The sequence below is a fragment of the Schistocerca piceifrons genome, chromosome 6, assembly GCF_021461385.2.
Source record: "Schistocerca piceifrons isolate TAMUIC-IGC-003096 chromosome 6, iqSchPice1.1, whole genome shotgun sequence".
NCBI lineage: Eukaryota > Metazoa > Arthropoda > Insecta > Orthoptera > Acrididae > Schistocerca > Schistocerca piceifrons.
Window position 1 is genome coordinate 111,758,634 of NC_060143.1, and position 144,179 is coordinate 111,902,812.

The window sequence follows — 144,179 nt, forward strand, 5'->3', positions numbered from 1 at the left end:
ATGTAAAAAAAACATATTAACAATAACACTAAAATAATTTGTCAAGTGTTTAATAACCTGTCATTAGGCTACGCGTCTCTGAAACCATTTCGAACATGATAGGGCTTTATTGTGACATATTTACAAATGTGGGTGTTTTTCCCCGGCAACTGCTAACCTGGAAGATGCCTACATACAAATAGAAATGCCAAGAATGTTGATGTTTCATAGCATCGCCGAACACTAATCGCAGATGCTGTTATTTATCCGAAGATCACAGATATTATGCCTTTCAAGTGACAATAATGACGGAAATGCCAATGTTTATGTTTACAAAGTTGGCCATGCGATGGATTGTTATGTGTTGTGTTTGAGTGTACAAGCTGTTTCACAGTCATAGTTAATAATGGATGATAAAATAAACTCAGCATTTATTTGTGCTAAATCATTGTCAGAATGTATATAGCAGTAACTGGACATTTGTATGTATGTCCCGATGAAGGATGTTAACGTTGTTAAGTCAAGCTCGATTCTGGACACTGAAAGATGAAATAGTTATTAAAGACACAGACTTCGGTGCTTTCAGGTAGTTATTGATTTGACGTTATTTCATCTTCGTCGCTAACCATATACATACAATAAATATATAGCTCGAAATTTGTTTCAGGTATTTAGAAAAAAAGGACGTGTCTGATTCGCCCTACAATGAAGGGAAGCGTTCATTTGCGGAACAAAGAGGAATCACATGCGTGGTCCGAAATAAAAGACCAAACAAGTTAAGAGAGTCAATTAAAGATTTAGAGGTAACTATGGAAAAATACTAAGTTGTATATCCATTTTAAACATTTTGTAAAATACATAGGTTACTTTGTTACAGGAACATTTGATTCAGCATAAAGTGATCTATTGTCACTGGAGGGACAACAGCCTCTTGCAACTGATTTTCAGTTCTGGGCTTATTGCTAGAATATGTATAAACATTTTTACTGGTGACATACTAAAAATTTCATTTGACAAGTATCTTGTTGGAAAACTTCTTTCTGAGTATATTGCTGATGGTAAGTTTTGCATATTGTTTATGTTGTGTTGTTTAAGTTATGCAAACTATTGCAGTGTGGTGAGTAACTGTGACATTAGTAGTAGTAATTTTAAAAAATGAAATAGGATTGTAGACCTAATGCTTACTTGCAGTAAATGTTGTGTGGGGGTGGCAATCAAATTGTATAACCGTTGCTATTACATTGCAGTCATAGTCTTCCACTATTATCTGTCCATGATCTGATTTTATGTTTTACTCTCTCTCTAATTCCAAGCATGCATCTCCTCATTGTTTGCTGAACAACATCAAGTTTTTGAAGACATTTCTGTATCAAAGTCCATGTCTCACTGCCATAAGCCAAAATTGGTAATACATATTGCTTGTACACTTTCCATATCAGTCATGGTGAGGGGGGAGAGGGAGTACATGGTTCATGGGGAGATGGTAAATCATAATTTTTAATTATTAACACTGATAGTTAATTGTATATTCGGCAACTTGTATGAGGAAACTGATTGAAATGTACCCCCACCATGAGACATTTTTCAAAGGGGGAGAAGAGGGGGGGGTGCTGTATCTTTTGGTATCTAAGCAACAGCTGTTGTTATTTTTAAATCGAGCAGGAAGAGGGTTGGGGGTGGGTAATTGCCACTTGGAGGGCAGCAGCAGGTTGCAAGGCCACCTGTGGAAGCAGCCACATCGTGTATCAACTGTTCTGCAGTCACTGCTCAATTTTTTTATATTGGTATGACAACCACTCAGCTCTCCACCTGAATGGATGACCACTGCTGAACTGTGGCCAAAAACAAAGGTGACCACCCAGTGACACAATTGCACTACCAGGATCTACATCTAGATCTGCAAACAACCATGAAGTGCATGGGAGAGGGTATGTCCCATTGTACCTTTAGTAGGTTCTGTTCACATATGGAGCATGGGAAGAATGATTGTTTCAATGCTTCTGTGCATGCAGTAATTATTCTAACTTTATCCTCATTATCTGTATGTAAGTGACATTTAGGTGATTGTAGTATATTCCTAGAGTCATCACTTAAAGCCGGTTCTTGAAACTCTCTTGGGATAGTTTACGTGTGTCTTCAAGAGTCTTCCAGTTCATTTCCTTCAGTATCTCTGTGACACTCTCCAATGGACCAAACAAACCTGTGACCATTTGTGCTGCCCATCTCTGTATACATTCAGTATCCCCTGTAAGTCCTATGTGGTACAGCCCCCACACATTTGAGCAACATTCTAGAACCACTCACGAGTGGTTTGTAAGCAATCTCCTTTGTAGACTGATTTAACTTCCCCAGTATTCTACCAATAAACCAGAGTCCACCACCAGCTTTATGCAGGACTGAACTGAGTCTATGTGATCATTGCATCTCACATTCCTCCAAAGTGTTATTTCCAGGTATATGTATGAGTTGATCGTTCCCAATAGTGACTCATTGATTTTGTAGTCACAGGATACTAAGTTTTTTTTTTGTTTTGTGAACTGCACAGTTTTACATCTCTGAACAAGTAGCCAATCTTTGCATCACTTTGAAGACTTATCAAGACCTGACTGAATATTGTGCAGCTTCTTTCAGATAGTACTTCATTATAGATAACTGCACAATCTGCAAAAAGTCTGACGTTACTATTGTCTCCAAGGTCATTCATGTATACTATAAATGGCAGGGGTCCCAACAAACTTCCCTAGTGCACATGTGAAGTTACTTCTACATCTGATGATGGCTCTCCATGCAAGAAAATGTGCTGCGTGCTCCTTAGCAAGAGGACCTCAATCCAGTCTCAAATTTCACTTGATAGTGACAGTAAGTATGGATGTGGTACTGAGTCAAATGCTTTTTGGAAATCAAGAAATACTGCATCTACTTGATTGCCCTGATCCAAAGCTTTTGATATGATATGTGAGAAAAGTGCAAGTTGGGTTTTACATGATCAGTGTTTTTTGAATCTGTGCTGGTTGTCACTGGAAGGTCATGAAGTTCAAGATATCTCAGGTTTGATCTCAGAAAATCTTCTGAGATTCTATGGCATATTGGTGTCAAGGATATAGTACGGTATTTTTTGTGTCAACTGACCTACTTGTAGACAGGTGGGACCTGTACTTTTTTTCAAGAACTGGACATGGTTTTTTGTTTGAGTGATCTACTATACATTATAGATAGAAGGGTGGCTAACTCAGTCGCAAATTCAGTATAGAGTCTGACAGGGATTTCATCGGGGCATGGAGCTTCGTTCAGTTTTAATGATTTCAATTTTTTTCTGAACACCACTGACAGTGATAATTATTTCATTCATCTTTTCAACGGTATGAGGATTAAATTGGGGCAAATTTTTTGCTTTTTCCTTTGTAAAGGAACATTTGAAAATTGTTTAAACATTTCAGCTTTTGCTTTACTAATCTCTATCATTTGCTAGCGATTGGACAATAACTTTGGTGCCACTAACAGCCTTTACATATGACCAGAATTTCTTTGGGTTCTGTGAAAGATCATTTGACAACATTCTGCTCCAGTAGTCATTGGAGGCGTCACCCATTGCTCTCTTGACAGCCAAAGGTATTTCATTCAGCATCTCTCTGTCTACAGTCCTACGCTTTGTTTTGCACCTGTTACGCAGTAATCTCTGTTCCCTCAGAAGTTTCTTTACAGTGATTGAGTACCATGGAGATTTCCTCCTGTTATGGAATGTTTTACCAGGTTCATATCTATACTGTGCGTGGTCTACTATTCTTTTAAACTTCAGCCATAGTTTGTCTAGATACTTGTGCGCTGTGCTGAAAGTTTCAGTTCCTCATTTAGATGTGGCACTACTGATTTTTTATCTAGTTTCCTGAACATATATATCTTTCTGCTTGGTTTAGTTGTCCTTTGTACTTTAGTAATCGTTGTTGCCTCAACCGCATCGTGGTCACTGATATCGCTTTCCATGTTGGCGTTCTCAGAGAGGTCAGGTCTATTTCTTGCCATTACATCCAATATATTTCTGTCATGAGTAGGATTCCTAACTATCTGTTCTAGGGAGTTTTCAGAGGAGGCATTAGTAATGTTTTTCAGGATGTGTTATCACTCCCACCACTAACAAAACTGTAATTTTCCCAATTAATTGATGACTGAAAGTCTCCACCAATGAATACAGTATGTTTGGGTAGCTTACATACAAGTGAACTGAGGTTTTCTCTAAAATTTTTGGTTACATTAGGAGATGCGTGTGGTGGCTGACAAAATGATCCATTTATTATTTTATGCCCTCATCTGATACTTCCCTTTAGCACCAGGTTTTCTGAACTATGTAATTAGGAGTTATCCTTTCAACTCATCCTTCACTGCTGTAATCCTTCTGACATCAACCTCTGATAAACACTGTCCCCACACCCTCTATCGAACAGTTTCCCTTCCTTTTGTCCTGTCACCTCCTCCCAAACCAAGCTTCCATATCATCATCATCATCATCATCATCATCATGCATTACACTTCATCAGCACCCATCCGTCACATGCCTAGCTCGTGCAACTACCATCCTTCCCTTCCACATGCTTATCCTGCAAACCTGGTGCTTTCCTCTGAGCTGGTGGACCTATCCCTAACCCCTCCCCTCCCCTGAAGAATAGATAGTTCTGTTGATTTTAGTATCATTATTAGGCTTTTTGCAAAATTTACCTGTCAAAGTTCTTACATTTTCCTTGATAATGTAATTTCTGAGATTATCTGGAAATAATTGATGGAAGACGTGCTTCCTATGTGAATGCAATTAGACACCTATAAATTTATCATTAAGGACTCAGAAATATACAGTATATTCTTCAAATTGCCCTGTTATTTGCCACCTTTAATGATTTTGTTTTATTTTGGAACCATGCATTATACTAATTTATGTAATATATCTGACTGTAGATCATGAGCTATCAGGTTTTCACGGGAAAGACATAGCTACATTTAATTTCAGATGGTTGTATGAATTTGTTGCCTAGTCACAATACTACTATCACTAGCCAGTTGAGTAGGGAATGTGTGACTGAGACAAAAAGTTAATTCTGAAATACTCCTTTAAGAATTTCAGATTAAAACAATAACATTTATGTCATTATATCTTTCTGTCTGATCAACAGCATAAAAATGTATCAACTTTTTTCATGAAAGCTCCCACTTCCTAATTGAAGATCTGTATATTACAACATTACTAACATTTAAATTTCCGGTATTAATATAAGTTTTGTGTAGGCCAAAGTATACAGAATCTTCCAAGTAGTGTAGGCTACTTTTTGAATTTATGCTTGTGTTTCATGAATGTAACAACTCCCACTTTATCAACATTGCATATGTGTATAATAAAAGCCAATTGCAGTTACTTTTCCACAGAAGAGAATTAACTGTTATATGTTTTATTTTTCAGCTATTTTCACAAAAACGCACTTAATTTTTTCATACAATGATAACCAGGTAACACTTGTTTACTTTGTGAAACCACTAACAAACTGCAATGTATCAGAAAAAATTAGTCGTTTGGAACCAAAAGTACAAAATCTGGAGTTGGCTGGACCATCTGGCCGGCGCTTGGAGAGAAAATTGTCATCAAATGTCAATGGAGACATGGTAAGTTTGCGTTATTCTTCAAGAAGGGATTATGATTATCTTGGTTGCTCATCACTTCTTACTGTTATTAAATGCACTAAAACTCATTAAAAAAAAAAAAAAACTGGGTGTTAGTTGGTTGCATGCACCCTTTGTTTGTAGTAGTGACATTATGTGATTTAGTAACCAGCACGAAAGAAACCTGTTGAACTTTGCATCAAAATAAGCAACTCACCTTACTTCTTAACATAGTCTGCTTTGAGTTGTATACACTTGGTCCAGTGATCCTCCAGCTGCCTCATCCCATCGGAAAAATAGGTTCTGTCAGGCTATGCAAATTTCTTGTTGACTGCAACTAGAGCTTCTTCTGTTTGATGAAAATTTCTTTGCTATTGCCCAGCACCACGTGTTCTTTGAATTCCCATGACTGGAAAGTTGAAACCATGCTTTATCACTCAAGATGTAGTTGAAAGAATCTAACAAACCATGATTGAAGTTATTCAAAAGCCATGCGCATTAATCTCCACATTCCTGACTGTTCATCCTTCCATAATTACTGCACAACTGTCACACAATATGACCTCAAATCAAGACTTTTAAATACTCACTGGCAACTCCTCCTATTTACATGGACCTGTTGGGCCAATTTACGTGTCTCAGAGTTCTTTGGGCTCTGAAAATTCTTTGGTGAATGTCTGCAATAATTTCTGGTGTGTGAACTGAATGAAATCTTTGTCATTCTATATTTTGTATTGACTGCAGGTGCGCCAGTTTTTATACAGACACTGTATTGCTCTCTTTGCAGATACTTGACCCTGAAAATTTTGTGAGTTTCCTTAATCTGTTCCCACATATGCTTGCACAATTTCAATTATTTCTTCTATTGAGAAAGCCATTTTGCAGACCGCTAAGAGAAACCTCTAACTTCACTGATGAAATAAACTGAAATTCTGACAGAAGAATGTTAACAATTGATTATTGCATAAAACTGTCCATTGTTGTAGCTGTTTCCTCCATTTCAGAAGTTGAAAACTGCATTCACATTCAGAGGGGAGGGATGCTAATTTTAACTGTGTCTCCTGTATTACATTGTATATTTCACATGTATATGACAGTGTAGTAGTGCAGATATTTTCTTATCCCAATGACATCGATCAGTGAAACCCAACTGACATGACATACTTGAAAGCTTCAGATCAATTCAGTCAGATAGACGCAGTATTTCTTGATATCTGAAAAGCATTTGACTCAGTACCATGCCTACACTTGTTGTCAAAAGTACAGTTATATGGGGTATCAAATGAAATTTGTGACTGGATTGAGGACCTCTTGGTAGGGAGGATGCAGCATGTTATCTTGGATAGAGAGCCGTTGTCAGATATACAAGTAATTGTAGTTGTGTCTCAGGGAATTGTGTTGGAATTTTGCTGTTCATGTTGTATATTAATGACCTTGCAGGCAATATTAATATAACCTCAGACTTTTTGCAGATAATGCAGTTATCTATAACGAAGTACTATCTGAAAGAGGCTGCATAAATATTCAGTCAGATCTTGATAAGATTTCAATGTGATGCAAAGATTGGCTAAATGTTCAGAAATTTCTTGCTTGTTCATAAACATTTTATTTTTATCTGTTATTACTTTTATGTTGTAATTTCATGTACTGGCATGTTTCATGACCTTGCATATTTGCTCCTCAATTTGGTCGGATGGAACTTGATGTGTAAATAAAAAATAAATAAAGGACTCAAGGACCTGGATTTATTAAAAATTCCAATAAATCGGAATCTTCTGATACGGACAGCTCTTCCCTTACTTGTGTCATAAATGATGTAAAAACCAGTAAATGTATTTGTAATAGCACCCAAAATTAATAATAAATGTTAATTTCAGACATATTACAATAAACAGAAACACACCACTAGATATTAAAATAATTTCCACTGGATTTCACAGCCCTGTGTAAGAGTTGTAGTAGTGTTCTGTTTCAGTGCAAGTGTTTTTAAGAAGTTGGATGTGTATATGACCTTGATATCATAATGTTATATATATATATATATGTTTGAAGTAACCTTTCGCAGGGTGGTGTGTTTATTATTGGGCCAGCACCACTTCAAATCTTATATCCTACTATTTGGTTCCCCCCCACTCACCCACCCAACCAAACCATCAACTGCAAAAAAAAAAAAAAAAAAAAAAAACCATGCACACATTAACATGCTTTAAGGTGTAACTGCAGAAACTACAAACTGCTTTTTAGATACAAATGCTACCAGTATGAAGTCAATCTATTTAATTAGCAAACAATGGAAAATCCAGGATGGAATGTAACAATATTATGAGAAGGGAAGTTCCTGCTCACCGTATAGTGGAGATGCTGAGTCACAGATAGGTACAACAAAAAGATTTTTACACTTAAAGCTTTTGACCAATGGCCTTTGTCAACAATAGACACACACATGTGCATGCACACACTCTCTCACACAATGACCCAATAATAAACACACCACCCCGAGAAACAGAACACTACTCCGACTCTTACACAGGGCTGTGAAATCCGGTGGAAATTATTTTAATATCTAGTGGTGTGTTTCTGTTTATTGCAATATGTCTGAAATTAACATTTGTTATTAATTTTGGGTGCTATTACAAATAAATTTACTGGTTTTCACATCATTTATGACACAACTGAGGGAAGAGCCGTCCATATCAGAAGATTCAGATTTATTGAAATTTGTAATAAAGCCACATCTTTGAGTCCTCTATTTATTTTTTATTTACACGTCAATTGAGGAGCAAATATCCAAGGTCATGAAACGTGCCAGTACATGAAATTACAACATAAAAGTAATAACAGATAAAAATATAATGTTTATGAACCCGAAAAAAGTCAATGCATAAGTTTAAGTAAACGCAATCAACAATACAACATAAATCAGCTTAATTTTTCAAAAAAACTCCTTGACAGAATAGGAGTGAACCATGAGGAAACTCTTCAGTTTCAATTTGAAAGCACGTGGATTACTGCTAAGATTTTTGAATTCGATTGGTAGCTTATTGAAAATGGATGCAGCAGTATACTGCCCACCTCTCTGCCCAAGTGTTAAGGAAGTCTGATCCAAATGCAGGTTTGATTTCTGCCGAGTATTAACTGAGTGGAAGCTGCTAATTCTTCGGAATAAGCTAATATTGTTAACGAGAAATGACAGTAAGGAATATATATATACTGAGAGGCCAATGTCAAAATACCCGGACTCATGAACAGGGGTCGACAAGAGGTTCGTGAACTTACGCCAATTATTGCCCGAACCACCCACTTGTGTGCCAAAAATATCCTTTTAGAATGGGAAGAGTTACCCCAAAATGTAATACCATACGACATGAAAATAAGCAAAGTAGACTAATTTTCATGTTGAACGATCACTCACTTCACATACCATTCACAAATAGCAAAAATGACAGCATTAGGTCTTTGAGCAAGATCCTGAATGTGGGCTTTCCATGACAGTTTACTATCTATCTAAACACCAAGAAATTTGAACTGTTCAGTTTCACTAATCATATGCCCATTCTGTGAAATTAAAACATCAGGTTTTATTGAATTGTGTGTTAGAAATTGTAAAAACTGAGTGTTACTGTGATTTAGTGTTTGTTTATTTACTACAAGCCATGAACTTAGGTCATGAACTGCACTATTTGAAACTGAACCAATGTTGTACACAGCATCTCTTACTACCAAGCTAGTGTCATCAGCAAACAGAAATATTTTAGTTACCCGTAATATTAGTGGTCATACCATTTATATAAATAAGGAACAGGAGTGGTCCCAACACTGATCCCTAAGGAACCCCCCACTGGACTGTACTCACCCAGACCCCACATCACAGTCATTCTCAACATCGTGGATAATGACCTTTTGCTGTCTGTTGCTAAAGTAAGAGGTGAACCAATTGCGCTGGAGCAATATCTTGTGATCAATCAAAAAATATGGGTAGCATTCGAAACCTTTTGTTTAACCCATCCAGTACCTCACAGAGAAAAGAGAATATAGCATTTTCAGTTGTTAAACGATTTCTAAATCCGACCTGTACATTTGATAGCAAATCGTGATATAAAATGCTCAGTTATCCTTACATGCACAGCCTTTTCAATAACTTTAGGAAACACTGATGGCATAGAAATAGGCCTAAAATTTTCTAAATTACCCCTTTTTCCCTTTTTATAAAGTGGCTTTACTACTGAGTACTTTAATTGTTCAGGAAACTGACCATTCCTAAAGGAAAAATTACAAATATGGCTAAATACAGGGCTAACATGGGCAGCACAGTACTTTTATATTCAGCTAGGCACTCCATTATATCCATGAGAGTCCTTAGTCTTCAGTGATTTAATTAATGACTCAATCTCCACCTTGTATGTGTCACAGAGGGGTATTTCAGACATCAATGTCGGAAAGACATTTGCCAAGAAAGTTATGTGATTCCCCGTAGAAACTAAATTTTTGTTTAATTCATCAGCAATGCTCAGAAAATGATTGTTAGATAATGCACATATATCTGATTTATCGGTAACAGGAATATTTTTAATACGAACTGACTTTAAATCGTCAACCTTGTACTGCTGTCCAGACACTTCCTTTGCAGCTGACCATATGGTTCTAATTTTATCCTGTGAATTAGCTATTCTATTTGCATACAACATCCTTTTTGCTCTCCTAATAATATTTTAAGCACCTTAGAATACTGTTTGTATTGGGGCTTCTGTAACTTGATTGTGACTACTCCAAACATTTTGGTATAATTCCCACTTTGTTCTACATGATATCCTTATCCCACTAGTCAGCCACCTGGGCTGCCTATTACTCTAGTACCCCCGTTTAGAACGTTTGAATGGAAAGCAGCTCTCAAAGAGCATGAGAAATGTTTTAAGGAAAGCATTATATTTATCATTTGTGGTATCAGCATTGTAAACATCCTACCACTCTTGTTCCTTGACAAGATTTAAAAAAGTCTACTGTTATTGGATTAACTTCCCTACATAATTTGTAATTATATGTGACATTTGTTAGAGTACAAAAGCCTTTTAGTGGTAACATTTGTGCATCATGGTCTGAAAGGTCATTCACTCTTTTACTAACAGAAGGCCCATTTAGTAGTGAAGAATGAATAAAAATATTACGGTATGTTGATGATTTTCACTTATGGACCGTCTGACAGCAACTGAATAAAACACAATTTTAGTGCCATACGCGTTTCGCCTTTATTTTCTGCAAGGCATCATCAGTGGCAGGTTGCGTAGACAGTTTCTTACATATTACGCTCCTGTTGCATTTTTGGTCTTGTTCTTCTTCCTATGAGCGCCAATTTGCTGTTTTTTCTGCATTCCACAGCACTATGCACTGAACGCTTTTTTTAATGCAATGTTTTTTTTTTTTTTTTTTTTTTTTTTTTTTTTTTTTTTTTTTTTTTTTTTTTTTGACAGTCGGCAACAGAAACCAAAACATTGCATTAAAAAAAGCGTTCAGTGCATAGTGCTGTGGAATGCAGAAAAAACAGCAAATTGGCGCTCATAGGAAGAAGAACAAGACCAAAAATGCAACAGGAGCGTAATATGTAAGAAACTGTCTACGCAACCTGCCACTGATGATGCCTTGCAGAAAATAAAGGCGAAACGCGTATGTCACTAAAATTGTGTTTTATTCAGTTGCTGTCAGACGGTCCATAAGTGAAAATCATCAACATACCGTAGTATTACGCGCAACTGAGGAGGACAGGACCAAAAAATTGAAGATGTCAATAAAAATATTGTCTATGGCTGTGCTACTATTCCCTTGCACCCTAGATGGAAAAAACACAGTCTGCATCAGATCACATGAATTTAGGAGATCTACCAACATCCTTTTCCTTGCACCATCATATACAAAATTTGTATTGAAGTCACTACGTATGACTAACTTCAGATACTTTCTACAAAGTGAATCAAGAACCCTCTGTAGCTTGAGCAGAAATGCCCGGAAGTCAGAGTTAGGGGACCTATAAACAACAATGATTAGAAGTTTAGTTTCACTAAATTCATCTGCCCCTGCACAAAATTCAAATATCTGTTCAGTGCAGTGTCGTGATATGTCTATGGACTCAAATAGAATACTGTTTTTAACGTACACAGCCACTCCCCCACCCCGCAAGGAACTCCTTGAAAAACAGCCAGCTAATCTGTATCTTGGTAAAGGAAACCTCTAAATTGTCAAATTATTTAAGTGGTGCTCCGATATACCAATAATTTCAGAGTCACCATCTATAAGCGGTTCACTAACTTTTTCTGTAATACCTCTTGCATTTTGATGAAATTCACTAATTCCTTCTCTACTTGGAAACATGATATTCATTTATAGACTATATAGAACTTTATTGGCACTCCTTATTACAGAGTGCGTGCTTAATTGTTTTTGGCTGTTTTGTCTCACAAAAATGGTTTGTAACACATCAAATAATGAAAAAATACAATATTATACAGTAACATTCATTAAAGCATAACTGTGAAATACAGAAAGAAAAGGTGAGTAGAGTATGTAGCCATAGCTGCACTGCACTGAAAGTCCTCACACTTGAAGTAGTCACTGTTAAACAGGGTCAGGTTTGTAGAGACAGATGATTCTGCTGCATTCATCAATACTAGCTCTCCTGACTAAACAGTACCACAAGGCGGCTGAGTCTTGCTGTTTCTTAAAGCATTCCTATAGGGAGAATTTTGATTACCATGACTTCTCATAGAATAAATATTGTAGAGAGATACTTACTTTGATTGGAGATATCAGTTGTGTGAAGAGAGGAGTTCTATGTTTACTCTACATCTATACTCTGTGAAGTGCATGGCAGAGGGTATGTCCCACTTACCAGTTATTATGGCTTTTTCGCAAATCATTCATGTATGACGTGTGGGAAGAATGATTATATGCTATTATTAAGCTAATCTGATCGTCACGATCCCTATGGGAGTGATATGTAGGTGGTTCTAGTATATTCCTAGAGTCATCTTTTAAAGCCGGTGTGTGAAAGTTTGTCAGTAGATTTTCTTGGGATAGTTTCCATCTATTTTCAAGAGTCTGCCAGTTCAGTTGTCTCATCATCTCTGTGACACTTCCTGTAGGTCAAAGAAACTTGTGACTGTTCATGCCACCTTTCTCTCTGTATGTTGAGTAGCCTCTGCTAGTCCTGTTTGGTACTGATTGCATTTCCCCCTTATTCTACCTATAAATGATGACTGACCCTATGTGGTCATTAAAGACATTATTATGAAGATGATAGGTTGCTACACACCTTATAGAGGACATTTGAGTCGCAGACAGACACAACATAAAGACTGCTATGCATTTGAGCTTTCGACCAAAAGGCCTTCTTCTAAAGTAAAATACTCACAGTATTCACACAAGTGCAACTCACACACACGACCAGTTGTCTTTGGCCAATGGGACCAGACTGCGAGCATCTTCGAATGATAGTAGAAGAACTCTGTGGTTGTTGGGGTATGGAGGAGACTAGGGTGGGGAGGGGGAGAAATAGAAGGGTAGGGTTGGGGAAGGGTGTAACACTGCTTGTGGGAGTGTGCAGGGATGTGGTGGGGGCAGTGTAGGGCAGCTGGATGCAGTCAGGAGGGATGAGGAGGGTTGTTGGTTAGGGGGATCAGTAAACACCCTTAGTCCTCTCTGTGTCTTATCTACCCTGTAAAGTACGCATGAATCTACAACTGACATGTCACTTACGATCAAGTGGATGAGTAATGAAAGATCCTGTACTTCATATAGAGGAGACGGTGTCCATAGGAGAGGATAGTACTTGAAGTACATTAGATACTAGTACCACAGATACCGGGGAGGTGATTTGCAGCAGGTGCCATTCATTTGACAGTAGACACGGTGATTTCCAGATGCTTTTGAACATCAACCAAATCAACCTGTGTTTGAGAACAGTATTCACAGTACGGCTGCATTATGGCTCATGCAGTGTATTACAGGTCACGACAGTGAACAAATAACATTGAAATAAGCCTACTGACTATATTTTAATCCTTTGAGCTAAAAATTACTAATTCCCTATAAAAATTGAAGCAAACACAGAAGTTGAGATTTCTTTTAAGGCAACAGCTAAACCTGTGATAAAAATTACTAGTTTCCTAAAACTATTTGAGGTTAGTTATAGTCATTAACAAACTCAAAAAGAGTTAATTTACAATTAATGTTAATAATAAACACTCTTCTTGCAGGGAAAACCAGATGTAACTTAATGTATAAGTTACAATGTCTGTTACAGTAATTAATCACAAACATGATCACATTCCATTAAACATATGAAATCACATTAAGACAGTGGTTGTTGTTTAATAAGTATATACGAAGATTACTTGCAAAAAAGACCATATATAATATGTACTTGATGTTCTGCTCTAGTTTCTTCAGGTCAAAATAGAATCCATCCCAACAGCCATGTACTACAGTACTTATGCTGAGTCATTGAATGACTTGTTTTTCTGCAAGTAAATCTGATATTTGTCTCTCAAACAAATATGTGAAATAACTTAACAACTGGAATTAGTATATTATCAATATATGTCCACTTAGGCTCTTTCTGTCTATTATGGCTGTGATTCAAACCATTGTAGGAGTCTGATCAACACACAAATTGTCATAAAATCAATAAAGTTTGCATTGAAAAAATTAATTTATATAATGAGCCGTCATTTGAGTTAGATAAATCATCATAAAGAATTAATAATTATTGTTCGACCCAAGTCTTCTCATTGTTTATCTGAACATAAGTAAGAGTCACTGGGATTTTCATTTCCACTCTATAATTACATGAGATAATATCATAACATAATTATAAGATTATGGATATGCTCACAGTGCCCAGAGACAGTGATCATATGTGTGTCAGTTGTGCTTGTGTGGGTGTGTGAGGGTTTTCTATTTCATAAGAAGGCCTTTTGGCCAAAATTAAAATGTTTAGCAGTAATCTGTCATTTCCATAATATTGTTTTTATTTCATCCCAGACTTTCCATTCTTTGATTATAATATATGTATCACATGACATAAATAAGTACATTTGATTAACAGAATTGGAACACAAAATTCATACAGTTCTGCTGTTAGCGAACACACATACTTTCTTACATGTACATACTCTTATACCCAGCACTGATTGTTCTTGTTGCTGATCTACCAATCTGGAGTACAATTCTGTCTGAATGATTATTGTTAAGGGATAATGGGTAAGGGAGATTTGAATCATCTATTGATGTGTAATGTGAATATGTCCTTTCCATTATGTTGTCTGATACCAGCATATTTGAGTCAGAAACAGGAAATAAGAAAATTGTGTTCAGTAAATTGTATAGAGAAAATTTCCAAACATCAGGATATACAGTGTGTCAGACAGGTGAATGAAGAGAATGTGTTCATTTCACCCTTCTGGCCTCAAAAATAAGTATGTGATCTGCTATGTTATTTGAGAATAGCCTGATGATGCTTCTGGATCAAAACTATAATTGCTTCTTATTTGGGTTTCCTAAGTAAAGCTTTCTAGCAGCATTAATTCAAATGGCTGTCGGTGGAAGAAACATATTGGCAACAAAAATATTGGCTCAAGATTTTTGTACAGGATCTTTCAAATTATCTATTGATTATTGGATTAGTTTACTGAATTCTGCCATTTAGTGTAATTTCTTGAAATTTGCGTGCCACCACAAAAATTGCTGTGTGTTTTTAATCTACTCTCAGAACTTTGATTTTAAGATAATAAAAGCCATACAATTAATGGAATTATTTAGCTTATATCTGTTCTGAATTGCAGATACTTATTTGGTGGCGGTGCACTCGTGATGAAGTTTATCCGTGGAGTCCAGTCGTTAAAGATCAGGACAGAGCAAATGTCCATGTGTATATGGTCACTGGGTAAGTCATTATGTGTCTATGCTCCTTTCACAGTCTTGCTTCATTCACTGTACTCTGCATTGTTTTTCTTTTATTGTTGTTACATTTTCCCCCTTTTTTTGTTTTGAGAAGGAAGAAACTTCCAATAAAGTTTGACAGTCATGCTTTTTAATAAAAATTAAGGAGTGGGTACGAAGGAGGGGAAAATATGCGGAGTACTATCAGTGTCGTATCAGTAATGGCCCTCCTTAGATCTAAATGTTGGCAGAATGTTGAGGCGGTAAAGCTCTTTGTTACTACTTTAAATATCATCTAAGCTTCACCATTCACTGAAAGACACCCTGCTGCCTTGAGGTACCAGGCTCAGTATTTTTTGGATATTTTTTACTAGCAGATCAATCTTCTGTGCTCCTAAAACATGTTATTTTTTTGCGAATCATCCTGGCGTGTTGACAGACTGCTGATTTAGACAACTGACTATCAGGAGTTCTACAATAAGAAGAAGATGGAGTGTGATTTTAATTCCATTGTTATTTATTAAGTAACCATTTTGCGCAGGATATACTGCATAAAGCCAATTTTGGCTGGCTCCTTTTGTGACCATCTTACTTTAACTTTTTGCCCTTTTCCTTTTGAATATATTACAGGGTATTCTTAACAGTAAGTTTGGTCATGGTTTTCATGACATAGGTCAGTTCAGTACCGACTGTGCAAAACCCCATACTTGTCTCTCATTATGATGGATAAGTTTGAATTTTGACATAGAGTGTCTACAACCTTCCTTTGTGATGGTACAAAAATGTGACAGCCTGCAGTGTCACCCTCAGGCTCAGTGACACTTCAGACAGCGGGGTGATGACACATGTGGAAAAGGTACAGTGTGCACATGCACCTTCTCCCCCCCCCCCCCCCCCCCCCACCCACGCACCCACCCACACACACACACTTAGCAAGGAAATAAGGGGTTTTCCAACATGTTAGTCTTCAAAAAGTAAATGTGAGAGACAAGGCTGAATTGTTTAGTCAAATTTCATTTGCAGTTACCTGATGAAAGCTCAAACTTTTCGTGGTGTTCGTGAAGTTTTCATTATGTTGTCTTTTATAGTTTGTCTCACAGAAAAGTCAGAACAATTTCACTTAACGTTATGCTTATGTAACCAATGTTTTTTTATTTTATTCTGTGCGTGTTGTGTTTAATTTTATAAAAACATTTTTTATTTTTTTATTTATTTTTTAGGACAAAATTCGAGCTGCTGTGCTACTATAGAACAGAATTTGATCCAGTCAGTGTATCTTTCAGCTGTATACAGCCAAATGTCATTCATTCAGTAGAGCAGAAGGTGTCAAGAAAAGTGAGTCTTACTGTTGTCTTATCTTTATGTTCTATTTCCTGCAGTCATATTAACAAGCCTTCAACAATAATAAATGTCCACTCATTCTTAGGGCGAAGTGACAGTGGAGAGCTGCACGTACGAGATAAGTAAATCACGTTTACAGCGAACAGCAGTTACTTCTGTCCCTCTACAGACTCAAGTTTGCTGCCACAGTTTCAGTCCGGATGAAGAGAAGCTTTTGCTTGGCTGTATTGATGGTTCCCTGGTGCTGTTTGATGAGGGAAGAGGAGTTACACATACAGTAAAGGCAGCATTTGTGAGTGTTATATCCATTGTGGGAAATTATCAACTCTAATGGTGGTGATTATTGTAAATTAAGTATCGTGTATACTGCCATATATTGCTCGACTAGTGTCTCCCATTTTAACAATGAAGGGTCTGCTCTCTCTTAGGCACCTATGTACAGACTAAAAAGTCGTATGCCATGGCTCCTGTCACTTTGGTACCAGCTGAGTGTAATGTCATAGTGCCACTCTTTCAATGAATTCAGTGAACTAACAATGCACGTGTGACATTTCAAGCAATTCTTTATCATTAAACCTATCCAAAATGCTGGGTATCACTGTTAACAATTTTGCTGCTTTGGGCATGTATACACATCCTGTTCCCCCCATGAACCATGGACCTTGCCGTTGGTGGGGAGGCTTGTGTGCCTCAACGATACAGATAGCCGTACCATAGGTGCAACCACAATGGAGGGGTATCTGTTGAGAGGCCAGACAAATGTGTGGTTCCTGAAGAGAGGCAGCAGCCTTTTCAGTGGTTAAAGGGGCAACAGTCTGGATGATTGATTGATTTGGCCTTGTAACACTTACCAAACCGGCCTTGCTGTGCTGGTACTGCGAACGGCTGAAAGCAAGGGGAAACTACAGCTGTAATTTTTCCCGAAGGCATGCAGCTTTACTGTATAGTTAAATGATGATGGCGTCATCTTGGGTAAAATATTCCGGACGTAAAATAGTCCCCCATTTGGATCTTTGGGTGGGGACTACTCAGGAGGACGTTGTTATCAGGAGAAAGAAAATTGACATTCTACAGGTCGGAGCATGGAATGTCAGATCCCGTAATCGGGCTGGTAGGTTAGAAAATTTAAAAAGGGAAATGGATAGGTTAAAGTTAGATATAGTGGGAATTGGTGAAGTTCAGTGGCAGGAGGATCTAGACTTCTGGTCAGGTGAATACAGGGTTATAAATACAAATCAAATAGGGGTAATTCAGGAGTAAGTTTAATAATGAATAAAAAAAAGGAATGCAGGTAAACTACTACAAACAGAGTAGTGAACACTTTATTGTGGCCAATATAGATACGAGGCCCCCGCCTACCACAGTAGTACAAGTTTATATGCCAACTAGCTCTGCAGATGATGAAGAGATGATGATGAAATGTATGATGAGATAAAATAAATTATTCAGATCGTGAAGGGAGATGAAAATTTAATAGTCATGGGTGACTGGAATTCGATAGTAGGAAAAGGAAGAGAAGGAAACATAGTAGGTGAATATGGAATGGGGGTAAGGAATGAAAGAGGAAGCCGCCTGGTAGAATTTTGCACAGAGCATAACTTAATAATAGCTAACACTTGGTTCAAGAATCATGAAAGAAGGTTGCATACATACAAGAAGCCTGGAGATACTGGAAGGTTTCAGATAGATTATATAATGGTAAGACAGAGATTTAGGGAACAGACTTTAACATGTAAGACTTTTCCAGGGGCAGATGTGGACTCTGACTACAATCTATTGGCTATAAACTGTAGATTAAAATTGAAGAAACTGCAAAAAGGTAGGAATTTAAGGAGATGGGACCTGGATAAACTGACAGAACTAGAGGTTTTAAAGAGTTTCAGGGAGAGCATTTGGGAATGATTGACAAGAACGGGGGAAAGAAATAAAGTAGAAGAAGGATGGATAGCTTTGAGAGATGAAATACGAAGGCAGCAGAGGATCAGGTAGGTAAAACGACAAGGGCTAATAGAAATCCTTGGGCAAAGGAAGAGATATTGAATTTAATTGATGAAAGGAGAATATACAAAAATGCAGTAAATATTGTTGTTGTTGTGGTCTTCAGTTCTGAGACTGGTTTGATGCAGCTCTCCATGCTACTCTATCCTGTGCAAGCTTCTTCATCTCCCAGTACTTACTGCAACCTACATCCTTCTGAATCTGCTTAGTGTATTCATCTCTTGGTCTCCCTCTACGATTTTTACTCTCCACACTGCCCTCCAATGCTAAATTTGTGATCCCTTGATGCCTCAGAACATGTCCTACCAACCGGTCCCTTCTTCTTGTCAAGTTGTGCCTCAACTCTTCCCCCCAATTCTATTCAATACCTCCTCATTAGTTATGTGATCTACCCATCTAATCTTCAGCAGCACCACATTTCGAAAGCTTCTATTCTCTTCTTGTCCAAACTATTTATCGTCCATGTTCCACTTCCATACGTGGCCACACTCCATACAAATACTTTCAGAAACGACTTCCTGACACTTAAATCTATACTCGATGTTAAATTTCTCTTCTTCAGAAATGCTTCCTTGCCATTGCCAGTCTACATTTTATATCCTCTCTGCTTCGACCATCATTTATTTTGTTCCCCAAATAGCAAAACTCCTTTACTACTTTAAGTGTCTCATTTCCTAATCTAATTCCCTCAGCATCACCCGACTTAATTTGACTACATTCCATTATCCTCGTTTTGCTTTTGTCGATGTTCATCTTATATCCTCCTTTCAAAACACTGTCCATTCCATTCAACTGCTCTTCCAAGTCCTTTGCTGTCTCTGACAGAATTACAATGTCATCGGCGAACCTCGAAAGTTTTTATTTCTTCTCCATGGATTTTAATACCTACTCTGAACTTTTCTTTTGTTTCCTTTACTGCTTGCTCAATATACAGATTGAATAACATTGGGGAGAGGCTACAACCCTGTCTCACTCCCTTCCCAACCACTGCTTCCTTTTCATGTCCCTCGACTCTTATAACTGCCACCTGGTTTCTGTACAAATTTTAAATAGCCTTTCGCTCCCTGTATTTTACCCCTGCCACCTTTAGAATTTGAAAGAGAGTATTCCAGTCAACATTGTCAAAAGCTTTCTCTGAGTCTACAGATGCTAGAAACATAGGTTTGCCTTTCCTTAATCTATTTTCTAAGATAAGTCGTAGAGTCAGTATTGCCTCACGTGTTCCAATATTTCTATGGAATCCAAACTGAACTTCCCCAAGGTCGGCTTCTACCAGTTTTTCCATTCGTCTGTAAGGAATTCGTGTTAGAATTTTGCAGCTGTGACTTATTAAACTGATAGTTCGGTAATTTTGACATGTGGCAACACCTGTTTTCTTTGGTATTGGAATTATTATATTCTTCTTGAAGTCTGAGGGTATTTTGCCTGTCTCATACATCTTGCTCACCAGATGGTAGAGTTTTGTCTTGACTGGCTCTCCCAAGGCTGTCAGTAGTTCTAATGGATTGTTGTCTACTCCCGGTACCTTGTTTCGACTCAGGTCTTTCAGTGCTCTGTCAAACTCTTCACGCAGTATTGTATCGCACATTTCATCTTCATCTACATCCTCTTCCATTTCCATAATATTGTCCTCAAGTACATCGCCCTTGTATAGGCCCTCTATATACTCCTTCCACCGTTCTGCTTTCCCTTCTTTGCTTAGAACTGGGTTTCCATCTGAGCCCTTGCTATTCATACAAGTGGTTCTCTTTTCTCCAAAGGTCTCTCTAATTTTCCTGTACGCAGTATCTATCTTACCCCTAGTGAGGTAAGCCTCTACATCCTTACATTTGTCCTCTAGCCATCCCTGCTTAGCATTTTGCACTTCCTGTCGATCTCATTTTTGAGACGTTTGTATTCCTTTTTTCCTGCTTGATTTACTTCATTTTTATATTTTCTCCTTTCATCACTTAAATTCAATATTTCTTCTGTTACCCAAGGATTTCTACTAGACCTCGTCTTTTTACCTACTTGATCGTCTGCTGCCTTCACTACTTCATCCCTCAGAGCTACCCATCCTTCTTCTACTGTTTTTCTTTCCCCCATTCCTGTCAATTGTTCCCTTATGCTCTCCCTGAAACTCCCTACAACCTCTGGTCCTTTCAGTTTATCTAGGTCCCATCTCCTTAAATTCCCACCTTTTCCCAGTTTCTTCAGTTTTAATCTACAGTTCATAACAAATAGATTGTGGTCAGAGTCCACATCTGCCCCTGGAAATGTCTTACAATTAAAAACCTGGTACCTAAATCTCTGTCTTACCATTATACAGTATAATCTATCTGAAACCTTCTAGTATCTGCAGGATTCTTCCCTGTATACAACCTTCTTTTATGATTCCTGAACGAAGTGTTAGCTATGATTAAGTTGTGCCCTGTGCAACATTCTACCAGACGGCTTCCTCTTTCATTTCTTACCCCCAGTCCATGTTCACCTACTATGTATCCTTCTCTCCCTTTTCCTACTCTCGGATTCCAGACACCGATGACTATTAAATTCTCGTCTCCCTTCACTACCTGAATAATTTCTTTTATGTCATCATACATTTCATCAATTTCTTCATCATCTGCAGAGATAGTTGGCATAGAAACTTGTACTACTGTAGTAGGCGTGGGCTTAGTGTCTATCTTGGCCACAATAATACGTTCACTATGCTGTTTGTAGTAGCTTACTCGCACTCCTATTTTTTATTCATTATTAAACCTACTCCTGCATTACCCCTATTTGATTTTGTACTTATAACCCTGTATTCACCTGACCAAAAGACTTGTTCCTCCTGCGTCACTAATTCCCACTATATCTAACTTTAACCTATCCATTCCCCTTTCTAAATTTTCTTACCTGCAGTAAATGAAGCAGGAAAAAAGGAATACAAACATCTCAAAAATGAGATTGACAGGAAGTGCAAAATGCCTAAGTAGGGATGGCTAGAGGGCAAATGTAAGGATGTAAAGGCTTATCTCACAAGGGGTAAGATAGATACTCCCTTCAGGAAAATTAGAGAGACCTTTGGAGAAAAGAGAAGCACTTGTATGAATATCAAGAGCTCAGATGGAAATCCAGTTCTAAGCAAAGAAGGGAAAGCAGAAAGGTGGAAGGAGTATATAGAGGGTCATACCAGGGTGATGCTCTTGAGGACAATATTATGGAAATGGAAGAGGATGTAGATGATGATGAAATGGGAGATATGATACTGTGTGAAGAGTTTGACAGAGCACTGAAAGACATAAGTCGAAACAAGGCCCTGGGAGTAGACAACATTCTACATTCTATAATGTAATCTTCAGCATTCTTCTGTAGCACCACATTTTGAAAGCTTCTATTCCCTTCTCGTCTAAACTATTTATCGCCCACGTTTCACTTCCATACATGGCTACATTCCTTACAAATACTTTCAGAAATGACTGCCTGACACTTAAATCTATACTTGATGTTAACAAATTTCTCTTCTTCAGAAACGCTTTCCTTGCCATTGTCAGTCTACATTTTGTATCCTCTCTACTCAGATCATTATCAGTTATTTTGCTCCCCAAATAGCAATACTCATTTGCTACTTTAAGCATCTCATTTCCTAATCTAATTCCCTCAGCATCACTCGATTTAATTCAACTACATTCCATTATCCTCGTTTTGCTTTTGTTGATGTTCATCTTATATCCCCCTTTCAAGACGCTGTTCATCCCGTTCAACTGCTATTCCAGGTCCCTTGCTGCCTCTGACAGAATTACAATTTCATCGGCAAACCTCAAGGTTTTTATTTCTTCTCCTTGGATTTTAATTCCTATACCGAATTTTTCTTTTGTTTCCTTTACTGCTTGCTCAAGATAGGCACAATAAAAAGACTGACAAATAAAGTTTCCAGAAAGTAAGGCTTTTGTCACCAATAGATGACACACACACACACACACACACACACACACACACACACACACACATACACATACACACAAACAAACAAATGCAAGTTGCACCTATGACTGCAGTCTTAACACCACTGCATGATGGGAGTGGCGATTGGGTGGAGGTAAGAAGGAGTCTGGGGCATGGAGGGGGAGGGATAGTAGGGTAGGGGTGGTGGACAGTGAAGTACTGCAGGTTAGACTGAGGGTAGGGGAGAGGTGGGGAAGGGGGGGGGGCATGTAGCGGAAAAAAGGGAGAAGTAAAAAGACTGCATGTGATGGTGGAAAGACGGGTGTCTAGTGCTGGAATGGGAACAGGGAAGGGGCCTTTATTGTATTTCAAGTGAATTTTATGTATTTTCCTACATGTATTACGTATTGGACTTACAGTAGTTCTAGCAAGAGAAAGGATATATTTAATGCATGTGCAAATGTTTCTAATTGTTAAAAGTGTTTACTAATAAGTTATATCTCATTATTAATGTGACCAGTGTTGGCATTTCACTGTAAGGAAGGTTGGATTCCTCCTACATGTTGGTCACTGGGCCTAAAGATGGCATAGTGAAGTGCTGAAACTGGTTCCATAAATAAATTACATTCAAAATATAGACAGCTGAAGGTGTTTTTAATTTTACCTTTTTTTAAAAAAAATTATAACACTGTCAAACACTACAGTTTATTATTTACCTACCGTCATCTGTAATTGGTAAATGATTTGAAGTCTGTTGATACTACACAATAAAAATCATGGCGGAAGAAAGCATGTTGCCAGTGTAGGGTGTTACAGTGCACATTTATTCCTGTATCAAACGTCAGTGCTCTTCTTTATTTATGTAATTTTAAAAATAAAAAATATGTGGTAGACACTGCAGACCTATCTTAAAAAGGGCTGTTTGAGTGTGGTTTTCATCTTTCAGTTTTTTTATATTATGCACCATATTTGCTGGGCCCCCTTTCATTTAATTGATTATGTAAATACTATATTGTTCTAGATATCCACAACAGTATCTTGGCACCCTGATGGTATGTTAGTTGTAGTTGCCAATGAAAGGTGCCAGCTACAGTGTTTCGACACAGCACTGGGCTGTATCAGGAATCAATTGGTGAGTGAAGATATTACACCATCGAGTTTGTTGGACCTCGGATCCTACTTTAGGACTCAGCCGACCCTTCTGCACATGGAATGGAATAAGAAGACAGATGTCAGCCAATATGCAGAAAACTTTTGCCAGACAGATGGGTTCCTTTTACTTCAGTTCGAAAGGTAAGGCTGTGTAGGACGATTTTATTATTGAGAGTAGATCATAAAAACAGATTAGTATTTAAAGAATAATTAGGTTAAGTGCCCAACACGGTAGTTGCCTGTTGTGTATTTCATATCATCAAAAAATTATGTTTCATGTTTGATAATGTTTGAGCAGTTTCATGTCTAAAAGTGTTGAAAGAAATATCCACTTGCATCAACAGGTCAGACCAGTAACTTACAAGAGAAGTACTTGTTTGTAAATGCTGGAAATTAACTGTTGGAAAGTATTGTGAGTAAGTGAATTGTAGAATGGGAATTGTATACATGCAGTGCTGAGTCATCCAAAGGTGCAGTGTTTCTTTCACCTACCAAAGACCTGCGTTTTTACCATTCCACATTTAAAATGAGGTTTGGCTTTTCCCTTTGCTTTTGTGGCAGCCTTCAGAGCAGACTTACTAAATATTTTACTTACTGCTAGCACTGGTTATACAAACTTTCTTATTTGCAATAACAGCATAACTTGTAATAAGCGATATCACTGAATACAATGTTTGTTCTTCCACTGGTCCTTTAACATAACATCTCTGTTTCTAACTAAATTGTCTTTTAACAGTAAATATTTGAAAGGAGGGTTAGTAAAGATGTGTGCATAAAAATGTCAGCCTTTGTAGTATAATGGCTACTGTAACTAACTACCAAATCAAAGTTGCACATTTAGTTAATGGTACATCCATAAAATTTCAGTTCAGATAGTGTTGTACTCATGTTTATGAGATCAAATGGAGAATTGTTTGAACCAAGCATTCATTTTATAAGTATATGTTACTGGTAAATAAAAGCCTTTGAGTTTGACAGTGAAATGCGAAATGTTGTTGTTGTTGTTGTTGTTGTTGTTGTGGGCTTCAGTCCTGAGACTGGTTTGATGTAGCTCTCCATGCTACTCTATCCTGTGCAAGCTTCTTCATCTCCCAGTGCTTACTGCAACCTACATCCTTCTGAATCTGCTTAGTGTATTCATCTCTAGGTCTCCCTCTACGATTTTTACCCTCCACGCTGCCCTCCAATGCTAAATTTGTGATCCCTTGATGCCTCAGAACATGTCCTACCAACTGGTCCCTTCTTCTTGTCAAGTTGTGCCACAAACTCCTCTTCTCCTCAATTCTATTCAATACCTCCTCATTAGTTATGTGATCTACCCATCTAATCTTCAGCATTCTTCTGTAGCACCACATTTCGAAAGCTTCTATTCTCTTCTTGTCCAAACTATTTATCGTCCATGTTCCACTTCCATACATGGCTACACTCCATACAAATATTTTCAGAAACGACTTCCTGACACTTAAATCAATACTCAATGTTAACAAATGTCTCTTCTTCAGAAACAATTTCCTTGCCATTGCCAGTCTACAATTTATATCCTCTCTACTTCGACCATCATCAGTTATGTTGCTCCCCAAATAGCAAAACTCCTGTACTACTTTAAGTGTCTCATTTCCTAATCTAATTCCCTCAGCATCACCCGACTTAATTCGACTACATTCCATTATCCTCGTTTCGCTTTTGTTGATTTTCATCTTATATCCTCCTTCCAAGACACTGTCCATTCCGTTCAACTACTCTTCCAAGTCCTTTGCTGTCTCTGACAGAATTACTATGTCATTGGTGGACCTCAAAGTTTTTATTTCTTCTCCATGTTATTTTAATACCTACTTTGAACTTTTCTTTTGTTTCCTTTACTGCTTGCTCAATATACAGATTGAATAACATTGGGGAGAGGCTACAATCCTGTCTCACTCCCTTCCCAACCACTGCTTCCTTTTCATGTCCCTCGACTCTTATAACTGCCATCTGGTTTCTGTACAAATTTTAAATAGCCTTTCGCTCCCTGTATTTTACCCCTGCCACCTTTAGAATTTGAAAGAGAGTAGTCCAGTCAACATTGTCAAAAGCTTTCTCTGAGTCTACAAATGCTAGAAACGTAGGTTTGCCTTTCGTTAATCTATTTTCTAAGATAAGTCGTAGAGTCAGTATTGCCTCACGTGTTCCCATATTTCTATGGAATCCAAACTGAACTTCCCCGAGGTCGGCTTCTACCAGATTTTCCATTCATCTATAAAGACTAAACCAGAAGTTGTACAGTTTCAGGGAGAGCATAAGGTAACAATTGACAGGAATGGGGGAAAGAAATACAGTAGAAGAAGAATGGGTAGCTCTGAGGGATGAAGTAGTGAAGGCAGCAGAGGATCAAGTAGGTAAAAAGACGAGGTCTAGTAGAAATCCTTGGGTAATAGAAGAAATATTGAATATAATTGATGAAAGGAGAAAATACTAAAATGCAGTAAATGAAGTACACAAAAAGGAATACAAACGTCTCAAAAACGAGATCGACAGGAAGTGCAAAATGGCTAAGCAGGGATGGCTAGAGGACAAATGTAAGGATGTAGAGGCTTATCTCACTAGGGGTAAGATAGATACTGCGTACAGGAAAATTAGAGAGACCTTTGGAGAAAAGAGAACCACTTGTAAGAATATCAAGGGCTCAGATGGAAACACAGTTCTAAGCAAAGAAGGGAAAGTAGAAAGGTGGAAGGAGTATATAGAGGGTCTATACAAGTGCGATGTACTTTAGAACAATATTATGGAAATGGAACAGGATGTAGATGAAGATGAAATGGGAGATAGGATACTGCGTGAAGAGTTTGACAGAGCACTGAAAGACCTGAGTCGAAACAAAGCCCCGGGGGTAGACAACATTCCATTAGAACTACTGACGGCCTTGGGAGAGCCAGTCATGACAAAACTCTACCATCTGGTGAGCAAGATGTAAGAGACAGGTGAAATACCCTCAGACTTCAAGAAGAATATAATAATGACTAAAAGTCTTGTTCCTGCTGCCACCGAACTTCACTAATTCCCACTATATCTAACTTTAACCTATCCATTACCCTTTTTAAATTTTCTAACCTACCTGCCCGATTAAGGGATTTTACATTCCACGCTCCGATCCGTAGAACACCAGTTTTCTTTCTCCTGATAATGTGAAATACTATGTTCAGATTCTATCCTAATTTTGTTTTCTTCTCTGTCTTCGTGTGTGTGGAGATATATTTAGAAACTTGTTATCAACAAGTTTTTGAAACTTACAGAACTTTGAAACATAATCAGTTTGATGAAATAAATTAATAATATGATGTATATTTGAAATAGAGGTACACCTTGGTACTATAGTTTATCTTAGGAAAATTAAACTGTGTGTTAACAACTGTGAACATCTCAATCCCTAACTCATCTATCTGTTGTTATGGGGGGTTATGTTGATTATACCATTGTGTGTAATACCTCCTAACAGTCAATCCTGTATCAGCTACTTCACTTGCGTCCACATGTTGGGCATGACGATGAGTGATTATGAAGTCTTGCAATTTAACTAAGCACTTATTAATAATATTAAGAAAAGGATGGATTGCTATTTGCTGTAATGATGACACATTGAGTCGCAGACAGGCACAATGAAAAGACTGTTAAAGGTTCACCAATGTCACTAAAAACTCGGTGAGTCAGGAAAATAAATTCAGTGATAGTCTTGCTATATCTACTGGAGATTCTCTCGGTTCAGTTGTTGGATGAATGTGCACTAAAAAAATTTTGTGACTTGCTGTTTATCTTTCAGAAACAGAGCAGGGAGGGACGTAAACTAAGAACAACAAAAATAATCCCTTAATCAAAATATACTGTTTTATTTTGAAGGGTCTGACTTGCTCCATTTTGCTAATGTATTAAAGTGCATATGACTTTCACCACACATATCTAATATATTTCCACTATGGAAAACTCATTTGGACTGTTACAGTGATTTGCCCCCAGTCTGATACTAATAACATCTATAATTTGTCGGAAAATAGATAAAATTAAGGAAAAGCAGCCATTCGCCTGTAGCTGATTGATGTGTGGTGCATAGAAACATGCAGCAGGGAGGATTATTTGCACTAGCTTTTTAGTGCGTGTTCTTTCTCTAGCGAAAGCACACAACATACCCATCTGCGGCCATGGCAAACGTGTGTACTTTTGCTCGAGGAAGAACAAGAGCTCAAAAGCTGGCGCAAATAATCCTGTTCTTTTGCATGTTTCTATGCACCTCGTATGTCAGCCATAGGCCAGAGATTGTGCTTCCTTAATTTTACGTATGATTCTTTTGTGGCGGCGTTCGTAGCGACAAACAATTCGCTGTAGAAACGGCTTATGAAGTCACCGCCACACTTTTAATAGCGGGCCGACCGGTCCACTGGAACAGTGAACAGAAAGATGAAAACCCAAACACTCTGGTTAAATAAAAGTCGGTACTTATCTTTATTACGAAGATACAGAAACACAGTAGTGAACTCCGTGTCTACAGAAATCTGTCTAGTTCGAGTCGGAGCGGCTAGGTCAGCGTCGGCTGACGACAAACAACAACTCTGCTGCGATGAACACACAACTGACTAGCAAGTACACAATTCGGTGGCGAGTATACAACTGAGCGGCGAATACAGAACTGTCCTAGTGCTCGCGACTCCAGCGCTTAAGAAGCCAGAAGCCACCGGTGGCGCGCGCAGACTTGCGGCGATTTCCTGTCTCGCTGGCGCTGCTTATGCGGACGGCGTCCGGACTTTGATGCTGCCAACCTTTTGGCAGCGGGCTCGGGTGGCATTACTGGCTAGGACATAACAGATTCCATCCAGCAAATTCTATTACTGTTATACATTGCTGTTCCAGATCTCTTCCATCCCATTCCCTTTTATATTTGTTGCTGTCATTCTTTACATATCTACAACTCATTGGTCCATTATTTATTCCTTAAAATGTCTAAACTTTCTCCTCCTCTATAGTACCTGCCTTAGTCTTGCTGTAGCTGTGGGTGTATACATTTGTGTGTCTGTGTGGTTGTGTGTGTGGATGCATGTAATTTTCACTAGAGAAAGGGCAAGAGCACAAAAGCTAATGCAAATAATCTTTTTTGTTGCGTGTTCCTGTGCATCACACACCAGTCAGCTGTAGGTAAGTGGTTGTCTTTTGCTGACAGATTTCAAGCATGCCAGCTGATATTCATGTTGAATGACAAGCGCTTTGATCAGTCTCAACCCTCCAAACAGCATAACACTTTTAGGACTGAGAGCAGCAACTCCACCTAACCTGTCAGTTCTCTGTTTATGTGCAGTCTCTCGAGATTTTTGTATAGCAATTTCTTGCAGATGGCATACCTTAATCATCTGTTATATGTTGTTGTTGTTATTATTGTGGTCATCAGTCCGGTGACTGGTTTGATGCAGCTCTTCACAATACTGTATCCTGTGCAAATCTCATCATCTCTGAATAACTCGTGCAATCTACGTTCATTTGTAACTGCTTACTGTATTTGCTTTTTGGTCTTCCTCTACAATTTTACTCCCTGCACATACCTCGAATACTAATTTGATGATTCCTTGATGTCGCAAATTTGTCCTGTCAGCTGATCCCTTCTTTTAGTCAAGTTATGTCATAAATTTCTATTCTCTCCATTTCTATTCAGTGCTTCTTGATTAGTTACATGATGTACCCACCTAAGCTTCAGCATTCTTCTGTAAAAGCTTCTATGATCTTGTCTGAACTATTATTGGCCATATTTCACTTCAGTACAAGTGTACACTGCAGGCAGATAACTTGAGGAAACCTACCCATCACTTAAATCCCCCCCCCTCCCCCCGCCCCAAATCTCCCCAGTACAACCTCCCGATGTTGCTGCTAGCAGCACTATCCATCCCACCATGCCCCTGCACGCTCTCTCAGCCAGCACTAGCTTCTCCTTCCCCCCTCCCCACACCTATCCTTCTGTCCCTCCTACCCTCAACCCCTCCCCTTTCCACGTGCTTCTTTCTTACCCCCACTATCCATCTCAGCTTAATTACTGATCTCAACAGACGCCGCTGCAGTAGGACCTTAATGCTCGGAGACAGGAGTCATGTATGTGAGTTTTTGCTGTGTGAATATGTGTGTGTTTTCTAAGAAGGACTTCATCCAAAACCTGAAATACTTCTACCATTTCATTGTGCCTGTCTGTGACTCATAGCCTCCTCTGTGTGGTAAGTAACAATCTATCCTTTCCATATTGTTGTTATTCCCTCCTGGGCTTTCAGTTGATGAATTTGTATTCTATGTTATCAAATTTTTCTTTGTCAGAAACACTTTTCTTGCCAATGCCAGTGTACATTTGATATCCTCTCTACTGTGGTCATCATCAGTTGTTTAGTGCTTAAATAGCAAAACTCACATACTACTTTCAGTGTCTCATTTCCTGATTGAACTTCCTCAGCATTGCTGGATTTAATTTGACTGTGTTCTATTACCGTTGTGTGATTTTTCTTGTTCACCTCATACCTTCCTTTCAAGACACTTTCAGTTCCATTCTGTCTCTGACAGAAGTACAGTATCATTGGCAAACCTCAAAGTTTTTGTTTCTTCTCCCTGAACTTACATTCCTTTTTGATTTTTTTCTCTTTGTTCACTGTTTGCTCAAGGTACAGATTAAATAACGTCAGGGATAGGCTACAATGCTGTTACCACTCCCTTCTTAACCACTGCTTTCCTTTTATATCCATAGACTCTTATAACTGCTGTCTGCTTCCTGTAAAATTTACATGTGACCTTTCAACCTCTGTAATTTACCTCTGCTACCTCCAGAATTTCAGATGTATTTGTCTTCATTCTCAGAAGCTTTCTCTAAGTTTACAAATGGTAGGATTGTCTTTCTCTGTCTTCTGAGATAAGTCTTTGGGTCAGTATGCTTTGCATGTTCCCACATTTGTCTGGAACCCAAACTAATCTTCCCCGAGGTTGACTTCTACCAGTTTTTCCATTCTTTTGTAAATAATTAGGGTAAGTTTTTTGAAATCATGACTAATTAAACTGATAGTTCAGTAGTATTCATACCTGTCAGTACTTGTCTCCTTTGGAATTGGAATTCTTAAATTCTTCTTGAAGTCTGAGGGTATTTTGCTTGTCTCATACATGTTGTGCACAAGTTGGAATAGGTTTGTCATGGCTGGCTCTCCCAAGGATGTCTACTCCAAGGGATTTATTTTGACTTACCGTATTTACTCGAATCTAAGCCGCACCCGCGAAATGAGACTCGAAATCAAGGAAAAAAAATTTTCCCGAATCTAAGCCGCACCTGAAATTCGAGACTCGAAATTCCAAGGGAGAGAAGAGTTTTAGGCCACACATCCAAATCGAAACAAAGTTGGTCCATTGTAATACAATTTAGGTCGAATGAATGACGATACAGCTACAGTAGTTTGGTTCGAGTTTTAAGCTTAGCAGTTAAGCTTTACCATGTAGCCATTGCTATGCGTCAGGTGCTCCGTCCGTATTTATACGGGTACCATTCCTTTATCACGTGCTTCGTCTGGTTTGAATTGATTGCTTATTTTTCTTTGATCTGGCAAGTGCCGTTCTCTTTGTTATAGGTGTTCACGTCATTCTAAGCTGAAAATGCATTACTGTACTGTGTCATGCCTTGTTTGTCGCATTCTGAAAAAAAAAAAAAAAGAGGAATCGTCTCATTAGCGAAACAATGCGGAACAATGGCAAGAGACTGCTTGCTATTTGCTGTTACTTACACTGGTGCTTTCTTTGATAATGATCAACAAGAACCAAATAATAGACTGCGTATGATAGAAGATGTTCTGAACGAGAGTTTAGCGAAAATTTTTCTCCGGTTGAAAATCTTTGCAGACGCCTCTGTAGTACATTACATTTTGTACAGAAATTAGTCATCTTAGATTTAAAAATCTTGTCAATTGCCGTGCTTCATTTCTGACTGTATCACTATTAGGCATAAGAACAATACGAATATAAACATGACATGATATGTATATTATTCCGCATTTGCTGTTGTCTCACTCTAGTTTCGTAGTTTATTAGGCAGACAGGATTTAAATGAGATAGCAGCAAACACGAAAGAATACATGGCAAAATGTTTATATTCGTATTATTCTTATGGTGAAGAGAATACTGCATATGATTCACAATTCATAAAAGTTCTTATTAGCAATGATCTCTTGTCCCAGGTAGGAAAAAATTCAGACAAACAATCTTGCCAGTCTGTTTTTCGTAGTACGCTGAAATGCTGCTACATTCGAAGATGAACAATACGGAATTTGTATTTACTTCGTTGGATAATGTATGAAAGGGCAGTGGTCGAAACTCGGGGCGGTAAAAAAAGCTCGTCTTCCACTTTTTTTTTTTTTTTTTTACTGACGCAGGGGTTTTGTCGCCAGTATTTATCTTTGTGCCTGCAAAGCATACCTGTGTAGCGCTACATAATTCGACGGAAAAAGTTAGTTGTGGTGGCACCTACCAACATTTTTCAGAACTGCCGCTTACTTTGCACTCGATTCTAAGCCGCAGGCGGGTTTCTGGATTACAAAAACTGGAAAAAAAGTGCGGCTTAGATTCGAGTAAATACGGTAAGTCTTTTAGTGCTCTATCAAATTCTTCTTGCTGTGTCATATCTCCCATCTCATCCTCGTCTACTTCCTCTTCCATTTCTATAATACTGCCTTCAAGTTAATTTCCTTTGTATAGTCCCTCTATATGATTATTCCACATTTCAGCTTTCCTTTCTTTGTTTAGTAGTAGCTTTTCATCTCAGCTCCTGATACTCATACAACTGTTTCTCTTTTCTCCAAAGGTCTGTTTAATTTTCTATTAGGCAGTATCTACCTTTCTCCTAGTTATACATGCTCCTAATAAACTTATGTTTGTTGTCTAGCTACTCCTGTTTAGCCATTTTAGTCTTTCCATCAGTCTCATTTTTTAAACATTTGTATTCCCTTTTACCTGCTTCATTTGTTTGCATTTTTATATTTTCTCCTTTCATCAATTAAATTCAATATCTCCTGTGATATCCAATGATTTCTACTATGCCTTGTCTTTCTATCTATTTGATCCCGTTGCTCACTGTTTCATCACTCAAAGCTACCCATTTGTCTTATACTGTATTCCTTTCCCCTGTTTCAGTCAGTTGTTGCCTAATGCTCCCTTTGAAACTCTCAACAACCTCTGGTTCTTTCATCTTACCCAGATTCCACCACCTTAATTTTCCACCTTTTTGCAGTTTCTTGTATCAAATGTTAGTGATGATTAGACATGGTGTGTGCCATATTCTGCCTATTGGCTTCTTCTTTCATTCCAATCCATATTCTCCCAACTTTTTTCCCTTCTCTTCCTTTTTCTACTATTGAATTCCAGTCCTCCATCACAGTTAAATTTTCCTCTCCATTGCATATCCCCTATATTTATCAGTGTGAATGCTTTTACTAAGTCAAAGACAAGCCTTCTGATCTCAGCAATGTAAAAAGCCAGCTGGTGGCATTGCAATTTCATCATCATCACCATCACCATCACATTTTTCTTCTTCATCATCATCATCATCATCAACATTATCATCAGCCATTTGACATCTGTACTGGATAAAGATGTCTTTCAAATCTCTTCCTGCATTATCATCTGCATGTTCTTTTAATGTCTTGTACCCACATTCCATTTTATCATTGCCTCAATGTTTTCAACTATCTCAGAATCTAGCAAAGAACTTTTTTGGTGCATTTACTCTCTCTTGTCTCATCTACCATCCAATTGCCTAACATGTCCCACTTTCATCCAATCTGTTTTCATACAATCAAAGGCATACCCAGTAAGGCACAGGGAAAAAAACCCTCAATAGTAAGTTACCTAGAGCTACTTGCTATGAAATTTAAAACTATTTTTTTATTTACCTCAATAACTAAACATGAGTCTCCCCCCCCCCCCCCCCCCTCTGTCTCCCTCTCCATTCCCTACTACCTCAGGTACTGGATATGCTCTTGATTACAACCCCCAATTTTTGAAAGCTTTTGTATTAAAAGTCTATTTCTCTCTGACCTAATTCAAGACTGATAATGCTAAATTTTGTTTTTTTAAACAAATCACAGCAGGCTCAGACATGGTAATTGGATGTCTCTATAGGCCCCCTGGCTCAGCAGCTGTTGTGGCTGAGCACCTGAAGGATAATTTGGATAATATTTCGAGTAGATTTCCCCACCATGTTATAGTTCTGGGTGGAGATTTTAATTTGCCGGATATAGACTGGGAGATTCAAACGTTCATAATGGGTGGCAGGGACAAAGAATCCAGTGAAATTTTTTTAAGTGCTTCATCTGTAAACTACCTTGAGCAGTTAAACAGAGAACCGACTCGTGGCGATAACATATTAGACCTTCTGGTGACAAACAGACCCGAACTATTTGCAACGGTTAACGCAGAACAGGGAATCAGCGATCATAAAGCGGTTACTGCATCGATGATTTCAGCTGTAAATAGAAATATTTAAAAAGGTAGGAAGATTTTTCTGTTTAGCAAAAGTGACAAAAAGCAGATTACAGAGTACCTGACGGCTCAAGGAAAAAGTTTTGTCTCAAGTACAGATAGTGTTGAGGATCAGTGGACAAAGTTCAAAACCATCGTACAATATGCGTTAGATGAGTATGTGCCAGGCAAGATCGTAAGAGATGGAAAAGAGCCACTGTGGTACAACAACCGAGTTAGGAAACTGCTGCGGAACCAAAGGGAACTTCACAGCAAACATAAACATAGCCAAAGCCTTGGAGACAAACAAAAATTACGTGAAGCGAAATGTAGTGTGAGGAGGGCTATGCGAGAGGCGTTCAATGAATTCGAAAGTAAAGTTCTATGTACTGACTTGGCAGAAAATCCTAAGAAATTTTGGTCGTATGTCAAAGCGGTAGGTGGATCAAAACAAAATGTCCAGACACTCTGTGATGGCACTGAAACAGAGGATGACAGACTAAAGGCCGAAATACTAAATGTCTTTTTCCAAAGCTGTTTCACAGAGGAAGACCGCACTGTAGTTCCTTCTCTAGATTGTCGCACAGATGGCAAAATGGTAGATATCAAAATAGACAACAGAGGGATAGAGAAACAATTAAAATCGCTCAAAAGAGGAAAGGCCGCTGTACCTGATGGGATACCAGTTCGATTTTACACAGAGTACGCGAAGGAACTTGCCCCCTTCTTGCAGCAGTGTACCGTAGGTCTCTAGAAGAGCGTAGCGTTCCAAGGGATTGGAGAAGGGCACAGGTCATCCCCGTTTTCAAGAAGGGACGTCGAACAAATGTGCAGAACTATAGACCTATATCTCTAACGTCGATCAGTTGTAGAATTTTGGAACACGTATTATGTTCGAGTATAATGACTTTTCTGGAGACTAGAAATCTACTCTGTAGGAATCAGCATGGGTTTCCAAAAAGACGGTCGTGTGAAACCCAGCTCGCGCTATTCGTCCACGAGACTCAGAGAGCCATAGACACGGGTTCCCAGGTAGATGCTGTGTTTCTTGACTTCCGCAAGGCATTCGATACAGTTCCCCACAGTCGTTTAATGAAGAAAGTAAGAGCATATGGACTATCAGACCAATTGTGTGATTGGATTGAAGAGTTCCTAGATAACAGAACGCAGCATGTCATTCTCAATGGAGAGAAGTCTTCCGAAGTAAGAGTGATTTCAGGTGTGCCTCAGGGGAGTGTCGTAGGACCGTTGCTATTCACAATATATATAAATGACCTTGTGGATAACATTGGAAGTTCACTGAGGCTTTTTGCGGATAATATCGAGAGGTTGTAACAATGGAAAACTGTACTGAAATGCTGGAGTTTCTGCAATGAATTGACGCATGGTGCAGGCAACGGCAATTGAATCTCAATGTAGACAAGTGTAATATGCTGCGAATACATAGAAAGAAAGATCCCTTATCATTTAGCTACAAAATAGCAGGTCAGCAACTGGAAGCAGTTAATTCCATAAATTATCTGGGAGTACGCATTAGGAGTGATTTAAAATGGAATGATCGCATAAAGTTGATCGTCGGTAAAGCAGATGCCAGACTGAGATTCATTGGAAGAATTCTGAGGAAATGCAATCCGAAAACAAAGGAAGTAGGTTACAGTACGCTTGTTCGCCCACTGCTTGAATACTGCTCAACAGTGTGGGATCCGTATCAGATAGGGTTGAGAGAAGAGGTAGAGAAGATCCAACAGAGAGCAGCGCGCTTTGTTACAGGATCATTTAGTAATCGTGAAAGCGTTACAGAGATGATAGATAAACTCCAGTGGAAGACTCTGCAGGAGAGACGCTCAGTAGCTCGGTACGGGCTTTTGTTAAAGTTTCGAGAACATACCTTCACCGAAGAGTCAAGCAGTATATTGCTCCCTCCTACGTATATCTCGCGAAGAGACCATGAGGATAAAATCAGAGAGATTAGAGCCCACACAGAAGCATACCAACAATCCTTCTTTCTACGAACAATACGAGACTGGAATAGAAGGGAGAACTGATAGAGGTACTCTGGGTACCCTCCGCCACACACCGTCAGGTGTCTTGCGGAATATGGATGTAGATGTAGATGTAGACTTAGTTTTGAAAACTGTGTTTGGCCTACCAGAAGCATTTCACGGTGTTTTTATTACTCCGTTCATTTCTCTTGCCGACCATACAGATGTTCTCTTTAACTAATCAGAATACAAATATTCATTGATTGTTTCTGTTACTTAATTGTCAATTTGTGCTATTTTCTTTTCATTTTGTTGTGTATACATTGTGTTAATCATAACATAATTGATTATCAAGCCTACTTCCAAGTTTTTTCTATGATGTTATTCCATTTGTTGTTTTCTCAAGATAATTATCAAATGGTCTGTATGGATCAGTGGAACTGAATAAAGGAACTGTAACAGGAGAAAGGACAAACTGATAAAATTGAATGCACTGACTAGAAACTGGTACAAATGCAATATTTACCTGTAACCATTTCAAGAACAGCTCAACAATCTTCAGCCCAACAAGCAGCTGACATGCCAACAATATATTCCATCTAAAAATAAATATTGTCAACATCATGGAAAAGAAAAAAAAATTATGGACTGATCACTAAAATTGTACAATGAGCTTTTTTGTCTTGAAAGAAATTAAGTTATCCAAAAAGACAATGTCTTGCCATATTTATCACACCATTTTTCAGAGACATGAAGACAATTATTCCAGGGTGTATATGCTCCGGGACAACCGGGAAATGCGGGAAAAACCCGGGAATTTTTGCATCCGGGATAAAACGCGGAAAAACACAGGAATTTTTAAGAATTCTGGGAATTTTTTGTTGTTTTAGTTTTCAGTTAAATTTTTGTAGTTTTAATTGGTAAGAACTGATACTCTAACAAAGAATTTTACTTTAGCCCGTTACTGCAATATAATACTGCACCAGTAAAACATAAATGAGGAAAAAATAATAATAAAACTTAAATTGCGAAGGAAATGCGCCATTTGCAGCAAAAAAGCACAGTGCACACACAAGTGCCTGCCAATAGCAAAATGTGTTGAAGCCTTTTGGACAAAGACTATGTAATAATTCATAACAATGAACTGATTCTGATGGGCGTGATGTCACAACAGTTAACATTAGGTTTGTTTGAGAAGTTGCCAGCGGGCTTATGCGCATGCACAGTTGAGTCGCATGTGAGCAGTACCTTCTCACGCTTCTGGCTACTTGAAGAAGTGTGGCTGTTAGCTGTATTAACAGTAGCAACAAGCAGCCAGATGCTACTCGGAAGTATTTTTGTGACGCACCCAAGCTACCAGATTCGCGCATGCGCAGTCTGAGTTGTAACGGGATGAGCGGGAGTCTCCACATGAACCATGTTTATGTTTAGTGATTTTGCTGTTTCCTCTTGGTTTACAGCTCTCAAAAACAAAACGGATTTCTGTGACCGGGAGCTATAAAGTGAATTAAAATATTAACATAATTATGGAAGGCTAAAATACAGATTTCTGATTTTATTTTATTTCCAGGTTTTTGGCGGCCGGGTATTAATTGCCTTCCAGAACAGTGTAGTTATTTTTGTTGATTTGCTAAAAAAATAGTGCTTAATTAATCTTTTCTGCAGAGGTTGTCAATTTATTTGAAACACTATTGGCTACTGTCAAGTGCACATATGGCATTATGCCATAGAACTAAACATGAGATAATACAGTACTGATACTTCAAGAAAATTAGCATTCCGAAAATCGGATTTCCAGAATCGATTTTGAAGTGTTTATGTGACCACCCAGGAGCGGAATTGGGAGATTGATTTACAAAATCAGGTTTTGGGAGCCCCATGTAAACGCTATCTGGTATCATCGGCTGGCGAGATCATGTGACATGAGCTATGATTGGCTTACAAAAGCGCATGGCGATCTCGATTTCAATGCTTCGGAAACTAATGTTCTGCATTTGGTGGAAATCGACTATATACCTTCGTAATATGAAAATATGCAGCATACATGTTGCTGCAAATCAAAGATCTTTCCAAAACACATTTTTTTTCTGGGGTTCGTTTCCTAAGGTGGTGGGAGGTTCTACACTGGTCTATGAAACCTTAACCATTCAAAGGACTGATAAGTTTTATGATCCCGAGGGAAAGTATACTGTCACTCAACATGGAAAAAGTGTATTTTCACCCGGGAGAAAGTGTATTTTTTAACCGGAAAATCCGGGAATTTTTTTTCCTTGTCCACGTATACACCCTGTAATCGATACCAAAGAGATCTTGTAGTAAGAGAATTTCTAAGCAAAGTATGGGCCATCACAATTGATAGAAGTGTTCCTGAACCTCCTCATAAAAGAAAACAGGGCAGTTTATAATATTTTTGGTGAATGGATGAATGAGGCACTACGTTATAATAATCCTGATGAATTGGATATTTACAACAGGATTTAGTACAACAATTCTAACATTTTGGCTATTCAGAAAAGACCAGGTAGTTTGTGAAGAACTTTTAATGTTGATTACTGAGATTCATAATGCACATTTCTAATACTTTTGTTTGGGCTTATGTTCTGAGAGTGAGTGACAGAATATCATCTTGATATTCTAGAAGAAATTCTAAAAGCTTTTAGTCATGGTGTAGATCGGATTCTTGTGCAATAAAATACAGGTGGCAGTAAATAAAACAACTTATGTACTCCTGGAAGATAGACTGTTTATGATAGGTAATCCCATTATCAGGATAAATAACATTACAATCAAAAGATAAGGGCTCTGTCAGTATCTTGGTTTCTCATCTGGCTTTAAAGTCCAGAAAAAATCAGTTCGAATGAAAGGTGCATTCGGTGCCAATAGATACGTATTCATGATCTTGGGAATATATTCCACAGACTGCAGGTACAAAAGAGAGGAACCGTGTACAGGTTCCCCACAGAAAATATACAGATAGAAGATAAGACATTCTTCGTGATCTGTTTGGGAGAGTGAGTGCATTAAATCATTCTCATTAAAGTGGATAAGCAGTGACGTAAGTGCATTTCAAGCATGACCTACTGTCAAAGCCTTGTAATCAATTTCCACGTAATATTCACCTTTATGCCAAAGGACAATTGAGAGGCTTTGTGTGAGATATAATGATCTTCTGAAATCCTGGAGAACATTTTCTATTTGCATCCTCATTCATGATAAAATGAAGCTGTTTTAATAAATTATATACAATACAGACCCAAAGACTTAAGTCCATTTAGGTGAGCACTTGCCAATCCACATATGCACAAAATCTACTCAGTGCTCATGCAGATACTGTTGACAGATGTGTAGTGGGCTGCCTGTGATGTAGTAGTTAAGGAACATACATTATGAAAAATGCAGGGCAAATTCCATACTTAGGTAATAACCATATCAGCATTATGCAAGGCACTGATATACAGCTCAGCTCTGCGATGTACTGAAACAATACTAGAAGCTGATAGTTACTTTGAATTGTAATGCATTCTCAGACAAGGTTATGACCTCTTTTGGGTAAATTTAACGTACGACTTCTGAAAAATAAAGAAAATGAAAAATAAGTTCCTTCTCTTTCTGACTTATTCTAGTAGTATGAGTCCCTATAACCTCTTCCAACTCTTCTATATATTGAGTAACCTGAAATAAGGTTTTTTTTTTCTTATTTTTGCCATTTCTGAATTATTCTGATGAATTATGTGTCCAGTTTGTTTTGAGATAGTTAATTTTTTTTTCAGGGGACCACTAGCTGTTGTTCAGTTGGTTGGGGGTGGTGGCCTTATTGGAGATCTTCATGGAAGTGGTCTCACTGCAGACACTATGGTTGCAAAGTACCTGATGTTCAATCAGGTTGACCGGGCAATCAATTTGTTGCTAAGTCTCAACTGGGATTCGTATGGTCAGCAGTGTATTTCTTGTCTCAACCGTATCATTAATTACCTCTTCCGGCAACCGCTCACACCAGAAAAAGAAGGTGAATGAACTTTTCTTTACTGTATTTTTAGTGTACAAAACTGTTAGTTCAGTATGGAATTGGTACCAACATGTTTGCCATGTCAATATGCAATAGTTTGAGGCATCACTTACCTCATAACATTTGCCTCTCATTTGTAGAATTTGCGAATATTTTTCTATAAAATACTTACCTTTCTCTTGTGCATTTCCATTAAATAAGCTGTAGATATAAGAAACATAACTGTAAGAAAATTTCAAAACACTCTCCTACAGTATTAATGTCTGTATGTGAATGTATAATATAGAGTATGTGGGGAACAGCCATTTGTCGTCTTATCTATGAAACAAACAAGAAAAGACAGTAGTAATCTGCATATAAGGTTCTGTCATCTATACAGTAATTAGCGTTCGATTCTTGTTGTTTTCATTCAGCACGCAGAATACATGCTGAATGAAACTAGGTACTGGTTAGCACACTGTATTCGTTTTGATGAGGTATGGAATTCAAATCTTCACCTGTCCATCCCCATTCAGATTCCCTAAGTTTCCTGAATCACTACAGATGTACACTTAGTTAATTCCTTAAACCTCTTTATTTACAAACAACTGGTTTCGACAGACTTTGTTGTCACTTTCATGTCTTCAGAAATTTTATATTTCAAAATGTTTTCATTTTGAGTTGGATCTTGTGCCATATTGTCATGTAGATAAAATGCAGCACATAATATAAAGGTTTGTCATAAACAAAACATTTAAGAACAAGTGCCTTGTGCACATGGCTATATCCATATACATAGTGTTCACGGATGATTGTTACGTCATAAAAAACACAGTACACAATAAAATGCAGAGTAGCACATTTGTTAACATTAGCTGGATATGTTCTAATCATTGAAGATCCACCTTAGATGGTATATAAGGTGTAGCTATATGCCACCTAAGGTGGATCTTCAATGCTTAGAACATGTCCAGCTAACATTAGCAGATGTGCTACTGTGCATTTTATTGTGTATCGTGTTTTTTGTGACTTAGCAATCATCCGTGAATGCTACTTATATGCACATGACCATGTGCACAAGGTGCTTTTTGATTTTATATGTTTTATTTATGATGGATCTTGATATTATGTGCTACTTTTTATCTGAATGACAATTTGGCATGAGGTCCAACTCAAAAACAACACATTTTATGACATAACATTTTTGAAGACCTGAAGATGGCAGCAAAGTTGAAATGTTCAAATGGCTCTGAGCACTATGGGACTTAACATTTGAGGTCATCAGTCCCCTAGAACTTAGAACTACTTAAACCTACTGTATTTACTCGAATCTAAGCCGCACTCGAATCTAAGCCGCACCTGAAAAATGAGACTCGAAATAAAGGAAAAAAAAATTTCCCGAATCTAAGCCGCACCTGAAATTTGAGACTCGAAATTCAAGGGGAGAGAAAAGTTTTAGGCCGCACCTCCAAATCGAAACAAAGTTGGTCCATTGTAATATGAGACACAATTTAGGTCGAATGAAAGACGATACAGCTACAGTAGTTTGGTTCGAGTCGTAAGCTTAGCAGTTAAGCTTTACCAGGTAGCCATTGCTATGCGTCAGGCACTCCGTCCGTATTTATACGGGTACCCTTCCTTTTTCACATGCTTCGTCTGGTTTGAATCGATTGCTTATTTTGCTTTGATCTGATAAGTGCCGTTTTCTTTGTTATAGGTGTTTACGTCACTCTAAGCTGAAAATGCGTTACTGTACTGTGTCATGCATTGTTTGTCGCATTTTGATAGTGCGTGTTTATGGCGTGTCGCCGCTCGCGGCATGACTTGCTTTTGTGCCCGCTATCGCCACTTAAAAAAAAAGAGGAATCGCCTCATTAGTGAAACATTGGCAAGAGACTGCTATTTGTTGTTACTTACACTGCTGCTTTCTTTGATAATGATCAACAAGAACCAAATAATAGACTGCGTATGATAGAACATGTACTGAACCAGTGTTTAGCGAAAATTTTTCTCCGTTTGAAAATCTTTGCGGCCGCTTCTTTAGTACATCAAATTCTGCACAGAAATTAGTCATCTTACATTTAAAATCTAGTCAGTTTCCGTGCTTCATTTCTGACTGTATCACTATTAGGCATAAGAATAATACGAATATAAACATGACACGATACGTATATTCTTCCGCGTTTGCTGTTGTCTCACTCTAGTTTCGTAGTTTATTATGCAGACAGGATTTAAATGAGATAGCAGCAAACATGAAAGAATACATGGCAAAATGTTTATATTCGTATTATTCTTATGGTGAAGAGAATACTGCATGTGATTCACATTTCATCAGGTTCCTATTAGCAACCATCTAACCATCTCTTCTCACAGGTAGGAATAAAACTCGGAACGTAGAGTTGGCCACAGTGACAAACATCCCTAACAGTCTTGCCAGCCGGATTTTCGTAGTACATTGAAATTCTGCTACATTCGAAGATGAACAATACGGAATTTGTATTTACTTCGTTGGATAATGTATGAAAATGCAGTGGCCGAAACTCGGGCGGAGAAAAAAAAAAGCTCGTCTTCTAACTTTTTTTTAAATTTATTTACTGATGCAGAGGTTTTGGCGCCAGTATTTATCTTTGTGCCCACAAAGCATACTTGTGTAGCGCTACATATATTCGATGGCAGAAGTTAGTTGTGGCGGCACCTATCAACATTTTTCAGAACTTTCGCTTGCTTTGCACTCGATTCTAAGCCGCAGGCGGTTTTTTGGATTACAAAAACCGGGAAAAAAGTGCGGCTTAGATTCGAGTAAATACGGTAACTAACCTAAGGACATGACAAACATCCATGCCCGAGGCAGGATTCGAACCTGCGACCGAAGCAGTCACACAGTTCCAGACTGAAGTGTCTAGAACCGCTCAGCCACACCGGCCGGCGGCATCAAAGTCTGTTGAAATTGGTTGTTTGTAAATAGAGAATTGTTTATGCAGTATGGCTGTAGAAAGCTTTTACCAAGTAAAACAGATTGCCCCTTCTAATTTCTCAGCATGAGAAAATTGAACTAAAACAAAATGGTGCAGCCAAATGATAAAGCGGAGTATTGTATGGTAATTTATTTTCAGCAACAGCAAGCATGTTGCAGTTGTGTCAGGCCAATGCAGATGACATCTTTTCCTCTCTGCTAAAGCTGTGTGCTTCATATTTGCAGCTGCCAGAACTGTAGTACTGTTAATTCTAAATAAACTTACATAACTTCTCAAATGGGTCTTGCTGTACTCATCAGTCTTAAGTGTGCTATGTATTCTTTCCAACAGAACATATTCCTGTGTCTTTATAACTCCTGCCCAGTTTACTTGCAGTGGAACTGTGTGATTTAGCTTCAGGACTGTTCATTAACAGCTTGTACAAGTAGTGGAAGTGTAACAACAACTAGGCATATTATTCTGGAACGTTTACAGTATTGAGAAAATAGTGTACTTGTCTGCATGCTATTTTGAATGGCCTCAAAATTTTATTTCCATTACAGACCAAGATTAATTTTGAAATAAATAGTAACTGATGATTGTTCTTGTTTATTGTTAGTGAGTTGTTCTCCCTTCATACCCCTGATTAGGTTGCAACATTCATAATTTGTTACAGTCACTACAGAACACTTTCTTTATAACTTTATTTATTTTTACCTGCTATCATTTAATATTATGACTGGTCTCTCTACAGTGCAGCTTCAGACAGCTTTAGGCAGCTTTCTTTTGCCTCCACGGCCCCTTTGCCACGCTACTGAGGAGGAGTTTGGAAGCACTGTGCGTGATTTGGCAAGACGTTTCTTTCACCACCTGCTGCGCCATCGGCTACTTGATAAGGCTTTCAGACTGGCCATTGACTTGGATGATGGTGATCTGTTTTCTGATATATGGCACTGTGCCAAAGGAATGGGTGAGACTGTTATAGCTGATGCTTCCCGCGAACGTGCACGTCTGATATTTAGCCGCTGTAGCAGCCGGTCGAGCTCACACTCAGGTCTGTTCCTGTAAATTTTTGTTTCTTTATCTTTCTTTTCTTGTGTAAGCCCCACCTTACCCCAGTAAATACCACTTTAAAATTATTTGGTTCACTTAATACTCTAAAACAGAGGGGAATTCATGGTTCAGCTCTGATTTGTTTATTCCTTAATAAGTAAGCAACAGGATGCAAAATGTTACATTGAGGCTCTCCTCGAAATTCACATCAGTGAGAAATTACAGTGGGCATTTACAGGGTTTGATCATAGATCCATTACTGTTCTTGCTCAATACTGATGATTCCCCATTTGATTTGGAAAAAAACAGAAAAAAAATCATTTTACAAATGGTACAGGTATTGTTAATATTTTCAAATGCAGATTAAAATTGTTACTTCCTGTAACTCTTTCACCATAGAGAATTTCTAGATTTAATATACGTATTTACAGATATGAATAGGCTAGTGCACAGCCATTTACAAAGCAAATACAAGCAGTTTTTGTTCAACGTACACTTTCCACATCATGTTTTTCTTGAATCTGTCTGTATAACATAAACTAACTTAAAGTAAAATTTAAAGTTGTCAGTAAATAAGCCACAATTTCAAATGAATTTGATATAATTTATGTGTCAATAGGTTTAACCATTGTAGGAAAAAATGCTTTTGTAATAACACAAAACTTAGGTTATCTACCTTCCTAATCTACTATTCTGCCTTCATTGGCCTGGGGCTTAGGCTACTTTATCCTTAAATAGTCGTGCGTCCTCCAACTATTTTCTCAATCTTTTTGGGAGGAGGTATTTCAGATGTTTCCATGTTTGTAGTCACCTGTACCTAAAAATTTATTTTCCTTTCTGTATTCGACTACACTTACGAGCAGTTAAGTTGCGACAGCTGCCTAGTGGTGTGTAGCATAACCTTTTATCCAGAAGTGATGTGTTATGTATATTCTTATTTAAAATAGATGCAAAAATAAATGTACTGTTATTTCAAATAAGAGTAAATATACCACATCACTATCAGGTTGGAAAGTTACGCTGCACACTACTATAGTCCATGCTTAGAGAACCGGAGTGATAGGGAAGCATGGAGGTTTGTGAAAGTGCGGCAGAAGAGACCAGGCAAACAAAGCCCACGTTGTCAAACTGTGTTGCCATGGACAATACTCAGGTTCATTTGCCTATGGTACATTATACACATTCAAATCTAAGAGGAGAATAATAATTTTTAAAACTGATGTCAGTCAATCAACTAGCCTTCTTACAGACTTTGATGTTTTATGAATTCTTTTAATATGTAACAATGGTATAACTAAATGTACTGGAAATTGTTGTGACATTTTCCATTACTGTAGTTATCATATGGACTGTACTAGGAGTAATGCTCATTCCTGTGCCCCATGATCTTGTGAAAGGGCACTGATATCCACACTGTTTAGCGTCTGAGAATTGTAATAAGTATAAAATAAATTTATAAGTATAAATCACTGTGTGCAAAAGAAGAATTACTGATAGCAAAGACATTTGCATAAGATTATTGTATAAATGATCAGTACGTTGTCATATTTTTTGCTGTAAAAGAACTAACTTGTTCGACATTACCGTGAGAGACCACTTTTTGATACACTGACGAAGCAAACAACTAACCATCTTTGATTATCTCAAAGGAATGCTGCTGGATGATGTCGAAAACCACCAATATCTCGGCAGGGATAACGCTCCCGGTTACTTTAAGGTCATTTTTTCCAATTTATGTTTTGATGAATTTATCCAGCCACATTCTGGTGAGTTATTAGAGTATAGAACACATTTGGAAAAGCTCAAATTTCACAACTAACTTGTTAGCTGGTTCTCCGTGGACAATATGTTGAAAATTGTAACAAGTGATTGTCTGCATACTTCTTAGGATACAAATTACCAGTCAGTAAAGGCTAGGAAGTTCTCACAAGTATTTATGCAGTTGATCTGTTGACAAACAAAATCATTTTTTAAAACCACGGATCGGATACGCTCGACATTTTCTTCAGATGTGCGTGACCGATCAGTGCTCTTCCTTTCCTATATGTAACCAACTCCCAAGAATTTTGTATGCCAGTCATGAATCTGCTTGTGCAAAGTTGCCTTCTTGCTGAATCGACAGTGGAATGTATGTTGCACGTGAATAATTGATTGACTTTGCACAAATGCCAAAACAGAAAATTATCTCTGTTGTGGTGTAGTCGCCATGTTACTACAAACAAACAACTGCGCGGCTATGTCAAAACTTTGAACCTTCCTCTGTCCAGTGACATGTGCAATGTGTTTCCGTCTTTTATAGTTAGCCATAAACAACTGAAATCTGTTCTTTCTTTTTGAATCACCTGTTATTATTACATTAGTTTGTTCCAAAGTCTACAGCGTAATACCATCGTCACTGCAACCAACTCTGTCCACATCATATGATCGTAAATTTATGGTGATAGGTTCAAGGCTTACATCCATCTTCACCTCCCTATCAAAGTCTTCTTTCTGAAGTTTTTCAGTGTGGCACTCTCTTATTTCATTCATCTTTCGCAGGAATGTGGCTTGTGCTGCAGCTATGTCACTTCTTTCCATTAAAAACTTTCTTCCATCATTAATTTTAACATATTTGAAACCATTGTCTTTTAAAAATCTTTGTACTGATGATGTGCACTGTTGAATTCAATTGTGAAATTGTCACAAGTTTTTGTGGTGTTGGATGGTCACCATCTCTATACATTTCATACACAGAGTGCCTTAAAACATCCTTGCCAAACTATCCATTCGTGTTATAGGTTTCTTGTGATTTCAGTCCTTTTCAGGTGACGCAAAACCTATTTTTCCTGAGATTTCTACAACTCTGACACTTTTGTCTACAATTTGTTGTATAGTTCTCTTGCTCAAACCACATGCTTCTGCAGTCCATTCTTGTGTCTTCAGAATATCAGCACAGGAGTCCCACTTTTAGATACACATTTGAAAAATTTATAAATGGGGTAAATAATCCTCCTCACCTGCTTGTGGAGCACTTCACATTAGTTCCATCGGCTGACATATTTATTATGAAATCCCACTAACACATTTGTAGATACATCTTCAGATACATCTTCACAGCTACACTGTTACAAGAAAATAAGTGGCAGATGAATGAATGATTCAGCCAAATGAATGAAACTACATCATTGCAAAGAGTGGGAACAGAGTGTGATTCATGCGTTCTCTTGTAAAGGTGAACCACTCTTTCCTAAAATTCTCCCAATAAACCGAAGTCGGCCATTTGACTTTCCTAACACAGTTCTCACATGCTTGTTCCATCTCATATGAGTTTGCAATGTTACGCCCAGATATTTAAATGACTTGACTGTCTCAAGCAGGACACTAGTAACATTACAGGTTTGATCTTCCTACTAATCTGCATTAACTTACATTTTTCCACATTTAGGACTAGCTGCCATTTGTCACACCAACTGGAAATTTTGTCTAAGTCGTCTTGCATCTTCCTACTGTCACTCAACTTCGACACCTTACTGTACATCATGGCATCATCAGCAAACAACCGCAGATTGCACCACACTCTCTGCCAGCGCTACACTCTGAGGTAGCAGCCTGAAGGTGACTGACCATAGCCAAAAGTTCATTCAGCTGTTCTCGAACTGCGGCCAGCTCCTCCTTTGTCCGCACAAAAAAAGCACACATCCTAGCAAGACTAACTAAAGAAGTAATGAATACTCACCGTCAATGACCAAGTACTGGGTTCTATTATTTAAGAAGTCTTCGAGCCACTCATATATCTGTGAAATGATTCCATATGCTTGTACCTTCCTTAACAGCCTGCAGGGGGTGCCATGGCAAATGCTTTCTGGAAATCTAGAAATATGGAATCTGCCTGTTGCCCTTCGTCCATGGTTCACAGTACTTCTAAAACCATGCTTATTCGTGGACGTAAGCTTCTCAGTATCGAGCAAATTTATTATATTTGAACTGAGAATAGGTTCAAGGATTCTGTAGCAAATAGAGGTTAGTGATATTGGTCTGTCATTTTGCAGGTCCATTCTTTTACCCTTCTTACATACTGTAGTCACCTATGCTTTTTTCGAGTTGCTTGTACTTTGTGCTGGGTGATAGATTCTTTGTAAAATCTAACTGGGATTCCATCTGGAACTGGTGATTTATTTACTTACAAATCTTTCAGTTTGCGTACAGCAAGGATGGTTATTACTATGTTGTCCATATAGGAGTCTGTCCAATTCTCAAATGATGGTAAGCGATTTTCCTGTGTGAATGATTTCTTGAACATGAAATTTAAACTTCGGCTTTTGTTTTGCTATCTTTGACTGCCACACCAGACTGGTCAACAAGGGATTGAATGGAAGCCACAAACTTAGTGATTTTACTTAAGATCAGAATTTCCTCAGGTTCTCTGACAGATCTCTTGCTAAGGTGTGATGGTAGTAGTTGTATGCTTCATGCACAGATCTTTTCACAGACACCTAATGCATTCCCTTTTGAACTGTGAGTGCAACAGCCTCTGCTACCTCAGCATCCTCCAATTTTAGTTATTAAGCTGTAGTGGGTCTTCTCCATCCTTTATCCGCTTATTTGGCTCTAACTCACCAGATCACGACTTATAATGTGCTTAAACTTTGCCAATAATACCTCTACAGCCATCTAACTGTAACTAAGACAAATGCCAATTCACTGTCTAAGTGAGATACTAATAACTGCTTATCGCTCTATCCAGCAGAAACACCCTCCTAGCCTTCTCAACTGATAAACTTCCATAATGATAGTTGCTATAATGACATCATATTTGCTAATCCCCATCTCTATACTGACTTTGTCGATAAGGTCCAGCCTGTTTGTAGCTACAAGATCTAAGATATTTCCATTGCATGTGAGCTGCCGAGCTAGCTGTTCAAGACAGTTCTCAGAAAACGCGTTCAAAAGTATTTTGAAAGACTGTCTGCCTGTATCCCCCGCAATGAATCCATAGACATCCCAGTTTCTACTTATTAGGTTAAAGTCGCCTCCAACTAATATTGCATGTACTGGGTATTTACACACTATTGACCCTAGACTTTCTTTGAATGACTCTAGAACTGTCACAGCATAATCGCGTGGGCAGTAAATATGTCCAACAATTAACTTGGTTTCGCCTACATCTGTTATACGTGCCCAGATAACTTCACTGTCATACTCAACTTCCACCTCAGTAGAGACAATGTTTTTGTCAATTTGAATGAGCACCCCCCTCTCCTATGGTTTCTAATCGGTCTTTCCAATGTACATTCCATGGCTTGCTAAATACCTCAGGGCTTTCCACTTTGGTCTTCAGCTGGCTCTCGGTCCCAAGAATAATTTGAGCATGAGAACCCTAATCACAAATACTTTGACAGTTTACTGATAAAATTATGATAGTCGAAGCGTGTTTATTCTGAACGCTGTTTAACTTCCCTTGCTGCAAATTGACTGTCGATTTTCATCAGAGCAGCTCAGATTACTGCCTAGCCTAAAAAGCTCTCATGTGCACTCCACAAGTAGTCTGGTTTACCAGAGTAGCTGCTCCCTTTGTGTAGTGCACCCTTGACCTATCAAGGGGTGTGCTACAAATTCCCAGATAGATCTAGCAATCTGCAGCCAAGAGAGTCATAGAGTTGATGAACTCTTTGGTTGAGACTCTCCATTCAGCTCCAAACCAAAGGACCCCGATCAACACTGAACAATGTTGCAAATTGCAAGCTCTGCTTGCACCCCACATGCAAGGCCAGCAGTCTTCACCACTTCTGCCAGCCACCCGTACGAACTGAGGATGGCCTCAGAATGCATACAACAGGTGTCGTTGGTGCCGATGTGAGTAACAACTTGCAGACTACTGCACACAGCATGCTTGGTAGCTGCAGGCAAGGCCGCCTCCACATTTTGGATGAGGCCCCCCAGCAGACATACCAAGTGCACATTGGCTTTCTTTCCAGCCCTGAACACTATATGCCTAAGGGGCTCCAAACGTGCCCAACAGAGGAGCTCCCAATAACTAGTAAATGCTTCCCCCCAGGTGCCTGCTTAGACCCTGCTGGAGGAGTGGCCATCTGTCCACTCACAGGGTGAATGGGTGAGGCCAGGTGGCCTGTCTCCACATTGGCCCTCTGCCTCGAGCGACGTGAATGCATTACCGCTCGCCACTCACCCTACTGTGAGGGCAGATCCACAGCGTCGGGAGCACTAGGAGGTGTCTCGGAAGCATAGCCAGTGGACAAAACAAGCAACACCTGAGATGTCCCACATGACACCTTCTGTGCCAGCGCTGCACCCTGAGGTAGCAGCCTGAAGGCGACTGACCATAGCCAAAAGTGCATTCAGCTGTTCGCGAACTGCGGCCAGCTCCTCCTTTGTCCGCACACAGCAAGCACACACCCTACAAGACTAACTAAAGAAGTAAACTATAAAATTAGCAGACTCCTTCTGCAAAATCCTGAAGAAAGTTTCAGTAGAAGGGAAAATTCTAGAAATGGCTAAACAAATACAGCATCCAAAGTTAAATTTCTTTGAATAACTTCTAGGCTCTTTCAAATTGTACCAGGAGTCACACAAATAGACTGTTTGACACCATTGTTATTCAACTGAGTGTTGGAAAAAGTTATAAGAGAATGAAAAATATAAGAAGGAAAATAAAAAGTTAACTACATTAAGTTGAATAGATTGAAAGAAGCAATAAAGTTTTTGGCCTCCACAGATTATCTTGTAATACTAGATTGGAATCTCAGAGGATGCAATGAAAAGACTAGAAATTCTGAAAGAACCGGCTGAGAAGGCAGGTTTACAAATATTGTTTGCAAAGACAGAGTATATGACCAAGAAATTAGAGAACCAAGTATGGCAACATCAAGAAAACAAGCAACTTAAAATATCTGGATGAAAATATAAACACAAAAAGTGAAAAAGAAACAATTAAAATCAGAACTGAAAAAATGAAAATACATGAAACTGAGAAACCAGTACAATAAGAAATGTATTTCTAAAGGTGTTAAATTAAGGCATTATAATACAGTTGTAAAACCAGAAGCCCCGTATGAATTAGAAACACCACATTTATCTAGAAGCAAAATGACAAAAGAAGATTCAGAAAAGATAGAAAGAAGTGTCCAAAAGATATTAGGTCCAATCAAGAACAAAGATGACAATTCGGTTTTGAGGCCAAATGTGGAAGTCATTACATGCCAAAATAACATAATCTCAGGGAAAGACATGTTACACTCTGTGAACATCTAGAGAGAAGGGAAAGACGTGTTACACTCTGTGAACATCTAGAGAGAATGGAAGATGAAAAATTAACAATAAAGATCCATACAATCTTGCAAACCAGGAAAACGTATGAAGAAAATGGGTGGGGAGGCAAGAGAAAAACAAACTTGGAAGAACTGCATATTGAACAGGAGAAATTACTCAACGGAGACAAAGAAAACAAATGAGAAGCAAGTGGTGTCAAATGGTTGATGATTAGAGCTCATCTGAGAAAATGAAAGTGTCCTGAAGGAGGATGAAAAAAGAAAGGAGAAGTAAATAACTGTCTTGACATGGTCATTAGTTGGCCTTTAGCACAATGAAAAACAAAATTAACTGTACGTTGATCAGAAATAGGATGCTTCCTTTTCAGATGCCAATATACGGGCAACTGATACATGATAAATACATAAATTAAAAATATGATCAAATCTACAGTTTTCAGAACTTTTAACTAATTTCTTGAGAGGAGAATGAGGAAGCCAGGAAATGAGGAAAGAATGCATAAGAAATATGTGCTCTTTAGAGAAGAAAATGTTTTTTCAAATCTCGGATTACTAGAGTCACAAAATAAAGGCAATACTGAGATTCCAGAGTATCACTGATAGTGACCTGCCGGTAATCAATGCACCAAAGATGAGAAACAAATAGAAATTGCTGACTGAAAATGAAAGTTAAGTAGGCAGAAGTAAGATGAGAAGAAAATTTAGTGAATGCAGCGAGCAGGCTCCATATGAACAAAAGTGGGGAGGGGAGGGAGGCTAAAATGAAATACAGAATTTTCTTGTAATCTTCTTGGAAACAAATCAGATTTGTATATTTCAAGGAAATCTCACCTGATGTGTGTTGTGAATTCAAGTTTGATTTCGCTGTAGTCAAAATTGGGTTACTGTTGCTATTGTTCATGTCAGTAAGGCCAGAGTCACTACAGATGATCTTTTTTGTGTAACTTGGATGGACTGCACAAATAAGGGTGTTCATCATCTTTGTGTCCACTGCAGAATGTGCTTGAGTTGTAAAGTATCATTTGTCAGTGATTATAATGTTTACAACTGCCTTAAGACAATTACATTCTTATTAATAAATGTGTAACCTATTTTTGTTTGTGTCAAGCAACACCACAGCCAGGTTTAATATTTTTCAGATTCATCTCAGTGTTCTCGTTCCTGTTGTTCTGGATGCTCTGGTTGTGATAGCCGTGATACAACGAGTGACGACTCACCAGAACCACCACCTCAGCCGCCACCTCCTCTTCCAGTACCAAGACAGCAAGGGAGTTCAGTGAGAACACCTGGAGAGAAACCAAAAGTGAAGTTCTCTGACACTGTCACTCACATTCTTGTGCCTGTGAGTATTAAAAACGAGATGCAATATATTGTTGCTGCCTATACCTCCCACACATGTTTTGGTTTCTAATGCTCTCTTATTTCTGTTTTGACCTCACATGTGTAACTATGGTAACATCTTGATGGCCATTTCATTTACGTTGAGCTGTGAACGTATTCAGTATTGTTATATTCATTAACTTTATTTGCGTGTAATGTTCCTGCTATCTTCCTATACCTTTGAGGTATGGGGAGATAAGCAAAGGTGAAGGAAAAGGTGTTAAAATGATTGAGAGGTCAAAAATAGAATCACATGATGCCTCAGTTCCTCAAGCACCCTTTTCTCTATCTTGGCCTCCTTCTCTCCTGAAGTTTCATAAGTCTCTTTCAGTCTGTGAATGGAGTGAACTGTCTCCCTCACCCCTTTCCACAGCTCTCTGTCCTCACTTTAGAGGAGAAATCTGTGGTTCACATCAACTGCAATATTTTACATCCTCAACTTTACAGTAATTGCACTGCCAAGATTGTACCACCCACAAGAGCCAAAGTGGTTTTTACCTTGTAAGCTTCAGCAAAACTAGAGATAGTTGAAAGTTGTATGGTTCATTTAATGAGGTAGATATTTTTGTTATAATAAAGTGTGAGAATGGTCATGTGAGGAAATACAGGGTGTCCATACTTAAAGTTCCAGTTTAAAAATGCTGTAGAAAGAGAACCATTGCTCAGAATGACAAAATTTGAGCAGCATATTGACACAGGGGGAAATATCAAGCAGAATAATAATAAACAAAAATTTGACCAATAGATAGTACTGTAAGTGTCAGAATATGCACACCAACAGACACAAGCCATGCAGCTGTTCCTCAGTTTGTGTCCGAGACGCTCAACATGACTGTGTCCATGAATTATCACACACTGCTGGTTAGCTCTTTAACAAGAATGGTGACTGTGCACCAGTAGCTGTGCAGTAGTTTCGTACACTTAAGGGTATGAAAAAAGGCATTAGCGGGAGGACTGCTAAGGGTTTGGAGAAAGGATTACAAAATTCGAAGACGTGGATCCTTTCGAGGTGCAGTATGGCAGAAGGAGGAAATTAGTTGACCTGATCTCTGTCAAAAGATGTGGTACAGCATCACAAGAGTGGTTGACTGATGGTGTGTGAACATTCAGTGCACAGAGAATTGCTGGAACACTGGATGTGGCTGCAAGCACGTTGTAAAAGGGACATTCAAATGAAACCTGGTCAGTGGAGTAAAGTAACGCTAATGATTTTATTAACTCAAAAATGTAGTTATACACAGTACACATACTCAAAAATGGTCACATTTATCCCATTGCAACACTAGCCAGTTGAATCCATCCTTGAAGAAGCTAGTAGGCTGCTGTCAGATCCAAGCCTGGACCCAGTCACACACTTTGTCGTCCGTTGCAAATCGATGTTTGCGAATAGCTTCTTGTATTAGAGGTCCAGACACATGAAAGTCACATGGTGAAAGGTTGGCGCTGTACAGTGGATGTTCCAGTGTTTCCCACGGAAACTGCTGCAATGTCGTCTTCATTGCATTGGTCGTGTGTGGGTAGGCATTATCATGCAGGAGGATAACACCATTGAACATGCCTTGGTGTTTTGACTTGATGGCTCGTCTAAGGTTCTGTGAAGTGGCTTGATAACTGTGGGCAATGATGGTGGTTCCCCGTTCCAGGAACTCGACAAGCAGTGGGTCCTTGTGGTCAAAAAAGGAGGACATCATGACCTTACCATAATTGATGTGCACAGCCTTTGGTTTCTTTGGAGGTGGTGAAGTCGCATGTTTCCACTGCTTGCTCTGACGCTTGCTTTCTCGTTCAAAATGGTGACACCATGTTTCGTCACCTGTGACAATACACGACAGAAATCCGTATTCCTCCTCATGATAGCATTGCAGATGACTCAAAGAAAGCGCCATTCGAGTATTGCTCTGTTCGGCAGTCAGTTGGTGGGGAACCCAGTGCACACAGATTGTTCGAAAGTTCCATTGTTGGTGCAGTATGGTGTGGGCGGTGCCCACGCTAATATCCAATAACCAATGGATCTCATCCACGGTGATTCTGCAGCTGTCCAAGACAAAAGCATTCACTTTCGCAGCCATTTCCGTGTGTTGACACGATGAGCTTGTCCAGGATGAGCATCGTCTTCCAGTGACTCGCACCCCTCAAGGAATCGTTTGAGCTATTCCACAGCACTTGAATGACTCAGACCATACACAGCCTTCATCAGTCGATACATTTCATGGCTTCCAACTCCCTCTGCCGCCAAAAATTGAATCAATCCTCATTGTTCCTATGTACTTGCCTGCAGGTTCAGTAGTGGACGATAACTTGTGAGACAACCTTCTCTTTGGCTTGAAACCACACTGGTGCTATGCAACATCAAATGGTGTGCATGCATCAGTCTCTCTACCAATAGATGGCGCCACCATACCCACAGTTATGTGGAGTCACCTTATGTGTAAGCCAAAGGTAGACACACTGACCAGGTTTCATTTGAATGAACCTCTTTAAGTCATAAGGAACGTCCTGCATCGATATCCATACAGAATCACCCATATACAGGAGCTGCTTCCTGATGATCTGAAAGCAAGACAAGCATTTGCTCTGGAATTTCTTGCTGTCATGGAAGTGGACAATAAATGGCCATGGAACATTGTGTGGATAGACAAAGCCCATTTCCACGTCCGAGGACATGTCAGTATGCAGAATTGCAGAATAAGGGCAACAGAAAATATGCACACACATCATCAACTGGTACCACTCATTGTGGAACGGTGACTTCGTGGGGCATGTTGATGGCATCATTTATCTTAGGATCATATTTTTTCGAGGAGAGGAGTACTGTGGATTTTGATACTACTAGCATCACTCATAAATGCTATGCATATCTTTTGCACACCGACGTCATTACAACCCTTCAGCAGTGTGGATGTGTGGGTAAGATCATTTTTATGCATCTTCATCAGATGGGGTTATCTGAAAGATGTGTTCAGTGCTCCAGTTGTGGACATGGCTGAATGTGACCCCTGAGACACTCCAATCGGTTGTGGAATATGCCTGATTTCAGCTTGTGGTAGAAAATGGTGGACAGCATACTGAATGTCTTGTGCTAGTCTCATGACAGTTAGAAACTGATATTGTTTTGCTTTTTATGTGATTTTTGGTTCCAGGAAATTAAAAACCAGTGTCATTTTGCTTTTTATACAGTTTTTGGCCCCAGGACAATTAAAAACCAATTTTTCCCATCCGATGTATTACAACCTTGCTGTGGTGGGTTGGCTTACCTAACCAACAGTGCCACAGCTGTTTACTCCCAAACTTGTGCAGTCTTGCACATTGAGCAGAATGGATAGTGTAATGTGCAGCTCAAACCATGTCAATAATATGCAGTTCAAACTTGACATCATCTTTCTACAGCATTTTGAAACTGGAACCTTCATTATCGGCACTCTAGATGCAGAAATGACTGTATATGCTGATGGGACATATGAAATCTCTTACGTCCCTTTGTAACAGGACACACTTTATGTAAACAGTCTCATAGTGCCAAGCTCATGAACTATGTGCCTGATGGCAACTGTAATTGTTTTTGACTGGGTTGGTTGAATTGATCTGGATATATGAAGGGAGGCAGTGGGAGATGCACATTAACTGCAGTCAGATTAAAATTACCTGATAGTTGATGCCTGTCACTTGCTCCTACAGTGTTGCCACATCGGCTGCTGGTTATCTCTCATCGATTACTGGTTACCTCTCAGTTACAGGTGACACAAACATGGAAGACCACTTTACGAATGCTTTTAAGGAGTTATGTGGAGTAATGTTGGAAGTGGCTGATGCGAGGGATGTTGTAAATGCGAGATGCTCTGCTGACAGCTGGTTTTAAGTGACAAGTGGCTAAACTGCGACAGATGATGCATTTTTATAGCCCTGAATTTAAACTCGTCTTCTAAACTAACCACAACCTTGTTATATGCAATGTGTCCCAGAGAACGGCGATCAACAATCTGTGGCTGAACTAAAATTGTGATCGCTTTGTTCATGGTGATTAAAGCTAACCTCTTGTATTAGAAATTAAAAAATTCATTTACTCAATTAACTGAATAACAGTTGTAATCAAACCCTTTTAATTAGATTTATAAATAAAAAAAATTTCATTGCTTTTGATGAGATCCAAACCTGTGACCTTCAATACGTCAGGTTTACACGCTAACCGTTGCACTGTGCCACAATGCTATGTTAAATAGCTATATTTGTAACTGTGGTGACGCAATCACAACAATGAATTGCAGCTTACAAAAATATGGCTTCACACAATGTTTTGCAAAGCTTATCTAATGTAAGCCGATCTCTGTGATTATGATAACTGTATGTGTGACACTGAATCACATCTTGTGCGGAAGTATCCAGTAGTGTTTGCTTAGTGCTGTGTTTTGAAACACATGTATTTCATTAACATTGTTGTGTGTGTTTGTTGTTTTTGGCGTGGTTATCATGTGCGATGAACTACAAAATAAAAATGGCATACCCATGATTCGGGATCCAAACTCATCAGGAAAGAAAGATGGAGAAGGAAAAGGAAATGGAAATTAAGTGGCCCATCATTGTGGCAGCTTTGCAACAGCGAATGATTCAGGCGTGACATTGAGCACTGAGAGTGGACAAAACCAGCTCCAGCACATGAAGTGTCAATTATCACATAATTTTATTGGGCTACAGTGAAAGTGTATTAGAGACTATATGCAGAAACTGAGTACTCACATGTAGGCATGTGCCAGTTGAAGTCACTGTAAGATATTGTGGGGTACTCAGATAGAAAACTGCCAATGTTGCAGTGTATACCGTGTTTACTCGAATCTAAGCCGCACCTGGGAAATGAGACTCGAAATCAAGGAAAAAAAAAATTTCCCGAATCTTAAGCCGCACCTGAAATTTGAGACTCGAAATTCAAGGGGAGAGAAAAGTTTTAGGCCCCACCTCCATATTGAAACAAAGTTGGTCCATTGTAATATGAGACACAATTTAGGTCAAATGAATGACGATACAGCTACAGTAGTTTGGTTCGAGTCGTAAGCTTAGCAGTTAAGCTTTACCAGGTAGCCATTGCTATGCGTCAGGCGCTCCGTCCGTATTTATACGGGTGCTCTTCCTTTTTCACGTGCTTCGTCTAGTTTGAATTGATTGTTTATTTTTCTTTGATCTGATAAGTGCCGTTCTCTTTGTTATAGGTGTTTACGTCACTCTAAGCTGAAAATGCATTACTGTACTGTATCATGCATTGTGATAATGAGTGTTAACGACATGTCGCCGCTCGCGGCAGGCTTGCTTTTGTGCATGCTAACTCCGCCCACAATTTAAAAAAAAAAAAAAAAAAAAAAAAAAAAAAAAAAAAAAAAAAAAAAAAAAAAAAAAAAAAAAAATATATATATATATATATATATATATAATGGAAGGAAACATTCCACGTGGGAAAAATTATATATAAAAACAAAGGACAGGTATACACTAGCACACACGCACATATCCATCCACACATACAGACACAAGCAGACAGTCTTTCCGCTCCCGGGATTGGAATGACTCCTTACCCTCTCCCTTAAAACCCACTTCCTTTCGTCTTCCCCTCTCCTTCCCTCTTTCCTGATGAGGCAACAGTTTGTTGCGAAAGCTTGAATTTTGTGTGTATGTTTGTGTTTGTTTGTGTATCTATCGACCTGCCAGCGCTTTTGTTCGGTAAGTCACCTCATCTTTGTTTTTTTTATATATATATATATATATATATATATATATATATATATATATATATATATATATATATATATAAAGATGAGGTGACTTACCGAACAAAAACGCTGGCAGGTCGATAGACACACAAACAAACACAAACATACACACAAAATTCAAGCTTTCGCAACAAATTGTTGCCTCATCAGGAAAGAGGGAAGGAGAGGGGAAGACGAAAGGAAGTGGGTTTTAAAGGAGAGGGTAAGGAGTCATCCCAATCCCGGGAGCGGAAAGACTTACCTTAGGGGGAAAAAAGGACAGGTATACACTCGCACACACGCACATATCCATCCACACATACAGACACAAGCAGGAAATATGTCTGCTTGTGTCTGTATGTGTGGATGGATATGTGCGTGTGTGCGAGTGTATACCTGTCCTTTTTTCCCCCTAAGGTAAGTCTTTCCGCTCCCGGGATTGGGATGACTCCTTACCCTCTCCTTTAAAACCCACTTCCTTTCGTCTTCCCCTCTCCTTCCCTCTTTCCTGATGAGGCAACAATTTGTTGCGAAAGCTTGAATTTTGTGTGTATGTTTGTGTTTGTTTGTGTGTCTATCGACCTGCCAGCGTTTTTGTTCGGTAAGTCACCTCATCTTTGTATTTATATATAATTTTTCCCATGTGGAATGTTTCCTTCCATTATATATATATATATATATATATATATATATATATATATATATATATATATATATAAAAACAAAGATGAGGTGACTTACCGAACAAAAGCGCTGGCAGGTCGATAGACACACAAACAAACACAAACACACACACAAAATTCAAGCTTTCGCAACAAACTGTTGCCTCATCAGGAAAGAGGGAAGGAGAGGGGAAGACGAAAGGAAGTGGGTTTTAAGGGAGAGGGTAAGGAGTCATTCCAATCCCGGGAGCGGAAAGACTTACCTTAGGGGGAAAAAAGGACAGGTATACACTCGCACACACGCACATATCCATCCACACATACAGACACAAGCAGGCTGCTTGTGGGGAGGGTGCTTTATTATTTAAAACATTATTGAATAGTAGTTTTGTTTTCACTACTTCAATAATATTTATTTATAATTGGTTTGCATTACATTCCAGTAGGATTACATTACGAGAATATCATTGCACTGTGTTACATTTCAAGAGTCTTTTGTGTGTGGTAAATCATGAAGCAGGGAAAGGCGCAAAGTGTCGTATTGCATTCCTTACAACACATTTCAGTCTGCTTCCGCTTCTTGTGCGCTCTGCAGACAATGCAAGTTCTGTAGCTGCTCCACTCGTCAGGTAGGTGAGGCCCTGCAGCCAGTCTCAAGGGACATGCTGATATTTTTCCTCTGCTGGATCTTCTTTTTTCTACTTTAAATTTTTCCAGGATTCCTTGTATGACTACCATTTGAAAGTTGGCATAGCTAATGCTCGTTACAAGTTTCTTCTATAAGCAGTAAGCGTTGAAAAGGGACATGTGCGTGATGTGAATAAACAGTTTGTGATACCATTTAGTGGATTTTCTGATGCTTTCCAAGGTCTTTATTTCCGCTCCCGGGATTGGAATGACTCCTTACCCTCTCCCTTAAAACCCACATCCTTTCATCTTTCCCTCTCCTTCCCTCTTTCCTGATGAGGCAACCGTTGGTTGCGAAAGCTAGAATTTTGTGTGTCTATCGACCTGCCAGCGCTTTCGTTCGGTAAGTCACCTCATCTTTGTTTTTTTTTTTTTTTTTTTTTTTTTTAATATATAATTTTTCCCACGTGGAATGTTTCCCTCTATTATATATATATATATATATATATATATATATATATATATATATATATATATATATATATATATAAAAACAAAGATGAGGTGACTTACCGAACAAAAACGCTGGCAGGTCGATAGACACACAAACAAACACAAACATACACACAAAATTCAAGCTTTCGCAACAAATTGTTGCCTCATCAGGAAAGAGGGAAGGAGAGGGGAAGACGAAAGGAAGTGGGTTTTAAAGGAGAGGGTAAGGAGTCATTCCAATCCCGGGAGCGGAAAGACTTACCTTAGGGGGAAAAAAGGACAGGTATACACTCGCACACACGCACATATCCATCCACACATACAGACACAAGCAGACATATTTATTTATATATATATAATGGAGAGAGAGGGGGGGAGAGAGAGAGAGAGAGAGAGAGAGAGAGAGAGAGAGAGAGAGAGAGAGAGAGAGAGGGGGGGGGGGGGGAATCGTCTGATTAGCGAAACAATGGCAAGAGACTGCTATTTGTTGTTACTTACACTGCTGCTTTCTTTGATAATGATCAACAAGAACCAAATAATTGGATAATATATGAAAATGCAGTGGTCGAAACACGGGGCGGAGAAAAGAGCTCGCCTTCCACCTTTTTTTTTTTTTATTTTATTTACTGACGCAGAGGTTTTTGTGCCAGTATTTATTCTTTGTGCCTGCAAAGCATGCCTGTGTAGCGCTACATATATTCGACGGCAGAAGTTAGCTGTGGCGGCAACTACCAACATTTTTCAGAACTTCCACTTACTTTGCACTTGATTCTAAGCCGCAGGTGGTTTTTTGGATTACAAAAATCAGAAAAAAAGTGCGGCTTAGAGTCGAGTAAATACGGTAATATACTGCTCATCCAGCTTCATTTCAGCAAATTACTGTATGAAATGGTCAGCTCTGTTCTTTTGTTGATTGCTACAATGTCAGACTTTAGTGTGTAAGCCAAGAATTGAGATTCAACAGGAAAGGGAGGGGAATTTTCTTGAATGTGGAAGGGAAAATTGGGAGATGTGTTTTTGACGTTTAATATATCTTGTGATATTTAAAACATTCCTTGCCTATGGTGTGATCTATGACATTTTTAGAGAACTGCTGGATGTCAATAACTTTCTGCCACCAGGTCATGGTCTTCTGGTTAGGGTTCCTGTTTCTTGACCACATGGCACTGGGTTCAGTTCCTGGCGAGGTTGAGGATTTTCTCCACACATGACTAAGGTGTGTGCATTGTCCTGATCTACATCGGTGCACAAGTTGCCGAATTGACATCAAATAAAATACTTGTACTAGGTGTCCCACATCCCAGAGGAGATCTTGTTGTGAATAATGCCGTATGCACATTTCATTTTCTTTTCTGTCACGAGGTATTTACTGGCGTCTTGCAGTTCTCCCAAAATTAACAATTTTATTTGTCTCTGAAGGGTCTTCCAGTATAGTATCTAAGGTGTTGCATGCAAGTCTGCTGAGACCTACTGTTCTACCTGTATATGCTGTTACACATAGCACAGATATATTCTAAAAATGTGTTCAATCTATTTTCCATTAAAAGTGAATTTTACAGTAAGTTCATTTAATAGGTGAATCATATTCATGTGTTCTAAAAATAAAAAATTAGTTGTAGACAGTCACAGTGTCAACAGAAAAGTCTTTTCTTGGAAACACACACATGGCTACTGTCCCCAGCCAATGTGGCCCAAGTTGAGCCACATTGGCTGCAGGCAGTGGCCATGTGTGCGTGTGTTTTTCTATTTCTGGAGGATGACATTTTTGTCCAAAAGTTTAAATTTTTAGCAGTCCTGTCATTGCGCTTGTTTGTGGTGGGTAGCAACCTATCTTTTTCATAATATTGTTGTTATTCCACCTTGGACTTTCCATTGTTTGATTAAAAATGAAATATTTAGGATTCAAGACCATCATTGACAGAAGAGGAGGATTTTTGCCTGAATGTGAAACCATCTGGCAGTGCTTTACAGTTGCAGAAAGACCACTCCAAGAGACAGCATGTTTACATTCCAGACACGCAGCAGGAACTTGCTGACAGTCTGCCACTGTGCCTTGGCAACAAAGACTACTTGAAAGATTTTTCAACCAGTGCAGGTAGCAGGTTTCTGATTACAAACAGATTAACACTATATTTTATGTGGTTTAAAATTTTATACACATTTTAAATTGTTTTACAGATATATCTGAGGAAGAGGACAATGGAAATGGCACCATAAAAGTTGTCCATTTTGGTGTTGTCTAAAAAAAAAACAACCCTCTCGTTTGGATTTACAGGCCAACAGTTCAAGTGCCTTACCAGTGTGCAGTTGTAGCCAAGTAGCTTTATGATGTGCCTTACTCATCTGTGTGCCAAAGTAAATGTTTGATTTATTCAGTATTTTGCACAATATATTTATAGAAATGATTTTTATTTATCCCTTCTCACTGCATTTTCCAAATAATGTGAATATGCTGTTCTTGGTGATATTATCAATGCTCTAGGTACTGTGGACAACCACTCACTTCTCTTGTTGTGGTATTAATTCACTAAATGCACATCTGGTATATACCTGTCAAGTACTGTGTTTATTCTTTGCGGAGTATACCTTTTCAAACGGACTGATAGGTCTAATGTAGGAGCCTTATAGCCCAGGGATGAACAAGTTATTTGTTTTTGCATATTACTGCTGTATATCTGCTGTGAGATGTTATAACTCCGGTACTCACCAATGCTGACATTTCTTGATGTGAATCCCAAAGGTCCAATTTTAACCTCCACATATCTACTGAAAATAAATCGTGTCAACTGTGTATGATTTCTGTCTGAACTGCACAGTTTGGAGTACTTTAAAGAAAATATGACTTAAATATGTATCTAGTGCATTTTGATAAATTGTTATACGTGTTGAAAATACTTCCCTCATTTTATCCCTACAGTATGGAGCAAATATTCCTTCTTGTTCCTACTGTTTTTAACTGAAAGCATTATAAAATACTGTCTAAATTTAATATTTGTACTTGGACAGAAGCTATTAACCCTTTCGTGTTGGTGCCGATTTTTGCGACATGCACTGTGGACGAGCACCAGTCCCGCCCGGCCCTGCCCACTGCACAGCGCATTTTTCGCGCTCCCCGCGGCTCTACTCTGCCCTGCTTTCATACTAGTAGTATTATTGCAGTTATTGGACTGTATACTAGATATTTGTTCGGGAAAATATTTATCCAAATCACACGTTTTTGATATTCATTTTGAATAAAAACAGTTTTCTTGGAGTTTTCAGATAAATCGCGTAATTTTCTCTTACATTCTATAAGATACGTGTTTTGATTCAGCTCTGGTGAGGAGGGTGCTTTATTATTTAAAACATTATTGAATAGTAGTTTTGTTTTCACTACTTCAATAATATTTATTTATAATTGGTTTGCATTACATTCCAGTAGGATTACATTACGAGAATATCATTGCACTGTGTTACATTTCAAGAGTCTTTTGTGTGTGGTAAATCATGAAGCAGGGAAAGGCGCAAAGTGTCGTGTTGCATTCCTTACAACACATTTCAGTCTGCTTCCGCTTCTTGTGCGCTCTGCAGACAACGCAAGTTCTGTAGCTGCTCCACTCGTCAGGTAGGTGAGGCCCTGCAGCCAGTCTCAAGGGACATGCTGATATTTTTCCTCTGCTGGATCTTCTTTTTTGTACTTTATATTTTTCCAGGATTCCCTGTATGACTACCATTTCAAAGTTGGCATAGCTAATGTTCGTTACAAGTTTCTTATATAAGCAGTAAGCGTTGAAAAGGGACATGTGCATGATGTGAATAAACAGTTTGTGATACCATTTAGTGGATTTTCTGATGCTTTCCAAGGTCTTTATTACTGTGCCACTTTTATCCTCAGGTCCCATTGATTTATTGTAGTCTAATACTACTGAATGTTTCAATTGCTTCTAGCGTGTTGGACGATCCATCTTCGATGTTTCGACCATTTCTGCAGAGTGGACTGTCGAAAGCATGCATACATTTTTTTCGTCACACCATTTTAGTGCTAACAGAAATTCCGATGCAGAATGGAAAGTAAGCTCTCCTTTCTTTAGTTTCTCAGGAATATTAGACATACCTTTTCTTGTGTGCCTGACTGTACCACAAGCATTAGTTGCCCAGTCAGACAACCACCAGAACAGGGCAGGACTCGTATACCAATTGTCACAGTACAGGGTGTGTCCCTTCTGTAAATATGGCTCTACCAATATAGCTACAACATTTCCTGAGATACCAAGGTCATAGTTTTCAATACCTGTATGTGAGCCACAGTAGACAATAAAATCTAAAATATAATTTTTGTGGACATCGCAGATAACAAATATCTTAATCCCAAAACAGCTATGTTTAGCAGGTATTACTGCTTGATTTTTAGCCTACCTTTGAATAATAGGAGACTTTCATGTATGCATAACTTTTCATAAGGATAGAAATTTTCGTTATATTGTTTTATAAAGTGGTAAGTTACTGGCCATAGCTTGTTCAAATAGTTATTGTCATGAGGCTTTTCTTTATTGGCGAAATGTAAAAACTGCAAGATATATTGAAATCGGTTTCTAGGTAGCAGTTAAGAAAATAACTGGATTCATAGATCAATATTCAGACAGGCTCAATTTCTTTACTCTTGTCATGATAAACATAGTGGCAATAAAGAATTTACGTCACTCCATACTCCTTGGATCCTTTCTGGAACACGACCAGCAGCCACCATTTGAGAAAAGTTTCTGTTAGTTTCCTCACACAAAATGTTTTGTGATATCCATGTTAAAGAACAACTGAAAGAAACTGAGCGTGCTGTCATTGTTTATGATACCTCTCAGTCCAGAAGTAGCTGCGTCGAACGCATGTTTCTTCAGATTCAAGTTGTCATTTTTGTTTTGTTCGGCAATTCTGATGCCTCTTCATCACTGTCTGTAGATTCATCTTCCATGCACAAATCCAAGTCTGGTGATATCAATGGAACAGCTGGGGTTGCACGTGTACCGGATGTAGAAGATCTGTAATAGGTGTTTCATGTTCATCGTCAGATTTGGATGATGATTCGCTTTCATCTTCAAAGTCACTACCCAGTATGAGAGAAAGTGCTTCCTCAACAGTATATTGCTTATCTGCCATATTACTTCTAGTAGAAACTAACTGAGGTTAACAACCTCACTTCAGATTAGAAACAAGGTGGGAAATGAGCAGTCCAACTCAAGCGAAACCAATGTTTTGAAACTGAATGAAATTGCCACATAGTTACTCTATTGTTAACTAAGGACTTTGAACAAAGCCACTAGATGGTGCATTGGTCAAACTTCACACAATAGTGAAGTGGAGAAATATGATGCTACAGCAGTCCACCGGCTGAGTGACTCTTGACTTCTGTAGTTCACTGTAGTGAAAGGGTTAAAGGATGTGGCAGTCCACTGTACCTGATCATTGTGCAAAAGCTTCCAGAAACAAAACAAAAAAAAGGTCAGTTCATTCTGTGGCAACAGAGCATAATTCTGTTTAAGTCTATGATCCTTGTATAGATGGCTCATAATTGGAATGATTGAGGTAGACAGATTTTAGTGTGAATGACACTAATGGCAGAAACAGCATATTCCTTAAACTGAGAAGAGCACATGTAGTTCTGAAAGTGTTGTGTTTCAGTTTACATTACTTAATGTATCTAAAAGAGAAAAAGTAATTTTTTAAAAATGTATATTTTTACAAAAAACTTATATTTTTTACAACTTTATAAATTTTGTACATATATTAAAAGTGAATACCTCATTCTGTTGTTATTTCTTTCTTGGTCCCCCAAGAGCTTCTAATTGGCTTTTCAACTCAAGTAATTCTTGATCTGGTACATAACGAATTTCTTCGTGTTCTGGCGAATGCTCATGAACACTGAGATTGACTCCCTCTGGTAATGTAGCTCTCAGGATATTAAGAAGAACTGCCAGTGTAGTAGAAGGTACATCGACTATCTGTAAAAGTAGTGCAGTCATTGAAAATATGGTACACTATAAACAATGGCAAAGATTTGTTACTTTTAAAAATTCAGCCCGCCCCTTCCCCTTTTGGATGAGTTTTCACCACAATTGACACAAAACACCACTCATTAATGTAAGAATTATTGTCTATGTTTACAGCAGGGAAGCATACTAAGGAAAGGAAATAACTACTGAAACAAACATAGCAGACATACGATATATTCATATTAAAAGAGTTTTGAGCTGGGAGGAGTAAGAAGTCAGAAACTGCTGCCAAATAAAAGTCTTGGACTGTTTGTCAAGAAGGACTTAAAAGTTCACAATGGAATGCAATAGATTAAATTTAGAAATAAAAACAGAGACAGAAGTGGATTGACAGGGCTGATAAAAGTTTTTATGTCTCCTGTAGAAACAATTTTTGCAGGTGACACCATTTAAGACTGCAACAGTAATCTTAAGCGCCTGCTTTACCATACAAGTAAGATACAGTCACTACTCTTAGGATTTCAGAGATTCATAGTTTTGAAGCTGCCACCATGTGAGTCTTCCCACGAGTTCTACCTTCTGCATATACTCAACATGGTCTCATCTTCTTGCTGCTGCCGCCTACTACCTTTTTATCTTTCTCTAGTACATGTTTCAGTATTATGACAAGGAAGCCTGCTGCTCACCATTTAGTGGAGGTGCTGAGTTGCAGATAGGCACAACAAAAAGACCGTCACAATACAAGCTTTCGGCCAGCAAGGCCTTTGTTGAAAATAGATGACAGGCACATGCACCCACGCACATGACTGCAGCCTCTGGCAGCTGAAGCCACTGAGTGTGTTTGGTCTATTTTTGAACTCAGCATCTTCGCTATACAGTGAGTAGGAATTTCCTTTTTATAATATTGTTACATTCCATCCTGGATTTTCTAGTACAGGCTCGTCCAAACAGTGCCCCTGGGGTGCTAGCACCAGCATTGATATGACACACAGATGTTAGTCAACAGAGATAAGGCTACAGTGCATTGAGATGAATGGTCAACAGCAGCAGACAAAAAGCGGAGCGGCACGTCCGCACTATTTAAACCCGAGTAGGAAGTTAAGTTTTTTGTACAGCTGTTAAAAATCACTCCAAATGTTTAGTATGTCATCAGAACCTCAAGTATTCAAAAAAGTACTCAATTGAATGGCACTTTAGTACCTATCACATAGATCAGATCGAAAATTTGTTGCAAGAGGAATGCCAGTCAAAGCTTGAAGAACTAAAAGAAAATTTTAAGCAGCACTACAGTGAAGTAAGTGTTTCCTATCATATGACTCTTTATTATTTATAAAGATGATAAATAAAACAATATTTTATAATCTGGCATGTCACTTAGCAATGTGCCAGTTATCGAATTTCAGATTGTCAGCATCAAGGAACATTTCTTTTCAATTAATTTTTATATCTGGGTTGCATTAAATTGCGTCGCACAGACATAAGAAAAAGTTTAAATTGGGTTACTTTTTTCCACTTTCTGAAAAGATGTCACAAACGCTCTCTTGGACAGCAAAGGTCATTCTTTGTTTTTATGTATTTGCGTTTTGATGTATGGGAAGACATATGTTGTAGATTGAGCTATGTTTATAATTAATTAAAACACAAATATTCCAATAGATAAAAATTTATTTTGCGACCACACTTCGCTTTCCTTGTTAGCGTCTATGACCGATTTTCAGAGGAACTGGGGAAAAACACAGCTAAAACTAATCTTTGTTGTTAGTTTTTTATTTGGTTTTCAATGAATGAAACAATTAATTGTTAAAATTATAAATTTTTTTTAAAAACAGGATTGTACAAAATTAATTGCAAGGGCTTTTCTTTTCTTTATGGCCGTGGTAGAAGCAGGAAATAGATGGGCAAAGTTTACGCGCAAGTTACAAATGCTCGCTGAGAATTGTGAAAGCAGGAAACCTTTTGCGGCTGGGAATCACATCAAGGATTGCGTGGTCGATTCGGCGGCTTGTATTTGCCCTGCAGACCTCAAGGAATAATTTGAAAAATAGCTCTTTCGCCTCAAGCTGTTGCTCACCGAGTCCCTCAAACTGTTGCTCACCGAGTCGAAGATGTGGCCTCCGATATGGAACAGCAATTAACGGAGAGAGTGGCAAACTTCATTTCGTTTTATATCGTTCTTGAAGTCTGTTGCGGACATATCTCAGCTCGTCATATTCATTCGCGGTGTCGATGACAATCTGCGTGTCACCGAAGAATTTCTCGACCTAATCGTTAAAAAGACACAACCATGGGTTTGGACATTTTTCTAGCTGTGGAAAATGTGTTCGAGTCAGTGGGTTTAAAATGGCAACGCCTGACCAGTGTAACAACGGACGGAGCCCCTGTGCTATGAGGGATACGCACTGGATTCCTGGGTTATGTCAGGTCAAAAATGGCTGAAGTCGTATATTCCTTGTTTGTGGCAGACCGTTACCTGATACACCAGTAGGGACCATGTGCGAAGATTGTCAACATAAAAAATGTTATGGACACAGTTGTTCCAACGGTTAATTATATTTGCCCGCACTGACTCACACATCGCCAATTTAAACTATTTTTGGCTGATATCAAAGCATAATATCCGGACATCCCTACCACGCCGAAGCAAGATGGTTTTTCTCCTTGAGGGATGAAATCAATACCTTTTTGGAAATGAAAGGATGTCCAGAAGAATTACTTCATGATCCTAAGTGGGTGGCGAATTTGACGTTTTTAGAGTGACCTAACTGGTCATTTAAATACTTTGAACATTTCACTCCAAGGTGAAAATCACTCTGTTACTGATTTAGGACAGATGATTCAAGCATTAAAAAACCCTTATTTTGTGGGTAAAACAGTTGCGCGAGGAGAATTGTGGACACTTCCCTGCATTAGACAGCATTAAAGAAGATGTGTATTTTTCAGATTATGTTCAAATCATTTGCAAGTTACAAGAAGAGTTTGAAAACAAATTTTTGGAGATAAGTGAGCTTCAACTGACCTTAGGTACATTTGATTGCCTGTTTTCCCTTTGGGCAGAGGATGTCTCACAAGTATTTCAATTAGAGCTGATTGGCCTGCAATGCGATATCCGCCTGAAGGACCGCTTTCTTATGGGTAAAACTTTGGATGACTTTTATAGCTCTTTTCCACGAGAGAAGTACCCCCTTTTGCACCAGCATGCCACCAAAGTTCTCTCAATGTTTGGTTCCACTTATGATAATAATTTGACTAATTCTTTGAGGTTAGCAGTCTTCTGGAATATTGACTGTAAGGATTAAAGGTCTTTACGACCTTAATACTATTTTTTAATAGGTTTTCAAACTTGATCAGTTAAAATTATTGCGTAAAAACAGCAAACTAAGGATCTGATGTTTAAACTTTGAAAAGGGATATGTAAAAAAAAACCCTACTTGTATTGCAAATAGGAAGAATGAGACTCTGTATCCCTTACATAAAACTATTTCTAAAACTAGTTCATTTAAGAAATTGATATATCTTTCAGAAGATGCATACGGGACATATGATGAGTGTTCATGTACAATACAAATAGAATCAACTACCAAGTTGTTCTTCGATTCTTGTTTTGAATATTGTTTTCTAAAGCTTTGTGTAGTAATTCTTCCACACGAACACTAAGTGTTACCTAAACAGTAAATGGTTTGCTTGTTTTACCGCTAATCGACCACTTGTACAGAGCTGCGCTTCCTGTGTTATTTTGTTTACATTGGATCTGACCGCAGAACAGTCCAGGGCAGAGCAGTGCTGTGCAGTCTCACTCACTCCGCAGCTAACTCTCTCGCTCCTATGCCAACACTAGCGGCACAGGGTCGTGTACGGACGCTGAACTACACTGCCTTGCGCCCACAGGGCATGCGGGCACGGCTGCTGCTCCCAATTCTTGGATGAGCCTGTTGTAGTATGTGTTAGTTTGTTGTTTCTATGGATTATTTGTTTTTTTTTTTTCATTTTAGTTGTTTTCTGGAGACTTCTTTTATTTTCCCCACTAATGTTGCTGTTTCCCTTCCCCTAAGGTGTGGTTTATTGTCTGTCAAAGCTCTGATTAAATTTTGCGCGGGTGAGCCATTCTTGCCTTTCAGTCTTGACTACTCATTCTCAAAACATAGTTCACAGGCATTTAACTGTGTAATGGATTGACTACTGACACGATGGCAGTAATTTCCACAAGAAACTTAAAAATTGCAGGAACCTATCTTGGGCCTCTTTCCATACATCACTTAGCTGCCCACGATAGTTTGACATTTTCAGTATAACATCCACCAGGCACTAACAGTGTTGCAGACGGAAGGGAGCTTGTTAAACTCTCTCTTAACTATTTATTTTCACTTCACACCACTAAAAAACACTTCAAAAGTGTTAACAATTTAGTCAATCAAATACTCTGACAACAAAATGTCATCCTTTCCATAAGCACTCTTTCACCTAATTTTGCGTAAAGGCAGCAATTGAACTCTCATTCTGTGCTTTGTGCAGAGGTCTTGTAAAGGTTATACCTGAGAAAATATTTGTGTAAACCAAAAGCTAATAAAATGAGGACAAGCAAGTAACCACCCACGCAGTAAGATTAGTAATTCATAGCTTTTGGATCTTATGCCTGCACACCACTCAGGTTCAGGGTACTAAGGAGAAACTACTAAGTACTAGTGCAAGAAAGTACGAATGTACTGTCTGTACTAATTGCTACTGACAGTACTCAGAATTTTGCCTGCAAGGTAAGTACTAACCAGCCATTCTGCTTCTTTGTAATTTGATAGTTTTCATAAAGTGAATTTTCCTTTTCATACAATATACAGCTGGTAAAGTGTTATAAAGTAAGATGATCATTAACTCAAAAGTTCATTTCAACACCACAGCAACTTGTTGCCAAAAGTGAAAGAAGTGAGCAACAGGAAAAAAATCTAAGAACCAACTGGAGATTGAACCTTGAACGTTTGAATTACTAGTCTGATACTACCCAATCAGCCAACAACCCACCTTGCAGCTAGACCCAAAAGTAAAATTTTATGTGATTGAGCAATATGTATTTTGATTGCATTTCATAACTTACACACAGAATACCATGTAAAATAACACAGTGTAAAAACTAAGTTGTTATTTATAACACCATGTGCTCACGAAATGTAAAACCCTGTTACCTGCACATTTCTCTCGTAAATGGATAGTTTATATTCTGAATCAACAACAGTGCTCTGGGGTTTGAATCGCTGCACTGTTTGTGTCTGAGCTGGCAAAGCCCACCTGGAAGAAACAGACTCAATTTAGGTTTAGTTTTGGATGTCAGTTATCTGCACGGCATTAGAAGTATTACTTACCCATCTTCTACTTCTATGTTCATATTTTCTGAGAGATTGTGAATAAATTTTTGATAGTGTTCCAAAACAGGATAATCATAGCCTTTTATCTGAATGTTGATAGCATCATAAACTGGAATTTTTGGTTTTAAGGCCTGAAATATTTAATGTTTGACATTATACAGTTATACAATTTCTTTTCACAAGTACAAAATCTAACATATATGCAGTTTTTTATATTTGAAGCTTGATTTGACAAGTTTACATGCTGATGACTTTGCTACCAATTCTAATTATTCTTTCTTTGTGTGTGTGTGTGTGTGTGTGTGTGTGTGTGTGTGTGTGTGTGTGTGTGAGGAGGGAGGGGGGGGGGGGGAGAGAGAGAGAGAGAGAGAGAGAGAGAGAGAGAGAGAGAGAGAGAGGGGGGGAGGGGGGGGGGGGAGGGGGAGGGAGGAGGAGGAGGAGGAGGATCACCTCTCTTGAAGATTATGTGAATGAGAAAGTAGAAGTCCCTAATTTTTGTAACAATGTGGAACTCATCATATATAGAAAAAGTGTAATGGAAGTGCACCTTCCCTGTATGTTGATGTTGGGTACTAAATATTTGCAATAAATTCAGCAAAGTGTTTATGTTCCAGATTTTGGACATTCAACTGAAGGGGAACTTATTGCTCTCATCTGTTGGGTAATTACGTGTTATCCAATAATTAAGGGTAGCAATGTAGAGAAAAAATTTGCACTCTAAAATAAGGTAACAAGATTCTGTGGACAAATTATAAATGATGTACTCTATAAGCTACACAAAATCTCAGTGCATGTGCAGATACAGTGACTTATTTAAAAAGTGAGATGTAAACTTGTGTTTAGTCAAACTGATAAAGGATCACTATCAACTTATTTAAAGGGTGAAGCTGATTATTTAGTTGAGATCTGGCAAATGCATGTCAGTTGTATTTAAAGCTGAAAGGCGATATACACTGCAGTCTGGATAATATGTTCCAAGAAGAATAATTATAGACTGCAAATACCCACACTGTTTTAATGGCACCACTCTGAGAATGTTGTGAAAACAGAGGTGATTACAACTACTCTTGCTGTGCAGGGTAACTATCAGAGGGAAGTTAACAGCAACTTGTACATCCGTGAGGAGGGGTACATGAAGCCTACTGTAATTTTCACAATCGGATCCTGAGGAAAGATCTATCAGAGAATCTTGTGAATTTCTGGTCACAAGCCAATGAATGTGTCCAAACCTTCCATTCAGCATCCATCTGGTGTTGAAACTGAAGGCATCAGAGGGAACACAGAAATTTAAAAATGTATTCACACACAGGAGCCCCAATTTCCGACAAACTGCACAACTCACAAATGAGATATATTGAGTTTGGCACCCCCAGTATTGAAATACAATGATGACTATTTAAAGCGGACAGGGCACCAGCCCTGACAGAATCCCAGTTAGATATTACATTGAATACACCACAGAATCAGCTCCTTTCCCAGCTCATATTTGTCGAGAATCTCTTGTGCAGCAAATAGCTGCATGTGACAGGAAAAGAATGCAGGTCAGCCCTGTTTACAAGAAAAGTAAAAGATTGGGCGTACAAAATTACAGAGCAATATAACTGACACCTGTTTGCTGCAACATTCCTGGGAGATACTATAAACATTATGACGTTCCTGGAGGAAAACAAACGTCTCTCAAATACTCAGTGTGGATTCGAGAAAAACCAGTCTTGTGAAACACAGCTTGCTTTATTCATACCTGCTGCAAACAACAGATGTAGATGAATAGGCAGATTCTGTCTTCTAGAATTCTGAAAGGTGTTTAACAGTGTACCAAACCGTTCACCACTAACCATGTTATGATCACATGGATTATATTCACAAAAAAGTGAGTGGCTTGAAGAATATTTGACCAATAGAACCCAGTCTGCTATAGTGAATGGCAAATGTTCAATTGAGCTGCACGGAAGTGTGATAGGACCAATGTTTTCAGTATACATAAACTATTTATCAAACACAATCCCTCCGTGGTCTTGGGCGCCTTGGCGTGGCTCCTCCCGTTGGATGGTTTGAGTACTTCCTCGGGCATGAATGTGCATGTTGTCCTTAGCATAAGTTAGATTAAGTAATGTGTAAGGCTAGGGACCAATGACTTCAGCAGCTTGGTCCCATAGGAACTTAACACAAACTAAAAGAAAGAAAGAAAGAGAGAGAGAGAGAGAGAGAGAGAGAGAGAGAGAGATCTGCAGCAGTATAAGATGTTAAACGAAGGTGATATTATGTACAGGAAAGTATTGTGATTGGATAACTGCAAGGAACTTCAACAAAATTTCAGTTTGATATAATGAATGGCAGTGCTTTTTAAATGTGGGTAAATGGTAGTAGCTGAATACAAGGTTAGTGGTGAACATCTTGAATGCATCTCATTCATATAAATATTTCGTGGTAACACGAAGAAACAATATGAAATGTGGTATCACATGAAATCAGCATTAGGAGAAGCAAACTGAAGTATTAGATTTGTTGGAAGGATCCTGGAAAAATGCAATGCATCAGTAAAGGAAATTGCATACAAGACAATAGCATGACAAATCTAGAATATTTTTCCAGTGTTTGGGGTCCTCATCAAATAAGCAGGCACAGCTAGGATTATAACAAGTTGATATAGCCCTTACAAAAATGTGACAGACATGCTCAGAGAACAGAAATGAAATGGCAATCGTTGGAAGAAAGGTGAAGTAATTTTCATGCAACCCTGCTGGGTAAATTTAGGAGAACCTGTATCTGAAGAAGACTGTATGATCATTATACTTCCACCATTGTATATCTCACATAGGAATAATGAGAATAAGATAAGCAAGATTAGGGCACATACAAATTGATAAAATTACTATGATGTACCAACTGCCACATATTGGCTTACAGAGTGTATTGGTGTATGGCAAAATACATTGAGATCAAGGTACACTTTTATTTCAGAAAAATTGGTATAGATGATTCAGAGCACTGGAGGTAACAATGCTAGTTAACACTGAAGGAGAACATCACCAATAAGTTTAGCAACATTTTGTTTTGTTTATGTGGCAGTTGTCCACTCAGTGCCTCAGCACCATACCGTGAGTTGTCATTTTTAACCCTCCCATTAATTTATATTCCAGCAACAAATTCTTTGAACTTGATGACATTACCTGGTATCTACTTTAATTTTTGATGCTATTGTGATGGCAAAACATGAACTACTTTGTGTTTCATGTATGGTTGTGCAGTATCTCAATGTTCAAAACTGCTGACCAATTAAATACCTTGTAGGAATTTGATATGAACTGTTTCTGTGGATTATCATGATACGTTTGACATACTCTGCTGGATGAAGGACTCCTCTAGACTTTTTGATGCATTATGGTCTTGCGCTTTATACATCCTCATTGTTCATGCATGTTTTCTAAGGGCAATAACTTCCCTTCCCTTAGGTTGTCATCTCTACCTTTCCATCTTTCTTATAATCCAGCAGAGACCTTAACTGGCCTGTCTATATTTCTTTCTCACTATAATCTTAATTACATCTTCCTTTTCAGTCATTTTCTTGATCTGTTTACTTGTTTTCCTGTCTCTTACGATAACTGCTAACTGGCATCTCTCCATTACTCGCTGAGCCACCTCCAGTTTTCGGAACAGGTTTCACACTAAAAGTAAGGCTGTCTCATTGCCATAAGTCAGCAGTGGGAATACACGCAGACTGCAGACTTTCCTTTTCAGGCACAGCAGAAGCTTGGCTTTGACAAATCCTATTTATTTTAGTAAAAGCATCCCAGGCCATTTTTAGTCTTTTGTTTCATTTCTTTTGCCATCCATCCACTCATTGTCTTCAGCTGTCCTAAATACAAAAACTCAACTGGTTCTAAGACTGCATTGCTAACTGTTTTTTTTTTCATTTTGGAAGCACTGTTTATAAATTATTGTAGTCTTACGATAATTAATTTTCTGGCCTATATTGAGACTACTTCTTTTAACCTTCTCAGACCAGAATTTTTTCTGGAGGAAGGAAAATTTTTCTTTATGTGGTAATGTTCGTAGGTGATTTTTTAATCATTGCAGATGTAAGATTTATACAAAAATATGTATCAATTTTCAAAAAAATATTTTGTACGCTTGATTTCATTTTATGGACTAAAATAACTAATTTGGTTACAAAATATTCTCTGTTGTAAGAAATAGTAAAATGATCTTTCATTAATTACCATGAAAAATAACAATAACAGTATTCAATTATACAGTGGAACACAGAGAAGCAACCACGTCTGTGGGTCTGGTGGTCACATACTGCTGTGCACTGCTACACTGAACTGCTGATGTTTTTATAGTGATGCCCAACAGTTGGCAGCACTTGCACATGAAGAAAGGACTGAACATTAACAAAAGAGTACCTCAGGTTTCCATTGAGAAAAAAATACTTCTGTTGCAGTTAAGACACAATAAAAGTTAACGCATACACAATTGCTGCCAGAGGGACGGAAAGGGTTAAGTTCTTCCAATCAGTGTTGAAGTTTATCTGCACTACAGGAAACAATAAGGATAACCAGTTTAAATTTCTGCCTTGCATCTAGTGCCTGTTCCCAATGAATTATTTGTTAAGTGTGGCATCTGCTAAGTTTTACAATTCTTCGTAGGCAGGAAAAATGAACAGGCATGGATGTGTTCAAAACTAACACATTATCTCAAACATGTGCCTGGGAAAACAAAATGAATATTCAACTGACAATGTTGTGAAGGCTAATTCACGTAGGTTACTTGTTTAACTACACAATGCTTGCAGAGGTGCTTACATTTCTTTATGGCCATTTTTGCTAACCAATCTCCCACATTCAAATAAAAACAACTTTGCTTTATAAGTAAAATGGAAGCATGCTTACAGTGGAACCTCATTTCTCTGTCCCTGATTAAATCAGGTCTTTTTTAATATTTTTATTTTTGCCATAGTAACTGTGTAAATGACTGACTGCAGAATGATAATGATGTTGCTACAGTACGATTTCTCATGATGAAATTATCACCAATTGTTCACCTGCAGTCAATGGCAATAGTGATAGTGGATTCGGCAAAGAAGTTGACACTCAACCAGAAGACACTATGAGGTGTACAGAGGCAACAATAAACCATCGACAAAGTAATGGTTTATTTGGGATGCCAGAAGGAAACAAGTTTGGCTGAACAAATGCTGGTGAAATGTCAGCATCACTGAACTGTGCATAAATGACATAGAAATCTGGTTACAAAAATTACTGATTATTTGAGCATACAAATCTATCTGTTTATTTTCAATATTCAATCAAAATTTATGTGAAAATAATATATACAACATGTTTGTTTGCAGTCTTTATCCCATTTCATTCTAATTTTTTTGCGGATTACCTAGAATGTCCCTTGTAATATGGATAAATGAGGATCTACTGCAACTGTTACTGACATCAACACACACAAAAATTGTGAGCAAATTATGCATATAAACTAATATATGCTTAATCTTAGTTAAAATATTCTCTTCACAAAGTTTTAATTTCTTGTCATCAACACAAGAAAAGAATGTGTAGGACGCTTTGACTTATAATTTTTCTCAAATTTATTAACAAGAAAATAACTATTTACGCAAAGCATTTCATCTAACATCTAAGTAATCCGGTTCATATATGCTGTAATTCCGGGCTCTTCCTCTCAGATTCTGTGCCAATGAGAACTTCTGCAAACAGTCATTAAGGTGAGATGATCTTGTGACCTGCAAAAGAAGCAATAACTATATAGCACTACTCCAAATATACAATTCATCATCAATATTGCAAAAAAGTTTTTTTCAGACACCATGCAGTTTTGAATTACATGTATTGTCTTTTATCTAAATTCAGTGACAGACCATTTGCAGAAGACAATTTCCTTACTCGTGAATCAACACTACAGCAAGTCAAAGTAAGTTTCCTTGTCATCAAAATACATTTTTTTTTTTAGCTTCAGCATCTAAATGGGCTGCCATACACATGTCAATTATCTTGTACAGTTTTCACCAGTCATTAGGTACAAAAACTGACAGCACTTGTGGACATAGCATTTTAAGATGACATTTCAAAAACATTTACAAAGACATCTTCTTATACCGTCTTGAACATGAGATAAGTTCCTCCACATGACTCCTGAAGTGGCATTGTATAATTGGATCTGTAGGATCACCACCACCTATCATGTTCCTCTCTTTCCATTACAGCAGGGCACCGGAGGTAACAGCAGTTGTCTTTGCTATTAATGCAAGTATTATAATTAAGCCTAAACAAGTAACTTCAACACTTGAAAATGTAAATAACTTGCCTCACAGTCTATCCTTTTCATAATATTGTCATTATTCCATCCTGGATTTTCCACTGTTTGAAAACGTAAATAACATTTTCTTGAAAATTGATAATGGGTTCTCTGCAAATGGTCTGTCACTGAATTTAGGTAAAGCACAAAGCATGCAATTCAGTACCGCGCAGGGTCTCTGGCCACACTTCTAAAAATAATAAACAAGAGTAAATCAATATATGAAACAGAATATTCTGATTTATTTAATTGATAAGAACCTTAGTGTGAAGTCAAATGATACAGAATTTCTTAAATGTCTACGTTAAACAACTTTTGCATTACGTATAATATAGTTTGGAGATGAAAATGTCAAAAAGTTGACTTTCCTATTTTCATGATCTAATGACATATAGCATCATATTCTGGGCTAACTTGTCACTGAGGAAAAACTGTGTGTTTCACAGTAATGTGTAATAAGAATAATGTGTGGTGTTCCCTCTACTCTAGAGCATGTAATTGACAACTCTCTAAACAGTTGACACAGCACATTCACCATTCATTTACTCCTCTGTGAAGTTCGTTAGCAACAACCAGCCACAGTGTGGAAACAACAGTAACATTGATAAATACAATACTAGAAGATGAAATGATTTAAATTAACCATCACTCAGCATTAATGTAGCACAGAAAGGAACATCTTTGATCATCTATCCAGTGGTGCAAAGAATTTAAAAGATACTACTGATCACTGGAAAGGGACGAGAGGGGGCACACAACTTACGAAATCATGCAAATGGCCAGCTTGCTGCCATATTTTTCACGGAGAAAGTGTAACATAATTGTAAAACAGACTCATTCCATGTCATAGCAAGAGGTCACAATTACGATCCAAGGAGCACGCAAATAACTGAACTACAAAGAAAAATCTGTGTAAGAGGACTCCTGGCAATTGCAGTGGACTGGGTGTGGCTGCTGTATGCACCTACCTCAATCAGTCACTTAAAGTGATTTTGTAAATGTCTCTATGGCAATGTCTCAGTATTGCCAGAGCTCCATAGATGGTTATTGTTTTCACTTGCAGTCCTTGGTGCTTTGCACTTGAAAGCTGGCAACAGCACTTCAAGCAGTCAGGGATAATCTTTTGCTGAGTCAACAATAGTTGGGATATGAGTTACAGATTCTCCACTACAAATTATGCAAGCACAAATCTGAGCAGCATCTCTAAATAATTAAGAAGTTTGAGCAGGGGCTCAACATGGAAGCTTGGAAACTATTATCACTAGTGGGACCCTTTGCCGTTTTACTGATGCACATGTTAATGTTGCATTCCCGCGTGATCACACCACAGAGGGCACAAACCAGGATAGCTGCAAAAGCACAAGTACCTTTTGCTGCGTCAGATAACATTCAAATTTTGTTGAATGGTTTTGGGTGGTCTCTAGTGGTTCCAACTTGTACATGAGAGCATTGCACTCCAAAGGGTTGCAACCACATTCAATAGGGGTGCAGCCCCGCACTGTCTTCAAGAAGGGTCAAGACATGTGAGGGAGTTAGCAACGTCAAAGGTTGTCAAGAGCATCTACCTCTTGGTTATCGAACTGCGACCTGTTGTTTTCAGCTACGAAATATGCGGAAACCAACACCCCAGGGAAAGGGTGGTTTCATTGACACTCTTTATGACATCCACTGAGGCCTTTTCATGTTGGTCAGATTCAGAGTGATGGTGGGTCTGAAATGTTTTCCTTGGTCACCCATAACAAATCACACAATTTCAATGTTGGTGGCAAGATTCTGACTTCCATAGGAGAGGTGTCAAAAGAAGGGATGAAATGTAGGTAAGAGGGCTATGATGACCTTCTCACGTATGTGGCACGCCCAAGGTGCCATTGAGTAGAATTGTCACGAAATTCGGTACCAAATGGACATCACTAACCCACCTTACACCCCCCCCCCCCCCCCCATGGAGTTCTGAGCTGTAGCCTTTTTTTTGCACTCTTACTGTTCAAAGCGTAGCCAAGTCCAAGCACGACACTGCAGGGTGCCATGCTTTTGCACCTTTACATAGGAATTTTCTACGCACATCTGAGCCTGATTTTAAACTTATGTGTCGCACTGGGAGACAATTACAGGATTTTGGAAAAGTGATCCTTTAATTGTGTTGCGCAGTGCATTATATCAGTGTTGTCCCAATTTTTTTTTTTTGCTTTACTCATTACTTGTGTTTATCATGCAGCTACTGAGGTTGAGTGGATGCAAACATGAAAAATATGGTCACTACTGTTTCACAGATTGAGGTACAACCAGTTCTTTCTATTTTAGTCTAGGTGCAAACAAAATATTGTCTGCAGGTTTCTACTAAGATCAGTCTATTAGCTAAAGTAACAATGGAAGCACCTACAAACTGCATCCAGATGTTAGCAGCACTTACCCATTAACAGGAAGTATAAGATTGTTATAATTAAAATTCAGCTACTCACAGAGATCTACTGTGGGCTGTAATTATCATATGCCAGCAAAACTTGGTAGATATACTACTGTGTTAATGCGGAACCAATTTAGATGGAAAAAAATTAGTTCCAATTTTGGCCACCAGATGCAAATTCTGTGCTGTGGATGCAAGAAAGGCATATTGAAATGTTTCTGTATTTAATGGACTAAGAACAGGATATAGCCAAAAAGGTCAAACACGTGAGAAAGACATAATGTTCATATTATTATTAATTGCCACTTACACAATTTGTTCAATATGAGCACTGGAGAAGTTGATGAGATGCTGAATCCATAAAACAATGTGATCAGCAGTTGCTCTCAGAAGTTCTAGTGGAGTCTGAGTAATACTGGCCTTCAGATCAGGTAGAGACTGACCATATCCCTGGTGAATGTGTTCTTTTAGATACCCCCAGTCAAGATTACGTGATCTTGCAGGTCACTAATCTGGGAAACCTCTGGGGATAACATGTTTGTGGAAGGTTGCAGTAAGCAAATCTTTCACTGAGCAAACAACATGGAAGTGTTGTCCCATCTTGCCTGAGGAAAGTTGTTTCCACACAGTTGTGCTCTTCCAAAGCAGGAATCACATGCTATACAAGGAGATTTTGATAATGTGCCGATGCTGTGGTACAGCTGACAGACCCTCTGGGTGTGCTCTCTTCAAAGAACAACCAACCAAGAATAAAAGGTACTTGCGATGGGAATAAAAGGTGATTGTGTATCCACACCACACAGTAACATAAAACAAATGCAATGGCTCTTTGTGCACAACAAATGGTTTAACGGTATCCTGAACTTGTGTATTCACTGCACCCTGTAGTGTAAAATGTGCTTCATCTCTCCACAGAATATTGCCCATCCACATGTCATCAACTTCAATCTGTGCCAGAAACCGAAGGGCAAATTCAGAACATTGCTGCGGATCGTGATGTTTTAGTTGCTGCACCACCTGGATCTTGTTTGGGTACCTGTGTAGAACAGACTGCAAAACATTCTGTGATGTTGACCTTGGGATGTTAATTCTCATGGAACTGCACTACCTGGAGGCATGTGTTGCATGATCAGTTAAAGCAACAGCAAACGCATCAATAACTTCCATCGGGATAGGACACTTCCTCTTCCAGGTGCCACACCAAGGTCACCCGTGTTTCCAAATCTCATCATCATCTTGTATAAACCACTTAATGACACTGAGCCTCTCCTTCGACCTTTCAGCCAGTGATACTCTATGCAGCACTGTAATTGCTGTTGTTCGCGGACAGCAGTTTCACTAACAGCACATGATGGTTCTTCTCAATAGCCATGCTGTTCTCTCATGTCATGGCTTGTCATATGACAGCGTGTATGTTGTACCGTCATACAAACACAGTACAGCAGCAGATTTGCACCTGGTGGCCAAAACTGGAACTATTTTTTCTGTATAAATCAGTTCTGCATTACTGCATCAGCAGGTCTAACAAGTTTCACTGTCATAACAAGAGGCCACAGTGGACCTCTGTGAGTAGCTGCACTTTAAAATTAACCACCCAGTTCCTGAAGAACATGCTTAGTCATTATGCTGGTAAATGTCCACATATTCACAAATCTGTGTATGTTGTGGAACATTTCAACAGTCAGAGGCTAAAGAATCCCAACATTCTTGTTAGTTCTGATGTTGTGTCTCTTTTTACCAGAGTTAATTTACACAAATCCTTGAAGCTTATCGCACAGATATGTAACTTGGAGGCCTTCACCTGATTCATGCAAGTCATACTCTGCCATACTTTCTTTTCGATGGGGCTTACTAGCTCAGTACTGCTGGCACTTGGAACACTTCAAGGAGGAAGCCCTGAAACAGGTCAATGGAAACCGACTTGTTTCTTTCATTATGTTGACTACAATTTTGTAATGTGGCCACATGGAAGAGGCAAGCTGGATGAATTCCTTAGACAACTCAACTCTAAATATCTGAACATCAACTTTGGCGTGGAAATCAAAGTGGATGGAGTGCTTCCCTATCTGTATGTCTTGATGAAGAGGAGAACTGATAATACATTTGGGCACACTGTATACCGCAGAAGATGTGCACCAACTTGTACTTACACACAGACAGCTAGGACCCCACAGTGCTGAGGAACAGAGGCCTCAAACCATGGGAATACAGGGCCCACAACCTCTCAGATATGGAGAGTCTCTCCTGAGGACAGTTTTCCATAAAAATAGCTTCAGAGGATGGCAGATTCAGTGAGCCCTCCACCAACAGTACAACTGGCATAAACTTAAAGTTGAAGAAGGCTGTAGCTGCTGTACTTGTTCCAAGAAAGACTTTTCCCACCCAGCGTCAAAACACGAGACCTACTTGTAGAGTCATGGGCAGCCTCATAATATGGAAATCTAATGCTTATTAAATATCCGGTCAACAAGGCACGACATACATACCATCACAGATGGCTACAGTGAATATCAATGGCATACCTGACTACTGTGCCCAACAAGTCCGCAGTTGCACAGCACTTTCTATCGGAATTACATGAAATGGGTTACAGCAGCACTGAGGTTCTCACACAGATGGCAAAATAATAGAACTGTATCACTGTGGAATCCAACAAGATAGAAAAAGGTGACCAGCTGATAAATTGTGACTGTAGCCTTAGTAAGGCATTGGAACTTACACTTGACGATGGCAACATGGTTGTTGGCCAAAATATTGTGGCCATTGGACACTTAGACCCAGTCATACAACATAGAATTATTTTATTATTACAATAATATAAGTAAGAAATAGATTGCTACTAACTGTACAGATGACATTAAGCTGCAGACAGGCACAATGAAAAGACACTTACACAATAGCTTTCAGCCACAGCCTTCATCAGAAAAGGAAACGCGCACGCGCGCGCACACACACACACACGCACACACACACCAATTCACACAAGCAAGCACACCTCACACACACAGGACTGGCAGTTCCCGAGCTGTGGTGTGAGATGGCGTTCATTTGTGCGCCAGGCGTGCGTGCTTGCTTGCATGAATGTGTATGTGTGTGTGTGTGTTTTTCCTTATCTGACAAAGGCTGGATGAAGGCTGTTGTGTAAGTGTCTTTTCGTTGTGCCTGTTCGAAACTTACTGTGTCATCTTTACAGTAAGTAGCAATCTATCTTTTCCTTATATTGTTGACATCCCAGCTTTGAGTTTGCATTGTTTTATTATTACAATTTTAGCTATATATTATGTTCCTGGTTCGGAATAAGGAAGATGAACACGGTTTATAACTAAAAGAAAAATAGTCAATGCGGAATGTTGCAGTGAGAGATTGCAGTTATTTTTCTATTTATTAAGCACGTATGTTCAACAAAAATGTTGAATAGTTTGCTTGTCTGGTCCCACTAGACTGAAATAAAACTCCCAAAAGTGATATGAATAATTCTGACTGATCACACTCTTTTTATGTGGCACATATGATATTGTCACTCTTGCCCAAAAAGTATATTAGTGCAGTGATTTTTTTTCCTTGCACTCTAACAAGAGATTTCAAGTTCCGTGTTACATAATGAAAATTTATGTTTATTATAAGCACAATATTTAGAAGCATCAATCTGAAAAAGATCCTTTACCTGTTCATGTTCCAGCACAATGATTTGTGCAAGAACAAACTATCCAAAATCTTTGGGTCTCTCTTCGTCATACAAATGTAAAGGTTAGCTTTGTCAAATAAAATATTATAGACTTAAGAATGCTGCAGATCAAAGCTAAACCAACACAACTTGAGTATGAGGGTTTAAAACAGTGGTGTTCAACCTATTAGTTTGCTTGGGCCACTTTGGGGGGAAAAAACCCAAGTATTTCTGGACTGCACATAATATACTAAGAAAAAGAAAGGATGGACCAATGAGAGTGGAGAGAATGGCATCATGTGGCAGGAATTTCAAAATAAAAATATTCAATTTCTTGTAAGTTTACATAGCATAATTTTATTAATTTTTTTCTTTCTTTTACCGATTGTCTGTTAGATGCTTATTTTTTGGGGCACATGTAGCCTGCACCTACAGTTTTAATTTACTCATTTGTAACTAGCTACTCTTATCAGTTTGATTTTAACTCTCCCCAATTAAGGTTGCAATAGACTGGATTTTTCTTTCAATTTCTACCTTCTCTCAATTTGTGCTAATGGACAAATTTCTTGAGACACTTCAGTATGGGTATAGAAATGACATTTCTTAAATATGTCTGTCCAGTAAGTAGTGGATAGATGAAAGAAGGATTCAGACAATTTGCAGCATTCCATGTGGTATAAAAGGGAACTTCAAGAGGAAACTGCTACCAGCTAAAAACAGCATTTTCGAATTTTATATTTCTTTGATTTGTATTGTTTCCATACTCTTTTCTGCAGCTTGCATGTTGAAGGAGAAACAATGTTGAGTCTGATAGTGTACCCTTTTTAAAACATGGCTTTGGTGAGACACTCACGTATAGTGTAGCTTCAGGTCCAGGTTAGGTTGGTCACTGACAATTTTGTTGTGAGTTGCCAAAGGCAATGAATGTGAATGCAAAATAAAGGTTGTGGGAACAGCATACACTGGCTTCTACATTTGTTCCACATTTAATGCAGTTTTCATTGTAGGTAACTAAAACTACAAAGTACTTCTAGGAAAGCTGTATTAAATAAGAAACAAATCACTGATAATTTTGATGAATATTTTGTACATACATCATTCATCCTGTGGTTACTCAGCTGCAAATAATTCACATAAAAGTGTCTTCACTGGGGAATACTATCTAAAGACTAATTTCTTCAACAGAATAATGCACAGATGACTGCTTCACGGTCACTGTTTACTCCTGTTGAAACTTCTGATATGGCAGGCCATCGCTGACTTATAAAAGTATTTATGAACATTTTGTCTCAACTTGCATCAGTTGCCTTCAGGTATAAAACTAGTAATTTCAGTCTTCCACAGATGGGGACAAAATGTTAGAAAATAATTTTGTACATCAATCCTGGTCTTCAGTCCAGATGTTTTAATAAAGTTTTAAAACAGAAGTTAATGACAATAAGAAAACTGGCAGCTACACAGCCTCATATTCTTTCTCTGTATTTGCATTCTTTGTAATTCTGGTACCTCTCCCTTCCTCTGCACGTAAATTTCACAATAGGTGGTTACCGGGCAGTTCTTACATTCACTGTTGAATTCCATATGCACTGAAACTTAACAACAGTACTCTGAAAATTGAATCTGGAATGTCAGTCCACTATTGCTTCTGACTCCTAAGTTCCAAAATCCAAAGGTTCTGTCATATTTTGTAGTCTGAGCTAAGGAAGAATACATGGCCTTGTAATGATGTAATTGACTAAAGTCTTAGAATACATGGTGCTTCAAATAAATAATGTATCCTGACTCCCAGAAAGCCTATTGTCAGTCTTCTATACTTCAATGATAATTCTACTCATTTAAATACATACAAAGGAATAAAATAAGCTTGGCATTGGTTATTTGAATGTTCCTTGGATAATATTTGTGACATGTCACTAGGAAGCATAATAGGTCAGTTTTACAATTACAGTACACTGGCAACATGGTGACCAAGGTAATTTTAATATTAAAATTCTCTACATATTGGGCATGTGGACGAACATTATTATGGATGAATACCTCACTTCTTTCAAGGCCAAACTAAAGCTGATAGATGGACAGAGTAAATAATTTCTCCTTCTAGGATTATATTTACTGTTGCCACTGTTGTTTTGGCTAGACTGTGGCAGTGCATCTCCCTGTCAAACTGGCTGTAGTGACAGACATACTTGTAGCGTAGTCCGTGGGGGGATTGATTGTAGACGTCAAACTCAATGAGAGTAAATGTACGACGAGCATGTTGTCAGTAAGTCCGCCTGTTTAAACACCTGTCGCATTAGGTTCTAGAGTGGACACCACACATTATCACTAAGAAGCATATATAAACTACGATGGAACCGCACACAGAAGCATAGCCATGAAAAAAAAACAATCTACTCCAAATTAATTTGTCCAAGGCAAAGCTCACAAAAAATTATTAGGTAAAACCGTGTAGTGTTCGTATTATTAAAGAAAAGCAATGTACTTACACTTCTTTGCAAAAGGCGCAACATTGTTTAAGACGATTGTGAATGCTCAATAAGTATGTAAAACACGCCTTTAAAACAAAAATAACTTCGATAATTCAGAATTATGCGCCATACACCAGCACTGTATTCCTCACAGCCCCCACAATATTTACTTTCTAGCTCGGATCCAAGCCAATAACATTCGAGTAAACACCGACAACAATCGATAACAATTTATCGAAAAGCCGACTCGCAACAAACACCTGTAACTATCGACTAATTGTCTGGTAGTATCGAATATACAGTTCCGTATGGAAGCATAGAATGACAGAAGCGCCCCTGGTGCCATGCCAGTGAACTTCGAATACTACAAAATTTGGCGCGAAAACGCGTATTCTTGCTTTTCGAAACACGTGTATTAATGGCAATATTTTTCATTTATACTTTATGGTCGGCCTTATAGTCTAGTGGCAAAGTGAGTGACTGGGAACGTTTTCGTGACGTAGCAAAGTAATATATTCCAGAAATCTCAATCAAAAAACAAGATTAACTTTTCGTAGCTGGGATTCACATTCATGTAATATTTTATAAATGACCTCGGGGTCGCCTTTTGAGCGTAAAATTATATATTTATGAAAACTTACATTGCAGTTTTGACTGTTTGGAAATAACCGCCCTTTATCACATTGCAAAACCTAAAAATCGTCTGACATGACACAGAAACTGGCTTCATCACACCGTGTTCTTGATTACGACTTCTTGTGTGTATTGCACTCTTTGAACTGTGTTGTAAGTATGCCGTTCGGATTCTGAAGGATTTTTGCTCGCATCCGTAATGTTAGGTGGAATAAATGATGCCAAAGGCAAGGTACATCTGCTCCACTTAATGAGAATTTTTTTTATGGCTTCAAACAATGAAAAGGAAAAGATTGTGACAAATCAGTCTGAAAACTTGCAGATAAGTGACAAACATCAGGAAAAAAGCAGAAGTGTTTAGGATAATGTGTCAAAATATACAGTGCCTCAAGAACAGAGAGTTAGATCTAAAAGTAGCTTTATATAATTTTGCTGGTGTGTCATGTACGTGTTTATCTGAACACTAGTCCAAGGGCAGTTGGTTGATTTAGTGGAAGAGACCAAACAGTGAGGTTATCGGTCTCATCGGATTAGGGAGGGATGGGGGAAGGAAGACGGCTGTGCCCTTTCAAAGGGACCACCCTGGCATTTGCCTGAAGCAATTTAGGGAAATCACGGAAAACTTAAATCAGGATGGCTGGACACAGGACTGAACCCTCATCCTCCCGAATGCGAGTCCAGTGTACTAACCACTGCGCCACCTTGCTTGGTGCAAGGGCAGTGAATCAAGTCGTATAAATATAAGCAAATTTAAACAATCATCTCATTACTGCCACAGTGTATGTAAAACTGGTGGACTATGCATTTATACAAGAGCAGGATTACAGTTGAAAGCAAAAACAGAAGTGACTCATCTAAATACTGAAAAACATTGTGAATCATGTGCCATAGAATAAAAACTGAGGAGGAGAGTAAAAACTAATTGTCACATCAATGTATAGCTCACCAATGGGTGATAAAAACACATTTTTAAAAAGCTGGAACTACTGTTAACCACTTTATGTAATAATGAAGTGAAATTATTTTTAAGGGGAGTTACAACGTTAAATATTAATTGAAATTTGAGGAAAGAGGCAACTTTTAAACAGCTCTCACATGAAATCACTCTTTACAGACCCCAGCAGAATAACAGAAATGTCATCTTTCCTATTAGATAATATCTTCATAAATATGGAAAATTGCTCCACTGAGGCACTAAATGTAAACTTAAGTGTTTCAAATCAGAACACACCCATCACACATGTAAATTTTTCTATACCCAAGCTAATAAAATATAAGTAGGGATATAAAAGGAGCTTCTGCACTGGAAAAGTAAATACTTTTATTCAGATGATAACAAAAGAAACCTGGGAAAATGTTGTAAGAGGTCTGAGCAGATGTAATTTCGATGTATTGCTCATGCGCTGCCTGCGATATGCAAGGTATAAGAGAATCTCTGACCCGAGAGCAGTGTTGACTGCAGTAGGAACTGTGTAGCTGTAGCAGTAAGTTGTTGCTAGTCTGCTGTCTGCTCTGGTCTGGCCTGGTGTATCGTGTTGGGTGGCCCGGTCGCGATGCAGCGATGTTGGAGCCTGAGGATTATTGTATAAGGTGAAAAAGCAGCCTCGCGCATATGTAGTAATGTTATCTGAAGTCCCATGGAAATGTTTTAAAAATGTCATAATAATAATCTTTCTCATATAAAAAAAAAATTATTGTAAGAGCAGATATATATGCGTTGTCTGGCGACTTCATTGAGGTAAAAATTTTTCTCTTTTTTATTCAGAATGATCTTTCAGGGCCATGACGCAGCACTGCTGACGTCCAAAATTTACCAGGTTAAATTCACAGTCAATTATTGAAAAGTTTTAAGTGAGCAAAAATTTAATTGAGAGGTTAGTTACATTGTATTATTACCAGGTTACTGAATTTATTTTTTGTTGGGACGTTACACTGAATGTGAACGACATAATTATAATTTTTACTGTTGAGAGGTTTAGGAATTTTTCTGTTTTGAACTTACACTGGAAAAACAATTTTGTGGGGAGGTTACACTTGTCGACAACCGGCCAGGATCGCATTTTCTTTGTGAATTTCTGAAAAGTAGTCATATATCTGCTCGTATTTACTTAATTTTAAATGTAGTTTGTATCTGGCGCAACGCATTTATTAGTTTGTCACTCTTTCTTTCACAGATCATCGGCAATTTATTGCTCTTTGTTGTAATTGTGTTTGTTCCATTTTTGCTTCGTCTTTGTTTCATTTTGTGCTTAATTCTGATTTGTGAAAAATGCCGCGAAAAACTGTTAACAGTACATCGCGATGTGCAATGAGTGAAATAGCCGACTCGAATAATTTGACCGATAATTCTTGCGACACTCAGTGTAATAGTGATAATCGTCTAATTACAGATAATCAGTGCCTGCCGATCACTAGTATTGAGTTAAATTCTAATGATGGGCAAACAAATTCAATTATGTCACAGTAAATTTAACAACTGATGATGCGGCACGTTCCGATACAATGAACGCTGCCCAGTTTGACACACCCAGTTTGCAAAATTTGAATTGTGAACAGATAAATTTTTCTCACGAAGATGAACAATGTAGTCAGAATATGTCAGATTTATTTGATTCCGAGGTAGTGACTAACAGTACACATCCAATTGGCGAACCTTTTCAAGAATCAGAAAATGACCAAATGATTACACAAAATGTGACAAATGCACATACACCATTACACAGCATAGAAAATAGAGTCGCTAATTTTGGCTTGGATCAAGTTATGGTAGTATTGCTACAACAGAATGAAAGACAAGACAACAACTTCAAACAATTGAATGCAAAATACGACAACCTTAATGAATCGAACAAACAACTTAATGAAAAACAAGACAACCTTAACGAAAATATCAAACAACTTAATGAACAGAATAAACAACTTAGTGAACAGATTACAGCCATTGCCACGCAATGTCATGATACTAAAGAACAATTACGTGAGGAAATTAAGTCTTGTGCTAGGAACAGTAGTGAAGAAATTAGATCTGTGGCACAAGAAGTAAGTAATACTCATGCAGCCACAACTAAATTACTTAGAGAAGAAATTAGTGCAGTAGCTAACAATGTTCTGAAAACGCAACACAGTTACGCGACGAGTTTAAATTAATGTCATCAGAACTTTCACGCACACTGGATGCGAAAGTAGACGCGAAATTTGACCAACAGAACAGCCAAATTGACGAACGTTTTGATCACCACCTACAAAACAGTGAAACGCGTTACCGTAAATTTATACAGGAACAGAATAAAGTAAAGCAACAAGTCATGGAAACAATTACTGTACAGAGACAGGAAGATAAGCGTAAATTGTTTACGAAAGCAAAAACATACGTAGACAACAATATTGCTACAGTATCAGACGAAATCAAACAGTTGAACAGCGAATTGCATGATGAAATCTCCGATCTTAAAACAAAAACAGACACACACACATTAGACTTTCAGACAATGACCAACAGACTTGAAAAGTTGGAACTAATACAGGATTCTGATGCCATCAAAGCAGACGTTAAGAAATTGAACAAAACCAACGTAAAATACAAAAACAAATTAATGCTTGTGATACTAAAAACGATGATCAGGTAAAAGCACTGACTGAAAAATATTATGAATTGGCCAGACGTATTGCTGTTATTGAAAATAATAATGACACCAAATCAGACGATACGTCACTAGTTTCGTTTAATCAAACACCCGAATTCCAAAATTTACAGCAGACAATCAGTGAGATAGGTTCGTCAAATAATACATTACGTAGAAAATTGTCAACTTTACAGCACGAATTGACGGAGATGAAAAATATTTCAGCCTCTAACATGGCACAGCATACGGCACATTCTGAACATTTCTCACACTCACACAGCCAGTATAATTTAGGTAATTTACAGAGGGTACGTGACTTAGATTCCAAACAGTCACAGACAAACAGACTAGCATACAATCATGAACCTGTTCAGACATTTAGAGACGAAAATTTTGATTACAAGCACTTTCTATCCGTGAGAAAATGTAAGGTATTTAAGAATGACAGAACACAGATTCACCCCTTGGATTGGATACAACAATTTAGCTTTGCTTTTCCACCAACTTGGCCCGTAACGCACAAACTTGAATTTATTTGCTGTTTTTTGGAAGGCAAACCGGCAACTCGTATGAGACTGATCGCGAGACAATGCTATTCGGTAGAAGAATTTCAGAATGCTTTTCTGTCAGCATATTGGTCGAAGACGACAGTGCGGATCAAGGATCAATTAATTAGTTTACCGAATTATGAGAACTCAAATTTTCCCACTGTGACGCAATTTTTTGAGCACATGGTCCAACAAAACCAGTACTTAAGTGAGCCATATAGTGAATCTGCACTTATCCAATTATGTATTTCTAAATTTCCACGATCGTTAAAGAGTATCACTTTTAACGGGTCAGCAGAAAGAAAATATTTCGGCATTCAGAGATCTGTTACAGCTTTTGGAAGTTCAGCAATCAGATTATTCCTTCATAAGCAAAAATTTTTCACATCATAACCAAGGCCAAGCAACATACAGTAATTACGATCAGCCACGCTATTTCAATAGCAAAGGTAATAGATGCTCCAGGAACGACAACCACCAGAACTTCAATAACAGACAAAATTTTAATTATCAGTATCGTCAAAATTATCAACAACAGGAACCACATTTTGGTAACAATAGAGGGTTTTCCCCACAACAACAACAAAACCAGCCCGTTAGCATACCTAACCAACAATGTAATTTGCAAGGTCAACCAAGCTTTAATGTTTCGCCGCCTACACGTATAACGTCGGCGCCAGCAAATAGTAACGCACAGCAACAAGGAAATAACTACGTACAGAAAGCACATCATTTTAACTCTACCGCAACGCGCCGTATAGCAATGATTATTATGACAGACGTAAAACTAATGAGCACAGATATCAGCGTACATTTAATAACAGTCGGTCTTACCAGCAGCAGAATCAACCACAACAACAGATAATCATGAATGAACCAGACAGTCGGTATCATCCCGAACGTAATACGTCAGGAAGAAATAACAGAACAGTACAAATAGTCGAGATGCCACAGCATCCTCCCGAAAATAACAGCACGCCAGATAGAATTTGACTAGATACAGTACAGGTTGCATCCCCCAGCAAAGTAAGCAATACTTCAGACACACAGAATCTTGTTCACGAAAATGTTATTAGTTTTGACGGCATCCGATACACACTTTTGCATGAATGACAGAATCACAACGTATGTAGACGACATTCTTATTGCAGAAGCTAACTGGTCTGAACACAATCTGATTCTTGAACAACTGTTGCAAACTTTTTGTGCACAAGGACTCACAGTTAATATTAGCAAATCACACTTTGGCAAAACTTCTATAAAATTTCTTGGACATGTAATTTCAGCAGAAGGCATTGCGCCTGACCCGGAAAAACTTCAAGCTTTACGTGACATTACTGTTCCTACGACGAAGAAACAACTACGCAGCTTTTTGGGTTTAATTAACTTTTTTCGTAAATTTATTCATTACTCTGCTTTAGACACCCCTAGATTATGTCAATTGACAGGTAAAAACACTATTTGGTCCTGGGATAGGCAAGCAGAGTCTGAATTTGTGAACCTGAAAGAAGCTTTGTTGAATGCACCACTTTTATCACATCCAGATCTTACTAGAAATTTTTCCATTACCACCGACAGTTCTAACACCGCTTTAGGCGTACACATTTTTCAGGAAATTGAAGAAGATGGTTCTACAGTAATTAAAAACATCGCCTTTGCGAGTCGCATTCTGTCATCTGCTGAATGCAATTATTCTATTACAGAACTTGAAACATTATGTGTTGTATGGGCATTTACGAGATTTCGGCATTTTCTTTATGGAAGACATACGACCGTTTACACAGATCATAGAGCTATCCAGTTTTTCCTTTCCGCTAAATTTACACACGACAGATTAAGCAGATGGACACTTTATTTACAGGAATTTAATTTTACAATTGTTCATATTCCCGGTACGCAAAATATTGTAGCAGGCGCACTATCCCGTTCTCTCAGCAACAATCAGCAAGACATCGCAACCAACTTCTGCCAAGCAAATCCTAGCGTCATGTATATTCAGCAAGTTGCGTTCGAAAATTTTATTTCGGCGTCATTACGAAATATAGCACAAGAGCAGAGTAAAGACAACGTATGGAAAGAAATTAAACACCTTTGGCAAGATAGGAATAATGTTACCATTAGAAACCATTACACTGTACGCAATAACACTCTGTTTCGCCGCTCTCACCCTGACAGCAACAACTGGTTACTATGCATTCCTGACGAACTTGTTAACAAATTAATTTTGTATACTCATTTAAGTTACGCACATTACGGAGCCAGAAAATGTTTTCTTATACTGAGACAGAACTGTTATTTTGCCAACATGGAGAAACGTATACGACGAGTTTTAGCGTCAAAAAAATTCTGCCAGAAAGCTAAGTCAGACACGACTTCACATATTCCTCCGTTACATCCCATTGTACCTGTTAAATTGAGACACATGGCCGCTGTACACATTTTTGGTCCGATTCCCAGATCTAATAGAGGTTTTTGTTACATCTTCTACATCTTCTACTCACTTCGAAATTTGTTACCTTCACTCCGTTACGCAAAGCTACTGCTAAATCGATTTCGAAAGCATTTGTAAAACAATTTTTATTTCATGTAGGGCATGTATTGAAAGTAATTTCCGACAATGGACCACAGTTTCCATCTGCTATATGGACACGTATGTTACGAACAAGAAACATTTCTCCGATCTATATATCCAAGTATCACGCTTCTTCGAACCCTTGTGAACGACTAATGAAAGAAATTGGTAAACTATGTAGAAATACTGCCATAAAAAACATATTGATTGGGATACACACATACTGTCATTCCAGGATGTAATTAACTCCATACCAAATGAATCTACTATGCTATCTCTGACTGTTATATTAAAAAATGTTGAACCACCCAACAAAATTAAAGAACTAGTATCTTTTCCTACATCTCGTCGACTACGCCACCATGAAATAATTGACATTGCGCTCAACAACATCAAACGTGCCGCAGAGCGTCGGAGAAGACAGCAAAAACAGGTTTGTACATGCCGTGACTTTCACATAGGACAGAAGATATTAGTACGTACACACTATTTATCCAACAGAGGAAAGAGTAGATGCAGTAAATTTGAGCTTCTATATGCAGGTTCACATAGAATTCGCAGCAATCCTCACCCCAATGTAGTACCCGTCGAAACTTTGAGAACCAGAAAAAGCAAAGGCAATCACCATGTCTCCAATATTAAACCCTTTATTGAATGAATATACTTTATGATTTATCACACTTTAATGCCATTTCCTGAGTTTTATATGACCACTTATGCAATTATATTTATATGAACACTTACTGATGATTATCATATTTTTTCTTGGCAAGTGCCTGGCAAGGTAAGGTTAGCGGGTCGCTTTTCTTGTCATTACACACCAGACCGTGACATTTTTCCAGATAAACTTACATATTTTATGACCAATTATGCAATTCTACCTATGTGATTACTTACTGATGATTATCATATTTTTTCTTGGCAAGTGCCCGGCAAGGTAAGTTTAGCAGGTCACTTTTCTTGTCGTTATACCCAGACGGTGCACATTTTCCATTTTTCGTGTAGGTATGATTGTTTTCCTGTTTTGTTTGTATGCATTACGAAATCTTTAAGATATAACAAACACCAGTTGACTTTGACATTTTTCCTTATGATATCTCGATATCTTGACTATTCTACAGTTTTTGCCACTACATTATGATACTGTGTGTACATTTTTTGCACATGAAAACTGTCCATGTTTTTGACATAATACATTTTCTGTCATGCTATGCTGTATGCTTAGTTATATCACTAGAAAGAAATTTTTATTTAATGGGTGTATGATTTAAATGCAAGATATTAATCCCTATTCATCATTTTCAGAAAGCAATAACGTGTAAAGGAAATAACTTAAACAATCTACAGTGGACTACTATGAAATGGGAATTTCACCTTCGGAATGAACGAAAGAAAATGCAATACCTTGTCATGAAGAGTAAATGGATCAGAATTAACAAGCATTAACAAGAATATACTATACACATCGTATGATAGCAGTCTTAACTAATTATTTTTCTTTCAGAATAAGAAGCGATTGATGCCGGCTGTCAAACAGAGCTACACATCTTAATTTTAGTGATGAAATATGCTAGAAATAAGAAACTCTATACTATGAATAGTTGTATGAAGTAAATGGTAATATGAATAATGAATAATGAAGTGTCTTTTTTGCAGATGATAATGTATGATGGTGAATAGTTATATGAAGAATATGCTAATATGAATAATGAAGTTTTTCTTTGCAGGTGATGATAGTAATGAAGTTATGCTAATATGAATAATGAAGTTTTTCTTTGCAGGTGATGATAGTAATGAAGTTATGGTAATATGAATAATGAAGTTTTTCTTTGCAGATAAGAATAATGATGAAGTTTATATATTTACTATTAGTTAAGAGATGCTATGTAGTTATTTAAGTATTTGTTGCAGTTCGTTTTGACAGTATGTCTTATGTCACATGGTATAATGACTGAATGTTTTGGAAAGGACAGCTAGAGTACATACATATTGAGTACACATTTCATTACCTGTTAATTCGAAGTTCACTACTTTTCAGCATAATATGCGTTTCTTCTTTCAGCTCAATAATCCATCTTATATTTTTTCCAGGAGAAGCTATTCATGAAATTAATGTGCTATAAGCAGTTAGTCATTAAACCTTTTCTAGTACTTGCATTTTTTACCCATTTGTGTATGTCATTCATGAATGTGATCACATATACTCTACTTGTTTCATAACCTTGCTACAGCTGACTCATGACGAATGACGTTATTAATCCTTTTTTCCAGCAATAAGTCAAAAGCAAATATTTTCTTCCCCCAGCAATTAATTATCGATCTCAACGCAACGCATTGCTAGCACAAAAAGAAAAGTATTACCAGTCCCAAATAATGCAACCGGTTTAAGAGATATTTCTAGTTCTAAATATAATGCAAATTTCTCAGATGTATTGAATCCATTATATCTATGTATTATTGGACCACAGACCTTGAGTAATAGTTACAGTGTGTTACATTTTAAATATGTCCTATGTCACTTGAATGATGAGTTCTGAATAATACTGAATTATGTTTTGTAATAATGCATAAATGCTATGCCAATAATTTCTGTAAATAATATTTTTGTTATACTCTATAAATGCTATGCCAATAATTAACTCTTGTTTTGAATGATGACTTCTGAACAATGCATAAAAATGGTTTGTAACTGTCCAATGAGTGCCAATGATTACTATAATTAGATGAATTATGTAAATGCTATGCCATTAATTAACTTTTGCTTTGAATGATCACTTCTGAATAATGCATAAAAATGGTTTGTAACTGGCCAATGAGTGCCCATATTTACTGTAATCAGATGACTTATGAATAATCTTCTGTAATACTCCATACATAGTACAGAAATGTTTAGTATCTAGGCAATGAGTACCAACAATTACTCAAATCGGTTGATAGACTAGTGTAATTCTCAATGATGACCAGCATAAGACTTAATGTCCTTCACCTTCTGACCTAATTACCAGAAATTACTGCAATATCCGTTTGTCCTGTCCATCCTCATGATCATGGAGCACTATATTTGGTTTTTGCACTAATTCTACGTTGGTGAAAGAGTATGGATTCTACAAGAATGTGGTGTTGACACATCATGCTGTCCACCACCTTGAACGATGGAGATGTTATTATGGTCCTACTGTTTGGTGTACCTAATGTACTACCAAAATGAGAACATTGAATATTAATACAACATTTCAGTGTCTTGGCTACACTGATTAATACTTCAGGGAAAAGAACTTCAGATTGTCTCACTTGGTGTTGTGCTTCTGTAGAAAGATATGGACTTTCAGTGCAGCTACATGCAACCTACTGTGCTACAACCATGATGCAATCCTTCACTTTCCTTTCCTAGTTCTTGTAAAATGGTAAAAATATATACAGTATGCGTGCACTTTATGTCATTTGTTAATATGTTTTGTACTCATTGCGTATCCTAGTTCTTGTAAAATGGTAAAAATATATACAGTGCATGTGCACTTTATGTCATTTGTTAATATGTTTTGTACTCATTGTGTACACATTTTGTCATTTCTTGATATGTTCTGTACTCAGTGCATGTGCACTCTATTTCATTTCACGTTCTGCACTTATATATATGTATATACTCTGTGACTGTAGACTTAGTTAATTAAGTAGATTATAGAAAAATTTGTTGCTCGTGGCAAGTCCAATTGACTAATCATCGCTGACAAATTTTTGCCCCCCCTCCCCCAGTGGAGGGTTATGTAAGAGGTCTGAGCAGATGTGATTTCGATGTATTGCTCATGCGCTGCCTGCGATATGCAAGGTATAAGAGAATCTCTGACCAGAGAGCAGTGTTGACTGCAGTAGGAACTGTGTAGCTGTAGCAGTAAGTTGTTGCTAGTCTGCTGTCTGCTCTGGTCTGGTCTGGTGTATCGTGTTGGGTGGCCCGGTCACGGTGCAGCGATGTCGGAGCATGAGGATTATTGTATAAGGTAAAAAAGCAGCCTCATGCATATGTAGTAATGTTATCTGAAGTCCCATGTAAATGTTTTAAAAATGTCATAATAATAATCTTTCTCATATAAAAAAAAATTATTGTAAGAGAAGATATATATGAGTTATCCGACGACTTCATTGAGGTAAAAATTTTTCTCTTTTTTATTCAGAATGATCTTTCAGGGCCATGACACAGCACTGCTGACGTCCAAAATTTACCAGGTTAAATTCACAGTCAGTTATTGAAAAGTTATAAGTGAGTGACAATTTAATTGAGAGGTTAGTTACATTGTATTATTACCAGGTTACTGAATTTATTTTTTGTTGGGACGTTACACTGAATGTGAACGACATAATTATAATTTTTACTGTTGAGAGGTTTAGGAATTTTTCTGTTTTGAGCTTACATTGGAGAAACAATTTTGTGGGGAGGTTACAATGTATTTTTGAAAACAACATCTGATGACTCATACAATGCTTTTTCTGGTACTTACAAGTCCCTTACATTCTATTATTACCAGGTTACTGAATTTATTTTTTGTTGGGACGTTACACTGAATGTGAACAACATAATTATAATTTTTACTGTTGAGAGGTTTAGGAATTTTTCTGTTTTGAGCTTACATTGGAGAAACAATTTTGTGGGGAGGTTACAAGGTATTTTCGAAAACAACATCTGATGACTCATACAATGCTTTTTCTGGTACTTCCAAGTCCCTATTTGAGATGTGCATTCCAACAAAATCTTACAAAAATCAGTGTCATGCCAAGGAACAATTGCCAGTGGATATCACCTGCTATGAACGTGTCGAGTCAAACCCTAACACATCTCAGTCAAATAAATAAGGACAACAAAGATGAACACTTAGCAAGCTATGTTAAGACATATAAGAACATTTGTAGGCAGGTGACTGAAAAATTAAAACAATGAACAATGACAAAGTAAATCAATGTAAAATGTAGTAAAAATAAATAGAGACGTTAAAAGTCAAAATCACATTTTACTAGAAGATGATCACAGTGTGTTACTCCAAAATCTTGATCTGGCAAACTATATAAATGAGTACTTCACAAATAGTCCAGTCAATCTGAGTAAAAATTGTCTTATGAATAATGAAACCTCTGTTCCAAGAGAACAAAGTGTCAACTCAAGATTGCTATGCCCACACATAAATCAGAAGCACTCAGAATAACAAAAACAGTGAAGAATAAAATGCAACAAACGGCACTGATTAAGTATTTGTTTATATTTTCAGATGTGCTAACAAAACTAATGGGGTTCCATTTAAAAAAACGTAAGTTTGTGTTAAAAAACATACTGCCGTGCATTTTTTTTATGGTTTGTATTAACCAATTACACTAGCCCCTCTCCTCACGTTCGGTCTGTGGAATCGATTCGTCAGTATTTGATGTGGTTTACGAAATATATCCAGTGGTAACGTTAGGTGACTCACCCTGTATATGAAGTGGGAAATTATAGACCAATAGCTTTGTTATCTGTATTTTAAAAAGTAATAGAGAAAGTTATGAAATCTCGAAAAATTCAATTTCTTGTCTGTCAACTAGCACTTTTCGTGAAGGACTGAGTACAGAATCAGCTATCACCCATTTCACTGAAAATATCATAATGGGACTAGACAGAAACAATAATACAATAGGAATAAATTGGGACTTATTAAAGGCATTTGATACTGTCCAACATGATGTCTTGCTAGACAAATTAGAAACTGTTGGTGTATGAGGAGTTGCGAAAAAATGGTTTCAGCCTTATCTCCAAAGTAGAAAACAGATAGTAGAAATCACTTCACCCAACATTAAAAATCAAGGTATAGCTTACAGGTTCCAATGAATGGCACACATATAACTGAGGTTGCTGATGATACGAATGTTGTCACTGATGCAAGCGAAATATTGCCATTATCTGTAACTAGATTTTGGGAATATTCACGAGCTTGGTTTGAAACGAACAAGTTAACCTTAAATATTTTAAATACTAATTATATCCATTACAGGAAAACAAAGTCACAAAATGACCTGGCCCTCGGAATACAAAATAAACTGTAAAACCAAGTGTAGCTAAATACTTTGTGTACATAGCTTAATAATGTACGTTATAAGAAGCAATATGATATGGATACTACATGGCACTGCACTCAGCACCAGCACTGCATCTAGATATACTTCGTCCACAACATAATGTTTTTGTAACATCTCCATCTGATGATGACCCTACAGTGGCTTGAAAACATGTTCATGGTTGAATAAATCGTAAAAAAGCGTCTGGTTGCATATTTATCACCAGATAAACGCCAACAAAATAAAGAAGTTAAAAGAGTAGCTATCATAAGATTTTTAGGTGTCCACGTAGATGAAAATTTACGCTGGAAAGCCCACATCCACTATCTCACTAACAAGTTGTGTTCTGCTTGCTTTGCACTATGCACAGTTAGTAATGTATCCAGTAAACTGTGTAGCAGAAGTATCCACTTTGCTTATATTCACACTGCTGTTATCTATAATGTCATTGTCTGGGGTCATAATAAGACAAATCTAAAAATCATGTTTAGACTACAGAAATGAGGTCTTAGAATAATTACCAATGGTTCAAGGCTAACGCCCTCCAAGTTGTTATTCCAACAGCTAAATGTTCTACCTTTACCGTGCCTCTACAAACGAAAAAGTATAATTAATATAAAAAGGTGCAGTGGTAATTTCAAAATCAACTGTGATCTGCATACATATAACACACAACTGCTATTGCAGTATAAACGAATACCTTCAACAACCTAGTAGTAAATAATTATATTTGTGTGCTATATGATATAGTCAATGTCAAAAGTATTTTCAGTCAAATGTTTGCTATGACTCGAATTAATATTTTGAACAGAATTGTCACAACTATTATGTGTCTTTATTTAAATCTCAACTAAATATTCTATGTACAATATCTTTTATGTAATTAATCAAAATTGCATATGCAATTTTAGTGTGAGATTGTGTGGGGTATTATGCACCCTTGTATCTGTAGGATACGGTGAATACTTATAAGTGTATGTATATATTTATTTAATTTAGTTTATTTACTATGTATTTTCTGATGAAAATCATGCAATGTAAATTGTCTATGAATGAATAAACTACTACTACTGCTAGTACATATAAACAGAAGCTGGTTTCTTTACATTGTGTTCTACGGGCTGATATATATTTGTTTATATGTGTTCCTGCTTGTGAACCCACATGTGAACTACATGATTTAATTGCATTATAAGTGTATTGCTCATATTCTAGTTTATTTTTGGTCACTTCCATTTTTTGTACTTTCATTTAATGGAGAGATCCATGTTCGAAGCTTTCGACATGCTGCCATTCGACTTTTGCTCGTTTCTGTTTTAATTTTTGTTCACTTCCAATTTTTGTACTTTCATTTAATGGAGAATTCCACGTTAAAAGCTTTTGACAGTACTGGTATTTGACTTTATTACATCTTGTCACACAACAAATATGTAATTCTGCTTTGAATGGTGCTGTTTCTTGCCACTGAATATGCTTTATAGTCTTAATGATAAAATATTACTATTACACAGAAAAAATATTCTACATCGAAGCGCATATTTGTACATGGTATTGTATGATTTAGTGTGAATGTACTTCCATCATATCGAATGGTACTGCATTTGGTCAACTCTAGTTACACAGAATAAACTAAGCAAAGCATGATAGTGTGTATTATTTACTTTGAAATTTTCACTGGAGTGGGAGGATGATTCTAGTGCATTGTTTTATGTTTAAATGTATTGTTCATAGTACCTGTTAATAACACGTAAATACATTTGTGTAACTACTGGTGTATTTCAAGCATTTACAAGGAAAATTGCTCTAGACCAGGACTGGGCATCCTTAGCTGCCCGCGAGCACCGTGGTATTGTGTATCACGGTGCGGCAACGATGGGCGCGCATCTCGCTTGTGAATGGAACTGAGAACTGCCGATAACACGCGATCGACAGATGACTTTGTGGTCATGTTAGTTTTCTTTGCATTGTCGTAATGTTTATAGTACAACAACGCAATGAATATTCATTGCACAATATAAAATGTGATTTGCTTAGTAATGCGGAAGTGTAGCCATAAAGACCAATCCTGTGCTACTCTAAAGTGTCATTGAATGAAAGAGTAATAATAGTTAACTTCTAAAAATTCTATGGTGAAGAAAAGCAGACGAATTTACATTAGTGTGCATGCTTTTATGAGGTGTCTCTTCGTGTGCACGCTTTTATAAGAAACCTCTTCACTTATGACTTTGCACATCAATTATTATGTTGTAAAACAGCCGCATTGTTTTCCTGAAGGTAACATTCCGAGTGCAGCGACAGCGACAGTCAACAGAGACAGGCAACAGAGAGAAGTGTCGCCTGGTGACAGCGACACAACTGATCTCTATTATTTCTGATGTGAGCTCGTTCGCAGGGCGCGACAAGTGTCGCGCTGCATGTCGTGCCTGTATCTGTCGCACACATGACGGGCGACACTGCTGCTCCCAGGCCAGTACTGTCGTGTGTCGCCGAGCATAAATATGGATTTTTCCCGAGAGGAAGATGAGAAACTGATCAATTTGGTCTGTGTCAACCCCCAGCTATATTATGTCAAATTAGATGCATACAAAAATACACTTGCGAAGGACAGTGTATGGAAAGATGTAGGGAAAGTGTTCAATAAAAACAGTGAATATTATTTATTTAACTACACATTTAATTGCCAAGTTCAATGAAGATCAATTACCATTATTTACAGCATTATCTCGGTATGATACTCCACCCTGTGTACTACAAAATAACCATTTAAGCTTGTCTCTTACCTCAAATCCAACACTGTTTGTAAAACCTCCATTATTCGCCAATTCTATCATACTTGTTGACTGAGTCGATGTTTCACATTGATAGAAGGGAATTGGTTGATCTTCAAGATAAGCATCTCGCAGAATATTATGTAGGCAACAAGCTGTTATAATCAGGTCATCAACTAATTCAAGTAAAATTGCAATTGGTGTATAAAACACTCTAAATACTTGGGACAATAACCCAAAGGCGTTTTCTACTACTCTACGAGCACGACACAAACGGTAGTTAAAAATTTCTTTCTCCCTATCCATTTGTGCATCTCTTCGAGAGTATGGCTTCAACATGTAATTACTAAGTGCAAATGCTTCATAGCCAATTATGAAGTGCGGCATTAAAATATCAGTGTTGGGAAGGCATTGAGATGCAGGGAAATTAAAATTGTTTGTGACAATCTTTTTCCCCATCTTGGATTTTTGAAAAATACAGCTGTCACCTTCTTTGCCATAAGAACCAACATCTACAACAATGAATTTGTAATTGGCGTAAACTATTGCAAGCAGAACAATGGAAAAGTAATTTTTATAGTTGAAAAAAAAAAAAACAAGCGAGATCCGCTGATTTTTGGTGTTTTTATGTGGATATGTTTGCCATCAATACTACCCACACAGTTTGGTATATTCCATTTCTGCCAGAAATCTTGTTGAACGTGTTTAAAAGTATTTTCATTTGGCACGAGCAATACTATTGGCATCAGTTTTGTTCTCAATACATTCAAAACTTTCCTAATGATCCGGGAGATATAGCCATCTAACATGCGATAGGCATATGACAAGGACTTAAATGTTTCCCCTGTGGCCATGAATCTGTAAAAAGGGAAAAGAATTCCTTATCATTATTTATATAGACAATATGTGTTTTGTAAATGTACACGACATACGTAAGAAACTGTGATTAGTATTTGAATGTTAACATGTAAAATGCATGTCATAATTTTTGTTACTGGCGAGGATTGTAAAAGATGGTGGAAATACCAAAAGACGCCTACAATAGATTCAAGCGCAACAATAAATCAGGAACAGGATCTGCTGCACCTAAGAACTCTAAATGGACAATATATAAACAGTTGCGTTTTCTTGAGACTGTATCTCAGCATAGAATTGGCGGCACTAGCATGGTGAAAGACAGGGTAGACAGAGATGATACTGCTGAGCAATCTGGGTGTGAGAGTATTGTCGCTTACAGGGAGGGGAATGAGGAAGGAGCTGCAAATGAAACTCTTACAGACCGGCAACCTACAACATGTACTGTGGCTACTAATACTAAACAACGACTCCGAAACAAAAATGACGATTCCATTCTCAATTACTTAAAAAAGAAGGATGACAGTCGGCAGACATTGTTCAATAAAATAACACATAAACATGATACTGAAATACATTTATTTTGTAATCACGTCGGAGATGTTTTGGGCTCACTACCACAAATTTACAAACTAAAAGAGAAACAAGAAATTTTTAACATCCTGATTAAGTATCAAATGATGGGAGCTGATAATCCTGATTCTTTTATTCAGCAGTTCAGTACTGAAGTGTCATTTAACTCTAGTTCATGTCACTCAAATTCCCCAAGTCAAACTGCGAGCACTCCTGATTACATAATTTGAAAGCCTTCTATTTCTACCAATTTCGTTGCCATGTATACTCGCCCCAGGAGCCTACTGATTTGACACTACCACCTGTTCAAGAACAGCGTAATTTCAGTGTAGAAGAAATTGAAAATAAGATACAAGACGATACAAATACAATACCTTAACGTTAAGAATAATTTTTCGTCGACTGTAATGACATCTCTTGTAGTTCTTGGTTGCAATTCTTCACGAATTAAATTCAAAATAAAATTAAATTGTTTTTTATTTAATCTGCAATAAGATCTAAATTTTTCTTCATCACTTCGTAAACGTTTTTCTAACATGTAGAAACCTTCCTTGCGTCGTTCCTTGAACATCGAGTTAACAGGGCGTCTCCTCTTTAAATATTGGTACAAAAACAAATCATCTTCTTCCTTCTCTTCAAAAAGCAAACGCACAATTTCATTAGTCGACACGTTTTCGCAGACAACCGTCGTCTTCGAATTCGAACGACACACTGCAGAGTCTGTCGCTGGGTACGGCATCAACATGTTGCTGTCATGGGCGACATCTGACTCTGTCGCCTGTCTCTGTCGATTGTCGCCCATCGCTGTCGCTGCTCTCGGCATGTTACCTTGAGTTTGTCAGTGAGTGAAATTTTATTTTTGATTTGTTTCGCTGTGCGACCAGCACGAATGAATCTTTCCAGCTTCGTTCAGATTACACTACAGACTGTAGAAACGCTGTTGATAGTCTGCAGTTCGATAGAAGCACAATGCAGAGACAGAGAAAGATATAATAAACTTTTCATTGCGTATTGCCGTCCCTAAAGAGTACTGCAGCACCACAAAGTGAAACGTTGCTTAAGTTGACAACAATTTCAGGCAGTACGAAACGTTCCAAATTCTGGCGTTCAGTTCAGTAGAGAACGGGAAATGTTGGTGAGGGGGGTGGGGTGGGGGTGGGGGGAGGGTAGTTAGACAGTACAGGGCTCAGGGCTCAAGAAAAAGAGATTAAATACCACTACCGTCGACTCAGGTTTGTGGTTCAAATGGCTCTGAGCACTATGGGACTTAACATCTGTGGTCATCAGTCCCCTAGAACTTAGAACTACTTAAACCTAACTAACCTAAGGACATCACACACATCCATGCCCAAGGCAAGATTCGAACCTGCGACTGTAGCAGTCGCCCGGTTCCGGACTGAGCGCCTAGAACCTCTAGACCACCGCGGCCGGTCAGGTTTGTGGTCATAAATACAACACATATACAGGGTGTTACAAAAAGGTACGGCCAAACTTTCAGGAAACATTCCTCACACACAAATAAAGAAAAGATGTTATGTGGACATGTGTCCGGAAACGCTTAATTTCCATGTTAGAGCTCATTTTAGTTTCGTCAGTATGTACTGAACTTCCTCGATTCACCGCCATGATTTCATACGGGATACTCTACCTGTGCTGCTAGAACATGTGCCTTTAAAAGTACGACACAACATGTGGTTCATTCACGATGGAGCTCCTGCACATTTCAGTCGAAGTGTTCGTACGCTCTCAACAACAGATTCGGTGACCGATGGATTGGTAGAGGCGGATCAATTCCATGGCCTCCACGCTCTCCTGACCTCAACCCTCTTGACTTTCATTTATGGGGGCATTTGAAAGCTCTTGTCTACGCAACCCCAGTACCAAATGTAGAGACTCCACGTGCTAGTATTGTGGACGGCTGTGATACAATACGCCATTCTCCAGGGCTGCATCAGCGCATCAGGGATTCCATACGACGGAGGGTGGATGCATGTATCCTCGCTAACGGAGGACATTTTGAACATCTCCTGTAACAAAGTGTTTGAAGTCACGCTGGTATGTTCTGTTGCTGTGTGTTTCCATGCCATGATTAATGTGATTTGAAGAGAAGTAATAAAATGAGCTCTAACATGGAAAGTAAGCGTTTCCGGACAAATGTCCACATAACATATTTTCTTTCTTTGTGTGTGAGGAATGTTTCCTGAAAGTTTGGCCGTACCTTTTTCTAACACCCTGTATAAAGTAATAAGCAAATAACAAATTTTTTTATCAAACATCTGTTAAGTTATCAGATCTAATCTTAATGAGATGTGTTAAGTTCGGAGGTGGCCTGCTACTCATGAAAAATAAATGAGCATCTCTTTTAGTCACACTACTTTTGTCTTCAAATATTTTTAACTAGCATCACGATGTTTCGAGTTAGATTACTGGTCATCAAACGCATTGCACTTGGCTGATAAATAGTAACATTCAATTTGGTTAATTTCAACAAATGCGGAAACTGGTTTCAGGGGATGTTCACGTAAAATGCGAAACCTGTCTGTGAGTACGCTACTAAAGTGAAAGTCAATGACCTCCAACTGAATTTCGAGAGGTGCACTTTCAACGTCCGTTGCAAATGGAGTTGCAAAAACTAAAATAAAGTTCCAATCGATTTAGTCACAAAAATCTGCCAAAGTTTAGTAACAATGTCTGTGACACCGTAACAAACTCATCAAAATGTTCACTGAATGTCTTCTATTCAAGATCTGTTTAATTTATAACTTGTGCAAAATTTGAAAAGTGCATAAATTACTTTTCTGAAAGTTGCTTTATCCACATAGCAATACTCTTTTAAAACGCAAAGCCGATGTCAAAAACATCTTTAATTAGTTAATGTCTACCCTACAAAGTTGTACTCACGACATTCAAGTGCCTCGTAAGGTCAGTTAGAAATGAAGATCTAATAAATGTCCACTGGAGGTCATAAAAGTCTTTTCTTTTCTTGGCGTTCCTTTAATGTCCATGAATGATGCTACGTCTTTACGTAAGTTGAAAAAACGTTTTAATACAACTCTTTCAGACGATCAGCGCACTTAAAAAAAGCACAGAACACCGTGGTAATCTCACGTCAGCAACTCGCTGAAGGATTTAAACTGCGGATGTCCCAAACTGTGCGCTCTCAGTTCGTTAACTGTTTTTGCAACGGAGTAAATGACACCACTTATTGTGCCACATTTTGGCAGCAGATTAACGCGTTATAGGGCGCAGTATATCGCTGGTATTTCTTGTTGGCAGTCAACTTATTTCATCTTAAATGATAATTAATTGAAACCCTCAGCTGCCGACAGGTGTTGTTGATATACCTGGATGGGGACAGCAGGAGAGCCCGGTTTCGAGTCCCAGTCAGGGCCACACATTTTCAGCTGTCCTCATCCAGGTATCTCAACAATATCTGTCGGCAGCTGAGGGTTTCAATTAATTATCATTTACTCTAGAGAAGCTGTACGGTCATCAATGGTATCTGTTCTTTCGAGAAATTTACTGTCTTCATATATAGTTAACTGGCTACCCGGCATTGACCTTCGCCTGTGCGAACGCGCACAGGTTGCTCTAACTCTTACGAGAATATTCCAGAATGATTCCAGAGGAGACGAGGTACTGGCAGAAGTAACGCTGTGAGGACGGGGCTTGTGTCGTGCTTGGGTAGTTCAGTTGGTAGAGCACTTGCCCGCTAAAGGCAAAGGTCCCGAGTTCGAGTCTCGGTCCGGCACACAGTTTCAACCTGTCAGGAAGTTTCTTACCGGAATAGTCACCTTACTGTGCGCGAGTAATGAGTGGATGGGCAAATATCTATTGCGAACATTACGTTTGTAGACTGTGGACAGTTGGGAATGTGGGTCTCACGTGAAGCGCGCAAGGGATAAGTCCCTGCAGTCGCGCTGTTCATCTGTGTCCTCGGTGGCTCAGATGGGTAGAGCCTCTGTCATGTAAGCACGAGAGCTCGGGTTCGAGTCCCGGTCGGGGCACACATTTTCAGCTGTCCCCATCGAGGTATATCACTAACACCTGTCGGCAGCTGAGGGTTTCAATTTATTATCGTTTAGTCTAGAGAAGCTGCACGGTCATCAATGGTATCTGTTCTTTCGAGAACATTTACTGGCTTCATATATTATTTCACCTTGTTCCTTATCAAAGCTACTACACCTGACTTCTGTCCAACCGTTACAGGAGCTCCATCTGTCGCAATCAATGAAAGTTTTTCCCGACAAAGGTCATATTTGTCAATAATGTTTCTTAAGCAATATGTCGATGGCCAAGGAGATAAAGCTAAATATTTATTCTTATATTTCAGTTGCATTTCCACGTCGTTTGCCGTTTCTTCGTCGCCTCTGCAAACTGTTCTCCGTGAAAGAAAAACCGTTTCGAAAACCAGAAGAGTCGCTGGATACAAGATTGCTGCGATAGCTACAAAACACTCTTTAACAAAATGTCCGTCGCTGAAAGGAGGCACTGAAGGCATAGGTGAAATCGAGGGCAAACCCACATAATGCTTTATAAATAATATTTTCAAGAAGTGGTATATATCTATTCGAATTTCTTCTTTATCTCTCTTCTGTTTCAGATCCTTTCCTGAGTATCCAACCACCTCACGCGGTCCTCATGAAGGAGTTGGAAATACCGCTTCACATTATACGCTGGGGTCCAAAATTAAAGCAACAAACTGCTCTTTTCCTGTCCTGTGTCTAATTCACGATATACTCATACAAAATGTCAACAGATGTCGTTATGATCGTGTTCTGCACGGAAGATGGCATACCAATCAACGGACATCTACGGCAGCAATGACGTCAGGGCACCTATCAAGCGGGGTGGTGTTTGCAGGGTAGTCCCATATCCACAACTGCTGTGGACACAGTCACAGACGGTGCAGTATGGCACAGAGAAGACGCCTACAGACTCTGGTGTGGAGGGCCAAAGGAAGAATGGAACCAGGAGTGTTACAAACTGGTGTGGCCCTATGGCTTAATGTGAATCGTTCTGTTGTTGCTCGGATGAGGCGACAGTTTGTAGAGACCAAAACTGTATCCTGGAGACCAGGACAGGGCCGACCACGTGTGACATCAGAAAGAGTGGACGGTTATTTGGCCACAAGGGCACGACAGCATCGCCTTAGTGCTGCAGAGCAACTGGGATATGACCTCGCAGCATCCTCAGGACGTGTTGTAGCGAGGCAAGGGGTGTACAGAAGGCTTCAGCACAGTAACATTTATTGTTGGAGACCTGCCGTCTGTTTATCTCTGGCATGTCTTCACAGAAGGGAATGTCTAGAGTGGATCTGTCAATATGCCACCTGGACAGTCGAATAGAGGGCCAATGTTCTTTTTACAGATGAGTCCCCATTCTGTCTGGACAGTGATTCTCGACGAATTCGCTTCTGGAGGGCAAGTGGAACACGATTTCTCTACCCAAACATTCTGGAAAGAGACTGTTATTGGGGAGGACACATAATGGTGAGGGCTGGGATTATGTTGACACCTCTTCATGAAACTACGAGTGAATCAGCTAGATTTAACTGTTGTCAGGTACTGTGAGGAGATTTTGGAATCTCATGCCCAGAATTAGAGTTGATGGATGATAATGCTCGAGCTCATAGAGCACAGGTGGTTGATGTTTCCTAGGAAACACAAGATATTGCATGCATAGTGTGGGCTGCTCGCTATCCCAATTTCAATCCCATAGGGCATGTTTGGGATGCACTAGGGAGATAAGAGTAGTGGGACAAAGAGACACGGCCCCATATTGCATTAGTGCCAAATTTATTCAAGATGGCCCATCCAAGATGGCAGATCCAAGATGGCGGCGATAGATATGGCAACTTCACAATGATGTCATGGTGGGAAGTTCAAATTTTGGGGGAAAATAGGTCAATTGGGCTACCTTCACTAACCTAACCCCTCCTCTCCTCCCTCCCTATCCCCTCCCCCAGAAAATGCTGGGAAGTTCAAATTCCAGCAGGACAATGCAACACACCACGGCTACCTCCACTAACCCAAGAAAATGGAGGAAAAAAGGCACTTGGGCTACCTCCACTAACCTAAGTCATCTGACAGCCACCTCTTCCTAGGAACTGGTGGGAAAAGGACTCAGCCTATGCTGGATAGGATGGACATAAGTCCTTATTTTGCATGCAGTGTTCCTTTAAACAATTTTTAAGCAGTAGCTCCATCTTGTGTGTTCACCATGAGGTCCGGAGTCCAACTGACATAGTACACAGTACTGCCACCAGAGGGCGCTGTCGTCCCATAGCGGTCTGGTGGGAGGAAATGACAGGAAAAGGACTCAACCTCTTCTTGGATGCGGGAGAGAAGGAAGGTGTGTACTATATTTTGGAACAATTTATTTACCGATGGATTTTACGTAGTTTATTTGTTACACTGCAACAAAACACTCACTCAGACATTCTTGGAGTCACAATACACAACCCTGCAAACTACTCATAAATTATCTAAATAATGCAGTACACTGATGCACTGACACGCAAACAACTCGTAAATTACCGAAATAATACAGTACTCTGACATACAGACATGCAAACAACTCATAAATCACTGAAACAATACAATACACTGATGTACACACACGAAAACAACTCTTAAATTACCGAAATAATGCAGTACATACCATACAGACATGCAAACAACTCATAAATCACTGAAATAATACAGTACACTGATGTACACACACGAAAACAACTCTTAAATTACCGAAATAATGCAGTACATACCATACAGACCTGCAAACAGCTCGTAAATCACCGAAACAATGCAGTACACTGATGTGCAGACACAAAAACAAGTCGTAAATTATCAAAATAACGCATGCAAAACGCTCTGCAGACACGCTCTTTAATTCTAAACTGTCAAAATAATGCAGTACATAGCCTTCAGACGTGTAAACTACTTGTAAATAACCGAAATAATGCATATATATCGCTCTGCCAACACACTCACAATGGTTAAACAGCCGAAAATAATGTAGTGCACAAACACTCAGTACACGTAAAAAAACGCTTTCAAACCATCGTCAACCACAATATTTCAGAGGCTCCAAGGTGCACACATGCCGACGCCGTGAGTCTCTGTCAGACAGACGAATGCAGGGGTGTGAGCCACTGCTCTCAGGCCGCTATTGCCTACAGCCAGCAGGTGAAAGTCGCCTCTATTTACGGGTATACAGTTAGAGTACTTCGAGTGTTATACTGACGGCCCTCTGGGCCGTGCGCGCGTGTTTATGTTGCTGGCGCTATACTTCTCTACCTATGGGTACTGCCATCGCAGGTTGCACTATAGAAATCTGTTCCATGCTTCTCAGAGTAGCACAGGGTGCATTGTACCTAGAGATCCTGATGGGACATGTGAGACACCTCCAGTCGTGCACATGTTTACTGTGATTGACATCTACCTGCCAGTCCAGTGTCAAGAGAGAGATGTCTGCATAGCGGCTCACCCACACAGACGAATCAAAAAGGTTCTCAATGTTACTCTGACGTCACATGGCTATGTAAATAAGACCCAAGTCGCCCTCTCGGAAATTGCAAAGAGTTGCATAAATAGTTAATGGTCACTTTCGTAGGAACTTTCGTGATGTCTCATCTTTTACACATGGAATTCTTGTCCTAACAGAACCTGTTTATGAAAATAGCCCAGAATAACGCTGAATGCATTCCCCCTGATAGTCTTAACGTGGCACCCTATCCATCATGTGTTACCCTTCCTGGAAATCGTTAAGTCCTGCTTTCAACAAACATCTCCGAAATGCAAACGTTCTTACCGCTATATAGAGGCTCCTATGCCCTGTCATGAAGGATGTCTTTTGAATGAATGGAGCATTATGATCGACTCTTACTGAATTTACCCGCCAAATTACTGATGCTACCAATGTGGAAGCACTGTCCACCTTTTTCTTTCTGCAGACGAGACTTTTTTGTGCAAAACTATATTGTACAGGTCACCATATTTCACTGACAGTTAAACCATGCAAAGTGGCCTACAGATCGTCAAATACAGAAAGACTCTTACTCAATTACACTGCTCTGCCACTGAGGATGGAAGCCTGAATATTAGAGCTCGAAGCCGATCTCCAACTTGGCATTATATCACAGTGTACCGTGTCAATGAACTAAACATACAATTCGTATCCTGTGCCATACAAAATCGTCCGGTTTGGATCATTCGTATAGCTATCGACTGCCAGACATTCGTACATAGACCACGAAGACAGGCAGTGCTGTATTATAGTAGACTCTGGAGAAATTATTTTGTGACATGTGATACCATGAAATTTATCAATGAGGTCGCCCCACATTGGGCACCAAAAATGTAGTGAACTCGAGAAATTAAATGAAATCAAACACAAAGGGTACAAAATTAAGGAGTTCATTTATGAATGTAAAATATTCCTTATATGATTAAAACATGAAAGGGATGTATTTATTTTCGTGCTGTTTAGACAAAACAAAACAAAGTTATAAATCTCAGGACCGATTTGACTGGGCATGGACACGACTCTGTTATTAAGGGGAAGGAGGAGGGGACGAATCGTCTCACCATTCTTCGTTATCATTCTTCATATATTGCTGTCAGCGGCAGGCAGTGCGTTGGTGCGTGGCGTGGCATTGGAGCTGTGCTGCACTGGTTGGCTGCCCTCATCAGCAATCGGAGCTTTGGGGTGGGGCCCAGGTACGATCTCTGGGTTGGTTGCCCTTTGTCGGTTGCATGGCCGAAGCTGTGCTGTCATGGTGTCAGAAGGCAGATGTTCCTCTGGGTGGAAGAGCGCCCATGTCCACTTATTCCTGATTATAAAATCGCGCGACAACCCACAGATGACAGTTGCATTCACCTGGAAGGTACTTCTTCCATCGCTTGACGACACCAAGACCTGTTTCTCTACCTTCTTTTTTTTTCGCCCCAAAAGCGGGAATTGGTGAGATTTCTTTTACGCGTATCTCAGCTAATTAACTACCACTTTCTAGCAGCTTTGAGTAAAATGACGTTGAAAGTGCTGTCACTTCCGACCCAGAATCCATACTCTCGTCTTAATTCCTTCCACAATTTTTTCAATGAGAGGACACCAATTGTCCGCTTTTTCTGGCAATTCTGGTTCATCACAGTACTGGCCAATGTCGTCTTGCGCTTGTGATTGCGAGTACCGCACATTGCGTATGTGATGGCCCTTCTCCACCGTGGCGTCCCCTGCAGTATCTCATTTTCTCTGATCATTCATTTGTGTGACCTCACGCTCCTCTACCTGAGGTGGGGTCAGAGGTGGAGCCTGCGTTGATCTGACGGTCTCTCCAATAATGCGACGCCTGCACGCACTTCACGTGGCGTCTTTGTTTTGGCTTTCTCTCCATGGTGTGGACCATGACGTCTATCTCGTTCTCGCCTATTCCCCTCTTCTCTCGTTCGTCCGTAATTGCGCCAACTCTGTCTGTCATTGCGGTGCACAAACCCTTGCGGCGCCCCATTTTCTGTCCTAATTGCGTGTCCATTTGCTGTACTTTGCTTCTCCTGCTCTTCGATTTCGTCCAAGGATCTTAAAACATGGAGGAACTGTTCTCTTGACAGTGCCCCGACGAGCGCACGTTGCACATGAGCAGGAAAACGTGATCGCGTCGCGCTGCACCATTCCTCATCTGACATTTTGTCATCCAAGTATCTCGGCAGAACGACAAAGTGTGCAACATAGGTTGCCATGGATTGGCGTGATAGTGGCGCATACTGTCCCCGATATATACTCATCTTTGCACTCACCTGTGCGGCCAGGTTCCAATATGTTGCCAGAAACTTAGTGCAGAAATCCTTGTAACTACTATTCTCTCAAATTCTAATGTCAAACTGTCAGCCGCACGGAGTGGCTGCGCGGTTTAAAGCGTCATGTCAAGGACTGCGCGGCCCCTCCCGCCAGAGGTTCGAGTCCTCCCTCGGGCATGGGTGTATGTGTCATTCTTAGCATAAGTTAGTTTAAGTAGTGTGTAAGTCTAGAGACCGACGACCAAAGCAGTTTGGTCCCTTAGGAATCCACACACATTGTTTGAACGTCAAACTAGGTAGCCTCCTCCTGATCGAGCGTTTGGCTCGCAACGAGTAAAGCGTTACAATCCGCCACTCCTTTCGCACGCAGATACGCGTCTAAATTGTTTAAGTATGCCTTCGGGTGAGCGCTGCGCGTTCGGACGAACTTGGGCCGTGGTATGTCCATCCCAGACATTGGTAGTGCGGGTTGCAAATTCGTTGGCGTGACCTGCGGTACAAGGCCATTACCTTGTCGCATTTCAGACACTTCTTGGTCGTGTTTCCTTGGATGATTTACTTTCTGCATCTAGGCGCACAGAGATCTCAGTCATCTTTGCGTTTACCCGCGTTTCCAAGTTGTCACCCTTCGTTTCACAACCTTTCCTCACTTCGTTTAGATTGTTGATGACCTCCGTCCGTGTCTTTTCAGTTTCGGTCTGCAGTTCGTGCCTAACGTCAGCAATCTGCCGATCAAGCTTTTGATTGCGAAGTTTTAGCTCCGGTTCGAGTCTTTCAAACAGCGGTTAACTGTTCAAATGTGTGTGAAATCTTATGGGACTTAACTGCTAAGGTCATCAGTCCCTAAGCTTACACACTAATTAACCTAAATTATCCCAAGGACAAAAACACACATCCATGCCCGAGGGAGGACGCGAACCTCCGCCGGGACCAGCCGCACAGTCCATGACTGCAGCGCCTAAGACCGCTCGGCTAATCCCGCACGGCTTATTTTTCTAGTATCGCGAGAATCCGATCTAGTGGGCTCTGCGTATCCCCCACAAACGTGCCTTATGTTTCCTCGTACTCCCCCGAACTTTTCTCAACTGGCTTGATTGTTTCCATATTTAACAGTGTTCCAGACCTCAGTTGCATAGAGAAACTAAACTAAAAACTAAAAGCACTTCACAGAACGAACAGAGACAGTACAACGCTGATGAGAACAGCAAACAGAACAATGGAAATCGTGGAACAGAATATTCGCAACAACAACCTACACATTCTAAAACTACATAAAAAATTACGAGAAGGCTATGGGAGCCAAAACTGACAACACTAACTACCGCTGTATCTAATTTATATGCTCATTTGCAACGCACTTAGCACACACAAACACACCATCTGTGCGCCTGACATCTCACACAATGAGGTTAACATACGCTAATAATGGAATGGGGTTCTTTCTGAGTCATGTCTCGAAACTTAGAAGTTCTCTCACTAACAACAACGTGAGAATGAAGTCAAATCGTGCCCCACGCTGGGCGCCAAAAATATAGAGAAATTATTTTGTGACATGTGATACGATGAAAATTATCATAGGGGTCGCTCCAAAATTCAAATGGCTCTAAGCACTATGGAACTTAACATCTGAGGTCATCAGTCCCCTACACTTAGAAGTACTTAAACTTAACTAACCTAAGGACATCACACACATCCATGCCCGAGACAGGATTCGAACCAGAGATCGTAGCAGCAGCGCGGTTCCGGACTGAAGCGCCTAGAACCGCTCGGCCACAGCGGCCGGCTGAGGACGCCCCACGTTTGGCACCACAGATGTAGTGAAGTCGAGAAATTAAATGAAATCAAACACAAATGGTATAAATTAAGGAGTTCATTTACGAATGTAAAAGATTTCTTTTTTCAGACAAGTTATGTACACTACTGACCATTAAAATTGCTACACCACGGAAATGACGTGCTACAGACGCGAAATTTAACCGACAGGAAGTAGATGCTGTGATATGCAAATGATTAGCTTTTCAGAGCATTCGCACAAGGTTGGCGCCGGTGGCGACACCTACAACGTGCTCACATGAGGAAAGTTTCCAACCGATTTCTCATACACAAATAGCAGGTGACCGGCGTTGCCTGGCGAAACGTTGTTGTGATGCCTCGTGTAAGGAGGAGAAATGCGTACCATCACGTTTCCGACTTCGATAAAGGTCGGATTGTAGCCTATCGCGATTGCGCTTTATCGTATCGCAACATTGCTGCTCGCGTTGGTCGAGATCCAATGACTGTTAGCAGAATATGGAATCGGTGGGTTCAGGAGGGTAATACGGAACTCCGTTCTGGATCCCAACGTCCTCGTATCACTAGCAGTCGAGATGGCAGGCATCTTATCCGCATGGCTGTAACGGATCGTGCAGCCACGTCTCGATCCCTGAGTCAACATATGGGAAATTTTGCAAGACAACAACCATCTGCACGAACAGTTCGACGGCGTTTGCAGCAGCATGGACTATCAGCTTGGAGACCATGACTGCGGTTACCCTTGACGCTGCATCACAGACAGGGGCGCCTCCGATGGTGTACTCAACGACGAACGTGGGTGCACGAATGGCAAAACGTAATTTTTTCGGATGAATCCAAGTTCTGTTTACAGCATCATGATGGTCGCATCCGTGTTTGGCGACATCGCAGTGAACGCACACTGACGTATCACCCGGCGTGATGGTATGGGGTGCCATTGGTTACACGTCTCGGTCACCTCTTGTTCACATTGACGGCACATTGAACAGTGGACGTTACATTTCAGATGTGTTACGACCAGTGGCTCTACCCTTCATTCGATCCCTGCGAAACCCTACATTTCAGCAGGATAATGCACGACCGCATGTTGCAAGTCCTGTACGGGCCTTTCTGGATACAGAAAATGTCCGACTGCTACCCTGGCCAGCACATTCTCCAGATCTCTCACCAATTGGAAACGTCTGGTCAATGGTGGTCGAGCAACTGGCTCGTCACAATACGCCAGTCAGTAGTCTTGATGAACTGTGGTATCGTGTTGAAGCTGCATGGGCACCTGTACCTGTACATGCCATCCAAGCTCTGTTTGACTCAATGCCCAGGCGTATCAAGGTCGTTATTACAGCCAGAGGTGGTTGATCTGGGTACTGATTTCTCAGGATCTATGCACCCAGATTGCGTGAACATGTGATCACATGGAAGTTCTAGTATAATATATTTGTTCAATGAATACCCGTTTATCATCTGCATTTCTTCTTGGTGTAGCAATTTTAATGGCCAGTAGTGTATAACTATTATACAGGTGATGCCATTAATTTCACACTCTCATATTTATCTGAATCTAAACATTTGTGAGGACCCAGAATGTATACTCACGAGCCAGCACTGCTAAGACTACAAAGCACACTTGGTGGCAAAAAGCAACACCGTTAAAAGCAGAATGACATACCGTACTCAATCCATGACAACATGTAATAAAGTTGAATAATGATTCTGTTTAAAGTTGGCAACATGCGGTTCTCCGTTAAGCGTGAGAAAGTACAAGAAATGTATGTGAATAAAAATAAAGTAGAATACAAGCAATATACTTACAACACAGTCAAATGGAGCAGTTCACACATGGATTAATGAACAGGAACAAATATAAGTGAGTCCACAGAACACCACGCAACAAAACCCGCTTCTGTTCTATAGGGAAAAAAATGGAATCATTTACTACACCCAACATTACAGATGCGAACAAAAATCAAGCAGAATATGAGGAACATATTTACTTTGCAATCTAAAAAGTGCAATACACACAAGAAATCACAATCAGGAACACAAAACCATGAACCCAGCTTCTGTGTACTATCAAACTAAAACAGATACGGAAGACGTTAAATCATCCAGTCAAAAAACGAGATGATGAAGGATTAATAAGCTTTCAGTGTTCTAAATGGCCTGGCAGTGAACCAAGGTCGTGTTACTGGAAGTCCATACATGAGTTCCGCCACCCTGAGACAACTCCCACTGCAGACCGGCTCGTGTCAGCAACACTCCAGACCAGAACGAAAATAATTCTACAAACATCTCCAGACCAATGGTATTCGGACAACTACTTTCACCTGTTGTGCAAAGTTGGACTTTGCACTGAAGTTTCTGTACGAGAGAATTAATTCTTTTCCTTTTTGCAAGAAAAAAACTTATTCATTAATTTGTTAACATTTGTCTGAAAACAATCCCACTGAATTTCATCATGAACTGTAAAATTAAAAGCAAATAGTACAATAAAAAAGAAAGAAAACAAAAGAAAAATCAGAGTCATGACTTGGCAACTATAAATGTTGAAAGTTACTTTCGTATGTCACAAAAGTTGCCACAATGTCAGCTATAGCGAAAACTATCTCGATATATTTACTTATTCTGGATCCATAGGGGGTGGCCTGTCTTGGGTGCCTCACAGTTTTTTGATAAGTACAACAACGAAGTAATGGATCAGTGCTCAAGATTCAATGTTGTGAATAAAGTGAAGAAGAGAAGCCTCAGATAGGCAGGACAGGAACTGGGGATGTCTGATGGAGAAAAGTTACATGGAGCGTTGGACGACAGCAGGAGATGTGGGAGATCTTGGGTAAGATAGGTAGGCCAGGGATAAAATGTAATGATAACATAGACAAAGACACTGTAGAACTGTGATTGACGAGAAGCAAATGTTTGATGTCAGGTACCGACAAGAAAGCAAAGAGCAGAGGTAAAGTGCAAGCATATAGTTAACTGACAAGAATTACAAGAATTAAGATATGTAACAAGCCAGGAAGAAACTAAACTTACTGGTTCTACCATCTTTCGGTTGTGGGTGTCATCGAGAATACTCCACCCTCTGCTCATCGATCAGTCTTATAAATTTCTACCGTTTACTGTATAACTGATTGTATCTGCATTTGCTTCTGTGCTCTGCAAGTAATCTTGTGTTACTGGTAGAGATGGGTCGAACTCGTTCATTCTCGTGAACTACTTCATTCATTTCACTCTTTGCCGTGAAGCGTTCAAACGAAGTAGTTCATTCATGAAGTACGGAATCCTGGCGAAGTTGCCCAGTTCGCCGCTCAGCCGCGGCTACGCTCGCTTCGCCTCGCTCGTACAATAAAGCTTCGTAATACTTCATAATTTTACCAACAGATGGCCAACTATGCAGTAACGTGCACGCAACGTTTTACGCTCTTACAGCGTCTGAGCTAACTTAAATAGAGCAGGGTCGAAGGGGACAAAGGAAAGTTAAACAGAGAAGCCTGTCACATACAAAGAAGGTATTACATTTAACCTTGCTCGACATTTTCTCATGAAGCGCCCAAAAAAGTCTTTATCTGCCAAGTGAAACATTATTTGTTGTATTCATGGACTGAAAACTAGGGCTACCAACAAAATGCAGTCCAATTTCATGTTCCTTTTAAAATTTAGTCCAAAATAGAGTGAGTATGTTTACCACTGTCACAAAGTCTGTATATCTATGGTTAAGTAATTATTCAGAAGTTTTCCTGTAGATTTTATTTTTGTTCAGAATAATATAACCATCCAGATTCAAAACGTAAACTGTCACCTGTAGTCATTGGAACGATTTCAGGTAAAATCCCTCTTTCAGTGTTATTAACAAACCTTTTATTTTCATGTTGGCTGTGCGTGCTCACACAGCCAGCCTCCTCGTTTGTATCTGTAATATTAATTTGTCCGAAAGTGCTGCCAACGGTAGGCTACCGGTAGACGCGAAGTATAACTGAACTGCACAAATAGTCACGGGTAATGATGTCAGCACTGCAGGAAGCAGCTGACGCTGCCTTCCCCTCACCCCTCACCTCACCAAACCCACGCAAACCTATAGTTTCCCACAAACGCACCGCGATTCGTCGACAGGCAGTAGAACGGAGAATGAGTGACGTAGCGCCGATGTAATGGGATGAGGGAGAGGGGAAGAGAGTGAGTGAACTAGAAGAAAGTGTGGAGTGTGTTATCTGTGAAGAGTTTGAAGTACCAGTTCATTGAAATTGAGTGGTTAGTTCACACTTCACTGGAGTGAAGCGTTCATTTGAACGACTCATTCACGAGCTCCCCACCACTAGTTACTGGGGGGGGGGGGGGGGGGGATGGGTTATCGTGGTACATCTGAGATTGTCTTACATGAATGTTTTTTTCTCCTCACAAAGCTGTTTGAGGCATCCTGCTACAAATTCCTCTCCTCTGCCAGCCTCGTCATCTCGAGTAGCACTTGCAACGTAAGTCCTCAGTTATTTTCTGGATGTATTCCAAGCTCTGTCTTCCTCTACAGTTTTCACCCTCTACAGCTTCCCTCTAGCACCATAGAAGTTATTCCCTTATGTCTCACCAGATGTTCTATCATTCTGACCTTCGTCTTGTCAGCGTTTCCCTCCTTTCCTCATCGACTCTGCGGAGGACGTCTTCATTTCTTATCTTATCAGTCCACCTAATTTTCAACATCCTTCTGTAGCAACACATCTCAAACGCTTTGATTCTCTTGTTTTCCAGCTTTCCACAGTCCATGATTCACTACCACATGATGCAGTGCTTCAAACTTACAATCTCAAAAATCTCGTTCTCAAATCAATGTCTATCTTTGATACTAATGTACTACTTTTAGCCAATAGTGCCCTCTTCGCCTGTGCTAGTTTGCTTTTTTCGTAATGTGTTAGTTTGCTTCCACGGCAACAGAATTCTATAACTTCGTCTACTTTGACATCACCAGTTTTTGTTTTAACTTTATCAATAATTTCATTTCCTATACACTCCATTACTTTCGTCTTTGTTCGGTTTACTTGCAATCCATGTTCTTTACTCAGTTGACTGTTAATTTCATCCCATACAAGAGGTTCTCTACTTCTTCATTTCCACTGAAGACAGAAATGTCATCAGCGAAGGTTACCACTGATATCCTTTCACGCTGAATTTTAATCCCACTGCTGACCCTTCTTTTACTTCTATCATTGCTTCTTCGATGAATAGATTGAACAGTAGAGGTGAACAGCAAGGGAGAAAGATTGCATCCCTGTCTTACGACCTTTTTAATCCGAGCACTTTGTTCTTGATCTTCCATTCTTATTGTTCTCTCTTTATTCTGGTACACTTTAATAGATACCCCTTTCCCTATAGCTTATTCCTTATTTTTCTCAGAATTTCGAACATCTTGCATCATTTTACATAGTCAAACGCTTTATCTGCATTGAAAAGTCCTATGAATATGTCTTCATTTTTGTAAAGTCTTGGTTCCAAAAACATATACAACATCATAACAGCCTCTGTAGCGCCTTTACCTTGCCTAAAGCAAAACTAATCATCATCTAACAGATCTTCAATTTTCTTTTTCATTCTGCTGTATACTATTATTATCAGGAATGTGGATACGTTACGTGTTAAGCAAACTGTGCGATAGTTTTCGCACTTATCTGCCCTTGCTACCTTATGGACTGTATGGATGTTATTTTTCAAATTCTGACTCTAATACTTGATTCCCTATGTCTTCCATATCGATTTCAATTTCTTCTTCTATCACGTCATCAGACATTCCTTCCCCTCATAGAGGCCTCCAGTGCGTTCTTTCCATCTATGCGCTCTCTCCTCTAAGGTTGAAGGTGGAATTTCACTCGAACTTGTAACGTTGCTGCCCTTGCTTTCAATTTTACCGAACTTTGTTTCGACTTTACTGTACGCTGTACGCTGAATAAGTCCTTCCAAAGACCCTATTTTTGCGGTTTATTCGGCTCTTTTGCTGCAGCTCTTTTGCCTTGGCTTCCCTGTATTTTCTATTTATTTAAACCTAAGTTACTAATTTTTCTGTATTCCTGACTTACCCTGAACATTTATGTACATCCTTCTTTCGTCGAACAGTTGAGGCGTTTTTTTCTCTTACCAAAGGTTTTTTCACACATTATTTTTGTTGTACCTATGTGTGTCTGTCCAGTTTCTGTGATATACCTTTTTACACACGTCCATTCGTGTTCAACTGATCTGCCTACTGTGATAATCATTATTAGATTATAGAATGAAATTTTCGTTCTGTAGCGGAGTGTGCGCCGATATGAAACTTCCTGACAGATTAGAACTGCATGCCAGACAGAAACTCGGACTCGAGACCTTTGCCTTTCGAGGGCAAGTGCTCTACCGACTGAGCTACCTAAGCACGACTAACAATCCTTCCTCACAGACGAGATACTGGCGGAAGTAAAGCTGTTAGGGCGGGAAGTGAGTCGTGGGTACCTCAAAAAAAAAAAAAAAAAAAAAAAAAAAAGGCTGAGTGAATGGATCAACGACAAACTTGAACGGGTATAATGCGATGTCTGCCCCGACCAAATGCAAGGAACACTGACCAACAAAATGAAAAAGAAAAGATCGGCAGCGTACTTGCTCACGAAAGGCAAACGTCTGTAGTTTGCGTCTCGGTCGGGCACACAGTTTTAATCCGCCAGCATGTTTTAATATTAGATTAGATTTGCTTTTCGTTCCAATAGATCGATAGTAAGGACATCCTCCACTGCTTAGAACATATCAGAAAAACAAGAATACACAATAAATATTTACAAATAAAAAATACTAATATACCTTCCACAATCCCAAGTAACAGTCATTATGGACATGGAACAAGTAAAAAATCTTAAAAGGTAATAAATAACTTGTCACAAAACATGTAAATGTGCAATAGTCCTTAAGTTATTGTAGCTGCACACCATCAAACAAAAAATCCTTGTAGAACACTTATTTATCATCATAGCATTACTGCACTGAATTTGTACATAAGTCAGACTACAAATACTCGCCTTATTTGATATCATTAGTCACATGTACACAGCAGTTGGTTCTACCAAGAAATTAATCAGTGGAGCAAAAGGAGTGGGCCACTAATAAATCCTTTGGGTTGCCCTCAAACTAAACTTAATTAATAGATAAAATTTTTATGGCTGATGGCAAACTATTGAAAATGCGTGTTCCTGAATAATGGACTTTTTTTGGATCAAATTGAGTGACTTTAAATCTTTGTGAATATTATTCTTATTTCTAGTATTTATACCATGAACTGAGCTGTTGGTCTGAAAAAGAAATATATTTTCAATGAGTAATTTCACTAAGGAAAATATATTGGGAAGCAGTAGTTAATATCCGTAACTGCCTAAACAGACCTCTGCAGGATCTTCACACAATAAATAATTCTTATTACGCATTTTTGGACCCAGAAGACTTTAGCCTGACTTGATGAGTAACGCCAAAAAATTATTCTATAAGACATTATGGAAAGTCAATAAATATAGTGTGTTAGGTTTTTTATTTTTATATCACCTGTGGCTGACAGCATTTTCATTCAAAATAAATATTTGTTTAGGCGCTTTAGCAATTATGTGGGGTTCTCCTACCAATTCAATTTATTATCAAGCTGTAATCCCAAGAATTTAAAACCGCCAACTCCTTCTATTTGTTTGTCGTCATATTTTAGGCAGATATGGGTGGGAAGTTCTGAACTATATGTTACGTGACCTTTCGAAGTTTAGTGACAGGGAACTTGCTAGGAACCGTTTATTACTGTCATTGAAAATTTCATTCGCCGATCTTTCTAAGACTACACTTGATTTTAAATTTATTGAAATTTTAATATCATCTCAAAAGAAAACAAACTTGACATCTGCTAATGTTAGAGATGAAAAGTTATCGATATACATAAGAAAAAGTAAGGTCCCTAAGATGAAACGTTGTGGGGCAATTGATTAGTCCCCTGTTGAGTGATGCCTAATAACTTAATACATGTCTTTTTTCTAATGACACCCTTTTGTTTCATGTCAGAAATACAGGATTTGAACCATTCTGCAACATTTTCTGTTGCACCATAATATTGTAATTTTCTTAAAAGCGTATTGTGATTTACACAGTCAAGTGCCTTTTACAAATCACAAAATATACAAGAAGCCAGTAATTTATTGTCTAGCGAATTAAGTATATTCACACTGTATGTGAAGATAGTCTTCTCAATATCTGACCCTTAGACATTTGAACTGTGACACTGACAATATTTTATTTGTTGTCAGATGGTTGCATATAGTTTTTTCTAAAATTTTCCCAGGATACTGGCAAAAATGAAACTGGATGGAAATTTGAGGGTGTTTCTTTATCTCCTTTCTTAAACAGAGATTTAACTTCAGCATACTTCTACCATTCAGAAAATGTTCCAGTGATCAATAACTGGCTATACAAAAAATTAATATGGCACTAAATTCGTAAGAATACACTTTAATTAACTCTGTTGCTATTTTACAATAACCACTAGAATTTTTTTGATTTTATTGTAAACATTACTTCTGCTGCCGCAGCCAGGGTCATATTCATATTAGAGAAGTTATTTGTAATGACTGGTCTCAGGTAATCCCTGGCAGCATCTACTGTACCTGACAGCCCCATCTTTTCAGTAACAGTTACCAAATACTTGTTAATATGTTTTGCGACATTGCACACATCTGTTACCAATTACTTTCAATCTTATCTGCCCTTGTGAACTTACTGTTATGAAATATTATTATTACAGTCGCTTAGTTTATCTAATGTGAAATTTTTCGTGATAATTGTTTGACTGCTGTTTGACAGTTGGGATCCTTAGATGCTATATGTTAACAGATTTTTTATCTTTGGTGATCAGGTATAATGTGTTTGTTGCATAGATATTACATGATTAACATTTTTAATTTTACTTTTTGTATATGTGGAGTCTGTGGTTTCATATGTTTATCGTTTTTCTGGTCGGAAATTTCATTACAATTTTCGAAGTAGTGAAAATTTTTCGTTATGTGTGTATCACCAATTCTTCCGAAATATCATAGTACGTCATTTAGATATTTTGTGAAAAATTTTGACAGTGTTTTCAATATATTCTACTTTGTGTTTTTTATTTTTAAGATGTAGGTAGAACACTGATTGATTGCTTTCATATGTTCTCGTATGTTCTTTGAACCCAATGATGATGTTTCTTCCTGTTTCTCAGATGCGGAATTTTGTACAATTTTCACAAGAAATTCTGTAGACTTCTTGGTTCGAAATTTCATGGAATTTTGATTTTTCTGGTCGAAATCGTATTTTCAGATTATTGATGGTGTGAAATGCTAATTTTTCGTTTATCTTACGTAAAAGTTTATTCGTTTTATTCGTTATCTGGCCCAGATAATTTGTTGGTATATATGTTATTTTTGTTTTCTATTACATCCATTTCTGTGCTTTGTATTTTAGGTTTTATTTCTTAGTTGTACATTCTGAGCACTACATTTGGGAGGAAACTATTTTTCTGTGCTATGTATTGTAGTGTATTTTTCTATGCAATACAAACAGAAATAACTACACTACAATACATGGCACGGAAAAATAGTTTCGGCGCAAATATAGTGCTCAGGACTTACGACCAACAAACAAAACCTAAAACACAATCTATACATAAGGATATAACACTGAAGAAAGAGCCTGCAACTAAAACAAAAATTACAAATGTGCCAACAATTTATCTCGATCTGATAACGAATAAAATGGACGAACCCTTACGCAAGACAAATCTAAAATTAGCATTTTGCACGAATAATAATCTGAAAACACGAATTTACCAGGGTTTTCGAACCCTGAAGTCTACAAATTGGTTTTTGAGAATTGTACGAAATCCTACTTTGGACAAACATGAGGAAACATCAGTATTAGATTACAAATGAAAACCGCAAAGCAGAGAAGAAGTCATTTTGTAAACTCCTTCCCCCGAAAATTTCTCGTCTTCATAGTATGAAATTTTCACTCTGCAGCTGAGTGTGGGCTGATATGAAACTTCCTGGCAGATTAAAACTGTGTGCCGGGCGGAGACCCGAACTCGGGACCTACGCCTTTCGCGGGCAATGAGACGAGATACTGGCCGAAGTAAGCTGTGTATGCGTCGTGAGCTGCGCTTGGGTAGCTCTGTTGATAGAACACCTCCCGCGAAAGACAAAGGTCCCGACTTCGAGTCTCGAACCGGCACACAGTTTTAATCTGCCAGGAAGTTTGTCTCCTTCATACCTCCTTTGTATTTCTACAGACGACGTGTCACTGATCTCATTTCAGTACACGCGAGGTGCCTATTTGCTTCCACCGCCCTGGGTGGAATGCATAAGTTCTATGGCAATAAATGTTCATCAACCTGTAGTCTTCTACAGCTGTTGTCCCTTGTGCAGAAAACAGCACGTAGGTCGTGAATCCGTTATCTTGAGGCTGTAATAAACTCTTAGCGGGGAACAAATATTTTAGAAATAATTAAATTTCCAATTAGTTTGTTTATGCGGGATTCCACTAGCTTTTTGTTAGAAGAACACGAGAAACTGCACGATTACACTCCACTTTAGAATCACAAACACTTTACATTCTTCAACAAAATAATAAACTGCGTATTTCCGTAATTAGTATCACACTGTTCTCAACTATATGTCCAAATAACCATACATTGCTAATAAAACGTTAACTGACACCAACCGCTGCAGAGAACATGTCTATCCTCCGACACTAGCGAAACATCTACACTACTGGAAATTGAAATAAGAACACCGTGAATTCATTGTCCCAGGAAGGGGAAACTTTATTGACACATTCCTGGGGTCAGATACATCACATGATCACACTGACAGAACCACAGGCACATAGACACAGGCAACAGAGCATGCACAATGTCGGCACTAGTACAGTGTATATCCACCTTTCGCAGCAATGCAGGCTGCTATTCTCCCATGGAGACGATCGTAGAGATGCTGGATGTAGTCCTGTGGAACGGCTTGCCATGCCATTTCCACCTGGCGCCTCAGTTGGACCAGCGTTCGTGCTGGACGTGCAGACCGCGTGAGACGACGCTTCATCCAGTCCCAACCATGCTCAATGGGGGACAGATCCGGAGATCTTGCTGGCCAGGGTAGTTGACTTACACCTTCTAGAGCACGTTGGGTGGCACGGGATACATGCGGACGTGCATTGTCCTGTTGGAACAGCAAGTTCCCTTGCCGGTCTAGGAATGGTAGAACGATGGGTTCGATGACGGTTTGGATGTACCGTGCACTATTCAGTGTCCCCTCGACGATCACCAGTGGTGTACGGCCAGTGTAGGAGATCGCTCCCCACACCATGATGCCGGGTGTTGGCCCTGTGTGCCTCGGTCGTATGCTGTCCTGATTGTGGCGCTCACCTGCACGGCGCCAAACACGCATACGACCATCATTGGCACCAAGGCAGAAGCGACTCTCATCGCTGAAGACGACATGTCTCCATTCGTCCCTCCATGCACGCCTGTCGCGACACCACTGGAGGTGGGCTGCACGATGTTGGGGCGTGAGCGGAAGACGGCCTAACGGTGTGCGGGACCGTAGCCCAGCTTCATGGAGACGGTTGCGAATGGTCCTCGCCGATACCCCAGGAGCAACAGTGTCCCTAATTTGCTGGGAAGTGGCGGTGCGGTCCCCTACGGCACTGCGTAGGATCCTACGGTCTTGGCGTGCATCCGTGCGTCGCTGCGGTCCGGTCCCAGGTCGACGGGCACGTGCACCTTCCGCCGACCACTGGCGACAACATCGATGTACTGTGGAGACCTCACGCCCCACGTGTTGAGCAATTCGGCGGTACGTCCACCCGGCCTCCCGCATGCCCACTATACGCCCTCGCTCAAAGTCCGTCAACTGCACATACGGTTCATGTCCACGCTGTCGCGGCATGCTACCAGTGTTAAAGACTGCGATGGAGCTCCGTATGCCACGGCAAACTGGCTGACACTGACGGCGGCGGTGCACAAATGCTGCGCAGCTAGCGCCATTCGACGGCCAATACCGCGGTTACTGGTGTGTCCGCTGTGCCGTGCGTTGTGATCATTGCTTGTACAGCCCTCTCGCAGTGTCCGGAGCAAGTATGGTGGGTCTGACACACCGGTGTCAATATGTTCTTTTTTCCATTTCCAGGAGTGTATAATCTTACAGCAGAGCCACTTCGCCTGCCATCCAAGTTAGGCGCGATCTGATCACCGAAGTGCTTCGTCTGCCTTTTCGTTTAGCAATTGTTCATTATTCTGCCGGCTATTAATACTTGATAAATAATGGAATGATGGCACGCTACTGCGAGATGTTTTAATGCGAAAGCCAAGTAAATTTGCTGTTTAGTTTGGCTAATATTAATAACAGAAAATTATCATTATGGCGCGCAACTTCCTAACGCAGCAGTCTATCGCGGAGAAGGACCACAATTTAGGTGGTCTTTCTCACGATACCCGTAAAGAAGAAACCATTTGTCATCGGTACCTCACACCACATTACGTCATCTTCCCACTGCTGCCTTCTCAGCTATTCTAAGAAGAGCTTCTTGTACCTGAATATGATGGCTGCAAAGCCAGAAATATTACACTGTGAGTATTTTGGAAGAACTGGAGATGTATACACACGCGAAAAATTTCCCAGACGACTTAGTCAATGAACAAACTGAACTGAAACACAAGCCCTGCTACGAAATTTTATCGAAATTTTCGTCCACGAGAAAGAATAAACATACGAAATCACAGATAACACTTACACAAAAAATAAAATTAAAAATACTAACCTATAATATCTATGCAACAAACACGTCTCCCTAACATAAAAGTTTTGTAAACATATGGAATGTAAGGACCCCAACTGTCAAACTGCTGTCGAACAGTAATTATCAGGAAAAATTCATATTATAAAAACTGCATGATTATAGTAATAATTCTCTCTGGCGGACATACAGAGGAACCTGCGCAACACGGAAGCCCTACCACCTTGGGTGTGTGGATTATCAAAGATGTATACGAATAATGTTCCATTAGGACCGATTGTTAGCGCTCCTGGCTCACCGGCGTATAATCTGGCAAAACACTTGGCCTCTCTGCTCCAGCCGCACCTGGGAAAGACTGACAGATACATAAAGGATTCAGGACATTTCACTGAGAAGCTGAAGAAACTAAAACCTGGACTAAACGGCATCCTGGTCAGCTTTGATGTTGTTTCTTTGTTTACCAAAGTGCCATTCACCGACTCTCTGGAGCACATCGGTTCCATTTTTCCGCAAAACATCACCAAGCTGTTTCATTTGTGTTCACCACGAGTTATTTCATGTGGAATGGCAACTTCTATGAACAGCTGGAAGGCGTTGCCATGGATAGTCCTCTTAGTCCAGCGGTGGTCAACTTCATCATGGAACATTTCGGAGCACACGCTTGGCACCTCATAAACCTAAGGTGTGGTACAGGTACGTTGAGGATACGTTCGTTGTGTGGAGCCATCGTGAGGAATAGCTTGGTGACTTCCTAAGACGCTTGAACAGCTTCCATGCCAACATAAAATTTACCACGCAAGTAGAAAAGGACAGACAGCTACCCTTTCTAGATGTGTTGGTCACAAGGAATGGTGAAAACCTGGGACACAGTGTGTCCAAAACCGACATACACGGACCAATACCTGCACAGACTGTCAAATCACCGCCCGAGCCAGAAAAGAAGCATGGTTAACACACTCGTGTGAAGCGTTCTGAGGAGCAGTGGGTGCTCCATCAGTTATATAAGAAGTGTGACAGAGTCAAACACTCGGTGCAGAGACAAATCGGAAAAGAAATGTCGGTTACTGCCTTCCTGCCACAAAGTCCCAGCGTGACGGACAGAATCGTCCGTATACTGCGCAAACACGGCGTAAAGGGTATTTATAAACCGGCAAAGATCAAAGAGTGGCTCAGATAGGCAGTGGAGGAAAGGGACCCATCCGCAATGTCGGGAATATACCGCATACAGTGCACACGTGGAAAAGTTTATGCTGGAATGACTGGACGATCAATCAACACCAGGAACACAGAACATTACCGGCATTGCAGTTTGAGGCAGGTGGAAAAATCGGCCGTGGCAGAGTACGCGCTGTGTGAGGCCGACCAGACAGTAAAATTCGCCGACACGGAAACGTTCTTGGCGTTCAGAAGAGCTATCACACCCGCTTGTTCAGAGAAGCTATAGAAAATACACAAACGCGAGAACAGCTTCGACGTGAAAGAAGAGAGCCTCAAAGTGAGCGAATCCTGGATTCCCATGCTGCAGCGAACGACCGTTGCAGGTAATAAGAGGAGAACCCGCACCGGAAATGACCACGGAAAAGCCCTTTGACGTTGGCGAGCTAGATGCATATAATCTGCGAGCTCCACTTTAGTACACCGCCAGCAGTGGAGGGTGGACCACCGGGAATGCCGGCCACTCTTGCTTGCAAAACGTCAGAAAAATCGTCGGTCGAAGACCCCGAGACACAAATCAACAGGATGTTTGTCAGAGTTGCTTTTGTCAGTGTATTTCCACATTCGCGGCGTCTAAGGTTACTAGAATGATTCGACGTTGGTCCCTGTTTCGCACTTTACTTACCGTGCCATGTGTCTGCAAGGCCAACAGGCACTGGGAAGTTGTCGTAATGTTTTTGACACCAGTGTGCATGCTAATAATAGATACTGCACGCAGTCAAGAATAAAAAAAGAAATAAACCCATGGGTGCCCAATTGCACTGTCGAGTCAACTGATAATACAATGAGGTAAAAAAAGTCGTGGAATAGCGATACGCACATGGTTCACGACAGATCGCATACACAAGGTATAAAAGGGCAGTGCATCGGCGGAACTGTCTTTTGTACTCAGGAGATTCATGTGAAAAGTTTCCGACGTGATTGTGACAGCACGACGGATATTGACAGACTTTGACCACGGAATGGTAGTTGGAGCTAGACACATGGGACATTCCATTTCGGAAATCATTGGGGAATTCAATATTCAGAAATCCACACTGTTAAGAGTGCGCCGAGAATATCAGATTTCAGGCATTACCTCTCACCACGGGCAGTACAATGGCCGATGGCCCCCACTTAATGACCATGAGCAGCGGCGTTTGCGTAGAGTTGTCAGTGCTAACATACAAGCAACACTGCGTGAAATGACTGCATAAATCATCGTGGGACGTACGACGAACGGATCCGTTAGGACAGTGCGGCGAAATTTGGCGTTACTGGGCTGTGGCAGCAGACGACTGACGCGAGGGCCTTTGATAACAGCACGACATCGCCTGCAGCGCCTCTCCTGGACTCGTGACCATATCGGTTGGCCCCTGAACAACTGGAAAACCGTGGCCTGGCGAGGTGAATTCCGATTTCAGTTGGTAAGAGCTAACGGTAGGATTCGAGTGTGGTGCGGATCCTACGAGTCCATGGAAGCACATTGTCAACAAGGCTCTGTGGAGGCTGGTGGTGGCTCCACAACGGCGTGGACTGTGATTACATGGAAACGATTGGGTCTTCTGGTCCACCTGAGTCGATAATTGACTGGAAATGGTTATGTTCGGCTACTTTGAGACCATTTACAGCCTTCCGTGCACTTCATTTTCCGTCTAGCGGTTCAGGCGCTCAGTCCGGAACCGTGCGACTACTACGGTCGCAGTTTCGAATCCTGCCTCGGGCATGGACGTATGTGATGTCCTTAGGTTAGTTAGGTTTAAGTAGTTCTAAGTTCTAGGGGACTGATGACCACAGATGTGAAGTTCCATAGTGCTCAGAGCCATTTGAACCATTTGAACTTCATTTTCCTAAATAACGATGGAATTTTTATGGATACAATGCGCCATGTCACCGGGCCACAATTGTTCGTGATTGATTTGAAGAACATTTTGGACAATTCGACCGAAAGCTTTTCCACCCACATCGCTCGACATGAGTCCCGCTGAACATTTGTGGGACATAATCGAGAGGTCAGTCCGTGCGCAAAATCCTGCAGCGACAACACTTTCGCAATTATGAACTGCTATAGCAGCAGCATGGTTCAGTATTTGTGCAGACGACTTCCACGACTTGTTGAATCCGTGCCACGTCTAACTGCTGAACTACGTCGGACAAAAGCAGGTCCGACACGATATTCGGAGGTATTACATGACTTTTGACACCTGAGTGCACATCCCACTGCGACACATAATAGCAGGTTGTTCTACTCGTATCTATTGTCAAAATGAATACACAACACAAATATTTTTCAGAACTTGTGTGGATTTAAAGTACAATCAAACTGATTGTCGTTTGTAACGGAATAACAAGAATTTCGACGCCCCACTGCGCCGAAAATTTTCATTTGTCTCTTGGAAAATGTCCAGTTTACAGTGCCACACAGCACACTAAGTGTTGTCGGCGACTCTTTAATACCTCTTCTATGCAGGCATTTAAACACTTCCACGTCCATTTTGATAGGGATGGGACAAATAGTTACCTGTAGCATTTAGTTGGAACCATACCCATTTGCCTGAAGTGATTTAGGATAGTACGGAAAACCTAAATTCGGATGACTGGATTGGAATTAATGCCTCCACACTCCAGAACAGAAGGGCAGTTTTTTGAACACCGATCACAGCACTCACTATGCACGTGCTATCTCGCCAACAGCTAGCATAAGACCATTACCACGCTTCTTTTTTTTCATTCAGTGTTCTGCTTGCCTGAAAAATTCAGTTAGCATCCGTCTGTAACGAGTGGAATGTCGACCTCAGAAAAAGGAGAAGATGTTAGAATTATCCATTGCGGAGCTTTTGTGTTTACCCACAAAAAGTTACAGCGTAAGAGTGTATTGAGACATAGCAAAAGTATGTTCTTTTTATCTGCTAATGTTACATTATTGACCACACTCCTATTCCACTTTAACCAAATAATCGTTTACTGTGTAGAACTTTTTTTACTGCCTTTCCAAATAGATACCTTTAAGTACCCTCTGTCTTTTGCTTAAGCAGTTTATTGTAGAATTTTACACGCATTAAAAGAAATTTTGCATCATCTCGGTTCCGAGAGCTCCGGAATCTGTACAGAAAATTGAAATAGACATCAACATAAACATCAGTTCCGCCCTTTTTATTGCTATGAAAACCACACATTGCATGTTGTACTACCATACAGCGAAACCTTCACAGGTGCTGGTCCAGATTGCTGTACACACCGGTACCTCTGATATCCAGTAGCACGTCCTCTTGCATTGATGCATGCCTGTATTCGTCGTGGCATACTATCCACAAGTTCATCAAGGCACTTTTGGTCCAGAATGTCCCACTCCTCAACGGCGATTCGGCGTAGATTCCTCAGAGTGGTTGGTGGGTCACGTCGTCCTTAAACAGCCCGTTTCAATCTGTCCCAGGAATGTTCGACAGGATTCATGTCTGGAGAACATGCTGGCCACTCTAGTCGAGCGATGTCGTTATCCTGAAGGAAGTCATTCACGGGATGTGCATGATGGGGGTGCGGATTGTGGTCCATGAAGACGAATGCCTCGCCAATATGCTGCCGATATGGTTGCACTATCGGTCGGAGGATGGCATCGTACAGCCGTTGCGGCGCCTTCCATGACCACCAGCGGCGTACGTCGGCCCCACATAATGCCACCCCAAAATAGCAGGGAACCTCCACCTTGCTGCACTCGCTAGACAGTGTGTCTAAGGCGTTCAGCCTGACCGGGTTGCCTCCAAACACGTCTGAGACGATTGTCTGGTTGAAGGCATATATGACACTCATCGGTGAAGAGAACGTGATGCCAATCCTGAGCGGTCCATTCGGCATGTTGTTGGGCCCATCTGTACTACGCTGCATGGTGTCGTGATTGCAAAGATGGACCTCGCCATGGACGTCTGGATTGAAGTTGCACATCACGCAGCGTATTGCGCACAGTTTGAGTCGTAACACGACGTCCTGTGGGTGCACGGAAAGCATTATTCAACAAGGTGGCGTTGCTTTCAGGTATACTCCGAGCCATAATCCGCAGGTAGCGATCATTCACTGCAGTAGTAGTCCTTGGGCTGTCTGAGGCGAGGCATGTCATCGACAGTTCCTGTCTCTCTGTATCTCCTCCATGTCCGAACAACATCACTTTGCTTCATTCAGAGTCGCCTGGACACTTCCCTTGTTGAGAGTTCTTCCTAGCACAAAGTAACAATGCGGACGCAATCGAACCGCGGTATTGACCGTGTAGGCATGATTGAACTACAGCCAACACGAGCCGTATATCTCCTTCCTGGTGGAGTGACTGGAACTAATCGGCTGTCGGGCCCCCTCCGTCTAATAGGCGCTGCTCATACATGGTTGTTTACAGCTTTGGAAGGGTTTAGTGACATCTCTGAACAGTCGAAGGGACTGTCTATGATACAATATCCACAATCAACGTCTGTCTTCAGGAGTTCTGGGAACCGGGGTGATGCAAAACGTTTTTGGATGTGTGTATATGGTTCTGATCTGAACGACTGTTTCTTACTAAAAGCCCTGTTTTTCCAACCTAAATTTTCGCATATTTGGATTTATTTCAGCCGGCCAGTGTCGCCAAGCGGTTCTAGGTGCTTCAGTCTGGAACCGCGCGACCGCTACGGTTGCAGGTTCGAATCCTGCCTCAGGCATGGATGTGTGTGACGTCCTTAGGTTAGTTAGGTTTAAGTAGTTCTAAGTTCTAGGGGACTGATGACCTCAGATGTTAAGTCCCAGAGTGCTCAGAGCCATTTGAACCATTTTTTTGATTTCTTTCAAAGCAACGTAATACACTCCTGGAAATGGAAAAAAGAACACATTGACACCGGTGTGTCAGACCCACCATACTTGCTCCGGACACTGCGTGAGGGCTGTACAAGCAATGATCACACGCACGGCACAGCGGACACACCAGGAACCGCGGTGTTGGCCGTCGAATGGCGCTAGCTGCGCAGCATTTGTGCACCGCCGCCGTCAGTGTCAGCCAGTTTGCCGTGGCATACGGAGCTCCATCGCAGTCTTTAACACTGGTAGCATGCCGCGACAGCGTGGACGTGAACCGTATGTGCAGTTGACGGACTTTGAGCGAGGGCGTATAGTGGGCATGCGGGAGGCCGGGTGGACGTACCGCCGAATTGCTCAACACGTGGGGCGTGAGGTCTCCACAGTACATCGATGTTGTCGCCAGTGGTCGGCGGAAGGTGCACGTGCCCGTCGACCTGGGACCGGACCGCAGCGACGCACGGATGCACGCCAAGACCGTAGGATCCTACGCAGTGCCGTAGGGGACCGCACCGCCACTTCCCAGCAAATTAGGGACACTGTTGCTCCTGGGGTATCGGCGAGGACCATTCGCAACCGTCTCCATGAAGCTGGGCTACGGTCCCGCACACCGTTAGGCCGTCTTCCGCTCACGCCCCAACATCGTGCAGCCCGCCTCCAGTGGTGTCGCGACAGGCGTGAATGGAGGGACGAATGGAGACGTGTCTTCTTCAGCGATGAGAGTCGCTTCTGCCTTGGTGCCAATGATGGTCGTATGCGTGTTTGGCGCCATGCAGGTGAGCGCCATAATCAGGACTGCATACGACCGAGGCACACAGGGCCAACACCCGGCATCATGGTGTGGGGAGCGATCTCCTACACTGGCCGTACACCACTGGTGATCGTCGAGGGGACACTGAATAGTGCACGGTACATCCAAACCGTCATCGAACCCATCGTTCTACCATTCCTAGACCGGCAAGGGAACTTGCTGTTCCAACAGGACAATGCACGTCCGCATGTATCCCGTGCCACCCAACGTGCTCTAGAAGGTGTAAGTCAACTACCCTGGCCAGCAAGATCTCCGGATCTGTCCCCCATTGAGCATGTTTGGGACTGGATGAAGCGTCGTCTCACGCGGTCTGCATGTCCAGCACGAACGCTGGTCCAACTGAGGCGCCAGGTGGAAATGGCATGGCAAGCCGTTCCACAGGACTACATCCAGCATCTCTACGATCGTCTCCATGGGAAAATAGCAGCCTGCATTGCTGCGAAAGGTGGATATACACTGTACTAGTGCCGACATTGTGCATGCTCTGTTGCCTGTGTCTATGTGCCTGTGGTTCTGTCAGTGTGATCATGTGATGTATCTGACCCCAGGAATGTGTCAATAAAGTTTCCCCTTCCTGGGACAATGAATTCACGGTGTTCTTATTTTAATTTCCAGGAGTGTATGTACTGGGAAGGGTTTGTTTCGTCCGTTCTCGGAGCTTCCGTTGTAGCTGTGTCCAGAAATCACGCTCACTCGTAGCGTTTTGGGCGTTCTAGACAAATTGCGTGAGATTGTGATCCCAAAATTTATTCGGGGATGGTTACTGACGGTTACTGGCGGATCCAGAAAAATTCTCTGCGCTCCTCCACAATTAAAACCAGTTCAAATAACGACTCGCTTTTACCGCAGATCGGGATTAAGCTTCTCAATTACTTCACAACCGGTAATAAAATTCCTGAAGCTCCACTTTCATAAAGATTTCGGTATCTGAACTGAAAAATGCATGCCACCACCTCTAGCTGGGTCTAGAAACTTCCACCAAATATCTTCGCCAACATACTTACTCCGCAAGCCACCATACGGCGCATGGCGGAGAGTACCTTGGACCGCGTCTAGTCATTTCCTTTCCTGTTCCACTCGCACATGAAGCTACGTCTGTTTGTACGCCTCCGTACGGATTCTAGTAATCTCTTTTGTATTCGCTGTCCTTATCCGAATTGTACGTTGGAGGCAGTAGAATCATTCTGCAGTTAGCTGCAAATGGTGGTTCTCTAAACTTTCTGAATAGCGTTTCGCGAAAAGAACGTCGCCTTCCCTCCAGGGGTTCCCATTTGAGTTCGCGGAGCATCTCCGTAATAGTCCCGTGTTAGTCGAACCTACCGCTGACACATCTAGCAATACGCCTCTGAATTACTTCGATGTCTTCCTCACTGGATGGGGATCCCAAACACGCAAGCAGTACTTAAGAGTTGATCGCACTACTGTTCTGCATGCGGTCTCTATTAAAGATTACCTAAACTTTCCAACAATTCTCCAAATAAACCGAAGTCGCCCCTTCGCATTTCCTACTACCGAACTACGTGCTTTTTCCAGCCCGAATTGCTTTGCAGACTGATCTCAGGTATTTAATCGACGTGACTGTCGGGCAGCACACTAGGGATACTGTGCTACAACGTCACAGGATTGTCTTCCCTACTCACGTGCATTAATTTTCATTTCTCTGCATTTAGAGCTCGCTGCCATTCGCCACATCAAGTAGGAATTTTGTCTACGTAATCTCCTATAGTGGCTTAACTACGAGATTGTCTCTTACAATGAAGCGACATGGTCGCAGATTACTGCTCATCCTATAAATCAGATGTAGAGAACAAGAGAGGTTCTATTGCCCTTCACTGGGGCACTCCTGACGATACCCTTGCCCGTGTTGGACACTTGCCTTCGGTGACAACGTACTAGGTTCTATCAGTTAAAAAGTCTTCGAGCCACTCACATGTCTGGGAACTTATTCCGTACGCTGGAACCCTTGTTAACAGTCCGCAGTGGGACGCTGTGTCAAATGTTTCTCGTATATCCAGGAATATGGAATGTGTCTCTTGCGTTTGATCCTTGTTTCGCAGAGAATAGAGCAAGCTCAGCTTTTCCAGAGCTATGTTGCTCTCTAAATTCGTGCAGATTTGTGTACAGAAGCTTTCCTGTCTCAAGGAAATGCGCTATATTCGAATTCAGAATATGTTCAAGAATTCTGCTGCATTTTTTTTTCAGTCTCTTAGGGCTCCGCGCTGGGCTAGTGATTCGCGATAAGTACAAACTAAGTAAGGGGGCAACGAAGAAAACCGAATCCCATTCTTGTTCTTTCAGTTTCTTCTCGGCGCCAGGGGTATCTCTTTGTTCCACATTCGTGTACGTGCGACAGTCAAAAGACGGTGTGCTTGTACGATAATGCCGGCTGAAGTGGCCGAGCGGTTCTAGGCGCTACAGTCTGGAACCGCGCGACCGCTACGGTCGCAGGTTCGAATCCTGCCTCGGGCATGTATGTGTGTGATGTCCTTAGGTTAGTTAGGTTTAAGTAGTTCTAAGTTCTAGGGGACTGATGACCTCAGAAGTTAAGTCCCATAGTGCTCAGAGCCATTTTTTTGGAAGACATAGTGGGCTTCGCGCATCGATCTTTTTATAGACACACGAACTTCTACTAACTTTTTCCTGCCTGTCGCTGTGGCCAAGCGATTCTAGTCGCTTCAGTCCGGAACAGCGAAGCTGTCGCAGGTTCGAATCCTGCTTCGGTCATGGATGCCCGTGATGCCCTTATGTTAGTTAAGTTTAAGTAGTTCTAAGTCTAGGGGACTGATGACCACAGATGCTAAGTCCCATAGTGCTCAGAGCCATTTGAACCATTTTAACTTTTTCCTGCCGACGTTTCCGTGTTCCTTCAAGAACTTACAGCGCAACACTCTCTGTCTTCTCAACATTTTACGAATTTTGTTACTAAACCACGGTGGGGCTTTTACACCCTTAATCCACTTACTCGGCGCATACTGCAATTACGCCACCTTCACAACAACGAAACAAGAATATACGTCAAGGTCAGCTGATCAAAAGACACGCAAAAATATGGGACTCAAAGTGTGTACAGCAACAAATATAATTTCCTGGCTTCAGCGTCGCTCACTACACTAATTTTCAATCTCTGCCTGCTGGCCATGACGCTCGCTAAAAGCGCCATACCCCTAGAGAACCAAAGGACTACATCAAAATTTCACAGCCTCGTACGGGAACGCACTTTGAGGTCTTGTACAGCTTTTCGCGTTTGAAAAAGAGCAGGGTTAAACACTACGGATCACCGACAACCGACTTTGGAAACATACTCCGAAACACCATCTCCACCCCAGGGGGCACTGCTTGCCTCGATAGTTCGTGCAGGACACGGTGGCTGATGCGCAGTGACCAGCTTTCGTTCAAAGCGCTGGGCGAGTTCGTTTGTTCGGAAGGGGAGGAAGACAGCGTTTTCTCCCTTTCGGCCTGTCGGCGATGGCGGAACGGTTTTACAGGAACTATCCATTAAAAAGAGTTCAATGTTGATTTACTTAGAACACTATATGTCAGCTTCATGATGATGTGGCCATCGTTTTGTTAATGGTCCTAGTTATTGTGATATTTGCATGAAGCTAAGACAATGCGCGAAATTCAAAAAAAGTGGAAAATAGGGGTCGCTTTGATTTTGTGTTTGGTGCATATTACATAACATGTTGCTGTGTATGAAATTTAGCTAACATATAGAACTTTTCTTTAGACTTGGGTGGAGGTCTCCATCTGTAACCAAACTCGAGAAAATTTATCTAATGTAGCATGCTCATTTGCTATAGCGCGCGATAGCGATAGAGCCACAGTGAAATATGCATAACATCCTCATATTTCATAAACGGTTTTAAATGTCGAAATGAGGTTTTGGAAGTCATAGCACACAAAGAGGAGAGTATTTTGTCGTATGGTTATTATGCGAAACTTCATTATCTACTGTGTTATTCTACCAACCACAGACATTTTTGATGAATTAATGTAACTTTTAAGGGCCACCGATAGCTGATGAAACGAGAAATGCTCTGGGTTTTGGAACAACATAAATAAAAACATTATACGTTTTTCCGAACCGTGGATATGCTTTCTCACAAGCTACTGACCTTGCTTTTCCTCAGTTCTTCTTAATAAATCGCATTTCCAGAGTTCTCTCGCAAATTGCATCTGCAAGACATGTTAGTGAGGTGACAGTGTTCAAACTCTGCTGTGTTTTGGAAAAAGAAGCAAATTTTAACATGACAACAAGAGAAATGTGTAGCTTTATAATCAAAATTTGCCATTCATGACGCTTCTCTGAAAGTTAAAAGTGAGGCGAAAATAAATCGCTGCTTTGTTGCATTTTCAGCGGAATTCTTTTTATGCACTAACCAAAGCAGAGGTGACAGATCTGTTTGAATGGTCACCATACAAGTGTAGACGTGGAGGGGCCCCACTTAATATATACAAAAAATGTGAGCATAGGTTTCAGTTTAGAACAGCATTTCCCCTACAGTGCCTGTCCGCAACCCCCACCACTACCGCTCTTCCCTCATGTGCCCTGCCGATTGCGCATCTACCAGACATATTATTCTGCGCGGACTATACCTAACCGTACAAGGGCCGCCGAGCTACTCCCGACATTCGGGAGCCTCAAAACTGCTGCACAAAGTTGTTGTAACATCCCTGGAATTCAGCTGATCGGACTCAATAGCTGACTATAAGCAATTTGATTGAGCATTTTTCGCTCATCTAGACCTATATCTACATCTACATTCACACTCTGCAAACCACTGTTAAGTGGCAGAGGATACCTGTCACGGTACGAATTATTAGAATTGTTTCTTGTTCCACTGATGTATGGAGCACAGGAAGAAGGACTGTTTAAGTGCTTCTGTGCATGCTGCAGGTAGTCTATTCTTCTTCCCATTATCCTCACAGGAGCGATATGTATGGGCTTTTAGTATCTCCTAGAATCATCATTTAAAGCCTTTGTAACTAGGCTCTCTCGGGATAGTTTGCATTTATCTTCAAGTAAATGCCAGGTGAGTTTCTTCAGAATCGCTGTGAACACTCTCCAGCAAGTCAAACAAATCTGCGAAAGTTTGTGCTGCCCTTCTCTCTATAAATTCAATATCCCCCATTAGCTCTAATAGGTACATGTCCCACATACTTGAGCAATGTTTTAGGTAGAGTCACATGAGTAATATTTAAGCAATCTCCTTTGTACACTGGTCTCATATTCCTAGTATTTGACCAACAAATAATATTACATTCGCCACCCAGCCCAGGAAGGCCAGTCGGACTAAACTGGCTTTTCGGACCCGTGCACTGGCCTAAGTATGGGCTTTGATGCCAGAATACATTCGGTATTGCTTTCTGTCACGTGGCCGACGTAGGACAGAGGTTAGTGGGCCAGCGACCTCCGCTGGTGCCTCAGTAGCCGTTTCGTGGCCGAGTGTAGTGGGGAAGCCCTTGAGTGTTGGTTGCAACAAAAACCAGCTGGAAGTGTAACTCTGATGTAATGAGGGTTGCAGGCACAGTAGGCGTAAGCCCACGACAATGCACCAGCCACGAAAAACTCCCCCATCTCGTAACACCATCTCCATCGTACTTTGTTTCTGGCACTACACATGATGGCAGGTGACGTTCTGCAGGTACTGGCCAAACCCAAACCCTTCCATTGGGCTGATACAGAGTAGCTTGGTTCATCTCTCCAAATTACAAATTGCCAGTCATCCACTGTCTCTCTTTACCCATTTTCAAGTGTCACTTACCATTGATTACAGATGTGTGTGGCTTATAAGGAGCTGCTCGACCATTGTACCCAGTTTTTTTAACACGCTTCGCGCAGCCGATGTGCCAGATGGACTGCTTGTAGCACTTTGGAACACAGGAGTGATTCCTTCCCCTGATTTCATGCGATTTTGTACAACCAACCGCAACATTGTTCGACAGTTGCTGCCTGTCAATACATTGTAGAGGAATGTTGGATGAGGATGGGCTGTCAGGATGCGCCGTATTAAAACTCGTCCGAGTTTCCCAAGTGATTTATTATTTCCAGCTACAGCGCCCCCATTGCTCTTGGTCTGCGTCGTGCAATGCTGAGGACACTACTTGCTGTCTGCAAAACGGCTTGGCTCGGAATGGCTGCCTCAGCAACCTGTGCAGTGCACTGCTGTTTGTCGGTCTTGTACGGCTGCGAAGTTGTGACGATGTCAGGATGCTCCGGCAGTCGACTCAGAGGTCTTGGTCCCTGCCTCCTCAGCACCGCCCACTGGGAGCTGCAAGGCGGCCCACAGCGTGCTTCCTTGCTGGCGTGGCTAAGATCACGGCAACAACAAGCACCCGCGATCCGGCGTCCGAAGCTGCAGCCCTCACCTCGGGATGCCTCCGGCATGTGTTGGGAGCCAACAAAACTGCCCACGGTAGCAAGCCACGGCATGGCCCGCCGCTGGCTGGCTGCGGACCCCGCGTTGGCCTAAGAGGATCGAACCAGCGATCTACTGTAACTGGAACACTGTCGCCCCATCTGCTGCTGCATGTAGCCAGTTGTGGGCCACGCCCCGCCGTCCAGGAGAGCTGTCACACTTGAATGCCTTGTTAGTGAACCGGCGCCTATTTATACGTGGCTGTGCACCTCTGTTTTGCTAACATGCCGCTCCGAGTCACGTACTCATAACGCCTGGGTTGGGGCAGTGGGCCCCTTTTGCCTGTAACTTGCGCCATGCACACTGCTCCCTTTACTCTTTTCAGTGGGTCTGCGGCCCTGTGGCCTCCATTCTACTTTGCAACTGCTGGTAGCGTAACTTACTGTCAACACGCCCACGCCTCGCTGTAACTTGTGCGCTCAGAAATATTTCACTGAAGGTAAATTTTGCCACCTTAAACGGTGGTGCTGGTAAAGCATGAGGTCAGTATGGTCCTGGGTTACCTGTGGTAGTTCATTCACGTTTCAACTTCATAATCTCATCACCAGCAGCGGCTTCGGCAGCAAACAGAAGGCTTGAAATATTCTTGATGTATCTATGTCTACATCAGTACTCTGCAAGCCATCTGACAGTGTGCAGCCGATGGTACTTCTGGTGCCACTAACTGATCCCCCTTCGATGTTCCATTCGCGAATGGCGCGTGGGAGGAATTATTGATGATAAGCGTATGTATTAGCTCTAATTTCTCAAATTTCTCGTAGTGGTCATTTTCCGAGATGTATGAGGGAGGAAGTAATGTATTGACCAACTCTTCCCGGAAAGTAATCTCTGGAAATTTCAACAGTAGACCTCTCCGCGACGCACAACTCCTCTCTTACAGTGTCTGCCACTGGAGTTTGTTGAGCATTTCTGTAACCCTCTCACGCCCTCCCATCGAGCCTGCGACGAAACGCGCAGCTCTTCGTTGCATCTTCTCTATCTTTTCTATCAGTCCTACCTCTTATGGATCCCAGACTGACGGACGATATTCAACAACCGATCCAACAAGCACTTTGTAAGGCATTTCTTTCGTGGAAGAGTTACATTTATTTGTTCATGTGGTCACTCCACTTACGGGCTCTCTACATATTTACTCCTAGATATTTTACGGTAGATACTGTTTCCAGCAATTTGTCATCAGTAGCGAAGTTGTACTGATGTGGATTTCTTTTCCTATGTAAGTGCAATATGTTACATTTATTGAGGTTCAGAGTCAATTGCCAGAGCCTGCACCATTCCTCCACCCTCGGTCATTCTTCAAAGCGGTATTGTCTTCTGGTGCTGCTTCTTTGTTATAGACGACAGCATCATCTTAAAGAGCTTTAGACACTTTCTACTAGATCGCTTATATATGAGGGAACTTTAATAGTGGGAACTATTTAATTACAGCTCGTACAAAATAGATACGTGTTTCAAAGTTTTACTGACCTTCAAAGTAGTCACCAGCATTGTGTATAACTCGTTGTCAGCGATGTGCAAGTCGTAGGATACTCTTAGCTGTGCCAGTTTTGTTGACAGTTCGAGCGGCGCGGTCTATTGCCAGACGAATTTGTAGCAGTTCTGAAGCGAATGCCGTGAAATGTTTCCTTCATTTTAGAAATCGTGTGGAACTTACGAGGGCTTTAAGTCAGGAGAGTGCAGCAGGTGGTATAGCACATAGCAGGGAAAGTCAAACAAATCAGTAACAGCCTGCACTGTACGTGCTTAAGCATTGTCCTGCAAAATGATGGTCAGGTCCTGCAGAAAGTGTCATCACTTCTATCTCTAAGCTGGTCGTAGGTTGTGTTCCAAAAATGAACAGCACAGAGACAGAAATGATGTCCCAAATGTTCTGATTTTCACCTTGTGAATTAACTCGAATTCCCTTCCACAGTTTACGGCACTTCTCAAACATTTTAGTACCGAAATACCACAATATTAATAATTCTCAACGCAGCACATTTCAATAGTCTGATCAGTGTGAGATCCAACCCACGATTCTGTTCCTCTCTCTACACAAAAGAAGTTTCTAGTTCCCCAAAAAACGCGCGAATATGCTGATTTCTGATTGGCAGAGAAACATCACAGCCAATCGGAGAGCATCATCAAGACCGCTCAATCCTGCGCATATAAACAGAATCAATCAAAATCTCTCACTGAATCAGAACAGTGA

The 144,179-nt window shown here is 39.8% G+C and overlaps 2 protein-coding genes across 3 annotated transcripts; one reads left to right on the forward strand and one right to left on the reverse strand.

Moving 5' to 3' along the window:
- The first annotated feature begins 261 nt into the window (after positions 1 to 261).
- On the forward strand, positions 262 to 66,157 carry LOC124803090 (WD repeat-containing and planar cell polarity effector protein fritz). The gene is made up of 13 exons (XM_047264239.1): positions 262 to 565; positions 647 to 782; positions 857 to 1,037; positions 5,423 to 5,622; positions 15,450 to 15,550; positions 16,767 to 16,881; positions 16,973 to 17,179; positions 23,813 to 24,084; positions 40,178 to 40,413; positions 44,101 to 44,400; positions 52,804 to 53,006; positions 62,460 to 62,655; positions 62,739 to 66,157. Exons 1-13 carry the CDS (start codon positions 483 to 485, stop codon positions 62,801 to 62,803), a joined length of 2,295 nt encoding a protein of 764 aa, XP_047120195.1. The 5' UTR covers positions 262 to 482; the 3' UTR covers positions 62,804 to 66,157.
- LOC124803091 (39S ribosomal protein L48, mitochondrial) lies at positions 64,376 to 86,962 on the reverse strand. 2 transcript variants are annotated; one of them, XM_047264241.1, is made up of 7 exons: positions 86,753 to 86,962; positions 78,208 to 78,388; positions 77,519 to 77,626; positions 71,872 to 72,005; positions 71,695 to 71,797; positions 66,332 to 66,532; positions 64,376 to 65,572 (listed from the first exon to the last, which is right to left on the reverse strand). In XM_047264241.1, the coding sequence occupies exons 2-6, from the start codon at positions 78,226 to 78,228 to the stop codon at positions 66,344 to 66,346; spliced, it is 555 nt and encodes a 184-aa protein (XP_047120197.1). In that variant the 5' UTR covers positions 78,229 to 78,388; positions 86,753 to 86,962; the 3' UTR covers positions 64,376 to 65,572; positions 66,332 to 66,343. The 2 variants fall into 2 exon arrangements, with proteins under 2 accessions (XP_047120197.1, XP_047120196.1); XM_047264240.1 differs by lacking the exon at positions 78,208 to 78,388 and having other exon boundaries at positions 86,753 to 86,960.
- Between the last annotated feature and the right edge of the window lie 57,217 nt (positions 86,963 to 144,179).

Excerpts from the sequence above, each read along its gene's own strand:
- LOC124803090 (XM_047264239.1), top strand. The coding sequence starts at position 483 with ATGTTAACGTTGTTAAGTCAAGCTCGATTCTGGACACTGAAAGATGAA. Across the intron at positions 44,401-52,803 it reads CCGGTCGAGCTCACACTCAG|ATTCATCTCAGTGTTCTCGT; the intron begins GTCTGTTCCTGT and ends AATATTTTTCAG. Across the intron at positions 62,656-62,738 it reads AGATTTTTCAACCAGTGCAG|ATATATCTGAGGAAGAGGAC; the intron begins GTAGCAGGTTTC and ends ATTGTTTTACAG.
- LOC124803091 (XM_047264240.1), bottom strand. The coding sequence starts at position 86,776 with ATGTTGCGCCTTTTGCAAAGAAGT. Across the intron at positions 77,627-86,752 it reads TGCGCCTTTTGCAAAGAAGT|GTCACAAGATCATCTCACCT; the intron begins GTAAGTACATTG and ends CTTCTTTTGCAG. Across the intron at positions 72,006-77,518 it reads ATGAACCGGATTACTTAGAT|GCCTTAAAACCAAAAATTCC; the intron begins GTTAGATGAAAT and ends TAAATATTTCAG.